At 41.8% G+C, this 133,215-nt stretch overlaps 6 protein-coding genes and 5 long non-coding RNA genes across 18 annotated transcripts; 5 read left to right on the plus strand and 6 right to left on the minus strand.

Annotated features, from left to right (window-relative positions):
* The first annotated feature begins 24,709 nt into the window (after positions 1 to 24,709).
* Positions 24,710 to 31,196, plus strand: LOC101164218 (urotensin-2 receptor-like). The gene is made up of 2 exons (XM_023949220.1): positions 24,710 to 26,242; positions 31,085 to 31,196. The coding sequence occupies exon 1, from the start codon at positions 25,138 to 25,140 to the stop codon at positions 26,209 to 26,211; it is 1,074 nt and encodes a 357-aa protein (XP_023804988.1). The 5' UTR covers positions 24,710 to 25,137; the 3' UTR covers positions 26,212 to 26,242; positions 31,085 to 31,196.
* On the minus strand, positions 28,655 to 53,014 carry ogfod3 (2-oxoglutarate and iron dependent oxygenase domain containing 3). Its single transcript, XM_004084579.4, has 10 exons — positions 52,898 to 53,014; positions 52,510 to 52,761; positions 51,742 to 51,965; positions 49,917 to 49,992; positions 49,798 to 49,840; positions 46,858 to 46,922; positions 46,409 to 46,465; positions 46,024 to 46,177; positions 39,060 to 39,183; positions 28,655 to 31,271 (listed from the first exon to the last, which is right to left on the minus strand). Exons 2-10 carry the CDS (start codon positions 52,575 to 52,577, stop codon positions 31,135 to 31,137), a joined length of 948 nt encoding a protein of 315 aa, XP_004084627.1. The 5' UTR covers positions 52,578 to 52,761; positions 52,898 to 53,014; the 3' UTR covers positions 28,655 to 31,134.
* hexdc (hexosaminidase D) lies at positions 52,746 to 63,342 on the plus strand. The gene is made up of 11 exons (XM_023949219.1): positions 52,746 to 53,022; positions 53,106 to 53,221; positions 59,795 to 59,882; positions 59,958 to 60,122; positions 60,189 to 60,372; positions 60,455 to 60,526; positions 61,621 to 61,819; positions 61,889 to 62,050; positions 62,122 to 62,229; positions 62,546 to 62,635; positions 63,012 to 63,342. The coding sequence occupies exons 1-11, from the start codon at positions 52,936 to 52,938 to the stop codon at positions 63,175 to 63,177; spliced, it is 1,437 nt and encodes a 478-aa protein (XP_023804987.1). The 5' UTR covers positions 52,746 to 52,935; the 3' UTR covers positions 63,178 to 63,342.
* c19h17orf62 (chromosome 19 C17orf62 homolog) lies at positions 63,282 to 65,937 on the minus strand. The gene is made up of 6 exons (XM_004084939.3): positions 65,788 to 65,937; positions 64,998 to 65,085; positions 64,885 to 64,926; positions 64,640 to 64,810; positions 64,420 to 64,564; positions 63,282 to 63,750 (listed from the first exon to the last, which is right to left on the minus strand). Exons 2-6 carry the CDS (start codon positions 65,083 to 65,085, stop codon positions 63,600 to 63,602), a joined length of 597 nt encoding a protein of 198 aa, XP_004084987.1. The 5' UTR covers positions 65,788 to 65,937; the 3' UTR covers positions 63,282 to 63,599.
* Positions 65,938 to 66,463: 526 nt separating this feature from the next.
* narf (nuclear prelamin A recognition factor) lies at positions 66,464 to 73,798 on the plus strand. Of its 2 annotated transcripts, none has more exons than XM_023949594.1 (12): positions 66,464 to 66,729; positions 67,285 to 67,368; positions 67,441 to 67,506; positions 67,578 to 67,709; positions 68,348 to 68,480; positions 68,570 to 68,704; positions 68,789 to 68,907; positions 69,884 to 70,013; positions 70,223 to 70,295; positions 70,376 to 70,513; positions 72,008 to 72,165; positions 72,238 to 73,798. In XM_023949594.1, exons 2-12 carry the CDS (start codon positions 67,312 to 67,314, stop codon positions 72,471 to 72,473), a joined length of 1,377 nt encoding a protein of 458 aa, XP_023805362.1. In that variant the 5' UTR covers positions 66,464 to 66,729; positions 67,285 to 67,311; the 3' UTR covers positions 72,474 to 73,798. The 2 variants fall into 2 exon arrangements, with proteins under 2 accessions (XP_023805362.1, XP_023805363.1); XM_023949595.1 differs by having other exon boundaries at positions 67,581 to 67,709.
* Positions 73,799 to 76,480: 2,682 nt separating this feature from the next.
* On the plus strand, positions 76,481 to 82,135 carry LOC101170245. Of its 6 annotated transcripts, XR_002288969.2 has the most exons (9): positions 76,566 to 76,587; positions 76,697 to 76,731; positions 76,868 to 76,926; positions 77,077 to 77,177; positions 79,435 to 79,518; positions 79,982 to 80,056; positions 80,132 to 80,204; positions 80,272 to 80,556; positions 80,631 to 82,135. XR_002288969.2 is itself a non-coding variant. In XM_023949576.1 (7 exons), exons 4-7 carry the CDS (start codon positions 80,009 to 80,011, stop codon positions 81,032 to 81,034), a joined length of 813 nt encoding a protein of 270 aa, XP_023805344.1. In that variant the 5' UTR covers positions 76,569 to 76,587; positions 76,697 to 76,731; positions 79,435 to 79,518; positions 79,982 to 80,008; the 3' UTR covers positions 81,035 to 81,216. The 6 variants fall into 6 exon arrangements, 5 of the variants coding, with proteins under 5 accessions (XP_020556017.1, XP_011491591.1, XP_023805344.1 ...); XM_023949576.1 differs by lacking the exons at positions 76,868 to 76,926; positions 77,077 to 77,177 and having other exon boundaries at positions 76,569 to 76,587; positions 80,129 to 80,204; positions 80,631 to 81,216; XM_023949577.1 differs by lacking the exons at positions 76,868 to 76,926; positions 77,077 to 77,177 and having other exon boundaries at positions 76,569 to 76,587; positions 80,631 to 81,216.
* Positions 82,136 to 82,282: 147 nt separating this feature from the next.
* Positions 82,283 to 84,148, minus strand: LOC105357866. The gene is made up of 3 exons (XR_911677.3): positions 83,977 to 84,148; positions 83,421 to 83,500; positions 82,283 to 82,696 (listed from the first exon to the last, which is right to left on the minus strand). It is a non-coding gene; the product is annotated as an uncharacterized LOC105357866 (long non-coding RNA).
* A 2,289-nt stretch (positions 84,149 to 86,437) lies between these two features.
* LOC110013830 lies at positions 86,438 to 89,672 on the minus strand. Its single transcript, XR_002288974.2, has 4 exons — positions 88,265 to 89,672; positions 87,703 to 87,782; positions 87,286 to 87,564; positions 86,438 to 87,199 (listed from the first exon to the last, which is right to left on the minus strand). It is a non-coding gene; the product is annotated as an uncharacterized LOC110013830 (long non-coding RNA).
* A 13,568-nt stretch (positions 89,673 to 103,240) lies between these two features.
* On the minus strand, positions 103,241 to 105,304 carry LOC105357422. 2 transcript variants are annotated; one of them, XR_002872129.1, is made up of 5 exons: positions 105,236 to 105,304; positions 104,697 to 104,776; positions 104,308 to 104,583; positions 104,042 to 104,216; positions 103,248 to 103,926 (listed from the first exon to the last, which is right to left on the minus strand). It is a non-coding gene; the product is annotated as an uncharacterized LOC105357422 (long non-coding RNA). The 2 variants fall into 2 exon arrangements; XR_911353.3 differs by having other exon boundaries at positions 103,241 to 104,216; positions 105,236 to 105,297.
* A 10,057-nt stretch (positions 105,305 to 115,361) lies between these two features.
* LOC105353789 lies at positions 115,362 to 117,467 on the minus strand. The gene is made up of 4 exons (XR_908519.3): positions 117,397 to 117,467; positions 116,836 to 116,915; positions 116,420 to 116,701; positions 115,362 to 116,333 (listed from the first exon to the last, which is right to left on the minus strand). It is a non-coding gene; the product is annotated as an uncharacterized LOC105353789 (long non-coding RNA).
* Positions 117,468 to 129,425: 11,958 nt separating this feature from the next.
* Positions 129,426 to 130,271, plus strand: LOC110014863. Its single transcript, XR_002289865.2, has 3 exons — positions 129,426 to 129,529; positions 129,603 to 129,665; positions 130,008 to 130,271. It is a non-coding gene; the product is annotated as an uncharacterized LOC110014863 (long non-coding RNA).
* Positions 130,272 to 133,215: the final 2,944 nt, after the last annotated feature.

Genomic DNA, 133,215 nt, shown 5'->3' on the forward strand with positions numbered 1-133,215 from the left:
CTCAGAGGATCATCGGCTCCCCTCTCCCCTCCCTGTTGGACATCTATTCTTCCCGCTGTCTTAGCAGAGCTGGAAAGATCATAAAAGACAGTCCCCCACCCTGGCTCTGGACTGTTTGACCTGTTGCCCTCAGGAAGGCGCTACAGGTGCATCAGATCAAGGACAAACTGCCTCAAAAACAGTTATTTTCCCCAAAGCCATAACCATCCTGAACTCCCACTTGCACTGACAGCTCCACCCCCATGTCTCCCTCTTTCACTATGCTCATCTCAACATGTCAACACCATCTCATGATGTGCAATATATTCCCATCATTGTGCATTATAGTAAGTGCAATATACCTCTGCCACCATGGGCATAACTGTTTTTTTTTCGTTTTGTTTAACCACTACTCATCGGGGAATTTCCTATTTTTTATTGCACATTTTACACCTTTTGCACCTTTGTACATTTGTACATTTGTACATTTTTTATATATTTTTTTCACTTGGTATATTGTATTCTTCATTTGGTGAAATTATTTTATTATTCTATTATTCCGTGAAATTATTTTTTATGCATGCAAGTACTGAATAGTGAGCAGCTTTTTTTCATTTCATTGTACACGCGTATGATGCAAATTGTACATGTGCACAGTGACAATAAAGGCATTCAATTCTATTCAATAGGGGTTGTGAAGCATTTGACACTCTAGGTGTATATTCAAATAAACCCCTTTTGTAATTTAGGCTAAACTTTATTCATCTTACTTCATTTGTAACACTTTTGTGTTGGACCGAACGGAAAAGAAGAGGAGGAAAGAAGAGAGAGGGATGCCAATGGGGGGTGGGGGTGGTAGGGGGTTGGTTATAGAAGAGGGGTAAAACCATGAAGCAGGATAAAGCAACAAGTTACTGGATGTTTATAATCATTACGGTGAGGTTTAGGTGTAATACAAATCTACAGGGGCGGGGTCTGTCCACACACTCACTCAAACACACCTGTTGGCACCAAAAATGTTCACCTAAAGTCAAGTCCACATGTACACAATACATCTGATGTTCACACACGCATACTTATTCATTCAGACCAACACAAGTGAAACATTTTATTCCGTTATGCAAAGCTGAGATAGCAGCTGTGCTATCTGTGCTGCTGCAGTTAGGGGACTTAGAAATGCATGTATCAAAAAAAAGAAAAAAAGAAACGCATGTATCAAATGTTTTCGGTCGCAATCTTCAGCAAAAGGCCTTTTAACAATCCCACAATCTAGACTGAAGACCAGGAGACAAAGGGCCTTTGCTGTAAGAGACCCAATGGTCTCCCTGAAGAGATCAGGTCGCTGATTCCCTACCAGTTTTTAAAACCCACCTCTATAGGCGCACTTTTAATGACTTTACTGGTTCTTAAATTTAAACATATGGTTTTATTGATCTCATTGATCTTATTGATTTTAACCGCTGTCACTGTTTCGTGTGTGCGCTGGGTTTTATTTCTACATACTGTAAACTGTTTTTAATCCGGATTTTGTCTCATATTAATTTTACAGCACTTTGTAATCTCGATTTCCAAAAGTGCTATATAAATAAAGTTTATTATTATTATTATGATATAAATATGAAAGAGTAATATTGAGCTGCTTAGAATAAAGGATGGGAATCCCGATGATCTGTGGGGAGGTGGCTCCTCCACTGGAAACCTCTACAGGAAACCAGACCAGTGGAGTTGGTGAAGCTAATTCTGTTTTGGTCAATTTAGATCATTTCTGCTCATTTTATTCCTCTGGCGGTGAAGTCAAAAACCTGCTGACAGTGAAGCAGAGAACTCAAAAGAGGTCCCCTCCACGTCTCTGTGCAGCAGGAATGATAATTGGCAGCATCCAAGCACATTTGGACACCCCCAACCACTTTTCATTCCCCTGAAGGCTCTCAGCTTTAATGTGATTAGAGATGCGTTTTCTTCACTGTATGGAATCATCTCAGTGATGCATAATTATAATCTCTGCATTTTTCTGTGTGCAGGATTTGGGGAAAATGTACTTGGAGGGCTTCACTAAGAAGTTTGATCTTAAGGTTTCTGCACTGAGAGGCATTTTCCCGTCTGCATCCGTCCCCTCACAGCGAGATGCTAATGCGGTTCAGGGGGGTAATAAGAGGAGGGGCAAACTCGTGCTGGGAGACACTGTGGGTTTCCCCGTGTGCAGAGCACATCATGGTTCTCCTGCTAATCTTTCCCCAGGGACGAAGGTCCTGTCGCGGTTTCAATTCCGGCTCTACATTTCTGAATGTGATAACAGCGACGAAGATGCAGAGTCCAGGAAAGAATTGATTTAAGCAGCTGAAACACAATTTGAGGTTAAACATTTTCTTTTGTTTTTATTCATTCAACCAACAGGAGTTTTTGGAGAATGTTCAAGAATTCAAGAATACAATAGTTTATACCTTAACTTTCAGACTTTCTTCCGTCTATAAAAATCCAATGTAAAATTTGTAGAAATGAAATGTTTTCAGGAATAATCAGAAATGGTCTGAATGATTAAAAGCAGGATTAATATTTGTGCAGTTGTTCATCAAATGTTGTTTTTTCAGTCCATGAAAATACAAACGAGGATTTTTTATCATACATTTTTTTTTAATCCAGAAAAACCAAATTCCCCTTTTAGAGAATAAAAAATGAATTATTTTTTTACTAAACTGATGCAGTTAAGCTTCAGATGACTTTTCTTCCATCCCTATGATCATGTACGTTTGCTGTAAATGATCTTGATTGCCACTTTGGACAAAAAAATTTAGTTTTTTGGAAAGCTGGTTGTTGAACAAAGCAGCGATTTCTACCCAAAGTAAGAGAATTTTCTAAGAAAATGAGTAAATATTGTAGATTAAATGGATGTGTTCTATTGATATTTCTATTTAATCCGCAACATAATAATTGTGAAATTCACGTTTTCGGGATTAATGTGTTAACGGGCAATTAATCTGTAATTAATGAGTCAATCCACAGACTTTTGGGGTTTTAGCCGACGTTATTTGAAGGTTGAAGCAGTCAAATGTAAACTGTCTTTACTGTTTTTACTTTTCTGATTATGTCTAATAGTGCTGTATGCGATGGAGATGTCAATTTCCATGCGGGAACCTCCCAAATGGATAAATAAAGTTGTCTATCTATCTATCTATCTATCTATCTATCTATCTATCTATCTATCTATCTATCTATCTATCTATCTATCTATCTATCTATCTATCTATCTATCTATCTATCTATCTATCTATCTATCTATCTATCTATCTATCTATCTATCTATCTATCTATCTATCTATCTATCTATCTACCTATCTATCTATCTATCTATCTATCTATCTATCTATCTATCTATTTATCTATCTATCTATCTATCTATCTACTGCAGAACTGAAGGCAATCTTCACTTTAAATCTGTTTTTTGACAAGAAACGTGATGCTTTAGGGTTTCTGAAGTGAACCTCAATCTCTAAAGATGAAACTCCAGGTCTGTGTGTCAGAACAACTCGGTTTTGCTTCATGAGAGAGAGCGTAGTGGTGCTTTTGTGAGTCTGAAGACATGAAGTGGACAGAAAAACACGTTTTTCCGTCTCCTATTGTGATCGTTGGATCTTCAGAAGCAAACATTAATACCTGCAGCCATGAAAAAAGGATCAAAAGAGAAGAAACACCAACTTCTGAAGCTGCTTTGGCCTGATTCAGGGATTGTGCGTCTCTTGAGCTTCAGCTCTGTGGATTCTCCCAATAATGACATTTCAGCAGAAAATCCTGAATGAGAGCATTCAGCCTTCAAAAGGCCTTCTGTTCTGCAGCAGGACAAAGATGTGAAGCAATCTTCAGGTTTCCTCTTCAGGATTCTGGTCTCCTCCCATAGAAACACACAGAAAGGTCACGACCTTTACACTCTGGAGTGTATCTCATTAACATGAAGGAGATGCCACAAGTGGAAGAGAGGCCCTCATGTCCTTAATTATCAGAAAAATGCCGAAAAAACATGTTAAAAACAGCAAAAAGACCATTTTCCTCAGGGAGGGTCCTTCGTCTTCTTTTTATATTCTCATCCCTTCACCGAAAACAAACTTACATAAAAACACGACTGACCTGGAAACGTACCTAAAGGCTGTTAATCTAAGTATTGTATCAAACTTTTGCAGTGAGCCACAGACCGAACGCTGTCAAACTGTCGCTATGTATGCACGTAATAATTGCGTATGAGCTGCGGACCGGGGGAATCCGACCGTGTCATTAAAACAAAGCACTGCGCGTTGGGAGCTGACCGTGGTGCTGAAGCTCTGACTGTCAAAGTGAAGACATTCAGTGAGTTTACGTGTTCTTTGCTAGGTTTATTGGTACGTCGTCCATGGTTTTAACGTGATTTATTCCTGATACATCTGTGAACCACAATGTTTCTCACTTTTTTCCACATCTGTTCACGTATGACCAATTTTCATCCGTGTAATATGCATGTAGCCGCAGTGGGACACGACTTTCAGGTTTAGAGGATGGGCTATTATGAAACATCTCTGCTCCAAAACCACTACAGTTACAGAGTACGACATGCTCAGGGGAGGTGGAGACTTTATGTGGAGGTGGAGACTTTGGACCAGAAGATCAGGATGAAGTCAGTCCACCAGCCCACCGCTGTTTTCCAACATGTGGTTGACGTTAAAGCGACACATTTCTGATAGGAGCACGTGATGCTGTAGTATCGCGAGAGCCGACGAGAGGAGTGTGGTGAGTTTACTTGGCGGCGCGTAAGTTGTGAACAAACATTTTTGATTTATTTAATTACACCGCCATATTTAAATAATCCAGAAAGTTTAAAAAATAAAAATCTGAAAAAGTTTGTCAAGCATTTGCCAGCCTGGATGACCTGGAGGACCTGGAGAATTACATCGACGAGTGTTTCAATACCTGCCTCATGAAGAAATCCAACACCGCCACTCCGTCCACCAAACGCAACCGTCCCGAAGACTCCCCGGGGGCTGCCTCCTCCCCAGGCAGCAACATGAGTGATATCCTGGATTCAATTGATAAAAGGCTCTCCAGCCTTGATTGCCGTTTAAATCTGCTGGAGATCCTCCATAAGGAATTCCAAGGTCTGCGAGAGTCTCTGGAGTTCAGCCAACAGCAGGTGCAGGAGCTCGCAGCGGAGAACCAGGCCCTCAGACAGACCGTGAAGATCTTGGGCCACGACACCGCCCGTCTCTCTGAGGAAAACCGATCCATCAAGGAAACCCTCCTGGATCTTCAGGCGAGGAGCATGAGGGACAATCTAGTGTTCGCAGGGATTCCAGAAGAGGCAGGAGAAGTCCCGGAGAACATTGTTAAGTCCTTTATAGAGGTCCACCTGAAACTCCACAAGGAAGAAGTCCAGAAGATCTCCTTCCACAGGGTTCACCGGCTCGGAGGAAAAAGGCCGGACAATCAGCGTCCCCGTCCTATTGTTGCTAAATTTGAACATTATAAACAAAAGATGCAGGTAAAAAGCAGAGGGCGAGAGCTGAAAGACACACATTACAGCGTGAATGATCAGTTTCCAGGCGAGATCCTCCGCCGGCGGAAAATCCTCTTCCCGCTGAGGAGGAAGCACCTGTCTGCTGGAGCTCGTGCGGTGGTTGCCGTTGATAAACTTTTTGTGAATGGCAAGCTGTTCCGGGACCCAGAGGTAACACCCTGGCTGTGCTGAAGGCTTTCAGAGGCGCACTGACATCTGCGCTGCCCAGAAGAAACCCGCAAACTTATTTAATTGAATAGGAAATATCGGATCATCAATAATCCACACCTCTCAGGAAAAGTGTTTTTTCTTTCTCTCACATTCATGTTTCTGTTGTTGTTTCGTTGTTTTTGTTTTTTGTTCTTTCTCTTTCCCTCTCTCTTTTCTCTTGTCCCCCCCCCTTCCCATTTCCTCATATGTGAATCAGGTAAAGTCAACGCAACCACGGTGAGTATTTATTTATGCACGGAACGGGCGCGCGCGCGTACTAGCGTGCATAAGAGCATGCACACGCGATCCCGCACACACACGTTGATAAACTGCAAAAACCTCACTTAGGCTCACACAGGACGCACGTAACATGCAGCTCATAGCCAAGACATGTTCACCCACAACGCATAGCGCTTGTCAGTGTAGCAGGTACGCACAGCGGGCACGCGCACACGGACCGGCACACGCACTATTTAGCCTTGCACTCTCCCGGTTAGAACAGCTATGAACAGTCTTAACATCGTTAGCTGGAATGTGCACGGACTTGATTCTGGGCCAAAGAGATTGAAAGTGTTAAATCACCTGAATGATCTTAAAGCAGATATAGCTTTGCTGCAGGAGACCCATTTATCTTTATCAGCTGGTCAACTCCTGTGCTGTTCCCAGTATCCAGCTATGTATTCTGCCAGTTTCAACTCCAAACAAAGAGGGGTTGCAGTTTTGATTAATAAAAATGTTACATTTACTCATAAGGATACAGTTACTGACCCAGAAGGCAGATTTGTAATCATTAATATATCCATTCAGAACAAGGACTTTTGCATAGCCAGCATCTATGGCCCTAATGTTGACGACTCTTCCTTCTTTCACAGATTCTTCACCTCACTCTCAGTTCACTCTGACTCCACAATCATTATAGGAGGAGACGTCAACCTTGTTTTGGACCCTGAACTTGACAGACTCAGCACAGCAGCAAACCAGCGTACATGGCAGTCTGCAAGTATTCTAAAGCAGTACATGAATGATCTGGGTCTCTGCGACGCTTGGCGCTCATGTCATCCAAGCACTAAGGAGTTCACCTTTTTCTCTCCAGTTCACCATTCACAATCTCGTTTAGATTATTTATTAGTCAGTAACTCCCTTTTGAAAGAAATTAAAAGTTCCAACATTCATCCAATTATTATCAGTGACCATGCACCAGTTTCTGTTACTATTTCAAGGGAAGTACCCAGACCCTCGGGTTCAACCTGGAGGTTTAATACGTCTCTGTTAAAAGACCAGGAATTTATTGAATTCTTTAAAAAAGAGTGGGCAACCTTCTTAGAATTCAACGATACTTCTGAAATATCACCAAGTATTCTTTGGGAAGCAGCAAAAGCAGTCATGAGAGGGAAAATCATCTCTTATTCAACGCATAAAAAACGCAAGGAGAAAGCAGATTTATTAGAATTAGGAAATAAAATAAAAACTCTGGAGACTGCTTATGCTGCTTCTGCACAGGAACACATACTGGGCGACCTGAAAAATTTAAAGCTGCAGTTAAATGACATCATCAATAAACAAACAAACACAATTTCAAATACAAAGGCTTCGACTGGAAAGATATGAAAACTCAAATAAATCTGGCAAATTTCTAGCTAATCAGCTTAAAATTAATAAAGAAAAATCAACAATCACTTCGATTATGGACCAAACAGGGAATGTCACCCATGACCCGGCAAAAATTAATAATGCGTTTAAAGACTTTTATCAAAACTTATACACTCCACAGATCAATCCATCAGAACAAAGCATCAACTCATTTCTCAACAATATAAACCTGCCCAAGTTAAACGAAGATCAAATCACAAATTTAGACTCTCCGCTCTCGTTGTCTGAGCTTCATGAAGCTCTGTCACTTATGCCTAATGGTAAAGCACCAGGGCCTGACGGCTTTCCTGCAGAGTTTTATAAGGAATTCTGGGAACAACTGGCACCAACGTTTTATAAAACGGTAAAATTTATCAATGAAAGCCAATCTCTACCACCTAACATGAACTCTGCCAACATTATCCTTCTTCTAAAACCAGACAAAGACCCCACGAGTCCTTCAAGCTATCGCCCCATTTCTTTAATTAATGCAGATGTAAAAATTATCTGCAAAGCACTAGCACAGAGAATAGAAAAAGTCACTCCTCACATAATTGACTTTGATCAAACTGGATTCATCAAAGGCAGACACTCGGATGACAATGTCCGCAGACTCGTTAACATAATAGACTTTGCCACCATCAAAAACCAGGAAATGACTATACTATCACTGGATGCTGAAAAAGCCTTTGATAGAGTAAATTGGAAGTTCCTCATTGCCGCCCTCCATAAGTTTGGGTTTGGAGAATCATTCATCAATTGGATCAAAATATTATATCACAACCCCAATGCATCAGTTAGAACTAATAAACAGACTTCCAACAGGTTTTTTCTTGGAAGAGGAACTAGACAGGGTTGCCCACTCTCCCCCTCTCTTTTTGCAATATTTATCGAGCCTCTAGCTGCAGCAATAAGACAGAATGAGAGTATTAAAGGAATTAAAACCAAACACAGCCATCATAAAATTAGTCTCTATGCAGATGACATATTACTGTTTTTAAGTAATATACATTCTGTAAATGAAACGGCAACAATCATTAATGAATTCTCTTCTATATCAGACTATTCCATTAATTGGAATAAATCTGTTTTATTACCACTGAACAGTAATGCGGAGCAAGGACTCACAATACCAGTTAAATCAGGCAATGTAAAATATCTAGGTATTTATTTTTCCCCCAAAATATCAGAACTGGTGCAGCTAAACTACACCCCATTACTGAAAAACATACAGGACGATCTAACACGCTGGACCAACCTGCCTCTGTCCCTTATGGGCAAGGTAGCCACGGTAAAAATGAAAATCTTACCCAAAGTTAATTATCTCTTCTCAATGATTCCCACACAACCGCCATTAAAATGGTTCAAAACATTAGACTCATCCATATCAAGCTTTCTATGGAACAATAAACCTGCAAGAATTAGTCTAAAAACTTTAAAATCTGCAAAAAGCTGTGGAGGATTAGAATTACCTAACTTCCACAATTACTTTCTTGCAAATAGATTACAATACATCTTAAAATGGTTAAAAAATAATCCAGAAACCAACTCATGGTTAGACTTGGAACAGGCGTTATGTGGAAAGATCAACCTGTCAGATCTTCCATTTATTAGTCAAATAGTTAAAAGACAGGATTGTTTCAAAAGTATTAATATAAATGCCACTTTAACAGCCTGGTGGGAATTTCTCAAAATATCAAAATCATCAATTCAACCGTGCAAAATGACACCCATCTGGAACAACCCAGACATCCTCATAAACAAAAAAATTATCCACTTCCCAGCTTGGCAAGCAGGGGGCATAAAACAACTAGAGCACATAATTATTAATAGAAGATTCATAACTCCCCAGGAACTTCAAGACAAACACGGAATATATAACTTCTTGGAATATCAGCAACTTAAATCCATTATTACTAAAAAGTTTAAATACAGAGACAACGATTTAAAGCTACCAGATGTAGTTACCACTCTGATCAATTTCTCAATGAATAAAACTCTCTCCAAAATATACAAACTTTTATGTAATTTAGATAACAATATTTCACTTCCGACAACAAAATGGGATGCGGATTTGAGCATCAGCACAGATGAAAGTTTTTGGTCAGAACTTTGTCTAAACACCTTTAAAATGACAAAAAATCCAAATCTGCAGCTAATCCATTTCAAAACTCTTCACAGAATTTACTACACTGGACAGAGGATGTTCAAGATGGGTCTCAGTAACTCAGACATTTGTCAGCACTGTGACAGTAATCTACCCGACAATTACATGCATGCACTATGGTTCTGCACGCCTGTCCAGGCTCTCTGGCAGCAGGTATGTGCCGATCTATCAGTCTGGCCTAAGGTTTCAATCACAGCTTCACCGTCACTTTGTGTGCTTGGTGACATGAGTGCCATCGATGTAGAAGGAGGATTAGGCTCTATCATTTTCATAACTCTTTGCATTGCTAAAAAAACTATTTTAATAAATTGGAAAAGCAAAAAAAATATAAATATAAGTCAACACAGAAATCTGCTGCTTGATCATATCAGCTTGGAAAAAATGTCAGCCCAAAGTTCAAGTAACTTTGAAAGAATTCGGTCTCTCTGGTCTCCCATAGCTAACTCCGTGACTTAGGGGGTGGGGGGGGCATGGTCGTCGCTGCTCCTTGCCCTTCTGCCGTGGGCCGGGGTGGGGGTCGGGGCCTCCGGTGCCTGGCCGGGGGTGGTGGGGGCTCCGTTGGTCGGGGGGTCGGGTCCGGCGCCTGGGTGGGGCGGCCTGGGGCGCTGCGTGGTCCTCTGGGCTTGGGTGTGGGGGTGCGTGGTGGGGGGGTGGGGTGGTGGTCTGGCTTGGCTTGGGGGGGTGGTCCCTTTGCCTGTGCTGGGGGGGGTTGGCGGGGGGCGCTGCTCGGGGGGGGGGGGGCCCAGCGGCGCTGGATGGGCTTCCCGTCTACACCTGGGGCTGGGATCGGCCCTTCCCTGGCTCTGGGGCGGGACGGGACAACCCTCTTGGGGCCCCCGGTCGCTCTGGGTGTCATCCGCTTCGGCTGCGGGGTCTGGGGGTGGGGTGGGGTGGGGGTCTTGTCGGCCCTGTCCTGTGGGGGGGCATTCTGGGGGAGGGGGGGGGGGCACTATTGGTACGGGGCAGGGGGGGTTGACGGGTCGGGGTCTCCGCTGAGGCCATCGGCGGTTTCCCCGGCCGGTTGGCTGCCTCGGTCCCGTCGAGGCCTGACCAGAGCTCTTCTAGGGCCGGCGTTTGGGGGTGGGGGCCTGGGCTTGCTCCGGGGGGGGCCGGCGCTTTCTGGCTCCCCTCTCTCTGTGTGGGGGTGGTGGTGCTGGGCCTGGGGTGTCTGCGCCTCCGGGGGTGGGGCCCCGGGGCTGGGTGGGCCTGGCCCCCTTGCTGGGGGGGGGGCGGGGGACGGCTGTTTGACCACCGGGGGACAGTCTATCATCTGTCCCCAACTTACCCCCTTCCTCATATAACCTCATAATAGGGTGAGGGGGTGGGGGGCTTAGCCTGCGATGAGCCTTGGGGGGGGGGTTTACTAGGCAGTGACCCCCCTCCTGTGGTTGCCGTATGGAGTGGGCCCCCCCTCTTTCGGTTTTATTTGCAGCTTAGACATGTAGGGCCCTTGGTAGGGGGGGTGCTTGGACATCACTGCCAGCAAGCAGCGGATGTCCTCCTAGCACCCTACCCGCCAATTTTAACCGCACCTTAGACATTTAGGGCCCCTTGGTGGGGAGGGTGAGGGGACGTCACTGTGAGTAATCAGGAGACGTCCCCTTAGTGCCCTACCCGCCAATTTTAACCGCACCCCCCTTAGTACACACACCCCTCCCCCCTCAATATATACATCCCAACATAAACACACACACATGCACACACACACTCTCTCAAACACACATACACGCACACACATTTTGCAAGGAAGGTGGGACCTAGGACCATCTGTCCCCTGCCTCTTCCCTGGTGGGGGGTACAGGCCCCTTTGCAACGGCGGCTGTGTCCCCGGGGTGCCGGCTTCCTGGGCCCGGCGGTGCTCTCTCCGCGCGGTGGGGGGGTTCACATTACATCTGAGCCGGGGGTGTTCGTGTCCCTGGGGGGTGGGTTCTGGTCCTTGCTCCTGAGTGCTGGGCCCCGCCAAATTTCCAACTGTGGCCGAGCCTGGTCGGGCCATATTTACAACACCCCTTGTGGGCCCTCTTTTTTCCCCGGGGTTCCCCCCTTCTGGGCGGGGGCGGCGGGCCCCTGCCTCGCTCCTCCCTGGACCAACCGTGGGCCGGGCGGATGGCTGCCTGGAGTGCGGAGTGGGTCTCCCTTGGGGGGTCCTGGCTCGTACCTGGGGTTGGGGCGGGGGGATGCCCGGAACTCCTGGGTGGTGGTGGGGTGCTCATCTGGGGCTGTGGGCGTCCTTCTCCGGTGGGGCCCTGCGTTGGGTTCTCCCGGCGCGGCGGGGGGGCTGCTCTCCTGGTTGGGCTGGGGCGGCGCCCTCTTTCCCTCCGTGCCTCCCTGCTCTCTGGCTCTGGGGGCCTTGCGGCGGCCCTGCTGGCCCTGGCCTGGGTGGCGGGCTTGGTCGCCCGGGCGGCGGTTGTTCCCTGCCGGTTCCCGTGTGGCGTTGGGGGGATTCCGGCTGCCGCTGCTGGTGCGGTGGGGGTCTTGGGGTGGGGATGGCTGGGCACTCTCCCTCCTTCTTTTCACGTTCCACCATCCATTTTAGAAGAACATAAACACTCACCTGAGCACAGGTGTTAGCTCAACAGACTGAATGACTGAAATATTTCACACTAGTTGGTTTTAAGGCATAAGTATGCGTGTGAACACTATCTGTTTTGTGTACATGTCGACAGGTGGACATTTTTGCAACTAACAGGTGTGTTTATAACATTTGAGTGTGTGTGTGGACAGGCTCCGCCCTTTTTTTTTTGTTTTTTTTTACATTTGAACCTTACCATAATGATTAACAACCAGTAAACTTGCTGCTTTATGCTGCTTCATGGTCTTACCCCCCCTCTCACTATCACCCCCCCCCCCTCTCTCTAACGTCCCTCTCTCTTCTTCCCCTCTTTCCTTTTCCGTCCGGTCCAACACCAAAGATTTTCAGACATGTTTGAAATTAATAAAGTTTGGCCTCAATTACAAAAGGGGTTTATTCATTCATACCTTTGGTTTGTCTGAAGATTAATAACCCCTCTTGTTAAAGTAAAATATGTCCAACCCAAGAGGCCCTCAGCTCTCATCTGTCTGCCTAGCTGTTGGACAGGACAAGTTAAAAAAAAAAAAAAAAAGCGACACATTTCTTTGTCATATCAAGACTCGCCGTGCCAGCCCGATGACCCGTCACAAGAACCCCGGTTCTGTTCCCACAAGCAGCATGGTGAGGCCACGGCTCTGCAAACTCAGCAGCAGGAGCGCTCCCTGGAAGTGTGAGACCTGTGATGTGGTGGCAGCACCACTAAGGCTTTAGAGGAGCAGGGAGGTCAGAATCGGGAACACAGCTTACATTTAAGGCACTTTTTATGCACATTTAGAGACTAAGAATCTGAAATTTGATTGTAAATTGATTTATACTTGTCAAATTAAACTTTTGTCCCAAAAAAATAGGATTCGGTTTCAATTGTCTTGTTTTTCTTCCTAAAATCAATTCTCTATTTTCTTTTTCTTCTAACTTTCTTGGGGCAAGAAAGGGGCAAAAGTGATCATTCAAAGGACATTCTCCCACCCTCCAGATAAACCCTTTTAATCCAAAATCCCTAAATTCTTTGTTATATTTTAATCTTGAATCTAGAGTATATGATAAATATTCCTCCCTGCTTTAAACTGCAAACCAGAACATTTGTCTGATGTTTCAGCAAACTCAGATCTGCCAGATGTTTGTCCAGGTTATGTATCATATTTTTATCTAATTCCAAACTATGAGGTTCAACGTATGCTTCCTGAAAATACAATAACCGCTAAGATGTTGAATTTCTAAATAATATTGACGTTTTACCTCATAAGTCAGAAAGAACAAAAAAAGGAAACTTTCTGGATGCTTGTGTCCACAGCTAGTTAGGATTTGAAACCTGTCAGCGATTCCCCTCCTGGGTTTGTTCCAGCTGAGGGTCAACAGGTCCAGAGATGCTGGAGGAGATGACTTATGTGTGGGCTGACAGCCGAGATCCATCACTGCTCACTGAAGATTACAGGTTTTTCAAAATAAGAGCCCTCGTTATCACTGGGAGTGACGTGACAAGTTTTCTCAAAGATTTAGAATAAAAAACCTTTGCATCTCATCTGTCTAATACAGATATTCATCAGACAAAGTCAGGTGAGACTTTTCTGCGTGTTTTTGTGTTTTTCTCTGAACTGCAGGTCTTCTAAATCAACTGAAACACGCCGCAGAGGAACAATGCAGACGTTTCTCTGCAGAGTCAGCGGCCTGAATTTCATACCACAGGAAACGAAATTGGCTGGATTGAAAACGCCTGAGGGACTGTGTGTGTGGGGGGGGGGAGTTAAAATAAAAATCCTTTTGTTTTGCACTTTTTAATACAGAGGTGAATGACAGGAATACATTTACATGATATTGGAGGGTTATAATTACGGCCCCCGCCTCTGCCACTGAGAATACTTGCCCCCCAGTCATTATGTAAGCAATGGGGGCCGCAGAAGCCACTCCTTATCATGACAGTGGCAGATGGAGTTCATGTTTTCATTTTCTCAGAGCAGAATCGGGCTGGAAACCCCGTGTTTGTGGTAGACGGCGTGAAGCTGGCGCTCACAGACAGCAGGTTTTTGTTTTTGTTTCACATCGTAATGAAATGTTCTTTGTGTCTCCACATCAAAGAACATTTCAAAATAAAAGCAGTAAAAGGCGACATGGAGCTGGAACCAGACTTTGGGACGATCTGGATTTCTGTTGGAGACCTGAAGAAGTTTTGACCAGAAGAAGTGAAAAGGATTGTGGGAAATCCCTCCAAGCTTTCATTGCATTTTCATGAATCGCACATTTAAGGACTAAGGACAAATCTGGACAAGTCTAAGGGGAAACTCCTGACAAAGAGAGCAGATGATGACGGTGACACTGGGTGTCTCTGCTGAGCTCACCTGGACGACACATCAGCCACCAGGTGAAGAAATCCCAGCAAAGGAAAATCTCATCTCCTGCTCCTTCTCAGAAAAGGCTGACCCTCCCTCTGCTGCCCCGCCTGTTTCAGCAACAAGCAGCTTGAGTGAGAAGTCAAAGAATCGTTCTGGCTTTGCTTATCTAGAGAGAAGCTGATATCTGTAGTCCAGCATAAACGACAACAAACATCTCTTCTACAGGATGGTTCTGTCAGAATGATGTTCTTCGACACGCACGTGTTGTGGATGACCTGAAGGATCATGGGGTTCATATGGACGTACTTTGTTTTAACATCTTCTTGATAATTCCCTTTGGTTTTTTCATGATATTTATTTTTGTAGTTCAAGTTATTCAGGTCATAAACTGACCAATCTGCTGGCCTCCACATCCAATGTTTGAAATGTTTGATTGACAGGTTCAACTTAGTGGTAGTGGGTGTGGCCTTCCAACGGGCTCACTGCTGATTGGTGAGAGTGATTACCACAGAGACTCTGACCTCTGACCAACTCGGACCAATCGCTGCTCACTGATGTCAGGCGAACTCCGCCCTTGCCCAACAAAAGCAGGAATAGGCTCCAGCAGCCCTATGGCCCTGAAGGGGATAAGGACTGACTTTATAGGATTGCATATCTGTGGCACTGCATCCATGAACCTCCTCTTTGGGCCTCCTCCCTGGCAGCTCCAACCTCAGCATCCTTCCCCCCCGTCAATCCAGCTGTGACAACGCGCCGTGAGTCTAACCTCACAGATCTGCAGGTGAAGATTAGAAAAACTGCCATGAGAATGGAGGGAAGTTTCAAAATAAAACACCTGCAGCAGAATTAAGGGGAAAACCTTTACCACAGACATTTGGTTAAGGCTTACATAAAAACACATTTATGAAATTCTGTCACCTGAAACTTCTGGAAAGTTCTTGTGTTTGGTTCCACAGTGACACTAATGAGTTTTCGATCGCCTCGTTCTCTTCATCTGATCCGTCTGAATGTGAAAGATGAGCCCTTAAATCAGCAGAAGGTTTCTTTTCACGGCTCTCCTTTAAACACTGAGCGGAGCTTCACACAGGAAGTGTGAGAATGAAAGGACGGGTAATTAAAGCCAGCGTTTGACAGACAGATAAAGGCCGATAAAAACGCTCACGTCAGACGTCTGCTCTGGACTTTCAGAAGATTTATGAAAGAAGTAGCATTTCTATACAGAAGCTTCTCAGAACGTATGCACCTTTCAATATCAGAATTGTACATTTATTAATCATTCTTGCATAATCACTTCTGAGAAAGAATCTGCAGACAGGATGGGCTGAAAAAGTGAGAAAGAGACAGAAGTTTGCTGCTGAAGTTCCTCTGCTTTGGTTGATGACACGTTCGGCTCGTTGCTTCACTTAATGACGGAGCTGTGAGTGAACATCAGGCATTTCCTGTTCGACCAGATAATTGCAAAGAGAATGGAACCATCATTTGCAAATTACTGCCGCATAAGGCGGGAAATGATGAGCGACTCGGCGTCTGATGACAGTAAATGATCCTGATGAAGGCTTTTGAAAAATCACGCTGACACTTGATGTTCAAAATTCAAGGTCCTTCGCCGTTCGAGTCTGTTCAAGGTTTGTCGCAGCACAGCACGCCGTGATCCGCTCACATCACCTGCCAGCATCTCTGATTTAAGCGAGAACTAGGGGGGGGGGGGTTACACAGCATAAATAACATCAGTGGAAACAGTTCAGACTCAGTTCAGGTTAACAAACTTAGACAGTCATGAGTTGGATGGTAGATAGAGATTTAATACTCACTCAAATACGGAGCGCTGCTGAACGTCTGGATAGATCACGGCTGGTCTTTCTAAAGCAAATGTACTAAAAAACATAAAAACTTTTTTATTTTATTTTTTTGTTGGTGTTTTACTCACACAAATATGTGGGAATCTTCATTCAGTCTCTGAAGAGCTGTGGTGGAATTTTTCTAATTCCACCACAGCTCTTCTGGTCTATCCGTCAGTCCATCAACTGTGTATGAGACCTGGACTGAGTGGCCCCGCCCCCTGGCTTTCAAACCAGGAAGTACCCACCAAAATCCCACAGACTTCTATATAAACAGCTATTACTCCGTCATTCTATTGGTCTGAAGAACAATGATCATTCTTGATTTTTTTAACATCTTCTTTCATGATCATTTTTTTGTAGTCAAAGTTATTCAAGTTATAAACTGACCAATCAGATGCCTCAGTAAAACTAGGCGGAGCCTGCTGGCCTCCAAGCCCCGAGCTGCTCTGCTTCCACCGGAGTTTGATTATTGTCTCTGTAAACAACATTTTGGAGTGTTTGAACCTAAATGCTGCTGACTGGAGCCCTGAGGCCGCCGCCGCCGCTGCTGCTGCTGCCGCCGCTGCTGCTGCTGCTGGAGCTGTGGGACAGAATCTTTTATTTGTACAGGATTTATTGGAAAAATAAGCAAATACACAAATCGTTTTTCAAGAAATCAATGTCTAATTTAATCCATTCATTAACTTTAAATATTTATCTGTCAATTTTAAAATTTCTGAAGAGCTGAGTGAGATTTTCATTTCAAACTGGAGTCATTTCTTCTAGAATACTCTGTGGTAATGTATTATTCCTTCTTTCATCCCTTATCTGACGCCGTTCCCCCTCAGAGTGTCTCATGTAAAGGCTGAGTGAGGCTGATAATGCTCTTTTCTAAAGTTCTCTGCTCTCCTACAACTTCAATTTAAAGGGATTTAAGTGGCAGCAGCCTCCGTCCCGTCCATCCTCTGGGCTTTCTTTAATCGGACTGAAGGGTCCAAGTGGCTCCAGCAGCTTCCTCACTGCAGGAGAAGACTTTCAAACAGGAAGCATAGCGTAGGAGCAACCAGGTGAACACGAGAGTTTTCAAATGAAAAATCAGTCAGGTTGACTAAAGTGATCGCCGTATGTTACCTGATTACTAGAAACCAAAGAGAGTTTCTGCAGAGAAAAAAACAGATATATGAATCATGCGGAGGCCTCCAGGTGCCAGTGGTTACAAAAATCAAATAGTGTGCTGTCATCATTAGTCCCAGGCCCCCAATGATGACATCACACTATTTGATTGGCTATAGTGGTTGGTCTGGATGAATTATGGTACGACAATAAAAGAAGAAATTGTGAGTTCCGTTGTAAACAAAGCTTCGACATAGAGCGAGATGATCTTCCAAACATGCTTTTTTATTCTTTTGATTATTATTAAGTGCATGTTCGCTTCTAGTTTCTTAAATCTGTGCGTCCAGAGCTTTATTATTGGCTGAACGGACCCGGAAGAAGGGTCAGGATCAGTTTAATACATGCTAACAACATTTAGCCGTGGATGAATGTAGACAGGAAGAACCATCAGCCTTTATTTTGTCTGGACCCGACCGGAAACACAAATTCCCATGAATGTTTGCGTGGTTTCTCACGACTGTTCATTCAAACTCCGCCCGTCCCAAAGCCGCGCCTCTGCTTGGAGACACAAATCTCCCCGGGAGACCCGGTTCTCGGACTGCGGTCTGAAGCTTCCTCCAGAGCGCCACACCGTAACAAAGCCCCCCCCCCCCCCCCCGCCTGCAAACGCAAAGCTACGAGTCCGTTTACTCTGCTCAGGGACATGCAATGCGTGCGCATGGATGATTACGCAACAGTACGGTTCAGCAATCCGTGCGTTAATCAGATTTTTTCCATTGACTGCTGGCACCTGGGGGGCTCCGTAGAATGAGGCTGCTTTCAGGGAAGTGAGGGAATCTGTGTTGACTGGAGGGGTGGGGGTTTCCCTTTGTTTGTGCTCAGCAGCTGAGAGCAGGTGAAGTAAAAATAGATAAGTCATTATGCCGCCCACTCTCCCCCCCGACCGTCATCTGACGCAAACAAATGGCTTCTGTTCCAAACGTGTGAACATTTCTCATTTCCAGCTCAGAAGGTCGTCAGATGAAAAACACGAGCGGCGTCCAAACCTCACGTCTTTACGGCGGCCTAATAGTGACCAACAATCCTGATAACAATGACCAAAAACGGATTAAAAATGTCCAAATCATAAAATACTTTCCCATCTGACAGAAAGAAGTCGATCCACCAAAGCTGGATGGTCTGTGTTTGACCTCTGATGAACCCTGACTGCATCAAAAAAAGACAAACTTTCTCTGAAACACCACCAGCAAAAAGCATCGAGGCTTCGGCCTCCAGGGATTTGGCTCCAGCGAGGATCCAAATGTTCTGCGCCAGAACGAATATTTGTGAGGCCGCTGATTTTTAGAAATATACTAGAGAGCGGGAAAATTCTGGTAATTACTGCAAAATAAATTATAATAATTACTGCAAAAAGCTGGATTTGATGTATTAAGTAAACAAGCTTAATAAACCTTCAAAGTAAAGCGTCGGTGAAGGCTCTCATTTTCAAAATAAAAGGTTCTTTGGAGATAAAGAAGATCAGTTTAGCTCGTGCTGGTTTGCGGCGCCTTCCGTCCGTGAAACCCGGGTTCGACTCCGGGCTGCTCCCTGTTCCCTTCTCTACCTCTGCCGGTTCCAAGCCCGGTTTGAGAAGGTTGCGTCAGGAAGGGCATCCGGCGTAAAACATTGCCAAATTTACCATGCGACTCGTTCGCTGTGGCGACCCCTGATGGGAGAAGCCAAGTGGAAGAGAGAGTTTATTGAAATTACTTCTAAAAAACGGAGTTTCTTTTAAATATGTTTGACCATTGTTTCATCAGAAATATTACAAAAATCCGGCGATCAATTCTGTGACGTCATGTGACGATCTGCCAGCATGTTGGGGAAGCGGGAACACGTCTGTCAAAGGTTCATGCGTGTGGGAGGTTTTTGGGGTTTTCCACTAAAAACAGAGAGAAACTGAATTGATTGCAGAGTAAGAGTCGTGGTTTGATCTGTAAATCTGAGCTGATCGTGATTCTTGAGTACAGCCCTGTTGAAGGGAGCTCATGAAATTGGAACCTACCATTGTCGTGCGTGTGGTAGGTGTTTTGTGAAGTATTGGTAAAGATAATGGCGGTTCCTCCTTACTTCTCCTTCACTATGACACGTCGCCTGCAGAAACCACAGGTTCACAGAGCGGTCGACAAACTTGATATTGCCTGTAGGTCACCGGCGTGCCCCGTACAGGTTTGACCGCTTTCCACCCCGCAGACAGGACGCATCCACCCATGAGGACAGTTGGGGCGAAGGCTTCAAGCCGTCTCTCCTTAGAATAAGAAACGCCACACATTCAGAACATTGGAAGGAAACCATGACCAGAGGTCTAAAACGGTGCATCATAGATCCATGAAGCCATCGAGGTCCGAGCTGAGGTTTTCGCCATCCCAGCACGGTTGGCTGCTGGCTGACTGTGCAGCGGCGGCGTTTCACTGAACGCGCCTCTTATCGCAGCAGCTTTTCTGCAGATGATCCTGCAGGACGACCAGCGTCTAAATACAGGCTCAATCATCCTGAAATGATGTGCTTGAAGTGAGAAAAATAGGAATAGTCAACACAATCTGACATTATTGTGTTTCCATCCCACTCACTCTGGAGTCCAGAACAGGACAAAGATTTCATGTTCTTTCAATCTTTGCCCAGTTTTCTCATCAAAGGCGTTAAATGAAGTTAATGATTCAAAGAACTTCCATTATTTTTAGTAAAAAGGACTAAAAAATGTTGATCATCGGGTGTTGGGTATTGATTTGTGTTATGTATTGTTGAGCAAAGCAGAGTTATGTGTCTAGATTATGTATTTAAAAAATATGGGGAGAAAATAAATGAGGTAACTTCAGAACAACTATTTGATCTTGATGATTAAATTGGGATTTTTTTTTAAACAAAACATTGTAAAATTCTTCTGGTATATAAAAAAAAAACATCTCATCCTTTTGTTTTCTACATTTCAATTATCCTTAATTCAATTCAATTCAATTCAATTTTATTTGTATAGCCCAAAATCACAACAACAGTCGTCTCGATGGGCTTCGAAGTAAAACATGAAATCAAAAGGATCACGAATACAAAGAGTTCAATAGGAAAATACTAAAATGAACTAACAAACTGACTAAGCTATACTGGCATCCCTGCCCTTAGACCCCCCTTCGCGGTAAGGAAAAACTCCCAAAAAAACCGGATTCCGGAAAAAACGAAGAAACCTCAGGGGTGCCCACATGAAGGAGGGATCCTCCCCCAGGACGGACAGGCGATTTACCAGAAATCTTAGAGAAGAATTAAACTTATCTAAATCTACAACTACATATATAAAAGTCCAGCAGACGAGCTTCATCCAGCCGTGGTTATCGGGACAGTCAAAGGCGCGAGTCGAGCCGGAGACAGGAACCACAGCCAGGTGTAGGAGCAGGAGCAGAGACGAGGTACTCGGTCAGGTACAGAGCAGAGACGAGCCAGAGATGAGCCAGAGGCAGGATCCACAGCCAGGTGTAGGAGCAGGAGCAAAGGCGAGGTAAACGGTCAGGAACTGGAGCACGGATGAGCCAACTGGAGTCTGGAAGCACTCCCACTCCCCAGGAGGGGAGAGGAAAAGAGGGACAATACATGAATCGCACTGCACCAAACAGAGGCATGGAGAATTAAATGATAAATTATGATCAAGAATAGAGGAGAGGAAGGGTAGAAGTAAAAAAAGGAAAGAGGACAGAACCCCAGTGTACCATAGTTACCCCAGCTTCAACTTCTAGCAGCTAGTCTGACAATAAGCCTGTCCAAAGAGGAATGTTTTCAGTCTAGCTTTGAATGTAGAAACTGAGTCGGCCTCTCTTACATGAGCTGGGAGTTTATTCCATAAGACAGGGGCTTGGTGGCTAAACGCTCTACCTCCAACCGTACTTTTACCAATTCTAGGAACCACAAGCAGTCCTGCATTTTGCGAGCGAAGTGTTCTGATTGGTTGGTAAGGGACTATGAGGTCCTTAATATAGGACGGGGCCATTCCATGTAAGGCCTTATAGGTTAACAGGAGGATCTTGAACTTAATTCTAGAATCAACTGGGAGCCAATGGAGCGAAACTAACACAGGAGTGATGTGATCTCTTCTGCTGGTTCCAGCTAACAATCTAGCAGCTGCGTTCTGAACAAGCTGGAGACTTCTTAAGGAACTCTTAGGACACGCTGCTAACAAGGAGTTACAGTAATCCAGCCTCGACGTAACAAATGCATGGATGAGTTTTTCAGCATCACTCTTAGAAAGTATATTTCTGATCTTAGCAATATTCCGCAGGTGAAAAAAGGCAGTTCTACATGCCTGAGATATATGAGCCTTAAATGATAAATCCTGGTCAAGTAAATGCATATTAATGTGTTTTTATGTGTAAAAATAAGTATCTAAATGTACTGAATGATCTTTTATTTAAAGTAAATGTTTAAATCAGGATTCTTCAAGGAAGCTGATGTGAATAAATTAAACTATTTTTTTTTTCTCCCCATAAAGTTTTTATACTAACAACAGATTTTAAACTTTAAATGTTTACTTCATAAAATGTAATTGATCTAAAGATGTTTTTCCAGATAAAATGCTTTTTTATTCTTATCAATAATAAAATGTTTTTAGTTTTTATATGTCTTCATAAACTAAACTCCATAATAGTTTAAAGTTTGTTGTTTATGTCAATCAGCCAATTATCAGTGACAGAGGAAATTCCAATTATGAACATTTTATGGTCTTTTGTGGGAAAACTTTCACAAACGGCAGAAATATAATTAAAGTTTCCGTGAAAGACAGAAACATGTTTCAGCCTCAGGGGGGAAAATGAACTTGTGTTATTTTTATTTTTAATTGGTTTTCTCTGCAATTAAGCAGCAAAGCTTGTTTACTTTCATGTAAAGGTTTGATTTGAAGGAACGCGGCGCCCTTCAGCTCCCAGGAAAACGAAAGAAAAGACGGATTTCAAATGTAAACAAACACTTCAGAGGCAATCGCCGCAGTGTGGGAGGGGTCAGGAGGCCGCCTCCCACCCTTCCCCTGTGTGTTGACTAAAACAGGATCTATACGTTCAGGCTTGTTCTGTTGTTTTGGGAGAACGTGGCCGAAACACAAAGCATTCTGGGAAGTTCAGAGGTCAAAGGTGAGCTCTGAAGTTACATCACCTGAAAGTCTCCAGCCCATGGCTACGTTCACACCGGGCACGTCATGCTCGGTCAGGAACACGCCGAACACGGGTTCTTGAACACACTTTTAGCATGCGGTGTTCACACCGGAACGGACCCGACACCAGCGCCGGTACCTGCAGTTGGAGGAGACGTGGCGTGAAATGTTGCAAATCTGGAGACCCTTGCTGCAGGTTTTCTCTTTCCCAGCTTCCAGCAACTAGAAGGAGCTGCATGTCCAGAAGAAGACGTGGGTTGAATGCTGTACTGCTGAATGGACATGAAACTTAAAGGGTAGTCGAATTTTTCCACTTGTCTAAATGTCTGAGTTCACAAAATGAAGGACAAAAAAGGTTTGCTGAGTTTGAGTCAAAAACCAGAACATGTTTGCACATTTATGAACCATTTAGGCTTTTTTCTATCAGGATTTTCTTTTCCTTTTATGTTTTAATGTGCAAAAACTTTTTAGAGACAGGACAGGCATATTTAACCAGTGAAAACCCCAGAGGCTGAATTTCGGTCTATAACCCACACAGCAGGTCAAAGTTCAGCCTCAGTTTGATGCTTTTGCTGCAGTTTTAGAGCCAATTTTCCCTCAGCGTTTACTGGAAGTAGATATGTTTTTTAACATAAATGTGGTTTTGAAAGTAAAAGTGTTGCCTGTCATAAAAGCAGAGCAACTTTCTGCAGAAGTTGAAATCAGGAAAAATCCCCTTTTTTTCCTCCAGCTGCCATAAAAGCATCAGGTGAAGTTTTTCAGCAGCAGAGGAAAGACGCGCCTGACTTCTTCAGAGCAGCATCTCCACCCTGAAGCTCCTCCTTTCTGCCACTGAGAAACTTCAAGTGGGAAGCAGAGCCAGCAGTAAACACAAATGTTACGCAACAGAAGAATTTCATTACTGAGATCCACAAATATACTGGAAATCCCGTCTGGAGGGTGTGGACAACCCACCGAATTTAGAGAAGTTAGAGGAGAAAAATACTTTTCCTCCACATTTCCTTTGGTTTTTCTGGGTTCTGCCTCATTTCTCTCTCCAGTTCTGCAGTGAATCCATGGAAGATTGGCCTTTTTTGAAGAACCAGACCTGATCTGATGCAGAAACGGGACATTTTCTCCTCCATCAGAAGTTCCAGATCTTCATTATAGGCCTGCAGAAAAGCATCTGCGGCTGGATTAAACCAGCTGTCCTCACGTTCATGCAGGTTGAAGTTCAGAAACTCTGCTCACAGGAGAACAGAATGACATTCCTCTGCTTGGTTGAACTTTGCTGCTTTGAAATCCTTGTTTCCTGGAACTGAAAAATCCTCCTTTCTTTGAACAGTGTTGCTAACTCCAAGGGTTCCAGATCTTTTCCATCTTCTTTTAAAGCATCTCTTTAATAATAATTTTTAAAAAATCACCGTTCAGTCTAAGCATGAATTATGTTTAATCAAGCAGTTTCTAATAGTTTGTGTGTTTTCTTGCTCCACCTGCTCCGTCTCAGGAGGCCTCAGCTCCAGCTGACGGATGAGGCTGTTATTTTCAGCCCGGAACTGCCGGACCAGAACTTCCACATCCACTTGGACAGATAAGAGAAGCTGCTGGAGCAGGTCTGGTTCTGGTGGGGAGCTGCAATCACTGCACAGAAAATACAAAGCAATGAACTGTGAGCTGAAAACGGGACGTTGCTGTTGGCTGTTGTGCGTTTCTGAGATCTTTTAAAAGAGACTTCCTGTTTGCGGCTTTAAATCCTTAAGCTTCATTTTATAATATATCAATTTTATATATATATAATATAATCCTGCTTTCCTGTCCTCATCCTGTGAGACTGTAAAGCCCCAAAACTCTGCTCCACCTTCACTTCCATTTGTGTCGTTTTGGGAAAAATGATCTTTGCAGCCTTCTTGTCTCTTCAGAGAAGTTAAACACGGTTGTGTTTAATGACTTTGACATGAGAACTGAGGTTTGAGTTTGACATCAATTCAAAATTCACATCACTATGACTCCCATGCCAGAGAATACAAATGTCATTTTAAATGATCCAAATAAACATTTGTTAGATTAAAAAAGAATCAATTTATATAAATGAAAACACTAAACAATTAGGTTTTTTTTATAACTAATTTCCTTGAATGTTATTTTACAACAGAAAATTGTACTTATGGATGAGTGTAGATGCTTAAATAGGAACTAAGACGTCTGGATTTCTCTTTCCTGAAGCACAATCAAGTTTTCTATGAACCCTTTGCTTCTGTCTGGAAAAACTGAGTTACATTTTGTTTTAAATGTGCTCTTTATTCGAAGTTTGTGATGAACTTTTTGCATGAAACCTTTTTCATCCTCTGCGCTGCAGCTGCGCGCGTAAAAAGGATCCAAAAGTTTTTTTTGCTTCTTTTTTTTTTATTCGCGCGCAGCTTCTCCCTCGTGCTCGCCTCGGTGACAGGCCGTGTTTTGTTTCGTTTTGTTTTGTTTTTTGTCATCGCGGACCCTCTGCGGGTCCTGCGCGCGAGGAACAGATGAATGAAAGCTCCCTGCCAGAGCGCACGTGCGCTACAGATAACGTCACGAGCTCTGGGCTTAGCAGCGAGCCCGCGCCGCAGAGGTGCGCGCGCTTCTCCACAAACTTGTCCGGAGGAAGACGCGGAGCGCGCGGCGCGCCATGAACACGTCCGTGGGCCCGCCGCGGCTCGGCGGCGGTTCGGGCTCCGTGGATCACGAGCTGATCATCACGTCCACGTTCGGGACGCTCCTGTCCTTCGTGTACATCGTGGGGGTGTCGGGGAACGTGTACACGCTCGTGGTGATGTGCCACTCCATCCGCTTCGCCACGTCCATGTACATCTCCATCATCAACCTGGCGCTCGCGGACCTCCTCTACCTCTCCACCATCCCCTTCGTGGTGTCCACCTACTTCCTGAAGGACTGGTACTTTGGGGACGTGGGCTGCCGCATCCTGCTGAGCCTGGACCTCCTGACTATGCACGCCAGCATCTTCACGCTCACCGTCATGTGCACGGAGCGCTACCTGGCCGTGACGCAGCCGCTGGACACCGTGCGGCGCTCCAAGAGTTACCGCAAGGCTCTGGCGTGGGGGGTGTGGCTGCTGTCCCTGGTGCTCACGGTCCCCATGATGGTCATGGTCGCGCAGACCACCAAGAGCACTCCGGACGGGGGCGTGAAGAGGATGTGCGCGCCCACCTGGGCGCCTTTGGCGTACAAAGTCTACGTGACCGTCCTGTTCGGAACCAGCATCATGGCTCCGGGCTTCGTCATCGGATACCTGTACGTCAGGTTGGCGCGCACGTACCTGGAGTCTCAGCGGAACTCCGTGATCAGCGGAGGCGGGAAACGCTCCCCGAAGCAGAAGGTTCTGATCATGATCTTCACCATCGTGCTGGTGTTCTGGGCCTGTTTCCTGCCCTTCTGGATCTGGCAGCTGCTGCCCCTGTACCACACCAAGCCGCTGCGCCTGGCCTCGCAGACGCACACCTGCATCAACTACCTGGTGGCGAGCCTGACGTACAGCAACAGCTGCATCAACCCCTTCCTGTACACGCTGCTCACCAAGAACTACCGGGAGTACCTGAAGAACCGACACCGGAGCTTCTACAAGTACACGTCCTCGTTTAAGAAGCGGCCGCCCAGCCTGCACTCCTGGGGGAAGTCCGCCTCATCCACCAGCAACCAGTTCGACTTCAACTCCGAGACGCTGGCCATGGGCACGTTCAGGTGACGGGCACGCGGGGGACCCGGGAAGGACTCAGGTGGGTGTTCCGGCCGCGCGTAAAAACTAAAGTCTGACCAAAGAAGCTGCGCGTAAAAGCTGCAAACGGGGGGATAAACTAACCGCGCGCAGCAGCAGCAGACTTGAAGCGCACGCGGACGTTTAACTATCATCAGAACTTCCTTTCACTGAGCTCAGATTCTGATGTGGACTTTTTCCTGAAATAAATCAACAAGCAGTTCAGAAAAAGGAAACAGATAAACAGGAAGTTTCTGCACCTGAAAAGGATTGAGGTCTTTGACATGGAGGGGGGGCCTGATATGTGGAGTTCTTCATGATCCAAATGAAGCTTCTCTCCCAATGTGTTTCATCATTTACACCTGTCACCGTGGCATCTTTTCCTTTCCACCTTAAGTTGATGGAGGACTCATTCTTCTAAAGCCTCCAGCTCCGTTCAGATCAGGTGTGACCTCTGACCTCGCTGCCCCCCTTCCTTCATTAAAATGATGTTGAGGTAATCAGACTGCTGTTCAGATTTCAACCTGACTGAAGTTCTTCCACCAGCAGAATGTCAGAACAGGCAGTTTCTTTGGATCGAATCAGAACACTGGGACATTTCCAACAGAAGGTCCGGATGGGAAGCTGGAGCGTGCTCTGGGGGGGGGGGGGGGGGGGGGGGGGATTTGTACTCCCGGATGTTCTGAAGCGGAGCGCACACTCGGAGCCGCCAGCCTCCTGCTGTCGTCCACAGGCGGCCGTGCTCTTCCTCTTCTGGAGTAACATTTAAGATTCATGAGAAACCCCGTTCGGTCCTGGACGTGAAACGTCTGCTCTGGATTTTTGAAGGAAAACTGATTATCGTATCAAAAAGCAGCAAATCAAACAGCTGTAAAGAAAAAATAAAGAAAAACATACAGAAATAAACTCATTTTTAGGCAACAAATAAAACTGACTTAAAAATATTCAGCTCTGGCAGAAACGTTTAATTGAGAGTGAAATCCCATACTAAGTTTGTTTCCTCCTGAGGATCTTTCCTGAGATTGTTTCAGACAGTAACAGCTGCGTCTGTAGGCAGACGTAAACCGTCAACATTTTGACCCAAACCCGTTCAGCAGAACGGATCTGGTTGTCGTCTTCCTGCAGGTTTAACTTCTGTTTGGAGTTCAGGCTGTAAACTGCTCCTCCATCCGTCCCAGGTCAGGTGATGGACTGAACCAGCGCTCTTTCTGGATCCGCTCTGCAAACATCCACTCCCAGTGGAGCTTGGAGTGTTGATCCACTTCTGCTTCCTCATTCCATGGACATCCTTTCTCAGCTTCCCATCAGTTTTTTCTGTGTGAGCATTCTTCTATTGTTAAAGCTGCCAAAAAGGACGACTTTTCATGATGTGATAGATAATGTATAGGGGAGGGAGCAGGTGGAGGCGGTCATGCATTAAACAGTGACAGAATGACCAGCCTTTTGGCTCCATCTCTACAAACTGATGGATCTTCTAACAAAATTGTACTGAATCTTTAAAATGACTTAAAAGTTAAGATCAGATCAAATCTCCAATTTGACTCTTCATGTTGTTGTTTCAGTGGAACCTGGATTTGTTTTGTAGAAGTTTTTGTTCATTTCCATTTCTGACTGGCATCATGAACTGAACTGAAAATAGATCTTCAGAATCGCCGTGTCTAGCGGTGTCACTGACAAAAAGAGACTATTTCCAATTAACGTTATTGACGTTTGGCGACACGTCTATGCAGCACGACAGTCGTTCCCGCAAAATGACCTTTAAAAGGACGAAGCTCGCTGCCGAAGGGTCACGTCTTAATTAGACGTCTTATTAAAAGCCCAGGCAGAAGAGTCCATCAAACCGCAGGTTTTTTAGCGCTCAGATTCTGCTTCAGCTTTGATACATCGTTATTTGTCACCTCCATCAGAACATTGGCAGATTTGAGCACAAAGAAAAACAAACTTTGACTCAACAATGAGATTAATAATATGGTGGATTAAATACTTTTTATTTTGCTCTAGAAGAAATCCATTCCTGACTGAAAGAAGCCCAATAAAATAAAATAAAATCAGCGATTGTTCACTTTGGATCATGCAAAAGATCTGAAAAACCAAACTAGGGATTACTAAAGTATGGAGGTGCAACTTATTATACACTAAATTATAAATCATTATAAATTAATGTTACAGCAAGAACAACTAAAAGATTTACATGATCTTTCCATTAAATAAAATTTCCCTGATGGGTGATGGCAACAGGAAGATGGCTGACTCCACCTCCGTCTCCATGGCAACAGCATTTCTCAGGTTCCCAACTCTCTGATGGTTAAAACCAGCCTGTCTACACCGACAAAAACCAGCGTGAACGTTAACCTTTTATTTGCTAGAATCAACGTTCTTTCAAACGTCAAACTTTATTTTCTAAAAAGCGTCCCCTTTAAGAACCGTTGGAGAGTTTGGCACGTCATAATCTATTTATTTTTTACAAACTTCGTGACGACACAGGGCAGTCTGGAGTCACATTCAACACACCTACTGTTTGTTTACATTTTTAAACACCCACAAAAACGTCACTGATGGAAATTAGCAAACATCTCACCTTCTGACTCCGCCCCTTTTATGACAAGATCTTCAAAGTCCACCTTCAAGAAAACATTGAGATCCAAGTTTGATAAAGTCCTGTTGTCATTCTTTTACATTGGAATTAATGAAGCATTCAGACGCGTTTGTTTAGATTCTCATTCGTCTTCTCATTTCTCTTTCGTCACAGTTTTCACTTCTTTTTTTCTCCTTCCACGCCGCCTTCTTTCCAAACTCATAACATTCTGACGCTGACTTCACTTCAGTTTGGAGGAATCCCAGTCTTTCTGCAGGAAACCGCCGTAACAGACTTCAAACGTTTCTGCTTTTCCATGTTAAAAGGATCTGCCCACAAATTAAGACAAATCCCCCCCCCCCCCCCCCTCCGAAGACCAGAGGAATTCCGCTATTAATGGTGGAAGATGACGAGCTGAAGGAAAGTCTGAGCTTTGTAGCTTCAGAGAAAACACCTGATCAATATTACCAGGAACAGTGTAACTCGATCCTGAGCCTGTTCAAGGCTTTTACTTTGAAGGTCAGAGGAGATCAGTTACTCCTCCGGATGGAAACGCTGTGAACACGTTTGTGAGGAAACCAGTTTATTTTCATCCACACTTTCCTCTAATGAAGCATGGAGAAGCTCTGTGGACGGACACTCTGGAAGAAACCAAAACAAAATCACCAAATCAAGACAATCTGACCCAGAATTCATTATTCTACACCAAGAATTAGCAACCAAGTAAAGTATTAAAACAGCAGAAAAAAATATAAATTAAAACCATAACCCTCTTTTTTTTTGCCTGCCCTCACTGGCTGAGTGGCTGCTACACCCCTCCCCCTTCTTCCTCTGCCAGCCTGGTCAGAGCTGCATATGAAGCCACCATATTTTTTCAATATGGTGGCTTTCTGTTAGTTGTATCTCCATAGCAACCATTGTATCATTTGGTCACCTGGGGATGACGAACAGAACTATGTAATTGTTACAAGAATCGGCAAAAGTAAAATTTACGATTTCCTTAGCAACGGAGGTTTTTTTTGTTAACCATGCTCCCATTCCTGATATGTTGTATCGTTTCATTCAGCTTGGGCCAACAACTCATGTATTACATTTTCAGAATCTTCCGGTTAAAATTGTGCGAGCAACAGGGAAACGCCACGTTTGCGAGATCGTCATGCTATCACCATTTGAAATCTACAAACTTTAAAACACTTTGTTTCGTAGTAGCTTCCCAATGATGTTTGAGGAGTTAGAAGGTGATGGATCAAAATCCCTAAGGGAAGTTGCATCATTTTAAATTTCAAGATGGCAGCCTCTTCCAGAGGTCAGAGGTCAACAAAACTTGGGTTGCGGTTGTAGACCTAACTTGGTGTGTGCCATTTTCTTTACCGAAATTGTGGAAAAATGTTATTTTCGACAAATTTCACGCTTTGTGACAGTGGCTGCCAGGCCGTAGGTCCTGTGGCCATCCCATAATAATTTCAGAACTTCCTGTGGAGCTTTGGGTTTGTGGTGGCGTTGAAAGCTTCGCTCAAAGGCGCAGGAGGAGAGAAGAACGGTGAAAAGAACGGGGTCTTTCAGGACAGCTGCTGCTGCGGGTCAGATTGAAAAAAGAAGCTAGATAGAAGATTTTCAAAAATAGTTCCACGTTATTCACTGTTCAAGTCTTTGTTGAAAGAGTCTGGGATGGATGGAGATTTCTTTGACAGAGAAACAGAACTGATTGGACGGCTAAAGGACCTGGCATTTGGGCCTCAACTCCTGCAGTTTTAGCTCAGAAAGCTTTGGTCAAAGGAGCAGAATCTCCAGAACTCCCAAAAAACAAGCCTCCAAATCTTTTTGAACCCCAACATTTCCTAATTAACAGCATTTGCGGCCGATTAGCCTCCAGGATTTGTAGGAAGACGAATGTCTTCAGCTCTAAGAGGACTGGAACTCTGGTCAAAGAGGTTCTCCAGGACCAGCATCCAGAATGTCTTGGTGTTCTGCAGCAGAGGCCTCGCCTTTAGCCCTCCTGCTCCGTCAGCTTTCATCCTCCTGTTGAGCCAAACAAGGGCGTGTCTTGGGAAGCGATGAGCGTCTTCTCGTTACGGCTCTGCAGCTGTTTAGCCGACGGCACACAACAGAACATCCTCGTAAAAAGTCCAACTGCAAAGACGCTCAGACCTTAATTAGAACCAGAGTTCCCCCTTAAGTAAAAATAAAAGGAGTTTTTTTTCTGGAGATGATACAAAAAAAGATGGAAACCGTGTTTAAATGTCAGTCAAGTTTAGTGTGAACCCCCCCTCCCCATTTCTTCTCTTGTAGGACTTGTCCAAGCAGACGGACGGCACCATTCTCCGTCCCCCATGGACGCATCAGGGCAGGGCGGGGTCGGGGATGGCGTGTTCCGGGTCGCAGGTGAAGGACACGGTGATGGCGTAGCGCGTTCCCCAGCTCACCTTCTCCACTCGATGGAGGTTCTCCGAGCCAGAGGAGAAGAAGGAGACTCGTCCTGGCGAGACAGGGATCAGAGAGACTCTTTTACAAAGGAGAAGACGAGAAACTTTCTTCTGGCTCAGAGGGCTTAAGGCCAGAACAGAGGCGGTGTTTAACTTGGAACGTAAAGCTCAAATGCACGGCAAGAGTCTGGCTCTTTTTCTAAACCTCTTCTGCCTGAACCAGATAACTTGTGCTTTTTAAGGCCGTGCAGATCGACGGTCCAATGACCTCAAGCATGAATGTACCTTTATGTGTTCAGCGTGACTCGTGATGAGGTTGTAGGTGGCAGTAATGTTGATAAAGCTAATGACGACAGAACGGTTCCTCTGGTCTACGCCTCATGGTCAAGTTTTTTCACCATTAAAGAATATTTGGGCTCAAAATTTCTCAAACATGGCATGGAATCTAATTCATTCATGATTCAGAGACGGATGAGCATTTCCATCAGGAAATCAGTCCCGACCCATTGGTCCTGTCCAGTGCTCCCATTGTGTCTACCAGTCCAGGTTTGGGCTAGGGTGCTACCGGTTCCCCCTCATCCTGTGGGTGGCAGTATGTATTCCTTATGTTGGAGTTTTGTACACCAATAAATGGAAAGAAAAAGGGCATATGGATACAGAAAGTAATTTAAAAAATAAGTTCAAGCCGCAAGTGGCGTGTGAACTGCAGGCCCCACCCTCCCCCGCCCCCGATGGCTGAGCGGCTGCCACTCAAGTTTTTCTAAAGCGGATTTCCAGTGATGCTCAAGGAGCCGATAGATGTACTCCTTGGAGTTTACATTGGTAGGAGTTCCCCCTCAGGGGTAGTTTTTATTTTTAAATTCAAATTGACCTTTGACCTGCCCGAGGTCAAAGGTCAATGAAACCTCTATGGTCGTTGTAGACCTAAGCTAGTGTTTGACGTTTTGTGAAAATAACTCGAGTAAAAGATTTATTTTCCCATATTGTGCAAGTCGCCAAGTTTCACACTTTGCCAAGCCGTAGGTCCTGTGGCCATCCCATAATAATTAGTAAACTTACTTTAAATACCCCTGATGGGATTTTTTTTGGTTTCATCATTTGGAAGTTTTTTCTTTTTGTTTTAGCCCCATAAAATGTTTTTTGTTTATGTTTTTTTACCGAGTACTGAATGTGCACAAATGTCAGTCTTTGAGTTTGTGGCTGGGGTCAAGTTCACCCATAAAGGTGCGGTAAGAATGACCACTTAACAAACCAATCTGGTCCGTCAGTCCAGGACAGCTGCTGCTGCTGCTGCTGGACAGAAACAGTCCCCTAGAGCTAAAAACCTTTACAGCCATGCCAGCTTTACCATCACCTGAGCCATCAACCTGGAATGACCAGAGTCCCCTGAACTGTGCTCTGAACCACCCGTTAGCCCCGCAGTTCACCTGATCGTACCTGAAAACAGATGGCAGCCACCACACCAAATCTAAGCTCACGCGTTCACATGAGGGCTGCCATGTTTTTGGATCTTCCAGCCAATCGGGTTGAGATAATGTCATGTTGACCGGTTCCTGTGAATTCATTAAGTTAATTAAGACCCAAATGTCAGTTTGTCTAAAAATACACTTCAGGTCCATGTAACCTGGATTAAAACGAAGATTATTAACAATCTGTGAAACACCTGGTTTGATCTGAAATAAATACAACTTGTAAAATAATGAAAGTTAGCAGACGAAGGAAAAAGGCTGTGAAATTCAGCAAGAAGACCGAACGCCTGACTGAAGAAACAATTTGACGGTTTAACAAATTCACATTTCATTTCAGGAGAAACCACAAAGTCAATCTGGCTTTTGGCTCATTTCTTTTTTGGTATATTATCGAAAAAAAGTCAGGAAAGAAAAGTGACATAGGTGGACCAGACCGTCTTTGATTCAGATCATGTTCTATTTTCTGTAACAAAAACATTTACGGTGGGGTTTCAGTCTGGCAGGATCTTTCTGCAGCTTTGAGACTCCAGAGAACCTCAGTGAGATCCATCATCCACACGTAGACGGAACCGACACAGAGGAGGAACCTTCTAGGAGTGAGGAACCAGGCAAACAGAACAGAACTGCTTTGTTTCATTAAAGCCCTTTTTCCTTCAAGGACATCCTGAGCTGCTGGAAAATGTTCACAGCCTTTATTTCACAACAATAAACTACATCTGCTTTGATTCTAAAAGCTCACAGAGCAAATTAGAGGAAAAAAACGCTTTAAGAGCGGAAGCAAACCAAAAAAAAGGGAATAAAAGTAATGATTTTCTCTTTTAAAACATAGTTCCTGTGGATTCGTGTCTCTGCTTTTACATCCCGTCTAAACCTGAACTGAAGCCAGAGTCTCGGTTCCTTTCTTCAGACTTTGATTCTGATGGCTTCTCCTCAGAGCCGTGGAAAGAGGCGACTGCTGTGATCATCAGTGTGGTTTCAGACCAGACTCCGCTGGAGTCGTCTCTGTCCCCACTTAGCTGAGAGGCAGATCAGGTCAGAGATCAGCATCAGAGCCCCGGCGTAAGCGTACTCGGTCCACGGCAAAGACGACCCATGAGCTGGAATTATAAGTTCAAACAGAGGAGGCCTTGGCTCTGCAAAGCCACATTCTGACTGCAGCTCTGAGCACACAGAAGGAGGAAAATAAGCCCTTCATCCAGAGGCTGAAACAAACTCATCATTGGTTTCTCTCTCTGTGATGAGACAGAGTGGTGGTTTAGATGGTTTATTACAAGGAGGGATAGTCTTCGTTACAACCTCCTTTAGTCAAATCCACCTAACTTTAATTACTAATACCTTTAAAGTCCCACTCAGATGAAAGTAATGTTCTTAACATGTTCTTGTAGGATTTTTCTGGCGATGGAGGACATTTATAAAGAAAGTTAAGCTTCAAATTGGATTTCTTTATTCAAATCGTGAATCTGGAGCAGACGAAAAAAATGCAGTCTGAAAAAAACTAGGCGGGTCACAAACGCCCCGTCTGGCTCCAAACTGTACGGCTGAGAGCTGCTATATAAATCCACCTTTCTGTTGCACCAGTAATGCTAGGTTGAGTGGCTGTAAGCATGTAAACAGAGTGCTCTCAGCAATGAAGAGGGGCGGGGGAAGGCAACAGTCCCGCCCACAACTCTGAGGTAAATTTCTAATAAACTCCTGCTGCTCTTTAATTATTATTTTGGCCAAAAACGGCATCAGCACAATTAAAAAGACCCCTGGGAACGTTTTGGAAAGGCACCACAAGACGATCGGAGTAGGACTTTCATATAGAAATGTGTCTCTCAGCACTCCAGGTCACAGTACAGATGACAAAGTATCAACAAGTCCACACACATCCTAACCTATTAGACCTGGAGCCAAATAAAAGCTTCAGTTTCCAACAGTTTTAGTATAATCTCTAAAATTCCTTAACGTGTTCTTGAATGAAAAGCTGTTTCTCATTTGTGTGCCCCACTTTCCTTTCAGGAAAAGAAGAGGTTTGTGTGTTTTTTTGTGCGCTTTTGTCTTTGGGACTTTCAATTCCCCCTCCAGAGATTAAGAAGTGTCGGAGAAAATTAGAGCTCGCTGTAAAGATAAAGGAATGCACCGTAAAACGTTCAACAAGACAACCGACTCTCACGTTAAAGAGGGCGCAGAAAGACGCTATTGTGTTGTTTTTGTACACTTGGACGCACTCAAAGTAAAGCAATTTGAAATAATCCTGTTTAACACCAGCTGTGTTTCCTGTGAAGGGCCTGGTGCTGCCAGAAGAGCTGATTAGCTGGAGGAAGATCTTTGAAGAGGGATCCAAGAGGCCTCACACTTTCAAAAAACATCTTCTGGTTATTTGCTGTCCCACAAACAAAGGAAGCCAGAAAACCTGAATTTGCTTTTTTTACCAAATTAGACTATCGCACAGAATTATAATTCAAGGCTTTAGTTTGAACAGTTCAAAGGATAAAACTATTTTTTTGCCTTTACACTGTTTAATGTTTTTGGATTATTTTTTGTTCTCCAGAAAAACCAAAGAGGAAATGCAAGGCCTGTTATTAGATGAAACATTTTGTAACATTTTGACATTGCTTCACGCTTTTTTAGTATTGATTTATTTTCAAATCCTACTTCAGAAATCACCATAAATCTTTTTGAAAACAACAAAATGGGTTTTACTATCAGAGTTTCTTTGTGTGACAAACGCACTGAGCTGCATTCGCTGAGCATGCTTTCACTTTAAATGAAAAGCCATGCACCAGCAGCTCTTAATTAATGAAGTCTTTCATTAGAAAGACCTGACTGAGATGGGAAGTGTGGGAGTCACACAACACAAAGGAAAGCAACTCCATGGTTATCTTATATAAATACTGCAACCCAAACTACTCTCAGGAAGCCAATCACTGCTTGTTTTGAAATCATCCTTAACAGAGACACCGTTTGCTCATTTAGATCAAGGAACTAAAAACACCATATTGCATACTTGGGAGCTCAGTTATTGGATTTAGTTTCCTGTCAGCGTTCACTAACAACATCCATCCATCCTTGTTCGATAGATGGAGGCAAGGTAACACCAATGTGGCGTTAATATCTTTTCCCCTTGCATGCAATCCCCTTATGTTTAAGGCCATGTAACACGGTCAGTACATACATTTTGCACATTTTCCTTGTATTAAATTTTGGTCTTTCATGATTCATGCATGATATACGCAAGTCATAGGAGTTCCTTGCGTTCGTCCATCGTCGACATGTGCCGATCTCCGTCGAGGGTTTCGGCCGACAGGCCTGTATGTGAATTCGGTTTTGAGCTGTTCAAACTTTTTGATTGGTTGAGAATTACACAATTTATGCGTATTTAATGTAGTTTATAAGCAATTATCATTCAAGTTATACTGCTCCTCCAGCGACTCTGTGGGTCATGTCTAACCTTTTCGTCTAATGTTTTTTTTAACAATTATCTCCATAATGTGAACATGTCTGCCTCTATCCAGCTGGTGTTTAGGATCTTTAAATCCTATCATCTGCCGTGATCTTTACAGACTAATAATTCATGAAACTTTACAGTCAAGCAGCTGAGCCGCGCAGTGGGAGAAATCCTCCAAACCAGGCGCTGCTGCTTTGTGCTGCAGCTCGTGTAAACTCTTTGTTTGCAGTTAGAACAACTTTTTTCTGTTGGAAGTTTATTCCCATCTTGCAAATCCAAGAAGAAGAAAAAAAAAAAATCAGACATTTCAGGGGAAAAAAAGGATAAGAAAAAGGAAAACAAAGTACAAAGAAATGGAGCGTTACAGTCAGGTGAAGGTTGAGGCGTTAGAAGAAGCTCCTCATACTAAGCTTTTAAATATTCAGCAGCAATACTGATGACAGAAGGCATGCATTAAAAAAAAACATGATCCAGAAGCATGCTAGCCTGAATTCTAATGTGTTACCGCCCTCTAAAAATCAAAAAGAGGTGACAGAGTTGACATTTTCAGAGGAACAAAAGGCCTCACGGGGATCGGATCACCGCCACCGTCAGGTTCTGAGGAAAAGGGCGATGCTGCCATTTTCCCGTTTGAGATTTGGGCTGTTTCTAATCATCAGGGAGCCCCGAGAGTGACGGCCGCTCAGATCAAGGACATGACGGGACTACGGTCCAGCTTGTTTCAGGAAATTGGTGTCTTAATTAAAACCCCACATGGGGAGAACTTGTCTAAGCACGACTTTGTGGGAATCTTCATCAGTCGCAGCCCGAGCCCAGATCTCATTTAAAGAGGACATCAAGGTCAGACCCACTCAAATGCACAAAGGGGTATTTTCCATTTCTTCTTTCATGTCTGCAGGTGAATCTGTGGCAGATCTGATGTCTCTGCCAGCAGAGACATTAGACCTGCTGTGACTACAATATTTTATTGGTGAAGCTCCTTTGAAAAAACAAAAAAACTTTTAAAATGTGATTCGGTTGATCTTTATGGAAATGCTTCTCAGATTTAGAGTCTGCTCTTCAAACAGAGGAGTTCGATAAAGCTGGTTTTTACAGCAAACGTTGGAAAATAAAATGGATCGAGAAGCAGAAAGACTCAAAAATGAGTCATTTGTTGATGTTCTTATAAGTCAAATAAAAGCACAAGAACAGGAGAACGCTGCAAACTCAAGAAAGGTAATTCTGTCTAATGATTTTTACAGTGGCTGAATAATCGATGAAACATTAGTATGCGCTCTGGATTGTGTTGGACAGACAAGGTTCCTCGTCTGCCTCCTTTATTAACTGCTCCTGAAACCTCCTGGGTTTTCATCATGATGAAGATGCTTCTTCATCAGCACAACCCTGCTGAAAACGACCAATTCCCCCCCGGATACCCTAAAAATGACGTCCGTTTGAATAAGACGCTCATTGGTAAAATGCAAGCCTTTGCAGAGGCAGTCAAGTGGAAAAATGAGGACGACATAAAACCCTGCTGACACCTTTAATCCAAGGTTTCAGGTGCGTCATGACCCCCCACTGAGGATGACACATCAAGGACACTTGAGAGCTTCTCACCATCACTGTGTTGTTTTTTATGGGACTGTTGTCAGAATGACGAAACAATTATTTGAATCTTGCAGAAAACATTGCAGCTCAGCCCGTTTGTTCATCTGGAGTTGAGAAAAATGAATCTGCACAGATGGATGGCTCAACGCTCTTGCCGTACTCCGTTTAAAGCGTCACTTTCATTTAAAAATCCTCTTTAATCAGACAAAAGTCGGTGATGAATATGTGCAGGAACACGGAAACAAACATGACATCCAAACCCAAATGATAATGTATGTTGTTGCCGTCAGCCTGAGAGGCTTTCTGCTGATCCACTTTATGGTGATCAGATGAAGCATCTGCAGGTTATCTGACCATCACCATGACCCCTAAAAAACCAATGATGAGAAACTAACCACAGGTAAAAGCAATGGTAACCTTTAACGGGCCATTATTGGACGGATTATACTGTAGTCTGTAAATCCACAGCCAAAAGTCTATGTGTCGTAACGACTGAAGATGGCGCTCTCCGTAGCGTTTATGGTTTACAGTGTTTGTTGTCCCAAACATGGGTAATCATTTTTATGACTAAAGTAAACAGTTTAGGCTGTATAAACATCCAAAATGTAAAGATTTATCCTGTCGAAAACAGTGATGCTACAGGATGGAGTGATGACCAAACGTGATCATGTGATCACTTTTTTTTTATTGTATCCATAGAAACAGTTTTTTTTTGTTTGTTTTTTAAATATTTAAACAGTGAAAATAAATGAAAAACAGGAAGTACTAGCAACTATGATTTGGGGATCAAAAGGCATTTAATGAAGGTATAACTTTATTGGTGCAAAAATAATGAAAGACAAAGTGCTGAAAGTTAACTAGGCCAAAAAAACAGTCCTTAGAAAAAAGGTGGACCTGAACCTAAGCTCTGTGGTACACCCATTGACTGCATATGTGACCTGGACTAAGTGGCCCCTCCCCCTGACATTTCAAACAGGAAGTACCCACAAGAGGCCAACGTCACACAGACGTCTATAGAGAAATAAATAGAATAATGTCAGAAACACCATTCTTGCTCTAATAACTTTTACTTTATGAAAGATCAAGATGTCATTTCAGACCCACAAAGGGGTAAAAAAATCAAATGTAATCCCCAAATCCCGACTGTGCAGCGATGCATACAGCTGATTACTTCCCTTAAGAGGATTACATTCCCTTCCTTTCATGTCTCAGTGCTTTACAACCAAAATCCCAAATGGAGATAAAATTCAACGTCTTCAGGTCTCGTCTACCTCAACTTCAGCAGGCTGACGCCGGCAGAGCCGAGGTTATTGAAACGGATCACCAGAGTGTCAGCAGGAACCGTGGTATGGTACCTGTGCGCGGCTCCACGGTGCGGTTGGCATTTTGGTCCATGAAGATAAATCGTCCTCCGGTGAAATCAGAGCCGTAGTCCGACAGGTACAGGAGGGAGGTGTAGTCGAAGGAGCCGTACGTCACCTGGAAGGAGGAGGGGCCAGCGTGAGGGACGCTTGTTTCACACCAAGGACCAACTTTTTCAGAATAAAAAAATAATTTACAACAAAACTGATGAGTAACAGAAATGACCAAAACATAAAGCCATTGTTATAATCCAAGTCATTTCATTTCTTTCAGTGTCAACTAATAATGCTGTGGAAGTAAAGTCCAGAAGACGTGTTTTAAAAATGTACTGAAATCTACTTGTTGAGGCTCTAAACCTCACAAATTAAGATTCCATATCGACATTTTGTGACAGAATACATATCTAGACATATCAAGCACAAAGTTCAGCTCAGGTTTTTGTGCCAGTGGAAGAATGTCTGACCAATCAGCATCCACCTTCATGTCCACGTCTGTGATTGGCTGGCTTTGGTGTCACATTCATATAACGTGGCGTTCTGCTCGGTTTCAGCGCAGAAGAGAGAATTTGCACGCATCTCTCAGATTCAGGTACAGAATAATTTTTGAGCAAACTTTAAAGTTTGAAAACCAGCGAGGGCTGCGATTGGAATTATGGCCCCAAAATCCCTCCATACCTGATTGGTCAAAACTCCACCTGGTTTAACTGTCAACTCGCGTTCAAGAGTCGTAGAAAACTTGCGTCGTGTGAATTTAAGAGTTTTGAACGCAGAAGCCTGAAAGGCGCCGATATGTGCGTTTCCATAGACTTTTAATGGAAAGTGGAATTGCTGAGGGGGGGTGTGACCGAAGCTCCTGAAAACGATGTGTGCTGCCTTCACCAAAAAGACTTTACTGCCTCTGTGTAAATCTAGGCTGCTTTAAAGCACAGAAACTGTGATTGAATCTGTTTGGATGAAACGGAAAAGAGAATTTCCAAATCAAACTTTGGAAATCTTTAAACTAATGGAGACGTTTGCAGGCGAACGGCCAATTATTTCACTCAGCATTGGAAAACATTTAAAACTAGAAGGAGCTGCATTTCCAGAAGAAAATGCAGGGTTGAATGCTGTACTGCTGAATGAAAGCTGAATTAGCTGAAGAAATGGCTCAACTGTACTGGAAGAACCATGAAAAGTTAAAGGTGCAAAAGTCCTAGCAGGAATAAGCTGAAAAAGTTGAACATTGTAATAGTAGAATGGCTGAAATAGGTCAAAATTTGTAGGACTTAAGCATGAAAGCTGAAATTGTTGAAAAAATGGCTGAATTGTTGAAAATTTGAAGATGTTGCTAAAATGCCTAAAAGTACTAGCATTGGAATCAGCATCATTAACTGACTCCAAAAAACACGTTGTTTGAGAGTATCATATTGGTAAAAGCTACATGTTCTAAGTTGATAGAAAATCCACTCTTTTCAAAATGGCGGCTTTTCTATTGATTTTATCTCCATAGCAACCATTTTATGCTTGGGTTGCCTGGAGATGAGGAACAAATCAACGTCGGTTTCAGATGAATCGGAAAAAGTAAACCTTTGGACTTCCTTAGCAACGAACTTTGTTTGCTAACCACGCCCACATTCCTTATATGTCCAGATCCAGTGAATTTCAATATGTTCAGTTCCAGCCATGGATGAAGTTTATTGCAATATTTGCTTCAGATTTTGTCAAAAAATGCCCAGCAAACAGTAGGTTGTGTCGCCATCCCATAATAATTTCAAAACGTATGTTGAAGTCCAAAGCCTTGTGAGCATTTCAATGTTTGAACGGTGCCTCTAGCTGAAAGCAAGTTATAATGTTTGAAAGCAACAAAGGTTTTCAAGGATTCTCCATGTATTTAAATGGAGCAAAAATCTTGGAAAATCCTGGAAAATCTTGGAATATCTTGAAAAGTTCAAAGATTTGAAAGACTAAAAGTCGTAGCTGAAAGGAATAAGCTGAAAGGGTTGAACATTGTAATAGTAGAAGGATTAAAATACGTGAAAGTTTGAAGAAGTTTAAAATTGCCTCACATTTTGGCACAAAATGGCCGCCAAACTGTAGGTGGTGTTGCCATCCCATAATAATTTTGAGCCTTATGTTGAAGTCCAAAACCTTGTGAACATTTCAATATCTGAACGGTGTCTCTAGCCAAAAGAATGTTAAAGTTACAATTGTTTAAAGAAGCAAAGGTGTGGCCAATGGAGCAAAAAGATTGGAAAATCTGGGAATATCCGGGAATATCTGGAAAAGTTCAAAGATTTGAAGGACCAAAAGTCATAGCTGAAAGGAATAAGATGAAATGGTTGAACATTGTAATAGTAGAATGGTAAAAATAGGTGAAAGTTTGAAGAAGTTTAAAATTGCCTCACATTTTGGCACAAAATGGCCGCCAAACTGTAGGTGGTGTTGCCATCCCATAATAATTTTGAGCCTTATGTTGAAGTCCAAAACCTTGTGAACATTTCAATATTTGAACGGTGTCTCTAGCCAAAAGAATGTTAAAGTTACAATTGTTTAAAGAAGCAAAGGTGTGGCCAATGGAGCAAAAACATTGGAAAATCTGGGAATATCCGGGAATAAATGGAAAAGTTCAGGGATTTGAAGGACCAAAATGTCATAGCTTGAATAAGATGAAAGAGCTGAACATTTTCATAGTCGAACGGTTAAAATAGGTGAAAAATTGTAGAAGGAGTTTAACTGTGAACTTCTGAACGAAAAATTCTCCATGTATTTCAATGGAGCAAAAATTCCCGGAAAACCTGGAATATCTTAAAAAGTAAAAGGATTTGAAAAACCAAAAGTCATAGCAGAAATAAGATGAAAGAGATGAACATTTTAATAGTAGAATGGTTAAAATAGGTTAAAAATTGTAGAAGTAGTTAAGTGCCAAAAAACGGCGGAAGATACTATAAGATGCGATAATAACTAGAAGGAGCTGCATTTCCAGAAGAAAATGCAGGGTTGAATGCTGTACTGCTTAATGAAAGCTGAATTAGCTGAAGAAAAGGCTGAACTGTACTGGAAGAACCATGAAAAGTTAAAGGTGCAAAAGTCCTAGCAGGAATAAGCTGAAAAAGTTGAACATTGTAATAGTAGAATGGCTGAAATAGGTCAAAATTTGTAGGACTTAAGCATGAAAGCTGAAATTGTTGAAAAAATGGCTGAATTGTTGAAAATTTGAAGATGTTGCTAAAATGGCTAAAAGTACTAGCATTGGAATCAGCATCATCAACTGACTCCAAAAAACACGTTGTTTGAGAGTATTATATTGGTAAAAGCTACATGTTCTAAGTTGATAGAAAATCCACTCTTTTCAAAATGGCGGCTTTTCTATTGATTTTATCTCCATAGCAACCATTTTATGTTTGGGTCGCCTGGAGATGAGGAACAAATCAACGTCGGTTTCAGATGAATCGGAAAAAGTAAACTTTTGGACGTCCTTAGCAACGAGCTTTGTTTGCTAACCACGCCCACATTCCTTATATGTCCAGATCCAGTGAATTTCAATATGTTCAGTTCCAGCCATGGATGAAGTTTATTGCAACATTTGCTTCAGATTTTGTCAAAAAATGCCCACCAAACAGTAGGTTGTGTTGCCATCCCATAATAATTTCAAAACGTATGTTGAAGTCCAAAACCTTGTGAACATTTCAATATTTGAACGGTGTCTCTAGCCAAAAGAATGTTAAAGTTACAATTGTTTAAAGAAGCAAAGGTGTGGCCAATGGAGCAAAAAGATTGGAAAATCTGGGAATATCCGGGAATATCTGGAAAAGTTCAAAGATTTGAAGGACCAAAATGTCATAGCTAGAATAAGATGAAAGAGCTGAACATTTTCATAGTCGAACGGTTAAAATAGGTGAAAAATTGTAGAAGGAGTTTAACTGTGAACTTCTGAACGAAAAATTCTCCATGTATTTCAATGGAGCAAAAATTCCCGGAAAACCTGGAATATCTTAAAAAGTAAAAGGATTTGAAAAACCAAAAGTCATAGCAGAAATAAGATGAAAGAGATGAACATTTTAATAGTAGAATGGTTAAAATAGGTTTAAAAATTGTAGAAGTAGTTAAACGCCAAAAAACGGCGGAAGATACTATAAGATACGATAATAATAAATAAAGAGAAACAGGAAAACAAAGGGTTGAATGCTTTACAGCATTCAACCAATAATAAAGAAAGAGAAACAGAAAAACAAAGGGTTGAATGCTTTACAGCATTCAACCAATAATTTAGTCAGAGTCTGACTTCAGTAAAAACAGTCAGAATTCCACAAAGCGGATTTTTGTTTATTTCTGTCGAATCCTGACGCACGGGGGTCAATAAAACCCCCGGAGCTGCGGCTAACCGTCGATTTAGATCCGCGTGGATTGATTCCTCAAAAGCAACGTGGGAAAATTAGGCAGCGGCGGTTTTCAGACGCCAATCAAAGCCTTTCCTTTAGAAATCTGCAGAATCAAACGGCAACAAAATGCAATCAGAACTTGAGGCAGCTCCAGCCACACAGGAGGAGCTGCTGATGCACAGAAATACAAACAGAGATGCAGAAACGGAAACTTATGACTGCAGGATGACTGAACCTGTTTGTGCTTGGCTGCCTTGTTAAAAAGGCAAACCTTCCTTCTTAGCATCCCTCCTGAGATGACACGCCGCTGACTCCGCTGCCCCCTCATCCCACCTCTGGGGCTAATTAAACCCAGAAGGGGGATTATTTAGGAGAGAAATGAGCCGTTGGCTGGAGAGCTGATTTCCTGACTGGAGGAGCCGCGTCAGAAACACAGAATCCGCCGCTGCTCGCACCATTAAGAACAGCCCAGATCCACCAGAGCCTCTCAGGTGGAATCAAACCCACGGCCTTAATGAAACATCAAAGAAAGGCTCTCACCTACATCCAACCCGAAAATGCAGGAAAAGCCTGAAACCACAGCACTTTAGACACCACTACCCTATTTGGAGGCTTTGCTATGGTCGCCTTTTTTGAACATTGTTTTCATACTTGTCTGAATGTTTTTATCGTTATGTCTTTTATTTGTTTTGTGTTTATTGTGACAAATGGACCTGGAGTCTGTAATTAAGCTTCATTCATTCACCAGAACTCCAGTAAAACAATGAAAGCTTCTTCCCCCCATGTGAGTCTGACCAGCAAAACCTCAAACTATAAAGACGTTTAAGGCAAATAAAACATGAAATTTATCACCAGAAAAAAACACAAAATGAAAAAAGAAAGAAAACGTTGGCTCAAAGAGGCAAACATTTTATGTTATAAAGGAAACACACATATTAGGAGGCAGCCAATGAAGACGCAGAACTCAATGCGCTGTAAAAAAAAAAAAAAAAAATTGCCAGAACAGAGAAAGAGACCATGTAAGGTCAACTGTGGCATAGCGGGACGCCAACATACTTCAGGTAAAAAAACATCTAAAATGTCAAATTAGCTTCAAAATGGTCTCAATAGTAGATGGATACGAATCATTGTAAATTATTAGCTGTTGATGCTAGTTTGTGTTAAAGTCCCACTCCGTTCATTTGATCTATTTTCAAAGCGTTCCCAGTGGCTGTTTGACAGAATTATGACCTTTTAGGCCAAAATCAGAAAAATCTGTGTCATCGTTTCTGCAGGAGCTCATTCAAAATTCACCCAAGCATAGGCAGGGAGCAAGCCCGCCCCCACTTCCCGTCACCCATCTGTTAACACGCCCTCCAGCTATAGCTTACAGCCCCCCCACACCCCAACCGAACATTAAAGGGTGCAGCTAAAATGGAGAGCAATAACGTAGCTATACGGTCGTCCGGTTCTGATCCAGATTCCAGCTCAGACCAGGAAAACAAAGACGTTCATGGATCTATTTGTCTGACAGTGGATATCAGAAAGGGGCGGAGCTGGGAACTTGTGGCCCCGCCCATTGTCGTTTGTAACAGTATTTTTAATGCTGCTCTTGATTCTTAAAAATTAGGACAAATTAGAATAAAGAAATAGTCAGAAATGAAAGTTTGGTGGAAAAACCAAAGCTAATAATTGGTCTGTCATTCAGGGACGCTGCTGAGTGGACCAATGTGTCCACCAGCTGGGGACAGATTTGTCTCCATCTGAGACCAACAGTCCCTCCTGAAGAGGCCTGAATGAAGGTGGATGTTAGATGAATCGCGTTTCCAGATTCATTCAGCAGTTGATTCAAACGACAGAGGCAATTATGCAAACCGCCTGTTGTTTACGGCGCAGCTTTCCTCTCAACGATAAGACGAGGTCAGGAATGTAAAGACCGCACCAGGACCTGGGCGTCTCCAGCCGTAACTCAGACTCATTGAACTGCAGATGAAAGCGTTTCTCTGCCGTCACACTTCAGCTGCTGCACCGACAGCATATCTGCTCTGTGATCGATGGGAAGAAAGTCCAACAGCAACGGCGCAACAGACTATTTACATGGAAATGAGGTTAGGGTTAGCCAATTAGCCCCAACGCGGTGGCCGGCGCCAATGAAAACAAAGCGGCTCCTTTCCAGTGTCATTTTTCCAGCACTTGGTATTCATTGGGAAAAGATGAAGAGCCAAACATCTCCCATTAGCCAATATGAGGCAGTAAACACGGAGGAATTCCAGTCAAAGAAACACAATTAATAGATTTGTTTGGTCTATTTTTGCAAGCAGGAGCAGCCAGTCCATCAATGAATGGATCCAACCCATAAATGGAGATCTGCAGCTAACAGATTTGTCCCGAAGAAACCATCATTTGAGGAATTCCCTTTGACCTCATTGAATTTCCTCATAAACAGATGTGTTGGTTCAAATCTGCCTTCGTGTTTCCCAGATTATCAGATCAGTGTGGGATTAAAGCAGAGAGCCTTAAATCTGGATTCAAGAATTCATTGCATATTAGCACTAATTTTTACGTTCTATTCACTCAGACTTTGAACGGTTGTCATGGATACCTTTAGGGTAAAGTCCCACCTTGTCAATGTGGGGGTGCCAGTACTCGTCGTGTTGGGTTCTGGCCGCTGTGCTGTTGATTCTGGAGAAGAAGGTGGGCTTGGTCAGGTACATGAGCGCTGGGTCCAGACCAAACGCCTCCGCTATGGCCGCCTGGATCCGCCCGCGGACGGTTCTAAGCAGGTAAAAAATAAAAATGATAATTATGAGAAAATACGTCCAGAACAGAGACGCTCTTGGGTGGAATATTGATCTAAAGCGGGACATTAAAGCCTTAATTTTTGTCATTTAAAAAGGGAAAAAAGCTGCTCAAATGAAGCTCTTTTAACGTTCAGTTTGTCAATTTTAGAGGAAATCTAATCCTGAAACTCTGTAAGACATGCATGGTTGATTTTCAATTATTCACCTGTAAAGCTGGAAGTCCTCTTGTGCGAACACATCGCTGATCTGGTCCCCAAAATACCTGCAGTCACACACCCCCCCGTCCCAGAAACACAGAGGCTTGGTTAGCTAACACTCATGTCTGGCAGCGTGACACAGTGCACCATTACCCAAGCATTCAAACACAGCAGATGCTGAACATCAGGAAGTCCCCAGCGGGACGGAAGGAGAGGACAGAGCCGAGCGGGAACGCCGCCGCTGCAACGGCGTTCGGTCGGCACAGAGGACAGGCGAGCGGGGAGGGGCTGAGTGAAAGGGAGCAGGTGAGCTGCTGTGGCAGCAGCCGTGATGAACGACGTGGCACGGGCTGCTGCACCTGAAGAGGACAGCTCACCTGCAGACGTGACTGACGACACCGTTCTGAAAACACCGTACAGAGACTCGGAAACACCGGAGCAAAGTCCAGCTGCCCACCTGTAAATGTTGACAAACTGCTTCCCCATGGACAGCGCTCCGGAGTGCAGGTCCAGGATGGAGGCCTGCAGCGACCAAAGTTAAAAAAAAAAAACAGTCAGCCGTGTTTTCTGCAGCCTGTAACCTTTGTGACCTTTACATTTACACTTGAAACAGCTGCTCTGATGGCTGCTGGGCCGCCAGCACTACGGGAAAAGTCACATCCATCACCGGCTGGAGCGCTAACGTTGTTCAAGTCTGCCCTCTAGAGGCGGACCAGGGTGACCCGAAGAGGACGCAGCATCCCACCTTTTAAAAAAACTCTGGGGGAGGGCTCTCCAGATGCTCGGCTCTTTACTATATAAGGAGGGGGGCCTGCGCTGGACGTAAAACCCATCAATCACCAGACTGACAAGCCGACTGCAGAGTTTGATTCCAGTCCAGCCGACTGGAATAAGACGCTACACAAAACATGAGATTACCTAAAAACAGATTCTTATTTAAGGCAAATAAATCAAAGAATCATTCCAAATCCAAAGATTCAGATCTTCTGATAGACATTTACCTACTCAACGTGTTTTTCTGATAATGGAGGACTCATAAAAAAGGAAATTCAGCTTCAAACTGCATTTCTGAGAACTTCTTTATTGAAATCGTTGTGAATCAGGAGCAAGACGAAACTACGCTGGGCGGGGCCACAAGCTCCCTGCTCCAGTATTGCTCGCCGGGTTAGGTTGGGGTTGTGAAGGGCTGTAAGCTAGCAGGAGAGATTATGAACAGACGGGTGATGGGATGTGGGGGAGGGGTTGGTCCACACCCACAGCTCTGATGCGCTCCCGTCTTGCCCAAAGACAAAAAAAAAAATGTGTGGGGGGGTCATCAGACAGCAGCTGGTTGAAGAGGTTATCTGTACTGATTGACGAGCTTTCACATTTTCTGAACCACAGAAGCTAAACCATCTATGGTTCAGTGACAGCCGCTCCCGTCGCCATGGTAACTGGAATGTTCCTGATCTGCGGGACGTCTTCGTTCTCCTGAACATCAAACATCCCGCTCACTTCCAGAGTTCAGCCAACTAGAACCTGGAACCAAACTAAAGCGGCTAGAGGGCTTGCATACATTTTAAGTCTGGTTCAAAGAATATTTAAAAAATTAATTTAAAAAAAAAATCAGCAAAATCGCCACGGCAACTGAGATCTTCAGTGGACCTTTAAGGGGCCAAATTCTATCAACCCATTACCTTCAAATGATGCCCATAATCTACAACGGAAAATTCCAACGTAGACACGGACCTTCAGAACTACTTTTATTTCCTCAGGTAGCACAGACTGAAAATATTACAACAACTTCCAAACCTCTGCTAACCCAAAAGGAAGGAAGACTTTCAGCGGTTGGAGCATGAACACCTACATGCTTTCCAGACCATAACATCATTTTCTAATCAATGCATGAATCTGAAATAGATGAGTTATACATCTGTGTGTTTTCATTGGCTGGTACTTTAAGCCCCATTTCCAGATTTCTTTTGTGTCCCTTCATGTGAGCAGAACCTTCAAACTCACCGCAGAGATGACTGTGAGGATCCGATTCACGATCAGTTTCCTCCGTTCTGAGAGATCATGATTTAATCCAGTAAAACCAGACTAATCCATGTCAAACTGGAGGCTTTCCATCCAGATTTGGCTGTAATATATAACTGAAACTGTTCTGTCCAGACCTATTTTTGGACAGAAAAACCCTCTTAGACTGAAGTTCTGGGACCCGAGAACCCTCAGAAAACCTGCAACGTTCTGATGATAAGAACAGCAGCAATGCTGGAAAACTCTCTGATCAGTTAAAGATGATGCGAAGTAGAACGTCTACTTTCTAAGTGATCAAATATTTGCTTAACCTATTTTTTATGTACTCTTGTTTTTGCAGATGTTCTGAAGGCTCTCTGGGAGCTGCTCAGTGGTTTCAGCACCTGAGACAGCTCCCAGGTTCAGTTTAAATGCTACGGAGCGATCCAAACAAAGATTTCCTTCAATGGTAACACTCTTCTATAAAAAAATAAAAACACACAGTTGTTCTAATGTTTTTTTATGTTTTCTCAAACATGTCTTGATTGTGTCGCAGTCTTCAATTGCCAGGCAGCCATTCCTGATTGTGGGCGTGTTCCAGCAGGATCAACCGTGGAACCGACTCCTTCACTTTATTCAAATCGGGGTTTGATGATGTCAGAAATGCAACCAGAAGAAAAAACTGTTTTTAGTGAGTCCAAATTAAACCAGCAGGTCACATGACCTTGAACGATGTTTTCTCACAGAAAGAGTATTTTACTATTGAAATAATTATTTTTCTTGCAAGATAGAAAACAAGTTAAATTTTCTTAAAACAAGTTTTTTACTTTCCCAAAATCCACTTTTTGCCAGGTATAAAGTTTTTTAAATGTTTTCCTACCTGTTTAGTCAGCTGTTGTTAGTTAGTAAATCTAAACTGTCAGCCTTTGTTTTGTTTTAAACCACTTTTTAATAATGATTTGTATTTTAGTTATTCAAAGACTTCCAAAAATCTGTAGGAAACTATAAAATCAGATGTTTCCTTTTTCTTTCCATCAATACAAAACAGGTCAAAATGACATCCAGTTAAAATACATTTTAGGTTATTTTGCTTTGTTACTTGCCTCTGAAAATAACTCATTCGTTTATTGTTAGAAATGTAGTTTTGGAGACAAATGTGCTGTTTTTTTCCTTTTTCTTCTGGATCTATGAAAGCTTCACAAGTTGAAGTTTGTCCAGGTTTTCCTGAATGCACCACACAAACCCTGCAATGCAGTAGCAGAACTCCCCACAGAGCACGACCTCTATGTGAACGGAAGAGTTTAACCCCCCCAGAGTTATTTGCATGAATCAATAATGTATGCTGAAAAAAAGGACACCCTGAAGGTTCGTGTGGGTGACGGGAACGGTGCGACATACTCACCCCGCCCTCGGACCCGGCCAGCGCCAGCCCCTTCTCCGCCAGCCTGCACGTCACAGACGGAGCCGCTGAGTTTTCAAGCAGGAAGTGCAAAACGAATGAGCATGAAGCAGGGGGGTTACCTCCTGAGCGCCAGAGCCTCCTCCCTGGTCACCACACCGTCCGTGACCACACGGCCGCACTTCTGAGGCGTGCAACCTGCAGGAACGACACTGGTTTCAACCTTAAGAACAGAGTTTTGCTCTGCACCTTTTATCAACTTTATTTAGTTACTTTAAACGAACACTGAGGAATGAACCAAAACCTCAGAATCTAAGTTGATGGTGAAGTTGAGCTGCACTGCCATCTAGTGGATTAAAGTGGAACAGCTGCTTTATTTGAGAGAATATCAGAAAACTAAGGCATTAGAACTTTTTCATAAATTTAATAACTATAGATAATTAAATGAATGAATGATATGAATAATAATTTGGTGAATCTTTAGTCATGTTTTATCAAAGAAGCCATAATGTTTCTGGTTTAAGCTTCATCCCTTTGATTAAAAAGTTAAAGTCTAAAAGAGGAAAAAAAATAACAAGAACGAATCTTACAGCATGTGGAATTTCTTTTTCCCAGAATGCTCTAAAATTTTGAAAATGTTTAGAAACAAAAAAAAAGGTTGTTAAAAAAGGTGCAAAAAAAAGGTTGTGTTAAGCAATAAAATTGGAAATGTTTAATAAGAAAATTATTTTTTTAATTCTCAATTACCTTTTTTGTTTTACATAAAAGTAATTAAGTTTTCAAAATACGTTTTATGTAATTTTGTACAACACTGACTTTTTTTGTAAATGAGGAAGACGACACGTCCACAAAATATAAATCTTTTTTAAATGGACACAATAAACAAATAATTATCCAGGTCCAGAGTCAAACTTATTTTTCTTTTTATGATTTGATTTCAAAATAAAACCCCAGATTTGCCCTTAAGATTATTTTTTTCCCTTTTATAATTAGGATGATAATTTATTGTAAACAATTCTGATATTACCAAAATAAAACCTGTTTGGAACTGTTACAAAAGTAAATAAACGATGAAAACTTATTTTTGAGCAGATAAGCAAGTGGAAAAACAGCAAACAGGTAAGAGAATAAAAGAGCAGCTGAAAGACAGAAGAATGCTGGTTTCAAAATGTCAAATGTATTTTTTTGTAACCTTCCTGCTACCTGCTGGTTTACAAAACCAATGACAGCTCCGTCTGTACAGAGTCTCCTCTCTCTCTATCATCACCGCTAATCTCTTGCGGTCTGGTGGATTTTTCTCCGTGCAACTCCTAACTTTTCTATTTATTTAAACCAGCGTACTGGTTCTGCATCCTGATTGGCTGTTGTCCTCATCAATCACTCTCCTCACTTTTTACCAGACTCACATGAATTTGTTCATCCTGGACTGATTTCACTGAGAGAGAGAAAAGTGTTTCGCTCCATTCGAGTAGATCCAAGCATTTTCCTCATGCTGCAGGCTAGCTGGAGAGCCTGTAAACAGAGAGCTCTCATGTGACTGAAAGGGGCGGGTAGCTCTCCATCAACAGAAACTATGTCCTACAAAAACGACAGAAGATTTTGGATTTTGGCTAAAAACGAAATATTTATAATCAAAGGACTACTGGGAATCAGAAGGAGTGATTCAGCTTATTACAACTGATTTATGGTTTAAGCGCAGTTTAAAAACGTTTGTATGCATTTGATATAAATCTGAAGATGTTTTCAGAAGGTTTTCTTTCAAAAAATGAAATATTTTCTGGGTTTTTTGTATTTGGTCTGAGAAATTCATCTAGTTATTTGAAAATTTGACCCTCAGTTTGATTTCCCTTTGTTTTTCACCCCCGATGAGCCCTTTTTACCACCGTCGGCGACTTTTGCCTCGACAGGTTTACGTCGCTCCTTTGCTCAGAAACACGGCGGACTCACCTGGATAGCGTTTGTAGTTGTCGTAGTCTTCGGAGCACGGCACGCCGTACGCCCTCGGCTGAGGAGAGACCAGCTCCCTCTGGCTGACCAGGGTCTCTGTGACATCACTGTCCAGAGAGGCCAGACGCAGCAGAAGCGCCGCACAGCCGCACACCGCCACCAACAGCAAAGCCGCCAACCCGCGGTACCCACGCCACCAGGAGGCCTGCCGCAGCGTGTTCCCCCTGAACGAGAGGAGAGATCCGGGTCATCGGTGAGGCTTCTGACAGGAAGAATCCAGGAAAGGTGACCTGCAGCTTCACCTGCAATGGGATCTTAGATTTACAGTCACAGTTTGAACCTGAACCACAAGAAAATGAGGTGAAGGTGGATGAAACGTAAACGAAACTATCAAGAACTTAAACAAACTGAATGAGACTTAAAACCATCATCATGTGACATATTTTAATGTTAGGGTGATACTGAAAAGGCGGGGAAGCTATTACAATTACAGAAATAAATCAATAAAAACTATTATGGTTAATAATAATTGAAATGTTGCACAAATATATTTTTCTGATGATTTCCTGGATAAAACAAGTTTTTATTTATTTACTTGTTGAATTTAATGTTTCTGCAGCATTTACATTTACTGATCCATACAGAAAAGCTGCAACTTGCTGATAATTGATGAATCCCGCGTGGAAGGACGTGCGTGTCCGTGTTCTGAAGTTTTTAACCACTGGCGTGACGGCGGGAGCTTTGATCTATGCCTGCTTCTGCCCTCACCGTTTGATCTTCCGCTCTATCTCAGTCGCGTGCGGCCCTTTGTTGTTCCTCTGCCGCGTCACAGCCATGTCGCCACGCGTGGACGCCCTTGCGGAGGCCTCGCAGGTGTTCCTCTGGATCCGAAGCACGCCACGCGCCCGCCAGCTGCAGCCGCCACCACCTCAGCCCGCCACTTCCGTGTTTATGCGCGTGGTCCACTCCCATTGGCTGTGCCGACCGGATGCGTCACTCTCACTGGGTCACGTGCGGCTCCTGCACAAGCAAAACAAAACGTATGCCGCCGCGCGCGCGTCTTCTGTCCTCTTCCTGGGGAGGCCAACCTTTGAGCTTTAGCGCACGAGGCTCACGCCCGCGCGCCCCTGCGTCACACGGCCAGGTGAGGGGTTACCTGCTGTTTACCGGCGTGGCGGATCCAGCAGAGACAGAATGGCATGTCCACCTTGGCCCACAGGGAGGAGACTGGTTCACCTAGATTTGAAGGGAGCCCCCCCGCGGATGGAATACCTTTTAAAGGTAACCCCCCCTTACTTAGTGATAGAAACCCCGCCCACTCTGATGACCTCACCTTAGCTGACCGATGCTCTTCACCTCCTCAGCTGATCCAGGTCTTCAGTGAGCTGGGGGTGGAGGGCCTCCTGGTGGAGTATGAGGACATGTTTCCTTATGGGGGGGAGCTTCAGCTGCTGCAGGCGACGGCTCAACCTGCCTACAGGTGAGACGCACCTGAATGATACCGCGGTCAAGTGAGCCGACATCTGTGGAAGTGCGGTCTCGCTAGCCGTCACTGACTTTTTGCATGCGCGTTTACATCATAGTTTACGGTGCACACCGCCAGCGAGCTGAAAAGATGGTATAAAGCACTAATATCACCCATGTCACAGTTACTCATTGTCAAATAACATGTACTGTGCTCAGAAATCAATGAGAGATATTGCAGCTCTATATTGTCATTTGATGTACAGATTTATTCATTTATATTGCATGTCAGACCATTCTATAATGAACTACCAAGAATAATGTGTTTGTTTGAAATATATGCAATCAGACAGATTCTAAAAGTGAGTTTGAACACTAACAAGAGTGTTTTGTGTGTTGTTGAGCATGGCATGGAATGGAATGAAACAAAAATAAAGATTCTCCACGTAAAATGCCACATCTGGTCCAGTCATGTCAATTCATTCTAAAGTGGCTTCTGTCTAAGATTACACAAAACTTTCAATGGATTATTGTTGTTAATGATGTTCACTAATATAACAGCAAGCTTGAAGAAGATTTACTGTATGAAATTAGAGATATTGCCATTATAGTCTCATTCAGGCTGTCTCATTCAAAGTCAGAGTGTAACATGGAAATCACCCAAAATGCCACTTTATTAAAAGATTACACAAAAGTTTCACTGGATTATTGTTGGTAAGCATCTTACCTAATATCACAGCAAGTTTGAAGAAGATTTACTGTATAAAATTAGAGATATTACCATTATAGTCTCATTAAGGCTATCTCATTCAGTCAGCATATAACATGGAAATCACCCAAAATGCCACTTTATTAAAAGATTACACAAAAGTTTCACTGGATTATTGTTGGTAAGCATCTTAACTAATATCACAGGAAGTTTGAAGAAGATTTACTGTATAAAATTAGAGATATTGTCATTATAGTCTCATTAAGGCTGTCTTATTCAGTCAGCATATAACATGGAAATCACCCAAAATGCCACTTTATTAAAAGATTACACAAAAGTTTCACTGGATTATTGTTGGTAAGCATTTTACCTAATATCACAGCAAGTTTGAAGAAGATTTACTGTATAAAATTAGAGATATTGTCATTATAGTCTCATTAAGGCTGTCTCATTCAGTCAGCATATAACATGGAAATCACCCAAAATGCCACTTTATTAAAAGATTACACAAAAGTTTCACTGAATTATTGTTGGTAAGCATCTTACCTAATATCACAGCAAGTTTGAAGAAGATTTACTGTATAAAATTAGAGATATTGTCATTATAGTCTCATTAAGGCTGTCTCATTCAGTCAGCATATAACATGGAAATCACCCAAAATGCCACTTTATTAAAAGATTACACAAAAGTTTCACTGGATTATTGTTGGTAAGCATCTTACCTAATATCACAGCAAGTTTGAAGAAGATTTACTGTATAAAATTAGAGATATTACCATTATAGTCTCATTAAGGCTGTCTCATTCAGTCAGCATATAACATGGAAACCACTCAAAATGCCACTTTATTAAAAGATTACACAAAAGTTTCACTGGATTATTGTTGGTTAGCATCTTAACTAATATCACAGGAAGTTTGAAGAAGATTTACTGTATAAAATTAGAGATATTGTCATTATAGTCTCATTAAGGCTGTCTCATTCAGTCAGCATATAACATGGAAATCACCCAAAATGCCACTTTATTAAAAGATTACACAAAAGTTTCACTGGATTATTGTTGGTAAGCATCTTAACTAATATCACAGGAAGTTTGAAGAAGATTTACTGTATAAAATTAGAGATATTGTCATTATAGTCTCATTAAGGCTGTCTTATTCAGTCAGCATATAACATGGAAATCACCCAAAATGCCCCTTTATTAAAAGATTACACAAAAGTTTCACTGGATTATTGTTGGTAAGCATCTTACCTAATATCACAGGAAGTTTGAAGAAGATTTACTGTATAAAATTAGAGATATTGTCATTATAGTCTCATTAAGGCTGTCTCATTCAGTCAGCATATAACATGGAAACCACTCAAAATGCCACTTTATTAAAAGATTACACAAAAGTTTCACTGGATTATTGTTGGTTAGCATCTTAACTAATATCACAGGAAGTTTGAAGAAGATTTACTGTATAAAAGTAGAGATATTGCCATTATAGTCTCATTAAGGCTGTCTCATTCAGTCAGCATATAACATGGAAACCACTCAAAATGCCACTTTATTAAAAGATTACACAAAAGTTTCACTGGATTATTGTTGGTAAGCATCTTACCTAATATCACAGCAAGTTTGAAGAAGATTTACTGTATAAAATTAGAGATATTACCATTATAGTCTCATTAAGGCTGTCTCATTCAGTCAGCATATAACATGGAAACCACTCAAAATGCCACTTTATTAAAAGATTACACAAAAGTTTCACTGGATTATTGTTGGTTAGCATCTTAACTAATATCACAGGAAGTTTGAAGAAGATTTACTGTATAAAATTAGAGATATTGTCATTATAGTCTCATTAAGGCTGTCTCATTCAGTCAGCATATAACATGGAAATCACCCAAAATGCCACTTTATTAAAAGATTACACAAAAGTTTCACTGGATTATTGTTGGTAAGCATCTTAACTAATATCACAGGAAGTTTGAAGAAGATTTACTGTATAAAATTAGAGATATTGTCATTATAGTCTCATTAAGGCTGTCTTATTCAGTCAGCATATAACATGGAAATCACCCAAAATGCCCCTTTATTAAAAGATTACACAAAAGTTTCACTGGATTATTGTTGGTAAGCATCTTACCTAATATCACAGGAAGTTTGAAGAAGATTTACTGTATAAAATTAGAGATATTGTCATTATAGTCTCATTAAGGCTGTCTCATTCAGTCAGCATATAACATGGAAACCACTCAAAATGCCACTTTATTAAAAGATTACACAAAAGTTTCACTGGATTATTGTTGGTTAGCATCTTAACTAATATCACAGGAAGTTTGAAGAAGATTTACTGTATAAAAGTAGAGATATTGCCATTATAGTCTCATTAAGGCTGTCTCATTCATAGTCAGCATATAACATGGAAATCACCCAAAATGCCACTTTATTAAAAGATTACACAAAAGTTTCACTGGATTATTGTTGGTTAGCCTCTTAACTAATATCACAGGAAGTTTGAAGAAGATTTACTGTATAAAATTAGAGATATTGTCATTATAGTCTCATTCAGGCCTCCTCATTCAGTCAGCATATAACATGGAAACCACCCAAAATGCCACTTTATTAAAAGATTACACAAAAGTTTCACTGGATTATTGTTGGTAAGCATCTTAACTAATATCACAGGAAGTTTGAAGAAGATTTACTGTATAAAATTAGAGATATTGTCATTATAGTCTCATTCAGGCCTCCTCATTCAGTCAGCATATAACATGGAAACCACCCAAAATGCCAATTTATTAAAAGATTACACAAAAATTCACTGGATTATTGTTAGTAATAATTTTCATGATCATCTCAGCAAGTTTGAAGAATATTGACTGGAGAAAATTACAGATATGAAAGTTTTAGTTCTCCTAGGCATCCTGCCTTTATAGTTAAAGTAGAACATTTGATCCTCCCAAAATGCCACTTTTTCCAAAGGTGACATAAAACGTCCACTGGATTATTGTTGGTGATGATATTTACTAACATCACAGCAAGTTTGAAGTAGATTGACTGGAGAAAATTAAAGAAATTGATCTAATAGACCGATTTAGGCCTCTTCATTCATACTCAGAGTGTAACATGTAAACTATCTAAAATGCTACTTTATTAAAAGGTGACGCTAAAATTTCACTGGATTATTGTTGGTGATGATGTTCATGTTCATCACAGCAAGTTTGAAGATTTACTGCAGAAAAATACTCTAACCATGTATTTACTTAATATAGAGGTTTATAAACATTTTATACTATGAATAAGGAGGCCTGAATTGGTCTATTATGTCAATATCTTTACTTTTCTACAGTCATTCTTCTTCAAACTTGCTGTGATGATCATGGAGACCATTACTAACAGTAATCCAGTGAACGTTTAGCGTCACCTTTGAAAAAAGGGTATTTTGTAAGGTTTAAATATTACACTATGACTGTGAATTGGTCTATAACATGACTTTCTCTAATTTTCTCCAGTCAATCTTCTTCAAACTTGCTGTGATATTAGTTAAGATGCTAACCAACAATAATCCAGTGAAACTTTTGTGTAATCTTTTAATAAAGTGGCATTTTGGGTGGTTTCCATGTTATATGCTGACTGAATGAGGAGGCGAGAAAGAGACTATAATGACAATATCTCTAATTTTATACAGTAAATCTTCTTCAAACTTGCTGTTATATTAGTTAAGATCCTTACCAACATTAATCCAGTGAAACTTTTGTGTAATCTTTTAATAAAGTGGCATTTTGGGTGATTTCCATGTTATATGCTGACTGAATGAGACAGCCTTAATGAGACTATAATGACAATATCTCTAATTTTATACAGTAAATCTTCTTCAAACTTCCTGTGATATTAGTTAAGATGCTAAATAACAATAATCCAGTGAAACTTTTGTGTAATCTTTTAATAAAGTGGCATTTTGGGTGATTTCCATGTTATATGCTGACTGAATGAGACAGCATGAATGAGACTATAATGGCAATATCTCTAATTTTATACAGTAAATCTTCTTCAAACTTCCTGTGATATTAGTTAAGATGCTTACCAACAATAATCCAGTGAAACTTTTGTGTAATCTTTTAATAAAGTGGCATTTTGGGTGATTTCCATGTTATATGCTGACTGAATGAGATAGCCTTAATGAGACTATAATGGTAATATCTCTAATTTTATACAGTAAATCTTCTTCAAACTTGCTGTGATATTAGGTAAGATGCTTACCAACAATAATCCAGTGAAACTTTTGTGTAATCTTTTAATAAAGTGGCATTTTGGGTGATTTCCATGTTACACTCTGACTTTGAATGAGACAGCCTGAATGAGACTATAATGGCAATATCTCTAATTTTATACAGTAAATCTTCTTCAAGCTTGCTGTTATATTAGTGAACATCATTAACAACAATAATCCATTGAAAGTTTTGTGTAATCTTAGACAGAAGCCACTTTAGAATTAATTGACATGACTGGACCAGATGTGGCATTTTACGTGGAGAATCTTTATTTTTGTTTCATTCCATTCCATGCCATGCTCAACAACACACAAAACACTTTTGTTAGTGTTCAAACTCACTTTTAGAATCTGTCTGATTGCATATATTTCAAACAAACACATTATTCTTGGTAGTTCATTATAGAATGGTCTGACATGCAATATAAATGACTAAATCTGTACATCAAATGACAATATAGAGCTGCAATATCTCTCATGTACTACATGTTATTTGACAATGAGTAACTGTGACATGGGTGATATTAGCGCTTTATACCGTCTTTTCAGCTCGCTGGCGGTGTGCACCGTAAACTATGATGTAAACGCGCATGCAAAAAGTCAGTGACGGCTAGCGAGACCGCACTTCCACAGATGTCGGCTCACTTGACCGCGGTTGAATGATCCACCAGAACCGTCCACCAGACCCTTTGGACCTTCAGACCTGACCGGGACATGTTCTGGTTTCCACCAGCGCTCTGACGCAGCATAGTTCTATTTTTTACTTTAACAAACCATCTAATAACAACTATTTAGGTTTAGGGTTCATAATAGTTTTTAAAGTGGGCGTGGCCAGCCGCAGGTCAACTCCGCCTAAATGTAAGCAGTTGTTGACATAACAGTGACCTCTAGCGGAGGCTGACAGAACAGCTGAAACACCAAAAGGTTTACTAAACTTTTCGTTTTTATTATAACCATCAGATCAAGATAAGAACAAAACGTTGATAAAACAAAGACTTTATTTAGCATATTTAAACAAAAAAAAGGTTAATTAAGCTAAAAAATGCGAACATGTAGAAATAAACCTCTATATATCTATAAATATCTATATTTAATGGATTCAATGTGTCTATGTGTGTAAATGCAAATATGTTTATGATTAAGGACAATTTTCTATTTTTAGAAAGATAAAATCATTTTTATTATGTATTTACTAATCAATTATCTCAAACAGATCTGATATTTGGGGTACATATGTTTTTTGTCTTTTACAATGTTTTTATTGCTGAAATTGCTTGAATTATAAACAGTTAATTTTAAAAATCATTTTTTTAAAATGATTTAATCATTTGTAGACTCCCTTTACTCTGGAACACAGATCAAGCAAAGGAGCATTAGAAAAAAAAGGATTTGATTTTGAAAACTGGTTTGTTTTTCCCTCCTATCAGCCGATTTGGACTGAAGGGTTTCGCTTATAGTGATATTTAACGCGGAACTCAGAAGGTCCGACCTTAGAAAACTGATGGATGGAGAAGAAAGAAAGCAGAAAACTGTAAAAGTGTTTGAATCTGTCAAAATCAAATGATTGTGAGGTGAGTCTGCTGTTTGACAGGAAGGAGAACTTGCTTCCTGTTCTGTTTTCAGCCGGGAGGACGTGTTGCTCCTGCAGGACTGTGCCAGATCCGCAGGCCTGGAGGTGATCCCGCTGGTGCAGACGTTTGGTCACATGGAGGTCAGGCGAAACCCCGCCCCTCAGGGAAGCCACGCTGCTGCCGTTAAAAAATGACTTGTCCTCTTCTGGTGGCAGTTTGTCCTGAAGCACCAGTCCATGCTGCACCTCAGGGAGGTGCCGCACTGCCTGGGCACTCTGAACCCCCACAAAGAGGAGGCGGTGAAGGTGGTGCTGGAGATGCTGCGGCAGGTGGTGGAGCTGCATCCCGGTGTGAGGACGCTGCACATCGGCGCAGACGAGGTGGGGGTCGGCCTTTGGTGGACCCACGAAACCTTCTGCTGGACGTGACGCGGCGTTTGTCTCCAGGTGTATCTACTGGGTGAGGGGGAGGACTCCAGGAGGTGGCTGGCCTCTCCCGGACGGACGGTAGAGCAGCTTTTTCTTGATCATGTGACTAAGGTAGCTAGGGCCGTCAAGGAGGCGTGGCCTCACGTGACCGTCATCATGTGGGACGACATGATGAGAGAAATGAGCGGCGAAACGCTGAAAGGTGAGGAGGATGCTGGTCTTTGTAGTTCGTTATTGTTTGGGGGGGGATCTCACCCGACTGAACGTTTTCCCTCTGTTAACAGCGTGCGGCCTGGTGGGGCTGGTACAGCCCATGCTGTGGGACTACAACCCCAACCTGGATGTGGAGCAAACCGGTACAAACGGCTTCCTGTGCTTGTTCCCCTTCACCAAGTATCAGTGCGTCTTCATCACATGGACCCAAACGGGGGTTTGACCCGTCGGTCCGGTTTATACGTCAAACACTTGCGGTGGCGGGGCCATCGGAGCTGAATCGCCTCGATCGCTGGAACCGATGACATGATCCGCGACATCATCACATCTTCATCATCTTCAGTGTTAAATTTTAACACTGAAGATGATGAAGAAGCTGAAGGAAATACTGAACTTTACACACAGACCAGACCCAGAAATATATTCTATCTATTATCTCCCATCTTGCAGCTCTAGATAATGCAATTCACCCCCTTTTTAAATGTTCATTTATTTGGTGGTGAACCCGCCGCTCCCTCCTCTGCCTCGTTGTATGTCGGTGCATTCGCAGACACGGCAGCCGTGCGATCAGCATGTCCTTCATGTCAAAAACAAACGGCCACGTTTGGAGAAAACCGCCCTGCTTGGAAAGTACAAACGCTGCTCAGCTGCAAGCAAAACCGGCCAACGTTAGAATGAAGGTTGACAATGCGATCGCTGTGGGTTAAAAACCGGCCTTCAGTGTTCACTTTGACCTGCAGCTCGCAGCATCACCGCCCAATAACACATGTATGAATACTTAACGGGCTCACAGAGTGGTCTACAGCCTCCATAGCAGTTTGACAGGCCGTATACACCTGTCAGGACAGATGGGGCTAAAGTTTGAGGACCAAGTTTCATCAGCGATGATGGATCATTGTTTAGCAGCATAAAGAATGATCCATACATTCAATGTGTCCCATAAAGGCTCGTGTTTTCTGCACATCTTTTTGTTAATGGAAAACAAGCCCACATTAGTCATCATCTACCGCCATGCCTGACCACTGGTAATGGCAGGACGGACGCTTCACCACATGCTCCAAAATCGTCTCGTCGGCCTCATCCATCCATTTTCCAGATGAGTTTCTAGTTTTTGTCCCCTCTACGCTGCTTGGTTTTTGGGACTTGAACGTTTGTACGTCTCAGATTGATGAAAGTCACATTTCTGTTTGTGAAAATCTGTGTTTCTGTCCTTCGGTGTGTGAATTCTGCTCTCCAGTGTCTTTGCTGGAGAAGTACAGCGGCGCGGGTTTGTCCGAGCTGTGGGCGGCCAGCTGCTTCAAAGGCTCCACCGCCGTCGACACGTGCGTGACCTGCACGCAGAGCCACGTGGACAACCACCTGCAGTGGCTGAAGGTGGCGGCGTCTGTGTCTGCTGCGGTCAACCTCAAAGGGATTGCGATCACAGGCTGGCAAAGGTTAGATTCCTGCTTCCACCACAAACTGTCGATGAATCTGAAGCTGAGTTCTGGCCCCGCCCCCGTCAGGTACGACCACCTGTCCGTGCTCTGCGAGCTGATGCCCGTGGCTCTGCCGTCTCTGGCGTCCTGTCTCCAGACTCTCATCCACGGTCACTTCGGCCATGAGGCCGGCAGCAGAGTGAAGGAGCTGCTGGGCGTTTCCTCGGTGGAGGTGGAGGCCATGGAGAGGTGAGCGGCTGCTCTCCGACGAGCGTCTCCGCTTGAAGGTTCGGCTGGAGTTTACCCTGCATGACTTTCAGGACGGCGGCAGACGACTCGCGGTTTCCAGGGCGGAGGCTGGCCGAGTCCATCGTGGAGATCAGTTTCCTGCTGAACTCTGAGGAGCTGAGATTCTTCGAAAACAACAAGTAAGCAGGAGGAAGTGAAATCCATCCAAAGTTCTGCGCTTTTCACCTTTGAAATGTTTCAAATGTCACAAACCTGGAAGCGTAAACAAAAACAAAGATGTGCAGGTGGATACATCAGAATGGAGCAGAGCAGGGAGCTTTAGTGTCTGTAAAATTGCATTTATCAGAAAAATGTCACGTTTAAAAAACAAAAACAGGTTTTTCATCGGAGTGGGACTTAAAGTTAATCAGAGCGACATCCCAGCAGGAGCGTTCTGTGATGCTTTGGTTCAGAGGGTGAACATATCTGATAGAACACAACAAAACGTTTGTGCAGGTTTGTGCGAGGATGGTTCAGCCCGTTCCAGCGCCGGAGGAAGATGGCGAACCCGCTGATGTGCATGCAGATTCACAGCCAGGCGTCCACGTAAGCAGCCCCCCCCCCCATCATTCTTCCTCCTTTAGCCCAGAAAATGAGCGGAGGCGTTTTATGAAAGGGTCAGACTGGTGTTCAGACCATCTCCAGCTTCAGTTTAATCCAGGTTTTCATCTGGAGCCGCAGTGACGTCTGCAGTGTTTAGTTCATACGAGGACAAACAAACGTCAGCCGCTCAAGACAAAAGCACCAAAACATACATTAGAAGAAAAACAAAAAACCTGCAGTTTTCTCACGACGTCACTCTGATCTGAAACCTGCTTTAGACTAAAGGAGTCTGTAAAAAAATAAAGGATTGATGAGGAACGTTCAGAACCTTTCAGTGTTTCTTCAACGCCGTCTTCTGCCCTGAATGCGTGTTTGTCAGGTATGCGGCGGCGCTGCAGCAGAAAGCAGCAGCAGTCAGAGACGAGATGCTGCGATTTTACCCCGACGCCACGGCTCAGGAGTGGATGGAGGAACACGTCAGCCCCGTGATGACGCCAATCCAGCAAATCATGGAGGAGACCGGCGCCTGCGTGAACACGCAGTGACGGAGCGCCGCCGCCGCCACGGCGCCGGACTCCTTTCTGCACAGGTTGGAGGGTTTCAGGCGGAACAGGGAGCCTGAGAACGCAGCAGAAACCCACAACCAGGCTCCAGTTCTGCACAACTTTATTCAATGCTAAACAATAAAATCACATTTCTTAAAAAAAAAAGGAGCTTTGGTTTTATTTCCTCTGGAAATAAGAGTTTGAGTAAAATCTAAACGCGTTAACCTGAGAATCCTGTGTCAAAATACTGAAAACAGCTCCTGTCTGCACATGCATAAACCTGAGGGGTACATATCTGCAGGGTGGTCCCAAAGACTGTGGGCGGAGCCTCTTCCATTACAGGTAAACGCTCGTTAAGAGTTCAGCAGGAAGGCAAACAGCAATTAAGACAAACGATGTGTTTGAAGTCAAAAAGAAGAAGATCAGAGCTGCTCTGCTTCATCGTCTGAGTCCGTCAGGTTCACAGAGTCTTCCTCCTCCTCCTCATCGTCATCGTAGTCCTGCTGTCTGTGTCGCTGAAGCTCCTCCAGCTTCAGGAAGCGCTTCAGGAGGACGCCAACCGCCTCCACGTCACTGAGGAGGAAGAGGAAAGTCTCCGTTTCATCTTTAAGACATTTTTACAAAATATTACATTCAGGAAATGTTTTCAAACTGCTTTAAAGATTTTTTTTCTTTCTCTTATTTAAAAAAAGCAAAACTCATTATTTTTGGTGTTTAGCTGTGGAGGCGGAGTCTCGTTATGATCATTAAGATAAAAACCAGAAAGCTTTGTTTTAAAGGACTAAATGAATTCATTTTCAATGTTTAATTGTAGTTTGGTTTACTTTTACAACATTGAAATTCAAATATGTCGACTAATTGGATTATTAATTATTATTAAGTGCAGTCTATTATACTATAGGGACACTGGATGTCCATATTTTTGAATCCAATGATAATTAAGGACGTGAAATGAAATAAAATTGACTTTTGGAGTCACATTTGTGACAGACAGCACTTCATCTTGTTTCTCCTTTATAGTTTAAACAGGAATTTATGAAACATTTAGGAAGAAACTGAGATTTTATTTCCTTTTTTTCAGCTTTCCTACTAATTTTTACAGTCAATATTCTTTAACAGAGTGTTTGGATTTGAGTTTTCTGGCTGGTGGGACTTGAAGGGATTCATTCTCTTGACCTTTCCAACCTGCAGCAGATCACAGTTATGGGTCATACAGAACAGACTCATGTTTACGCCTCTCACCCGGGTCCTGCCAGCGTGGCGCTCTGGGTGAGGGGGTAGGAGAAGCCGGCCTCCAGCTTCAGCATCAGCAGATACCCTTTTCCTAAGTAACGCACCGTCTCCTCCTGAACGCAGACGTCGCACAGCTGCCTGAGATCCAACACAACTGCAGGAGGCAGAAGGAAACGTCGACAAGAGCTTTCAGGGCATCAGCGGACCGCCACTCGGAGCTTCTACTGACCACGCTCGTGACCCTTTTTCCACAAGGTCAGCACCAACGTGTACAAGCTGCTGCTCTTCAGCTCGATCTGGTTCTTGTCTTTGTCAAAGGCGGCCTCCTCCCAGTCCTCCATGTTCTGGAGGGCCACAAACAGGCAGCCGGCCACGTAGAAGCTCTTCCAGAAGAGGCCGTCTGTGGATCCACAAAGGCCCGTGAGAAACCCCTGCCGCCGCACCCCCCCCAACATGCACCTTCCGTCCGCCCACCTGAGCTGTAGTACGCCGCCGCCAGCCCCACCGACACCAGAGCTGCGGGGGAAACGGGAACCGCGTCAGCCAGATGGAGGTTCAGGCACAGAGGCGTCTGAGCGGAAACTCACCCACGAGTAGAGACCAGGAGCGCACGCCAGGCGACCTGCGGAGGCGCAGCAGCGAGGGGGTGTGCTCCTCCACACTCATGTAGCCCATCTGAGCAACACAAACGACAACACAACAGATCTGCCTCCTCCAAACCATTGATCACAACAAAAAGACACACATGTGGATGCTTTAGTTACTGTTCTTCATCTAAATGTCTGCGTTTCCCAGATTATATCTTTCTATTATTTTACATGGAGGAAAAGCTTTTTTTTATGTTTAATAAATAAGAAACTGCATTTTTGGTTTATTATGAGGAGAATTTAGAAGAACTGCCTTTTTTTTGCTTGGTTTTTAAAGAAATGTTACTATTACTGTATTAGTTTGATCATAAATCAGTCAATAGTTTTAGTGTCTGTATTTGAATAACTTTGATAAATAACAAAGTAACATATTTATTTAGTTTCTGGTCATCGTATTTCATTCATTCATTCATTCATTCATTCATCAATGAATGAATCAGTCATAGTATCAAACTGCAATAAAATAAATATTTTTATCTCATTAATGAATAAAAAACAAGATTCCTTGAGAACATTTCTACATATGTTTGTTTTTTTATAATTTGAACGAGATCAATAAATGAAAATTCTATATAAATCCCTTAATTTGTATTGTAATTATTCACATTAAGGAAAACTCGAATGAACGAGAAAAAGGCGGAACCTCGATGGAGATGCATCCGTTCAGAAACAGTCGCTCGTTTCAAACAGAATTAACTCATAAATTGGAAAAAAAAATCATCCGACTAACCTTAGAGTCGTCTGTTGCTTTCAGTTTTTAAACGTCAATGTGAGAAAAAGATATATTTGTGGAGATAAAGGAGGACTTTAAGGAAGTTCCATTCATATCGTTGCAACATAGCAACTGCTCTGCCACTTCCTTCCGGCATCTGTGAGTTCTGATTGGACAACATCACGGAAGTGAGTGACTTTCAAATTATGATGATAATGATGATGATGATGATGATGATGATGATGATGATGATGATGATGATGATGATGATGATGATTATTATTATTATTATTATTATTATTACTTTTTAAATCTATGCCTTTTTTATTCAAAATGTTCTTTCTTTTTTCTTAAAAAAGGAAAAAATAATAAAGCTGTGTAGAATGCTACAAAACACTGTTATTGGGAGTTCCACGACCTTTTTCTGTGTTACCCTACGTTCTATGTAGTATAATACGACTAAATAATTTCTTCCAGTACATACGGTTTTTGTACATTTTTGTGTGTTCATTCTTTCCATGTTAAGTTGAGTTGAGCAAAGGTTAAAAAAATAAGGTTATAAAAATTAACCATTTAGTTTTTTTTTTTAAAGGTAAACGATGATTAAAAAAAACATTTTCTTTGTAAAAACTGAGTCGTTTTATTTTGGAGGTCTGTGTTTGACACACAGCTTCCGGTGCAAATATGTGCCCCCCTGTTTGCGCATGCGTCAATGAGCAAAGCACCGGGTACACAATGGAGTTGGATGTGGAGAAACCATGTCGCCTTTAAAACGACAGTTAGCTTATTATGAAACAGCCCCGGAGCAGAAACGGTGGTGAGGCCGTCCGTCGACGAATCGACCCGAAGGAGCGCTGCTGATAGACGGCGGAGGTCCGCCGCGGAGCCCCGTTTGTAGCTTGGGTCTGCGGGTTCATGTCCTGTTGTGTCCCGCAGAACCGTGAGGTGACCGTCCGTCCGGTGAGTAACCCAAACATTACGTCATGAAACAACAACAAATACAAACGTATAAGTCAACATGACCTAAAGTCCAGTATGGTTTTGATTTTAAGTCTTAATTTTCTGTCGAAGAAATAGAGAAGGGCCCGTTTGTTCAGCATTAGCATGTTTTAAAATTCAAGATTATATGTACACCAATTATATATAAACCAAAACAGAAAATAGCTGTATATTTATTTATATATAATACATTTAGTACTTATATTACTAAAGTTAAATTAGATCTGGTCGTTTCTATTTTAAAATTCTATATTTTCCCACGTCATGAGGTGTGACGTCATCTGTCCCTGCGTGCTCTCGGCGTGTATATATTTACCACAAAGAAAGAGATAATGACAGGATATTAGCTGCTGGTTAGTGCTGGTTTCCCACCGTTAGAAGCTGCTGCTGGTGATAAGCCTGAGTCTGGAGGGTGGGGGCGGGTGGAGGTGGGTGGGGACCACCCTCCACTATTGCTTTGTGGGAAAAAAAATGATATATATATATATTTAAAACCTCCTTTTTCCCCACATCCAGCGGCTCTGAAGAAACTTCCAGAAAAAAATGTCTGAGGTCGGCAGAACAAAGAGGAAGGAGAAGTGTGAGAACTGCACCAAACAGGTAAGTGTCAGGTGTTTTCCACATGGGGAGGGGGGGTTGCTGGTGCCTCACCTGTCTGTCATCTGCCAACAGTGCAACAAGAAGCAGACGGAGGATGGAGTCGGTCCAGATCCAGAGCAAGAGGAAGTCAATGAGCAGGTATGAAGGTTGCTTATCAGGGGGACGCCTTTGGGGGGCGGAGCTTGTCTCATCGTTGTCCTCGGCTTCAGCAGAGTGAGGCGCCGGCGCCGCTGCTGCTGAGCGCCTGTCTGTCCTGCGAGGGCTGCGTGTCGGAGCAGGAGAGCCTGAAGATTTCCCAGCAGAGCCTGGAGGAGGTGGAGCAGGTTCTGGCGCTCAATAAGGTAAAGCCTGAAGGTTTTGGAGCGGTTCTGACGTCAGGAGGTCCCTGTGTCTTTGAGTTCCTTCATATTTCTGCACATCCATCAGATTTGATATCAGTTAACAACTTTATTTAAATTAAAACTTGAGCAGAAAGAAATTCTTGTTATGTTTTCCTGATGCTGTTCAAAGCATTTATGAATGTTTCCATCATCAGTTTTGTGCTTTCCTTTGGTTTGTTGGACACTCTGGGTGTTTAAAGTTCCACTCTGATGTTCTTTGGGTCTTCAAGCGTTCACACTGGTTTCTTAATTCTGACGATGACGCCGCTTTTTGCCAAAATAAAAATGTTTTGTTTTTTTAGATCATAGTTCCTGCAGAGCGGCACGGGTTCTTTAAAAATTCTCCTTTGACTTGTCTTTTAGTTAGTCTGCCCCTATTTCCCATCATCCGCCTGTTAGCACGCTCTCCTGCTAGCTTACAGCCCCTCCCAACATCAGAGCTGTCCAGCCGAACAGTTCTGATCCAGATTCCAGCTCAGACGAGGAAAACAAAGACGTCTGATGCATCAGAAAGGGGCGGAGCAGGGACCCTCAGAGGAACGGCGTGAACGCGCTCCGTCAGCCCCGCCTCACCTGCTCCTCTGCTGTGTTTCTGTCAGAGGTGCGACGCGTCCAAACACCGGGTTCTGGTGGCGTCCGTCTGTCCGCAGTCTCTGCCGTTCTTTGCGGTGAAGTTCGGCGTGGACGTCCCGGAAGCGGGTCAGAAGCTCTGCGGTTTCCTGAAGAGCATCGGTGAGCACGTTCAGACTTTCCTGAGACCACGGCGGTGGCGCGGAAAGATCCCGGCCGTCAGCAAACGCGTCTTTGGATCTGTCCTGCAGGCGTGCAGTTCGTGTTCGACACCACGCTGGCGGCGGGTTTCAGCATCTTGGAGACCCAGAAGGAGTTCATCCAGAGGTACCGGAGGAGGCACCACGACCCCCACGCCCTGCCGCTGTTCACCTCCTCCTGTCCAGGTACAGCCATGCCCCGCCCCTTTCTTAGGCTTTCAAACCACACAAGGACGGAGAGGTTTCAGTTCTGGGCTTGTTCTGGTGCAGGATGGATCCGGTACGCTGAGCGGGTCCTGGGGAGTCTGGTCACGCCGCACATCTGCACCGCCAGGTCCCCCCAGCAGATCATGGGCTGTCTGGTCAAAGACTTCTTCTGTCAGCAGCAGGTGAGGGGGCGTGGCCTCAGACAGTCACTGCAGGTCATTCAGACTCTGACGTTTGCTCTACAATAATGTCGACAAACAGTCATGGGAAAAGCTGAGCAGCTTTTATTTTGGCGGGTTTGGATCTAGGGGTCAGCTGTTGTTCCTGTTCTCATTCATTCCTCGGTTCTTCTCTGGTTCCTCTGCCTGGAAGGCGAGAATTTTCTCTGCCTCCGCTTCTTCTGTTAGTACGCATCTAGAAAGGAGCAGGACTTTGTGACCGTGTGAGACGTCCTGTTTGTCAGAGAATCTGCGATGGACATTAAAAATGCAGCGACGAAAGCAACAGGAGATGAAGGGTTCGAATCCTGATTGACCTGAAACGGCTCTAAAACGCTGCTCTGCTGCGACGCCTGGGACAAAAACTGTTAAAAACATAAAGAACATAAATGAATATATGGGAACAGAGGAGAAAAAAACATCAACATTCAATTATCTGAAACGTAAATGTTTAATCGCCTTTGCTGAAACATTTTACGATATTTTATTTTAGGAAAAGCAGGACTTTTTCTTTGAAAAATTAAGACTTTGTGAAGCAATGAATTTATTTCTGTAAAGTCTTGACTGTTTTGTAACTTAGTTCTCATATAGTTGCTTATTTTTCTTCTTTTGTGGGAACTCTGGTCACAGAAAGTCCTGGAGGAGGTTCTGAAGGTTTGGTGGAACCGGATTCTTCATCACAACACGACAGTAGAACTAGAATCGAGAAACCCTCAGAGTTTCTATTTTTTTTCTTTTGCGTTCCAAAGACCTGAAGGACGGGTCACATGACTCAGCCCTCGGGGGGAGGGGGGTTAACGTGTCACGTGACTCGTCGACTAGAGCAGCTTTTGGTTTAAACGTCGTGTGACTTTTCCACAACAAAGCAGGGGTTTTGAAGGAGTTTAAAGGCTTTATTCTGGATTTGCTCTTTTCCATCTCTGGGCTTTGGCGTTTTCAGAAGCTGAGCCCGGAGAAGGTCTTCCACGTGGTGCTGGCGCCCTGCTTCGATAAGAAGCTGGAAGCCGTCAGAGAGGAGTTCTACAGCAGCCTGATGGAAACCCGAGACGTGGACTGTGTGCTGACCTCAAGTAAGAGAAGGAGGCTGGAGGAATGAAACTGTAGGACTGTCCTTAAGGTGGAATGAGGCTCCTGCATGACGTGCATCCTTAAAAGGAGGCACCTTCCTCTATAGAAACGCGAACGTCCTCCTGGAGGCTGAAAGCAGGAAATGCCTGCATGCTTTTATTTTGTAGTGTTTTAGAAATAAACTCATCAGTTTGAATGATTCCCTTCTCAGAGGAGATTTACCGCCTGATGGAGCAGAGGAAAGTGTCGGTGGAGGAGCTGGACTCGGTTCCACTGGACCAAGTGTGAGTGACACAGAACCGAGACCGCTGTCCCGTCCCAGCAAATCAAAGCACCGGCCGAACGGCTTCTCCTGTGTCTGCAGGCTGGGGGAGGCGGCAGACGCCGCTCTGACCAGACACGACGGCCGAGGCTCCGAAGGCTTCCTGGAGCACGTGTTCAAACACGCCGCCAAGGAGCTGTTCGGGCTGGACGTCCAGGAGGTCACGTACAAGACCCTCAGGTCAGAGGACTTCAAAACCGCCTTTCTTCAAAGAAAATCCTTTTTTGTGTTGATTATTCAGGAGAAACATGTTTGAAACAGTAATCACACCTGAGCTGTGAAACGTGAACATCAGTTTGATTCCTGCTGGAGGAAGTTAGATCCACGACGGTCCAGCACGGATCCTAAACCTGCTGGAGGTGAGGCAACTGCAGGCTTTGCAGACCATCAACACATGAATGGGTGAGCAGGAACAGAACTCCAGGATCCACCATGTGATGGAAAATCAAAGCCCGGTCATGTCCAAGGAGCGGGAGACGAGCTCCACGGACAAACGGGTGGAATTTCTCAACAACGTTGAGATGTGACACAGCAGCGATGCTCCTGAGGTCTGTTCATCAGAAACACAGAGTGGCCCGATTGAAGCCCGGAAGAAAGCGTTTTTCTGAACGACCACCTCACCAAACGGAACGCCGGCATCGCCACAAGCTGGAAGGCAGGAAACGAAACGGTTCCCTTGAACGACCGAGGTCGTCCTTATCAGGAGCCCGGAGGAGCTGGAGACGTTTTTACCCCCTGCAGTCTAAACAAGAGATTAGTGACGATGAGGTGACAAACTCTACAGACTACAGCCGTCACCGCAACGTTCACCAGAGCGCTGGAAACCTGACCTTAACATGTGTAAGGGTCAATGCTCGATAAGGTGTGCATCACCAGACATGAACACACGCCGTGGAAGCCCGAACCGTCCCAACATGGAGCAGAGGACGCTCGGGTGTCATCCCGCTCAAACTATGGCCACTAACGAAAGAAAAATGTGCATTCCATCCGTTTTTAAGAACATTTTTTAGGTCCAAATAATTTTTTCACAAAAAGCAGACTATTTGATGCGCAGTGCAACACGCGTCGTCACGGTAACAGCCTGCCTCGACCGCAGCGGCAAAGGAAAGCGGTACGCTGATGGTCACGGTAGGTCAATAGTTGGAAAACCAACCTGCGTCAGGCCAGAGCAGTGATCTAGAACTTTCAGGCAAAGTAACCGGAACTTCTTTTTCAGCCGTAACAATTCTTGATCGGCACCCAGCAGCCAATCAGAATCGAGTATAAGGACCTGCAAGAAGACTATTTTCATCGTTACTGCGGACTGCAAATATGACAGCATAGACGACTTTATGAAGTCTGTTAAGCCAGAAGGAAAACTGTCAATCATTTACTTCAGCAGCAGAAGCTCGCATAGCAACTTTGGAGACATCCCGGACTTCCTGCAGAAGATGGGACGTTCCTTTAACCTCATGGCATCATTGGTTCAACAGAAACGAGGACTTTGAATTGGAAAACTTGGAACTTCCTGGACTCAGACATGGTGGCGGGAGTGTGATGAATTATGATCGTCTGATGGTCAGAAGATCCTGGCGTCTTCTCCTGATCCATTTTCAGAAACCGATCAGATCTTCTGGTTTTCTCACGTTCCATGTTTCTTCAGATCTCCTTCACGGTTTCTCTGATGTTTTACAGGAACCGCGACTTCCAGGAAGTGACTCTGGAGCGTGACGGCGAGACGCTGCTGCAGTTTGCCGCTGTCTACGGCTTCAGGAACATCCAGACTCTGGTCCACCGCATGAGGAAAGGACGCGTGCCGTACCAGCTGGTGGAGGTGCTGTCCTGCCCCGGAGGTACCCCGCCGTCTTCACGCCACGCCTGCCTGTCGGGGTATCCGGGAGAATAACCGTTTGCTCTCGCCTCAGGGTGCCTGAGCGGCCGCGGTCAGAGCGAGGAGGCGGGGCGCGTGGACAGAGCTCTGGTCCAGCAGATGGAGGAGGTCTACAGCAGCCTGCCGGTCCGACTGCCGGAGCTGAACCCCGCCCTGAAGGTCCTCTACCAGGACTGGCTGCAGGGCCAGGACTCTCTGCAGACCAGCAAGCTGCTGCACACAGAGTACAGGAGTCAGACCCACACACAGCCCCCACACATGCAGTGGTGACCCGCAGGGGGCGCTGTCCCCTCATGATTATGGACCAGAAGAATCTCTCTGAGAACTGTCATCCATTTGACCACAAGGGGGCGCTCATGCGCTTCAATGAACTGGACTCAATGTTTTAACAATGTTTGATCCTGTTAAAAAAATGCAGACGATGGAAATACCAAACCTCATAAATTCTCACTTTAGTTTTAAAGCCACGCCCACTTCTGACCATGAGCCGTCCCGCCTGAACTATGCAACAGCGTCTGTTTTTGGTTTCTTCTGTTGGCCCTCAGTTCCACAAACGGGTTTTTTATTAAGTTATATGATTTGAAGGAACCATGGCCTCAGAAGTGAAGCAGTAAAACGTTGAGACAGACAAACGCAGTCGAGTCTTTGATGTTGACCTGAAGTCAGGAAAGGTAAGTTTCTTTCAAGGAGTCTTGTGTCAGGAATCCTTAAAGTCAGCCGTTCCCTCACTTCCCAAACATGAGGGACGTCCATCTCATCAAATCATTTCTGTCCCATTCGGTTCCTGATCGTCAGGAGTTCCCTTCTGGTTCTTCTCTGACGTTCTCCTTCCTGCTCCGTGCAGCAGTCGCCTTTTTTTCCTCTGGTTTTCCGCCCGGACGCCTTCCTGCTTGATGACCGTTTAACCGAACCTTCTATGGTCGCTGCGGTCTGACGTTACATCAGGTGATGATGGAGGTGATTAGATGATGACAGTGAAATGAAAAAACGCTCGTGTTTGGTACCAGGACACAAAGTATTTTTTATACCACAAATGTAACTAGTAAATACACCCTCATCCCGCCACAAGATCAGAACAAGTGAGGAGGGGAAGTCCACCTGACCCGACAGGTGTGACACCTGTGACAGGAACCCACGCTAAAAAATGCAAACCAGGGGGTTTTACGCTTCTAGCAAGTCGCCACGACCTTATCAAAGGAGGAGGAGCTTGCAAAGCAGCTGGATTGGATCAAGAACTTCCTGGAGATGTAAACTGTTTTACATCTAGTGGCCAGTAGAGGGCAGTGATGCTGCATTCATGATTTCAGATGTTAGTAGAAAAGAGTAAAAGGATCAAACAGTTGGACAAAAATGGTCCAAATTTCTGATAAAACCTTATAATCTGACAGATTTACGGTTTATTAATGTTTTTTTATTGATGGGGGGGGGGGGCTTGCAGGATCTCTGCAGCCCGTTGATGCAGTCGTCCACTTTGATCCTTTTTTCCTCCACCAAAGGAGATTTCCTCCTAGTTTTCCGTCTGAAGAAGCCCAGTTTCAGCAAATTCTTTTCAATGTTCTTATGCTAATAAAAATATAATCTTGAGTTGGCCAAAAGTTCAGAATTTCATTTTTTTTAAAATCTATGCAGGAATAAAGCGTCATGAAACGCTCCCATAAACAGACAACTTCAGGGTTTTTTCTTGTTAATTCATAACTTTTTTTAAATTTGTAAATTCACAACTTTGAAAAACCTAAATTTACGGGGGAAAAAAGGAATAAATTTGAGTCATAAATACAGTGCTGGACAAAAATGATGGTACCTCCATAAAAGACTGAGAACTAATTGCTAAGGGGATCATGATGAATTCAAGTCTTCTTTCTCTATCAGGGGTCGCCACAGCATGGTAAACTTTGCAATGTATTTTTTACGCCGGATGCCCTTCCTGACGTAACCCTCTCAATTAATCCCGGCTTGGGACCGGCACACAGAAGTAGAGAACGGAACAGGGAGCAGCCCGGATTCAAACCTGGTTTCACAGATGGAAGGTGCCGCAAACTAAACCGGTTTATGATGAACTCAGGTAGGTCCTTTAATTGACATCACAGCTGTTTTCAAACCCATAATCAGTCAGTCTGCCTATTTAAAGGGAGACAAATAGTCAGGTTGCTGTTTGGAGAAAAGGTGTGAACCACACTGAACATGGACAACAGAAAGCCAAGGAGAGAATTGTCCCAGGACATTAGAAACAAAATGATAGACAAACATGGTAAAGGTAAAGGCTATAAAACCATCTCTAAGCAGCTTGAAGTTCCTGTGACCACAGTGGAACATATTATTCAGAAGTTTAAGACCCACGGGACAGTAGCCAACCTCCCTGGACGATGGAAGAAGAACATTGATGACAAATTGAGGAGACGGATAGTTCGAACTGTATCCAAAGAGACAAGAACAACCTCCAAAGACATTAAAGGTGAACTCCTAGATCAAGGTACATCAGTGTCAGATCGCACCATTCATGGTTGTTTGAGCCAGAGTGGACTTCATGGGAGACAACCAAGGAGGACACAACTGTTAAAAGGAAATCAGAAAAAAGCCAGACTGGAATTTGTTAAAAAACATTCTGGGAAAATGTCCTTTGGACAGATGAGACCAAACTGGAGCTTTTTAGTAAGGCTCATCAGCTCTATGTTGGTAGACTCTCCAACCAAAAGAACACTGTCCCTACTGTGAAACATGGAGGAGGCTCAGTTCTGTTTTGAGGCTGCTTTGCTGCATCTGGAACAGGGCGTCTTGAAGTTGTGAAGGTAAAATGAAATCTCCAGATTCTCAAGGCATTCTGGGTAGAAATGTGCTGCCTAGTGTCAGAAAGCTTGGTCTCAGTTGCAGGTCATGGGTCTTCCAACAGGACAACCATCCAAAACACACAGCCAGAAACCTATTCTGAAGAGGCCGTCAATGAGCCCAGATCTGAATCCCATTGAACATCAGTGGAAGGAGCTGAAACATGCCATTTGGAGAAGACACAGTCAAACCTGAGACAACTGGAGCAGTTTGCTCATGAGGAGTGGGCCAAAATACCTGTGGACAGGTGCAGAAGGCTCATTGACAAACACAGAAACCGTTTCATTGCAGCGATTGCCTCAAAAGGTTGAGAAACAAAATATTAACTTATGGAGGTACCATAATTTTAGTCCAGCCCTATTTCATTAGTTTTTTTTAAATATTTCTGTTAATCAACAACTCCAAAGTAATGGATGATTTTGATGATTTAATTTTCGATACATTTATTGTTACTTTTGAACGTTACAAGTCATTTCAGTGAACATTGTGGACTTTCTTTCTTTAACTGAGGTTTTTTTTTCCACCACTGTATATGACTTTATTCTGGTAAAACTTGTGTTTTTCTGATAAATTTACAAATTCAAAGTTGTAGTTAAAATTCTTTTTTGCTTGTAAACTAGCCCTAATTATCTGTCATTTAAATTAGTTGCTTTTAGTGAACCATTAAGTTTTAAACATGAAAGACCTTTTTATTCAGTAATAATTTTGTTGATGTCACATGATTAAAATTTAATAAATGCAGCCTGAGCATATGGGTGATTTGTAAAACTTTTGTAGAAAAATTCAATTATAATTGAGCTGTTTTTTTATATAGTTTACATTTAGATTTATCAACATTTGCTGCATTTACAGTTTAAAAAAATGGATTTTCTCTGGTTGATCAGGAGCTCGACCAATGTTTATGGAAAACCTAAAGAAAGGAAACATGGTGACTGATAAACTGTCTTTTGTCTGAATTTATAGAAATCCTGATATCCTTGGATTCCTGAGAAAATGGAAAAAGGGTTTTTCCTCAGAGGCTGGATTGCATCAGAGCACGCCAGCGGGCTGGTGTGGTTTGTTTTTAGATGTTAAACTGCGATAAATGACTGAAAATCTCTTTAAAGGACTTTGACAGAGAAGATAAAGGAACCAGTCGGAGCAATTCATGGTCCTCTTTGTCTGTGTGTTTGGATTGATGTGCATGAGTTGGGATGAATGACTCTTCGTGTCACAGATGAGTGTTTACATTAGGAAAAAAGGTCGGGTTACAGCTTGAAGGTGACGTTGAGTCGATGTTTTCTCTGGAATCGCATCTGCGCCAGATGAATGAATCAAGTCAATGTTTTTACTTCAACTCATCCAGAAAAAAGCTTTTTCTTCTGAAGGTTAAGATAACCAGGTCACGTTTTTCATCCTGATGTGACAGACAGGGCTGTGGATGGTGGTTTGTCCATCATGGTGTTCCATAGGTTAATATTAATGGCCAGCACCTGTCTGTTGAGCTGTGATTGGCTCACAAGGCTGATAAATAGCAGCTGTGGGAGTTCAATCTAGAGGCTGGTTTCCTGGTTTGGCCTTGGTGGGTGAGCTTGACATGTGGACCTTTTACTAAAGCTTTTAATCATTTGAGTCATTTTACTAAAGTTTTTAAGCATTTGAGTTTGCAACATTTTAAATTATATTAACAGGTGGTGGCATGAGTTCTGACCCTGGGGCATGAGAGGTAACAAGGGTTTGTAAACATGTATTTGTCCCAGGGAGAATTAACTTACTAACTAACTAACTAGCAGAGTTGCCACTGCTGTGTTGCCTGTAGTGTTTTTAGTCACTGTTTTAAACTGTTTTGTGCTCATTTTTAGTAACTTGGTGGCTGGACCTGGCTGAAGGTGGCTGCCTCCTTTTATCCTTATGGTAGCTGGTGGGTGCCATATGTGGTGTTGTGCAAGGGGGACCCCCCCCTGTGTTCGGCCCATAAATTAGTTGTGTCCTGCTCAGGTGCACCTCTTCTGTTCTTTTAATCACTGTTTGGGTTGTGGTGTGTTTTTGTGTGCATTTGCGCCCTGAGCAGGTACTCCTGGTGAGGGTTTTGGATCGGAGATCTCCCTTGGTGGTGTTTGTGGCTACCCACCAGGGGGGTATTCCAGAAAGCAGGTTATGCTAGCTCTCACGGTAAGTTTGAGGCTAAGGAAGTTGATAACCTCAGTTTTCGGTTCCAGAAATGGAGGTATGTTTCAGGGTAGGTCAAGTTTCCATGTCAACTCATGCTCTGAACATAACCTGGTCTGGAGCAGGTTTAGTTGAAGGTTAGTTTGTTTACAGAGAGGTGAAGCAGCATGGTGTGTCCATTTGAAGATGATTTAGTGGATGAAGAAGCTCAGATAATACTTTTTTCACCGTGAGAGGGTGATAAGACCACATATGGATGTTGGAAAGATAAACATTTTTACTTTTATCTAACATAGTTATTTGCTTCAGTTAAGATAAATCATTTGTTTAAGTCAGTTTAACAATAACACGTAGTTTTCAGACAGTTATTTTACTTTCATTCAAATTAATTCAATTAATTAGGTGTAACTTTGGTCCTGCTGTTAGATCGGCACCGCAAAAGATTGTGGGATACCATTTGCTTTGCCTGTCTGGACGGATTTTGGTTAAAGTGTGGTTCAATGTTTTGCTGAGTTGTTTAGTCCCACTGTGCTTATGTCTCTGCACCATGAGTGAGAGTGAAAGAGAGAATGATGAGTTTATATAGCACCCCTACTGATTGAACCTGTGATATTGATGGGATATTTTTTAATGACATTGCATTCTTTTCCCGTCTTTTTTATTGTTATAAAAATGAGCATATCTGCCGGCTCAAACTTAGACGTATGAAAGATCAAGAAATTTAATTAAGATGGAAAAAATATTAATTGAAAGAGTAATATGACATTTAGTTAAGATAAATTTGAGTTGTATAAACAATTGAGTTTTATAGGCGTAAGAAATTATGTTGATTAAATCCAACTTATTTGTTACCAATAGAAGTAATTCATTTAAGGTGGCAAAATTAGATTATATATATATATATATACACACACACACACACTTGTGCGTTTACTTTGTCTGTTCTTACTACAAGCAGAAACTCTCTTTTGATGATGCAGCCATATTTTTTTTTTTATGGACTTATAATCTTCATACGCCATCTTTAAAACCTCAGACTCCGTCTCACCGAAGTATAGCGCTTTCTTTTTTTTCCACGCGTTTCCATGGTGACTCCAGAAATCGGCGATCCATTGAGAATGTCTTTATGTACTTGACATGCACGTGCATTAACCCAGGGTTACCAAATCGAGCGCAATTACGCCAACTCATATCCAGTCTTTTGGAATCGATATACCCCAGGTAAGCAAGTTCAGGCGGATTTCAGCCAGAGTTCAGGTTTAAAGTCAGGCTAGTTTAAACATGCTTCCTGGAATACCTACCAGTGCAGTGGGGCTGAGGCGATCCTGGAGGCAGCCGCCCTCAAGCAGTGTTGGAGTGTGGTCCAACTGTCTGAGATAATTTTAACCTTTTCTTTAATGGAACTTGTCAAGTTTTTAATAAATTGTATATTTTTAACCTATCAAATCCAGTCTCCATTTGGGTTGCAAATGTAAGAGGGCATTCGGTCACACTGACACATAGATGGGCTGCACTGGCCCCTAGTGGTAGCAGATAGCAACAGCAGACATACAAGAAATGCCAAATAATTGACTTTATGCTCACAAATACCCTACAAGTGCAGCAATTTCTGCGTTTAATATGTTCTGATAATTAACTCGCTTAACTATGCATCATGCATTCATTGATGTTCGGGTTTCATTGTTATTCTTAGCCTAATTTATTGTTTCTAAGGTATGTGTGATCGTACGCTAACCTGTCAACTGAAGGTTGGTCAAAGTATTTTCTCCTCAACTAGGACGTCATCTGCAGCACATGGAGGGAAGTTTATTAATAAGGACGACAGCAAAAATTTCCGAATTAAAACCCAAACATCTGCAAGTTTTAGCTTCTGTGTTTTTTCTCTCGGTCTATTTACTGCAGATCAGTGACACTTTTAGAAAATGAGTCAAATTGATTGAAAACGTGAAGTTGAAATATAAAAAATGCTCTGATAAATGTACCAGGCTAAAGATAATCCAGAAAATGAGCAAAAATCCTACTTTGCTTAATGTAATTTAGTCTGTTAAAACAGCATAAATGGAATGAATGGTGCTATAAACTGAGTTGAGATGGTGGATCAGGAAAAATCTCAGCGACAAAGTGGAAAAACAAAACTGTCACTCACAGAGAAACTGCTGTCAGTTCAGAACCATCAGCTGCTGTGAAGGACATCGGACGGGACGTTCCAGAGCTCAACTTCATGATCACTTTCATTATCTGCTCTCACTCCTCCATCCAGTTTTCACCATCTGGAAAGTCCCTGCTTTGTCCTTAACTCACCTGTCCCTGCACTTCCGTCACTTTCTGCAGCTCAAAGCTGAAAGTAAGTCGACTCTCTGCTCTCATTCCTTTTTACTTCTCATTTCATTTTAAATGAACAGATTGATCTGATTAGATCCTGGAATCTTTTACTTTCCTCATTTCCAGATCAATCATTTTGACTTTTGCGTTTGTGCGAGTTGACAGAAAACAGATCCAGATTTTCTGGACTGAAGCGTTTGTTTTATTGTTTTATTGCTTTAACTCACAGTTCCACAAAAAAATAGCTTTAAACTGAGACTTTTGTCACGATAAATATTCTGTAAAACCACAAATTTTAACGGCATAAAACAGAAAAACATTCTTTCTGCGTCTTTATTTGTTGAGACTTGTCCAATAAAATGTTGCTCCGAGGTTCAGAGTCTGGGAAATTGTGAAGCAAAGAGGAAGTTTTATTCCACAGAAAAGTGAATTCAGACAGAAAATGTTTAATTAAACTGCTTTTTGTTTTGTTTTTTTACGTTCAGGTCAGTCTCCATTCCTGTCCGTCTCTGATGCTTGAACATAAAACAGTCTTCGGTGTTTCCACGCGACACACGAAGGTCACAGAGGAAGCAAAGAAAGTCGGACGAAATCCTGTTTTCCCTGAAAATAAGTTATCTTCTCGTCTCTAGCAGGAAGCCACCAGGATGTTCCTCTTCTGGACCGTCAGCCTGATGTTTGCGCTCCAACGCGTCTCCTCAGATGAAAGTTTGTCAACCAGCAGCAATATGTTGAGGGTGTGGAAGTAAAACGCTGACTTCCTCGTGTGTTTCAGAGGTCTCCCTGAGCTGCAACCAAACGGTGGAGGTGACGACTGGAGGAGCGGTGACCCTCCAATGCTCGGTGATGTGGAGTGGTCCCATAGCAAAGTGTGGGAACATCAGCTTCACCTGGAATACAAACCAGAGCAATCTCTGCAGGAGCAACGTCTGCACCGAGGAGAATGCCACCCTCATCAGGATGGAGATGAGGAGCGTTTGGGAGGAGCAAACTGTCACAGTGGGAGTTTTATCGGGGTGTGGCATGGATAGCTCCACCATCAGGGTAAAGTTAGTGGAAGGTGAGGCTTTCAGAGGCTTCGTTACATCCTGAGCTCACAGTCACTCATTCTACTCTTCACATACTCTTCATCAGATGAGATCACTTTCAATAAAAGCAGCTCTACGACAGAAAACCTGACTGTCCTGAAGGTCCTACCTGTAGCAGCAGCCGCCGCCTGTTCTGCTTTATATGAGGAAAAGACTCTTAAAAAACCGGAAGCAGGAGAACGTGGACCAGGAGGAACAACTAACCGAAGAACAGCTACAGGAATACAGGAATACAGCTTCTGCAGAGGCCAGAGAAGGAAAGCAGCCGGGGTCAAACACAGGTGGACGCGTCTCCAAAGTCTGAGGACGTTCAGGTCCTGCAGGACGCCGGGTGGAGAAGCTCTGACCAGCAGGGGGCGTCGCTTTGGAAGGACAGGTTTTCTGATACAAACGGGATTATTCAGGATGACTTTGTTTGATCTTCAGCTCAAAACTGCTGTAAATAATTAGTCCCGGGGTCACTTCAAGGTCAAAGGTCAATGCACTCAATCCTGCCATTTGTTTGAGCTCCGCTTGGTCAGCAATGTTCAGTGAAATTCACGTGTAAATAATTCCTCAGGTTCATTGGAGGTCAAATGTTTTTAACTGCTGTGAATTGGTGCTTTATTTATTTGAATAAACTTTATAAATAATCCTAACTCCTCTGATTTCAGGGACAAAAACTGGATCCTAAATGAGAAAGAAGCAGAACCAGAGAGACCAGCAGCTGGACGGTCAGAAACTCCTGAATTCATGAAAGTCAAACCTTGAATTTAAAGTCATTTGGTTTAAGAGTGAAAAGTTTTTTCAGGATTCACATCGTTTTCATCTAAAAAAAAAAAGTCACAAAGGAGGGAAAACAAGACAAAAAAAAATGAAGAGGAATTTCTACAGTTTTATCGGTTGAGCCGGTGATTTTTTCTTTTTCTTTTTTTTTCCCTCGGGCAAAGAGGTTTTTTGTTAGCATGGAGACTAGAGAAGTCTCCAGAATTGAACTGTGATCAAATAATTACAGACAGATTATTATATTGTTATATTTGTGTTCATTTGATGTTTAATTAAAACTATTATTTGTTATGTAGGCGATAATGCCCGAGGCGGTTCTGATATCAGAATTCATGGACGGCAGAGGCCTGATGGCGTCGGATGTTTGTTTCGTCTCCATGGACGTTATCCCATTTAAACCACGGTGACTTGTGAAAAAAACGAAATATTAAATCAATTAGTACTTTAATCCTGTTATTGTTAAAGACCTATTTTCATAAAAAGCAGACTATTTGTAACGTGGTGAGACCTGTTGTTATGGTAACGGATGCAGGACCAGCACCGCCATCGCTCTGCAGCAGCAGAGGAGAGAGGAACATATGATGATCGTCATGTTTGATCAAAGCATCACTTCAGGGAGAAAGTTCACCTCTAATTGGTTGTTTTTATCCAGATGATGAAGCTAAAGTTTGTTTCAAAGTCTAAATACTGCAGCTCCTCCTCGTCTAGTTCAAGTTATTCCAGTTATTATGACTTCCACTTAAAGACGTCTGGTTCCAACATGGCAGCGTCCGTATCATGAAAAAAGACGACTGAGTAAACTTCATTTGGTTGGAGCCAGAACTAAAACCCTTTTCTATGGACCCTTTTCATCACACTGACTCAGTCCAGGTCTGTGATACAGTCAATGGATGAGAGACGTTCACTGAAAGAGTCAAACATGGCGGCAGTTGGTGGTTTTGGAGTAAACTCGTGTTTATTGTTCATCAGCGCCTTGGTTCCACCTTTTCAGCAAAAATGAACATCTCTTTTTATTTAAAGGAGCAAAGTCAAAACATCCCAAACTAAATAGGACAGAAAGCTGCTCATCAGGTTTGATCTTCAGGCTGATACGGACAGAATCCGTGCCACAATTAGCACTAATGCTAACGCTGATGTTCTTCTCCTCGATGACATTAAACATTTGCAGTGAGGCAAAGGTTTTATTTTCACATCTGTTCTTCTCACAGAGGTTTTCTGTTGTGTGGATCCACTTAACTGAAATGTTTTCATACTGGCAATCAGGTTGTTTCCATTTAATGTCACAACTAAGATTCAGATCCTCTCCATATGTAACTTCCACTGTTTGGCTGCAGTTTAGTGACACACCTGTGTGATAAAATAGAAAGAAACGATGTGATCACTTCATGTTTTCTTTGCTAAATGTTTGTCAATGTAACATAAATCAGCTGGTTCTGATTCTGACGTGGAGAGAACCAGCTGATTCATGGCAATCAAGTACACGTGAGGATTCAGGGGACGTCAAAGAGTGTGCGCTGGCGACATCAGTTAAGGGTTAATCAATTTTTGATCTATTTTCCAAGCGTCAATTATGATGATGCTGTTTTTAGCCAAAATCTAAAAACCTTTTCTGGGACATAGTTTCTGCAGAGCAACAGGAGTTCATCAGTAATTCACATCTTCTGTGTGGGATGAAAAGATATTAAAAATCGTAATAATTAAAGCCGTCAGCGTCTTTGTTTGTCGTTTTGGTGCTACCTGCTCCTGCTGCCCACCTATGACCCTGATGGGATTCTCTACGCCCCTCAGTCCCGCCCCTCTGCCTTTGCCACCCTGGTCCTTCATGAAAATAACATGTTTTTTGTTTTAATGGCAGCTTTTCTTTTGGTTTTATCTACACAGCAACCATTTTCTGTTTGGTGGCATTAAGAGAGGACGGATTTTCACATTTTCTCTTTTGTTTTCTTCTCCAAAGTTCACGTTTTACTGTTCAATGTTCAATAAAGTGGTTCTGCGCCGTCTGCCTCTTTCTGAGTTTGAGCCCCCGTCCCTCTAAGATCACATGCTCGGCCCTGGATGTGTGTGAACACACTGTCATCTGCTGAAAGTCCACGCAGGAGCAGAAACATCAGAGTCAAAGTCCTGAAGAAGGAGGACATCCTGAAGATTCACCTGGAATTAAAACAAAGATGTCCTGAAAATATTTGCAGCTTCAGAAAAATCTCCTTTTTACTAAAATCTGAAAGTGATCAAAACCTTTCCAAGATAAAAAAAAAACAAAACTTAACGTTGAAAGTTTTTCTAAATCCATTCTTTTTTTTCTTTTTTACTTTAATGTTTTTGAAACAAGTTTCAGGATATTTCAGATTATTCCATTTATATGAAGTCACAAAAACTGCTGATAGAGGAAAAAAACAAAAGCACACATGCAGGAAAGAAAACATGCAAATGGAAAAAAATAACATTTTGGACCTAATTTAACATAGAAATAAGTTTAAACATATGACAGGAAATACAACAGCACTGCATACAACAGAAAGATTGAAGTGAATTAAAGAAGAGGCGGATTGGAAAGAATCACTTTTATCTCCTGGAATCAACCTGAAAAACAGCAAAAGTTGCATAAAAATGTGAAAATTCTGACTCACCTGGTGTCAAAATCCTGAAAGGACGGAAAGTTTTTGTAGAAATGAGAGGCGGGCGTCTCTAGAACCAAAAAAGAGGTTTTATTTTCTAAACCTGTTTCCTGGCTTTAGATGGTTGTAGCTGAGGTGAACTTTAACCCAGAACGGATGCAGAGGATGATCGATGTTGTCCTTCAATGATTCAATCTATCTGAACATTCAATCATTAACTGAGTTTGTCCGGTTTCATAAAAGCCTTCTGCTGTTCCTGTTAAATGACTTTTTTGGAAAAATCTTTTTCTTTGAAATTTACTAGAAATGAAAAAGATATTTCTGAAAATGCAGAAAAAAACAAAAACACAAAATCTCACTGAATATTTTGGTTCTTGTTGGAACATTTTGTTCTATTTGGATGTAATTCATAATGAACTGACCAGTAACTTTTCAGGATGTCTTTTAGTTCCATTGGCAGATTTTCTTCAAGAAGACTGCATTTTTCTTTGGTTTTCATTCCAGTTTTCGCATCACGACGTCTGTCAGAGGACATTAAATCAGTTTAGCATCATAGATTTTTGTTTAAATTTTGTATTTTAACTTAAAGTCAATAATTATTCATCAGGAGCTGGTTTAGCTCATGCTGGGTTACGGTGCCTTCCGTCCGGGAAACCAGGGTTTGACTACGGGCTACTCCCTATTCCCTTCTCTACTTCTATGCCGGTCCCAAGCCCGGATATTGGGGGGGTTGCATCAGGAAGGGCATACGGCATAAAGCCATGATAACCATGCGACTCTTCCACCGCTAATAGATGCTTTGCTGTGGCAAACCCTGCTGGGACAGAGCCAAAAGAGGAAGAAGTCAATAATTATTCTTCCTTCAGGTTGATAATAGTAAATGATTGATCTGCACATTCATGCAAACTCTTTATTAAAAATCATGAATTTTTCTTTTAAAAACAGTTACCGGTACATCTGTTTATATTTCTTCATAGAGTCTTTTTGTTTTGTTTTTGTTTATTTATTTTAACTTGTCCTGTCCAACAGCTGGGCAGACAGATGAGAGCTGAAGGCCTCTTGTGTTGGACATATTTTTTTTACAACAGGGGTTATGAATCTTCTGACAAACCAGAGGTATGTCTGAATAAACCCCTTTTGTAATCGAGGCCAGACTTTATTCATTTTAATTATTTTTAAAATTCTTTCGTGTTGGACCGGACGGAAAAGGAAAGGAGGGAAGAAGAGAGAGGGACGTTAGGGGGGGGGGGGGACAGGGTAGGAGGGGGATCATAGGAGGGGGGAGGGGGGTAAAACAATGAAGCAGCATAAAGCAACAAGTTTACTGGATGTTTATCATTACGGTAAGGTACAGATAGAATACAAATCTGAAAGGGGCGGGGCCTGTCCACCCTAGGGTTAGGGTTAGGGTTAACCCTTGCACCCTAGGGTTAGGGTGCAAAGGTGAGCTAACACCTGTGCTAATTTGAGTGTTTATGTTTTTCTAAAATGGATGGTGGAATGTGGAAATGTGGGAGTGACCAACCACCCCCACACCCAGACCCCCGCCGCAGCAGCCGCCGCAGCCAGAAGCCCCCAATGCCACGCGTTCATAAGGTCTTTTTAAATGAACGGTGGCTTCCTGCCAAAGTAAACAGTAGAACAAATGGTCTTTAGCACCCTCTAGTGGTGGAGGAAAATAACTGAAAAAGAACAGTAGAAGTTTGTCAAATTTGTTCAGCAATTTTATTGATCAACCTTCAGATTATTTCTTTTCTTTAACACTTAAATGTCCCGTTTTTTTTTTTGCAAAAGATTTGTTGACCTTTCCTTTTTCTTCTCCTAAATCCACAACATAACAGGTTGTTGTTAAACTATGTCGATGTTTTTCAGCTGATTAAAAAAGTGGAAACATTAAAGTTAAAAAAAGTTTTTACTTCAATATTTTGCATTTTTAAAGTTTATTTAGTAATTGGAGTGGTATTTGTGCTGCATTCCATAAACATCATTAAAAGGGTAAAAACATAGAAGAAATTAACTCAAGCTACAGTTTAACAGAATTTAAATGTTAGTAAAAGGTTTCTTCGTTTTTTTCTGGAATCCATTTTTTTTAGGAGTTTTTCCTTACCGTGAAGGGGGTCTAAGGGCAGGGATGCCAGTTTAGCTTAGTCAGTTTGTTAGTTCATTGTAAATTTTTCTATTGAACTCTATGTATTTATTTCATGTTTCACTTTTTCAATTACCGATACAAAGCCCATCGAGACGACTGTTGTTGTGAATTTGGGCTATACAAATAAAATTTAATTTAAATTAATTTAATTGAAAATTAAAAAGTGGCTTATAAATTTTGAAAAGAAAGTTTGTATTTCACTAAAGCCATTTAAAACCCCACAGTTTTTCTTTTTGGTTATTGAAAAAGTAACAATGAAACTTCAGAAACTTTTACATTTCATCCACCAATCTTTTATTGGCCTGACATCGTGTTTTTATTAGAAAATTAGCAGCTGATACACAGAAAACCATACATGATGTATATATAAAAACAAAAATACTCAAATAACATAAAATGATTTAGTTTCCATTTATAAGATTAATTAATGAATCTGCAAAGCAGCAATTAATTTAAAGGGCGTCACAGACACCAATGCACTATTCAAAACAGAACCAACATTATGATTATAAGAATGAAAGAAAACCCTAAATGATGTGATCAAAGTGTGTTTATAACATTTTATACAAATGAGTCACAACAGATATGAAAATTAAAAACAAAAAGTTTACTGAAACACTTTTCTTCTTGAATCCATAAACACAGATTTTCTCTGTACCCGCAGAAAGAATCTTAGATCCATAAACAAACAAAGCACTTCCAGCAGCAGATGCCGTTTCTTCAGCATCTTCTCCTCGTGTTCTGCAGGAATCTGTCCTGACTTTGGGGACAACCCAACCTGACCTGCGACTGTTTGTCCAAGATGTCTGCATGATACATTTGAGCCCCACTCCTGCATCGGAGCTCTTTTTTTTTTTTTGTTCCTCACAGGGCTGTCAGGAAACTGTCAGACCTGGAAGCTCTGGTGTGAGTTTGTTTTACGTCGATACAAGGCAACAAAGACTGCAATAATGACTGCAAAGACAGCAGCGAGTGAGATGGGAATCACTTTTTCCCTCACTGATGGTGCGGTAGTTGATGCACTTGTTTGACGGACAGGTTCCACAATGTATGGGTCGGAGGTTCTGATTGTCGGCTTAACTTGAACTACAACAAAAAAACAAATATTTTTAATTAAAATTATCTGACAAAATGATTCTAACTCACACTAAATCAAATTGAAATCAACTCACCAGGTTTGATCTTCAGGCTGATACTGACAGAATCCATGCCACAATCAGTATCAATGATAACGCTGATGATCTTCTCCCCAGTGACATTAAACATTTGTAGTGAGGCAGAGGTATTGTCAAAGTAAGAAGTGTTCTTATTACAAACGCTCCCGGCTGTGTCTTTCCACTCAATTGAATAGATTTCACAGTAATTAGCTTGTTTCCATTCAATGTCACAACTAAGAGTCAGATCCTCTCCATATGTAACTTCCACTGTTCGGGTACAGTTTAGTGACACAACTGTGTGATAAAACAGAAAGAAACAATGTGGTCAGTTCATGTTTTCTTTGCTAAATATTTTTCACACTTACTCAGAGTATTTTCTTAAATGTGGTCATTTATTTCACATCTTAGAGGTGAGTTTGGGATTTAACACACCATCATCTGCTGAGAGTCCACGCAGAAGCACAAACATCAGCGTCAAATGTCTGAAGAGGAAGGACATCCTGAAGGTTCAGCTGGAATTCAAACAAAAAGGAAATGTTAGTGTCTGCAGGTTCATGTCTCAGCCTAGTTTCACAAAACTCTCATCTCATTTAGCATCAAACCATCAATAAACAAATGAGTGAATAAAAGCCGAGTTAAAAACATTTTTCTCTTTTTAACATAGTCAAATGTTGCAATCATGATAAGTAGACGTGTCACAGCAGGCTGTCAAACCAGAGTGAAGCTGTGAAAAACACCTGCAGGTTTACGCTTCTGCAACAAATACAGTCTAAAGAAAACCCCAAAATCTTCAAAATCCTGAAACAAACATTAGATTTTCCAGCTTTGGTTTTCAAACTCAACCCTGAAATCCACTTCATATATTTATAATGTTAGAAAAAAAGACTCCATAAAGGCTTTAGTTCAAAAACTATTTAGAGCTAGTTTTGATTATAAATAAAAACTTTGAGTCAAATTGAAAATTAAGAAACATCTTTTTGCAAAGTTTACTCACATGATGGAGAAGTTGTGTCTCAGTAGGTCAGGAAATGATTGTTAGAAATAAAACAGCAGGATGTGCTGATATGCGTAAAAAATGGGGTGGAGTCTAATGATGATGGAATCTTTCAGAGCAGAAAGTGAAAGTTGTTAGAAACCTGTGGGAGAAGCTGTTCTGCGGGAAAAGGCGCACGGACAAAAGCCGGCATTTGTTCACCCCCTGAATAAGGTTGAATTTTTTATTGATTGAAGTGGACTTAATTGAAGAAGAAAGTTCATGTTTAACAATAATTGAATGCAGAACTTTTAATCATTAAACAGTTAATCAGGTCACATAAAAGATTCCTTGAAGTCTTAAATTATGAACAAACAAAGAAAAAGCCTCTTAAGACAAAAAGAAAACAATTTTTAACCATGACTAAACTCTGATCAACAGATGTTCTTGTAACCTTCATCAGGGATTAAATGAAGAATGGAAACCTCTGCAGTCTGCTTTTACTTTGGCGGTTTATGGAAAGTATTTGCGGCTCAACAGCATTGTGCAACTTTAACGTCTTTGGATGATTTTCAAGATCAGGAAAAATAATAGAAATAAGATTAACTTTTCAGGTAACTGCAAAACAGGACTCACTATTTTGTCAAAATCTGTCAAAGTTGAACTATTTTTGGAGAAAAATCCTGTCAAACTATAACTGGATTTTAATTGCTGCTGGATCTGAGAGCAGACTTTGATACCATAAACTCCACGCTGGTTGACCGGAACAGTTTCTGTGGTTTTTTGGGTTGATCGGGTCGGTGGAGGGTCATGGAGAGCAGTGGCCACATCTCAAGGGGTGTCTTGCAGTCCCTGTGAGGAACGTACCATTGTTGTGAATTATTCGCAATGATATTAAAAGTTTCCTACACACTTATGACGTTTCGTACGGCGTCCTTATGCAACATTCTAGTCGTGAGTAAAGTGTGAGTACTGGCTCCTTACTGACCGCACACAACTACGTAAGCACCAGTAGGACGTCCACACAAACTGCACTCTGATTGTCTAGTTTCCTCATTTGTAACAGTCAGGCTGCAGAGTCCCTGCATAGTCTGCAGGATTTGAGATTCATACAACAGACCAGGGTCTCACCTACCTCCCTCTTATTTACCCTTATGTGTGGTTTAAGTGTTCACTGTTGTCTGCAGCATGCAAGTAGAAACTTCTGCAAGAACATTTTGTTGTACAGGCTCACACACCGCTCGACGAACATGACATTTCGTGCAGGTTACCTGTGTGCCCCATACAGGTTTGACCATTTTTCGCCCACAGCCTGTTTCCACCCAATTTTATGTATCAAGGTGATTTATACCTATGCACAAATACAGCACATTTACATAGTCCTAGTCCTTCATAGTCCAATCCAACCACATACAGCCACAAAGAGACTACAGGTAGAATTTAGATTAAAATTATACAATGAAAAAAGGGCATCCCAGAATAACCATGGAAAGAAAAGAAGCTGTTTGTGAGATTCCAAGATGTGAAAACACGCACACAAACAATTTAACAGGGTAAACCAGTGAATCCTACAGTGGAAAATTGAGCCTGCTTGGACTTGTTGTTCCTAAAATATCTGTGTGGGCGTGTTGGAAAGTGAAATCCCTTAAAGATGTAGACAGAGGCATCAACAAACTCCCACTCCTATTATGATTTGCTGCATTTATTGGCTTTTATTCTAACTATTGTCTCATTCTGGGTTTCTGTGCAGACAGCCGTGACTGCCCAACAGGATCCACAGATGAGTGGGCAGTCACAGCTGCCTGCACAGAAACCCAAGATGACAAAAATTAAAATAAACCAATAAATGCAGCAAATCATGACAGGAGTGGGAGTTTGTTGATGCCTCTTCATGCCACTATCAACACCTTTAGGGGATTTTGATTTTCCAACACGCCCACACAGATATTTCAGGAACAACGAGCCCGATCAGGCTCCATTTTCCACTGTGGACCGGTTTTCCCTGTTAAATTGTTTGTGTGCGTGCTATCACATCTTGGAATCTCACAAAAATCTTTTTTTCTGTGGATGCCCTCAGTTATTCTGGGATGCCCTCTTTTTATTGAATTAATTTAATCTTAATTCCACCTGCAGTCTCTTTGAAAATAAAAAAAAAATGGTGTGGCAGACTTATTTCAACCTCCATTGACCGACACGTTCCACAACCACTAGCAGCCTGCCACCACTTTGCTGATTAGCCACAATGTATTTAAGAAACACTGTCGCTTTGTCAAGTCTATTTTATTGTACCTATGTTCCTTAAAGTTATGTGTTGATTAATTCTTGGGACCCCTTATGGTTTTTCCCTTTATTTGGGTTCTCACCTGTGTACCTGTACCTGACACCTCTACTATTAAACATGGCAACACCAAAAAAAGGAGCCTGAAGGTGTTTAGGTCTTGATAACCGCCTTGGTTTGTCACTTCATCCTTTGATGTCGCAATGTGTGGATTTTCTCCTGAAATATTTTTAAATAAACGTATTTTATTTTTTAAATGAAAATGTCTAGTATATAAAAGAAATGGTTAAAAAAAATAGTTGTGAACATTTGTAAGAACTTTGGACGGATAAAAGTTGAAAAAATGAAAGAAATAACTAAATTTCACTCAAGGAAAGGGAAGGGAAAAGGAAAAGGGAAGGGAAAGGGAAAGGGCCTGAATGACTTTTTCTTTGTATATGCTGCTTTGCAGATATTTAAACTGTTTCAAACTATACGTATGTCAACCAGTGCTGTATGCGATGGAGATGTCAATTTCCATGCAGGAACCTCCCAAATGGATAAATAAAGTTGTCTATCTATCTATCTATCTGCTCTGTTACACTTTACGTCTTTATCAAGAAAAAAACTTTGTGAAAAAAACATTTTCATGACAGATTGTGAGTTTTATTAATAAAATAGCCACAACCTGATCGTCCGTATTCTATAAATTTGCTTCTTCCTGCTCCTCTACAAGCAATAAATCCAGCTCTACTTGACTTTAGTTAATAATCGCTATATTAATGAATCAAATAGGACTTAAGAGGGTCTTTGTTTTTGTTTGATTGTATTAATCAATTAATTTCATTATTTCTGTAAGGATTTGATAAATCTGTGATTTTTCTTGTATTGTCTACAATTATTACTTGAAATAAACCAAATCAATCAATCATTTGTTCTGGAACAAGCTGCAGTTTATTGATCAAATGGAATCAAAAAGAAAATTTAACAGAAAAGTTCTTGCATTTGAACATTTATTACTATGTTTTATGTCTAACCTTGTTAGTTTATTCAAAGTTCAACAACTCTTGTTTTTAGTTTAAACCCTAGAATAAAACTTTTCCAGCAAATTTTCCTTTATAATCAAAATTTCCTCACATTTATAATAATTTTATTGTTTTTTTTCATTCTCTTGGTTATTGGTGCAGGATTGTGACCTTTTAGCATTACCAGTTTAGTATTGTTTCCTCTATTTTTACTTTTTTCCATCGTCCACTTGTCGTTTGAAACTGTTTAGTCAGCAGCTGTCAGGACCTGCATAAAATGTGTTCAGCCGGTTCCACTGAAGTCTCAACAGTCAAAACAGGAAGTTTTTTCTGTCTTCATTTCAATTGTTTCTAGATGAGTAAAGAACAAACCCTTTTCAGATATAAAGTCGTAAGTTGATTAGAAAACAAACAAAAATGAGATGATAGAAGATGATGCCATGTTTTCACAGTGTAAATACTCCAAATCATAAATAGAATTTTTTAGTAGAGTTGCATGCAGTACAGTAAGAGTTGTTATTTTAATATAATGATTACCAAATAAGCCAAGGAGAAATTATTGCTTGAAAAGGAGTGGGAAGATGAATATGTGTGTAATCCCATAATTATATCATTAATATCTTTTATTTATTAGTGGTAAATTAAATATTTTGTGACCACAGAGAACTTTTTAAATTTCTTAATACATGTGATAATGACAAAAAAATAAAAGAAGAGAACTTTTTATTGATTGCTGATTTAATTTTCATCAATATGACTTATGAGTCTAACAGTTTTTAGATATTGATAAACATTAAAATAAGATACCTGACATTTGAAATCAGGAAATGTTTTGAACCCCGTTTGATCCTGAAATGTTCATCAATCGAAAATAAAAATAAAATTTTTTGTGCTTTTAAATATTTATGAAGAATTGAATTCTACTCTCATATTGATCCAGCTTCACTCAGTTAAAAATGAAAGTTTGATCTTTGCGTGCATAAAGAAAGTAAATTCTGTGAGCAGTTGGATCAAAGGATTAAATCAGCTGGTTTGTGATCACATTTCCACACCTTCCAGCGCAGCTTCTGGCGCCTGAAAGCCGCTGTCGCCTCAACAAAAAGGTTCTATGCTCTGGAAAAAAAAAACTTTCCATCTGGCAGCAGCCCCCACATTTAAACTGAAACATTTATCTGCCTGAGGTTGTTTACTGACAAAGAACTATGTCCTATCAAATCAGGATCTTGAGATAACAATGCATAAAGCCTGTGAGTGGATGAACAGGTTTTGATTATTGTGCAAGGATGTGATAGTAAGCAGCAGAACAAAACAAAGTCATTTACTCTAAAAGGATCTCTTTCTTTGGTCAGGGCGGCCCAACCCTGGCCCTGGACATCAACACCTTGCCCTTTTTCCAGCTCCCCGGCACTCCTGGCTGCTGAATCCAGAGTGTTCAGTCGACCAGAGCGAGGAGCGGGATGAGCCGGCTAACTGAATCAGAGCAGAAAGGTCTGCCTTAGGCCATGTTTCCATTCACAACATCTATGTCAAAGGGAACCTCGGGATTCCCAAGAGTCATTTTCTCACACATTTATTTCTCCACATAAAGTGGAACACATAAACTGATCTGCTATCAGTCTGTGGTCGCCAGCGCTCTAACCTACGCTGTGGTGTGCTGGGGGGGGACACCTCAAAGACAGACTTCTCCAGGCTGGAGAAGCTGATCAGGCGGGCTGGTTCTGTGGTTGGCACAAGGCTGGACCCTCTGGCTACTGTAGCAGAGAGAAGGACACTGAAAAAACTAACGTGTATCCTGGACAATGCCACCCACCCTCTGCACACGACCATCAGTAGCCAGAGAAGCACCTTCAGCAAATGGCTGCTCCTCCCAAGGTGCAGGACTAATAGACTGAGAAACTCCTTTGTCCCCCGTGCCATCAAACTCTTTAACCACCACTTAGGAGGGGGGAGGGCGACAGAAAAGGAAAGGGAAAGGGCCTGAATGACTTTTTTTTGTATATGCTGTTTTGCAGATATTTAAACTTTTTCTTACTGTTCTAATTTTTCTAGTTACTGTGCTGCTTTTTCCTATAATATATGTCAACCAGTGCTGTATGCGATGGAGATCAAATGGATAAATCTCTGTCTGTCTATCTATCTATCTATCTATCTATCTATCTATCTATCTATCTATCTATCTATCTATCTATCTATCTATCTATCTATCTATCTATCTATCTATCTATCTATCTATCTATCTATCTATCTATCTATCTATCTATCTATCTATCTATCTATCTATCTATCTATCTATCTATCTATCTATCTATCTATCTATCTATCTAAATGACTTTTTTTTGTTTACATTATTTTACTTTGTTGTTTAAATTTAGTATTGAAGCAAAAATCTCTCCAGACCAAAGTCAACATGAAATTAGCTAAATGTTTGGTAGAATCTGCACGTGAATCACATTTCTACGGAAAAGAGACATTAGAGGGACCATTGAGTGTATGTTAGAACTGGACTGAGTGACTCCTCCCCCCTGGCGTTCCCAACATGGCAGCTTCTGTACCGCAAAAAGCTGAATAGACTTCATTTGGTTGGAACCGGAGTCAAACCATTTTCTATGGATGACGTCACAACTCAGTCCAGTCGACAGATACAGTCAATGGGTCAGACGTGTGACGGAGACTCCATGATGGATGGAACCGGCTCAGTGAAAGGTCTGTGATCATTACAATTGATGGTAATGCATGAATCAAGAATGATATGTCATCACACAGAGGTTTACTTTAATATTTTAGTTCAGAGGTCATCTAATTATTTAATTGGTAAAGGTAGTTTTCTTGTATTGCACTTCCTACCTTCCTCGAAGGCCCAAAGTTCTTTACAGTCACAATTCCATTCACACGCTGGTGGCGGTTCCTCTGGCGTCAACCTTCCACCAGAGGCAAGGTGGGGTTCAGTGTCTAACCCAAGGACACTTCACATGGGCAGGCAAGGCGGGAATCAAACCTTCAATATTCGGATCAGAAGTGGACCGCCCTACCACTGCACCACATCAGCGCCATGTCATGGACCAATATGGCAACAATGGAAATGTTTATTTGCATTAAAGTGGAATCTACCACCTCTTTTGCGCATGGAACAGACCGGCGGGGGGAGTGTTATGATATGGCTTTGATCTGGCTGTAAACTGGTGGTTATTGTATCAGATCAGCCATCCCATGCACGAGTGAAAACAGCTGTTTGCTGCTAAAATGTTTTGTCTAAAGAGGCTTTGTGGGAAAAGTACAATCTGTGATTGCATCTGTCAATCAAAAAGACGAGATTCCATCAACTGCCCAACAGGCTTAGTGACAAAGCAGGATCTACCACTGAATGCTTTGACTATTAATATAAAAGCAGAATTTCCCTCACAGCTAAGCCACACCTCTCCGGAATCGTGATATTTGTAGTAAAACGGGGTCTGAGCAGCACAGAAGACACACTTATGAAAACAGCCTGGCTTCATGTGCTGTGCAGCAGCGTTCACAGAAACACCAGAAATCCTCACTTTGACCTTCAGGCGATGTTATGCAATGCTGTCAGTAAACCTAAAAGAATTAATTTACCAACTGTACTGCACACATCAGCCATTTGACACGGGTTCAAGAAGGTTCTTGTAGCATGTGGTGTTCACACTGGACTGTTGCTACCTGATACCAGCATGTACCTACAGAAGGAGGAGGCTTGACACCAAATGTCAAAGTGGAGCAAATCTGGTGAATCTTGCTCCAGGTCTTTTCTTTCACAGCTCTGTTCTGATAAATAAAAGACTTTGTGTCATTGGATTCCAGCCGGGCACAAACTGCAGTTATTCATTTCTCCTCCATGATCGATTTTCAAACAGTTGACACTTCCAGGAATGCAAAAGGACACCAGTCATACGTCACTACCAAGTCCCTGATTGGTCAAAGTTCAGCCTGGTTTAACTTTCAACGTGTGTTCAATGGCTGTTTTGTATGTAGAGACTGAAAATGGACTTAAAAATGTGTGTAGCGATGCGTGAACATGAGAGTTTTGAACGATAAAGCCTGAAACGCGCATTTCAGTGCATTTAAATAGATTTTCATTGGAAGTGGATGCTTGAATCTACAGAGCAGCATCATACACACCTCTACTCCCCTTAAGATGCAGCCACTCCTGTATGACTCATCACAGACCCGGACAACCTAAAAAACACCGTATGGGACAATCCCCCATAGAGCTGCTCTTGGTCTGTAAGTAGCTTCATCCTGCAGAAACCCACCAAACTATCCTTAGTCTTTTGACAGATCACCCATTTGAACAATTTGACTGCAGACGTCAGAAAAAGATCATTTTACTTTCATTTCCTGAATTTTTCATGCAGTCCAGATGGATTTAAATGAAAATGTTTTCAGTCAGTTTGTTTAAATTGAACATTGTTTCCTTACAAATAGCTGATTCAAACACACAAACAGCTGATTCAGATAATGTCAGAAACAGATTATTCACAGCTCTCAGGACCAACTGAGGTCATGCAGATGAGAAAAAAAACACGCAAACAAAACCAAACCTCAGACACTTTTATTTCCTCTTCTCATGTCTTCTTCTCAGTTTCTGAGGATGATGTCATGTCTACAGATGATTCTGCTTCTCAGGTTTCAGCTCCTCAATAGATATCAGAGCCAGAATATTTGCAGGTCAAGCATGGAAACCATCAAACATTTTATATTCTTAAGACATTCATCGAGCTCACAGAAAGTGAGGAAGTTACCTGGAAACATATAAAAAGGTACAAGTTTTTGTGAAACAAGTCTGATGGAGGTAAGACGACCAGTTTGGCTGGTCACCCAAGAAGTGGGGGTCCACAAGGAGTGTTGTAAACATGGCCTGACCAGGCTAACCAACAGTTGGAATTTTGGCGAGACCCAGCGCTCAAGGGCAAGGACCAGAACCGACACCACAGGGACACAGACACCCCTAGGCTCAGATGTGATGTGATCCCCAGCTCATGGTCTTGCCACAGAACTCAGGGGTCCCTCTCCCTGCATGGAGAAAGGGCTGCCGGGCACAGGAAGCCAGCACCCAAGGGACACGGCCGTCGCTGCCGAGGACCTGGCAGAGATGGGGTAGGGTACAGAAGATCAGAGGTCCTCATTCCTTGTGCGATTAATGTGCATTTCTGAGTGTGTGTGTATAGGTGTGTGTTGGAGTGTGGATTGTTGTGGAGTAAAGGGTGTGGGCACTAAAGGGTGCATTTAAAATTGGCGGGTAGGGCACTGAGAGGACATCTACTGCTTGCTGGCAGTGATGTCCAAGCACCCCCCCCTCCCCGACCAAGGGTCCAAAGTGCAATTAAAATGGAGAGGCGAGAGGCCGTTTCCATACGGTAACCATGGAAGGGAGACCATTGCCAAGTGGCTCCTCCTCCCAGGTATCCCCCCCCCCATTACCCTGATAAATGATTATATGAGGAAGTGGGTAAGTCAGAGACAGCTGGTAGACTGGCCCCGGTTGGTGAAACAACCTTCTCCCAGCATCGGGCCCAGATCTCCAAGATGTTTCTATATCCCAAAATCACAACAACAGTCGTCTCAATGGCCTTAATACAGGTAATTGTAAAGTAAACATAAAATCATGAGGATGATTAATACGTAGAATTCTATACGATAATTCTAAACTGAGCTAACTAAACAGACTAAACTAAACTAAACTGAGCATCCCTGCCCTTAGACCCTCCTTCATGGTACGAAGAAACTTCTAAAAACTGGATTCCGGAATAAGTAAGAAATCTCATGGGTGTCCACATCATGGAGGGATCCTCCCCCAGGACGGACAAGCGATGTACCAGAACTCTTATAGATGAATTAACTTATCTAACCCTACAACTACATGTTTAAATAGTCCAACAGACGGGCTTCATCTAGATGGAGTTGGGGGACTGCTGGGGGCGCGATAAAAGCCAGAGGCAAGGTTAAAAAGCAAGTGTATGAGCAGAAGTAGAAACAAGCCAGAGATGAGGTATACAGTCAGGTACAGGGGACATAGATGAGCCAGGGGTGAGGACGACAGCCGAATGCGGGTGCACGGACGAGCCAACTGGAATCTAGAATCACTCCCGCTCCCCCTGTTAACAGTAAGTTAAATATTATCTGATTACTTGTCTGGCAATAATCCTGTCCAAAGAGGAATGTTTGAAGCCTAACTTTGAATGTAGAAACTCTGTTGGCCTCTCTTCCATGAGCTGGGGGTTTATTCCATAAGACTGGGGCTTGGTGGCTAAAAGCTCTACCTCAAACTGTGCTCTTGCAAATTCTAGGAACCACAAGCAGTCCTGCATTTAGTGAGTGAAGTGTTCTGTTTGGTTGGTAAGGCACTATGAGGTCTTTGATATAGGATGGGGCCATACCATGTAAGGCCTTATAGGTTAACAGGAGGATCTTGAACTTGATTCTAAAATCAAATGGGAGCCAGTGAAGTGAGTTCCGCTGCACCAGTTATGATAGTTTGGGGGGAAAATAAATACCTAGATATTTGATATTGTCTGATTTGACTGGTATTGAGAGTCTTTGCTCTGCATTACTGTTCAGTGATAATAAAACTGATTTATTCCAATTAATTGAGTAGTCAGAGATGGAGGAGAAATCATTGATAATTATTGATGTTTCATTTACAGAGTGTAATTTACTTAAAAACAGTAATATGTCATCTGCATAGAGACTAATTTTATGATGGCTGTGTTTGGTTTTAATTCTTTTAATGCTCTCATTCTGTCTTATTGCTGTGGCTAGAAGCTCAATAAATATATCAAAAAGAGAGAGAGAGAGTGGGCAACCCTGTCTGGTTCCTCTTGCAAGGAAAAACCTGTCAGAAGTCTGTTCGTTAGTTCTGACTGATGCATTTGGGTTGTGATAGTGAGATGGGAATCACTTTCCCCCTCACTAGTGGCGCAGTACTTGATGCAGTTGTTTGATGTTTTTTTTGGGGGCTCTGATTGTCGGCTCAACTCCAAATTCTACCAAAAAACAAAACGTTTTACTGAAATGATCTTACATGAGGATTCTAACTCACACTAAATTAAATTGAAATCAACTCACCAGGTTTAAGCTTCAGGCTGATACTGACAGAATCCATGCCACAATTAGCATTAATTCTAACGCTGATGTTCTTCTCCTCGATGACATTAAACATTTGTAGTGAGGCAGAGGTATTGTCAAAGTAACATCTGTTCTTCTCACAGATGTTCTCTGTTGTGTGGATCCACTTAACTGAATAGTTTTCATACTGGCAATCAGCATGTCTCCATTCAATGTCACAACTAAGAGTCAGATCCTCTCCATATGTAACTTCCACTGTTCAGTTGCAGTTTAGTGACACACCTGTGTGATAAAATATAAAGAAAAGATGTGGTCACTTCATGTTTTTTTTGCTAAATATTTGTCACACTTACTTAGAGTATTATCTTAAATGTGGTGAGGTGAGTTTGGAATTCTGCAGAGCAACCAACACATATTTACTAAAATCTGAAAGTGATCAAAACCTTTCCAAGATAAAAAAAAATTAACGTTGATAGTTTTTCTACATCCATTCTTTCTTTTCTTTTTTACTTTAATAATGTTTTTAAAACACGTTTCTGGTTATTTCAGATTATTCCATTTATATGAAGTCACAAATCTCTGCTGTCAGAGGAAAAACAAAAGCATAAACGCAGGAAAGAAAACATGCAAATGGAAAATAATATTAACATTATGGACATCATTTAAAATAGAAAAAAGTTTAAACATATGACAGGAAATATAACATAAGTGCCCTAAACCTTTGATAAAATGAGACTTAAAATCAATTTATCACATAAATATCAAAGACACGAAAAGAGTTTTTTTTAAACAAATTATTTTTTAAAAAAGAGGCCAAATAAGGAAGATGAAAGGTGAAACCTAGACATTATATCTGTAAAAAGTCTGAACCATGTGGAACATTTTCAGATTTGAGGGGATTATTTTTTGCAGAAACTCAATCTGAGTGACAGAAATCTGTCAAAACTGCTGTAATCTGCATTTTGTTTTCTGTTTTCTGATGCATAACGTCACTCTAAAATCTGTCACATTTAACTTCTCCAAAAAGGTTTTATTGCTCCAAGTTCCTGCAGAAAAGCTGCAAAAACAAAGATTGAAGTGAATTAAAGAAGAGGTGGATTGAAAAGAATCACATTTATCTCCTGGAATCAACCTGAAAAACACCAAAAGTTGCATAAAAATTTGAAAATTTTGACTCACCTGGTGTCAAAATCCTGAAAGGACGGAAAGTTTTTGTAGAAATGAGAGGAGCGGGTGTCTCTAGAACCAAAAAAAAGGTTTTATTTTCTAAACCTGTTTCCCGGCTTTAGATGGTTGTAGCTGAGGTGAACTTTAACCCAGAAAGGATGCAGAGGATGATCGATGTTGTCCTTCAATGATTCAATCTATCTGAACATTCAATCACCAACTGAGTTTGTCCGGTTTTATAAAAGCATTCTGCTGATTTTGTTAAATGACTTTTTTGGAAAAATCTTTTTCTTTTTGAAATTTACTAGAAATGAAAAAGATATTTCTGAAAATGCAGAACACAACAAAAACACAAAATCTCACCGAGCATTTTGGTTCTAGCTGGAACATTTTTGTCATGGTGCCTCTGGCAGTCTCTCCTCCCCCTCCCCTCTCTGCTCTGCCTCCTGATTTGGACCAGCTGTGGACACTCACCTCATCACCTCCAGCCTACTTCAATAGATCCAGCTCCAGCATTCATCGCCAGTTTTTTTGTCCCTTATGGTGCTCAGTCTGGTCTCTTGTACTTTGACTTGCTCCTGTATTTTTGCTCTTTGCTAATTCTACTCCTACACCTTGTCAACAGGACAATTGACCACGAGTGTTCACTTGAGTTACACTTCTTCAAGACCAGCCTGATCCTTGCTTACAATTAGGGATGGGAATGGAAGCCCCATGAAGCCTCATTGGGGTTTTTGTAATTGTGATGGAAAAATGAACTACCCATTCAGGGCTTTGAAACCGCACAAAACAAAACTGGTGGCGGACTGGACGTATATCGACATATGTTTCAACCAAGCTCCTTGTAACACTTCAATGTGGAAATGATGATGAAAGAACGTAAAACAATACAATGTTGTTAATAATGATTAAAAAGAACAACGTAAAACAACACGTGACGTTTTCTGTGAGAGGGGTTTGACACAGCAAAAAACACATCACATGAAGAAAATAAACGCAAAGCAAAACAAATATGAAAAATAATAATACATAATAAAATTACCAAACTCTGGTCTTGAACCCGGGACTTCTGGGTGCATAACCCACTGTCTGTTCCACTGAGCTATCTTTGCTGACTTTTTTCACACTTTGGCTTGTTGTCATAGATTTATTGAAGTACTTCTTTATTCACAGTGTATTGTTTTATTCAGAGAAATCGAGTTGAAACTATCCTGAACCACATTACGTTATTTCCAAAGAACCATGGTAAAGTACAATGAACTGACGCTGATTTCAAACTGGGGAAACAATAGAACTGGTCGGGAAACATTCGGGATTCATTTCGTATTTCTAGAGAATAGCGCGCCCAACTGTTCGAAACGCAAGTGACATCCTAACCGTGGTTCGACCAAACGAAGCATTTGGCGCGTCATACGTCATCTACCGTGTGATCTGCGCTAGTTGAAACGCGCCCGACACATTGTGCCAAAACACTGTGTTTCATGAAGGCGAACTGCGCGCTGAAGCGCCGTGTCAAACGGGCCATCCCTACTTACAATCCTAAAACTCCAAACCACGACCTCCAGCCACGCCACGACTTCCAGCAAAGACTCCCGTTTACCACGCCGTAGCATCACATCTCCAGAGCTACTTCAGCATATTCCCTCTCGGATCCTTATCCAGGAAAATGAAACACTTTGACTAACCTCATCATTCTCCTGTGTTTCCCTCCGGGTTCCAGCATCTGGGTCTGTTCTTCTTAGTGATCATGACAATTTTGTTCTATTTGGATGTAATTCAAAATGAACTGACCAGTAACTTTTCTGGATGTCTGTTAGTTCCACAGGCAGATTTCCTTCAAGAAAGTCAAGAAGACTTTAAAGTATAAACTTTAACGGCTATAAACTGTTAAACCTATTTCAGGTTTGTTTCAATAATTAAACCTCTTGGGTTCCTCCAGCTAGAAATGTAGGACGATAAAGATCTGAGGTCTTCTGCTCCAACTGTTCACTCGAAAAAGATGGCTGGATGGACGGATGGATGTATGTTTATTTATGCTGGGTATTAGACATGAAGATGTCACTACTGTCTTCATATCAGGACATTTCTAAACACAATGAAACTTTATATTTTTTGAAACTGGATCAGATTCTTTTTTTAGACTTTTGTCTGCATTTTCGTTGGTTTTTATTCCACTTTATGGATCATGATGTCTGTCAGAGGACATTAAATCAGTTTTGCTTCATAGTTTTTTCTTCTTTTTTTTGGTTTAAAATTCACTATTAGTCTTTCAGGTTTATTAAAAGTAAATGATTGATCTGCACATTCTTGCAAATTCCTTATCAGACTATTGACGCTGCACATCAGCTGCCTGAGACCCTCTTAAGGTCAGTAGATTCTTTCAAATTTTCTGATTTTATTTAAAACTTTTGTAATAATAAGTTTTTTTATTTAAAAAACAGTAATATCTGTTTACATGTCCTAAGGTTATTTAAAATTAATGGTGGCTTCCGGACAGTAAATGGCAGAGTAAATGGTCTTTAGCATCCTCTAGTGGTGGAGGAATGTAACTGAAACAGGAACAGTTCGTAAAATTTGAAAATCAACTTTATTGATCAACTTTCAGATTATTTCTATTCTTAAAAATTGGAAGTCGCAGTTTTATCTGCAAAATTTTTGTTTTCATTATAATCCTTTTTTTTCCTCCTAAATCAACATCATAACAGGTTGTTAAACTGTGTCGATGTATTTCATCTGATTAAAAAAATAAGTGGCAACATTTTTAAGTTAGAATTTTTTTCGTAGTTTTAACATTTTGCATTTTTAAAGTTTATTTAGTAATTGGTTTGAAATATTGCAGTTTGATAGACGTTTGCAGATAACACCACACCTTTCCGTGGGTGTTAATGACGATGTTTCTAAAATGTTTTCTTTGCGTTTCTCATCCTCTGACAGGTGAATGTTTAGCTAACAGTTTCCTGTTTGTCTAAGGCTTCATTCTGTTGGTTTAAGGAAGCAGAGGAATATGTGCTGCTTCTGTAAACATCATTCAGAGGGTAAAAAACACAGAGAGAAAAAACACAAGCTATAGTTAAACTGAATTTAAACCGAAATATTGTTAGTAAAATATAAAAGTTAGCCTGTAAATTCAATTAAAAAGAAAAGAGCTGATTAAAACAAAGGTTTTTGAAAACAGTGTTTGTTTAAATTTAAATTTCTGTTGTGACCTTTGACCTGCATAGTGTGTGGGTGGTTATGGCTTTGTAGTGTTTTTAGTCTCTATTCAATCTAACTATAATTTCTATATTTAAGCTACCAAAAATAAAACTTCATCACTGGTAGTGTGGGGTATATCATAAAAAATACTCAAAAACCTTTATTACAGATAAACTTCCAGGTGGAACTTCAAATGAAAACTGGAACTGAATTTGGAAAAATCTTAATATATTCAAAAATTTGAAATGATGGTTTTTATTTCACCAAGGACATCTAAAATCCCACAGTTTTTCTTTTTGGTTATTGAAAAATAAACAAGAATAGCAGAAACATTTACATTTTATCCACCAAAATTTTTGTTGGCCTGACATTATGTTTTTATTAGAAAACCAGCAGCTGATATACAGAAAACCATACATGATGTATATATAAAGACAAAAAACATCCAAGAAAACATATCATTTTGTTTTTGTATTTACAAGATTTGAGGTATTAAATCAATGTTTTGATTAAATAGATTAGCTCATTTAAAAATGTACAAAAGTCCCACAGAGTTTGACCTGCAAGTAAAAAAAAATCACAGGAAAGACTTTTGAGAGTAAAATCTATAGATATATTAAAGGGTGTCACAGACGCCAATGTACTTTACAAAACAGAACCATGAATGATGTGATCACAGTGTGTTTTTATCAATATATACAAATGAGTATGAGAAACACTTTTCTTCTTGAGTCCATGAACACAGATTTTCTCTGTACCTGCAGAGGGAATCCTGGATCCATAAACAAACAAAGCACTTCCACCAGATGCCGTTTCTTCAGCATCTTCTCCTCGTGTTCTGCAGGAATCTGTCCTGACTGGGGACAACCCAACCTGACCTGCCGGGGTTTGTCCAACATGTCTGCATGATGCATTTGAGCCCCACTCTGGGTTCTTTTTTTCTCTCCTTTTCTTTCCTTGTTTAGAATAGAATAGAATAGAATAGAATGGCTTTATTGTCATTGTGCATAGTACAATGAGATTTAAGTATCACCATCAGTGCAAAAACAGCAAGGAAGGCAAAAGTCTCACACAGCTGGCAAGACACTGTCAATCTGGTGATCAGTCTGCGGGACGCCCTGCTGTTGCTTCCGTTTACGTCGATGCAAAGCAACTCCAGCAATGACTGCAATAATGACTGCAGAGACAGCAGCGATTGCATTGAGTGGTTTGGGGTTTGCGGTTGACGACACAACTTTAACTGTAACTACAAAAAAAATGTATTTTAATGAAAATGATCTGACATGAGGATTCTAAACATCACAAACTCAGATTAAATTAAATTGAAATCAACTCACCAGGTTTGATCTTCAGGCTGATACTGACAGAATCCATGCCACAATTAGCATTAATGATAACGCTGATGTTCTTCTCCTCGATGACATTAAACATTTGTAGTGAGGCAGAGGTAGTTTTATTTTCACATCTGTTCTTGTCACAGAGGTTTTCTGTTGTGTCGTTCCACTTAATTGAATTGATTTTACACTGGCCTTCTTTCCATTCAATGTCACAACTAAGAGTCAGATCCTCTCCATATGTAACTTCCACTGTTTGGTTGCAGTTTAGTGACACAACTGTGTGATAAAATAGAAAGAAAAGATGTGGTCAGTTCATGTTTTCTTTGTTAAACATTAGTTAGAGTCTTTTCTTAAATGTGGTCATTTATTTTTTTATTGACTGAACACACCAGCATCTGCTGAGAGTCCACGCAGAAGCACAAACATCAGCGTCAAATGTCTGAAGAAGAAGGACATCCTGAAGGTTCAGCTGGAATTCAAACAAAAAGGAAATGTTAGTGTCTGCAGGTTCTTGTCTCAGCCTGGTTTTACATCAAACCATCAATAAACAAATGAGAGAATAAAAACCGAGTTAAAAACATTTTTCTCTTTTTAAGCGTAGTCAAATGTTGCAATCATGATAAGTAGACGTGTCACAGCAGGCTGTCAAACCAGGGTGAAGCTGTGAAAAACACCTGCAGTTTTACGCTTTTGCAACAAATACAGTCTAAAGAAAACCCCAAAATCTTCAAAATCTTGAAACAAACATTAGATTTTCCAGCTTTGGTTTGCAAACGAGTGCAACTCAACCCTAAAATCCATTTCATTCAGTGATTATATTAGGAAAAAAAACTCCATAAAGGTTTTAGTTCAAAAACTATTCACAGGTAGTTTTGAATGTAAAATAAAAACTTAGAAACTTAGAAAATAGTAGGCAAAGTTTACTCACATGGTGGAGGAGTTGTGTCTCAGGAGGTCGAGAAATGATTGTTAGAAATACAACAGCAGAATGTGCTGATATGAGCCAAAAAAGGGGGTGGAGTCTGATGATGACGAAATCTTTTATTTACTTAGGAAAGTGAAAGTGTTTAGAAACCTGTGGGAGTTGCCCCTGAGCGCTGGGCCCCGCCAAATCTCCAACTGTGGCCGAGCCTGGTCGGGCCATGTTTACAACAACCCCTGTGGGCCCCCCTTTTCCCCGGGGTGCTCCCCTCCTGGGCGGGGGCGGCTGGCCCCTGCCTTCCTCCTGCCTGGACCAACCGTGGGCCATGTGGGTGGCTGCCTGGAGTGCGGAGCGCGTCTCCCTTGGGGGGTCCTGGCTCGTACCTGGGGTTGGGGCAAGGGATGCCCAGAACTCCTGGGGGGTTGTGGGCTGCTCGTCTGGGGCTGCGGGCACCCTTCTCGGGTGGGGCCCTGCGTTGGGCCCTCCCGGCCCGGCAGGGAGGAGGGGGTGCTCTCCTGGTTGGGCTGGGGCGGCGCTCTCTTTCCCCCCATGCCTCCCTGATCTCTGGCTCTGGGGGCCTCGCAGCGGTCCTGCTGGCCCTGGCCTGGGTGGCAGATGTGGTCGCCCGGGGGGCGGTTGTTCCCTGCCTGCTGCCGTGTGGCGTGGGGGGGTTCCGGCTGCTACTGCTGCTGCGGCGGGGGTCTTGGTGTGGGGATGGCTGGGCACTCTCCTTCCTTCTTTACACATTCCTCCATCCATTTTGGAAAAACATAAACACTCACCTGAGCACAGGTGTTAGCTCACATTTGCATGTTTGCATGCAGTTTGAATGATTGAATGACTGAAATATTTCACACTAGTTGGTTTTAAGGCATAGGTATGCGTGTGTGAGCACTATCTGTTTTGTGTACATGTTGACATGTGGACATTTTTGCAGCTAGCAGGTGTGTTTATAACATTTGAGTGTGTGTGTGGACAGGCCCCGCCCTTTTTGTACTACATTTGAACCTTACCGTAATGATAAACAACCAGTAAACTTGTTGCTCTATGCTTCATGTGCTTCATGGTCTTATCCCCCCTCCCCTCCTATTATCACCCTCTTACCCCCCCCCCCCCCCCCCCCCCCCCTCTCTCTAACATCCCTCTCTCTTCTTCCCTTCTTTCCTTTTCCGGCAGGTCCAACACCAAAGATTTTCAAACAAGATTGAAATTAATAAAGTTTGGCCTCAATTACAAAAGGGGTTTATTCAGACATACCTTTGGTTTGACTGAAGATTAATAACCCCTCTTGTTAAAGCAAAATATGTCCAACAAAAGAGGCCCTCAGCTCTCATCTGTCTGCCCAGCTGTTGGACAGGACAAGTTAAAAAAATAAAAAATAAAAAAAGAAACCTGTGGGAGAAGCTGGTCTGCGGGAAGGGGCATGGTCAAAAGCCGGCATTTGTTCACTTCCTGTATAAGGTTGTAGTTTTCCTTGACTGAAGTGGATTTTAATTGAAGAAAGTTCATGTTTAACGATAATAGAATGCAGAACTTTTAATCATCAAAGAGTTAATCGGGTCACATAAAAGCTTCCTGGAAGCCCTAAATTACTTTTGCTAATTGAATGAATGAACAAAGGTAAAACCTCTAAAGACAAAAAACAACCATTTTTAACCATTACTAAACTCTGATCAACAGGTATTGTGGTAACCTTCATCAGGGATTAAATGAAGAATGGAAATCTCTGCAGTGTGCTTTTACTTGGCGGTTTATGGAAAGTCTTTGCGGCTCAACAGCATTGTGCAACTTTAACGTATTTGGATGATTTCCAAGATCAGGAAAAAAATAGAAATAAGATGATTTCTTCAGCTAAAAAGGATTTGCTGTTTTGTCAAAATCCCTAAAAACTGTCAAGATTTAACCATCTATGGAGAAAAATCCAGTCAAACTACGACTGGATTTCTATTTCCACTGGAACTGAGTGCAGACTTTGATACCATAAATTCGTTTGGGACTATGAGACACATTCCACAGTTGGGACACATTGTTAATCCCCCATTCTCATGCACCCATGCTCTACAGGCTCACAGAGAGTTCTTCGACCTTGATGTTTTTTGGGGGTCAGCCCATACAGGCAGTGGCGGTTCTACACTAACTTACTCCCTGGGCGAGTAACCCCACCAGCCCCCCCCCCCCCCCCCGCACACATACAAAATTTGACAACATCCTGTTGTGTTCCCTATCTTCTATTTGGCCATTTTACTCAAAAAATACATGAATTTTCTAGACTCGTATTACAGGGGGGTCAAACTCAGTCACACAGGGGGCCTAAGTTAAAAACACGCTTAAGGTTTTGCCTGAAGAAGATAAACATTTACTGAACACACTAAAGCTAAACTTTTAAACCTTTTAAACTGAACTTTTTGAACATAAATATGAATACAAATAAAATTGGAACATTAATCCAGAATAACTCAAGTTAAACCTTAAATAACTTGTAATATTTTGTTCTCCATATAAATATATTCTGTTAAAATTATACAAATATGAACATGCTGCAGGACAAAACAAAGAAAGCCTGGAAATATTAATAAGAAATTACATATCAAATAATTCCATTTTTTTTGCTCTTTCATCATTTTTTAGAGCATTTTTTTTAGAGCTGGACTCCTGCTTCATTTTTAGCAATAATTTCTTAATGTGTGACATCCTGTGTGTGTCTTTGTGAAACATATCAGAGGGATCAGATCTAAAAAATAAAACTTATTGTGATTAATATGTTTAGGTTTTATAAAACATTAAAGACTAAATCTTAGAACTCATCAGTGGGATTACTCCAAAAATATTTGGCATTTCCCTAAATTTGTGCAACACCAACAGTAGAAATCCTCCAAAAAAACTGAATCCTAAAAAAATGGTCTGCGCTCATCCCCCCCCCCCCCCCCCTTCCCCTTCCCTCTGACACACGCGGCTCCGTCTCTATGACGGGAGGCGCAGCTGCGGCCCAGAGTTGATTGTCAGATAGAAAAAGACTCCCAATCACCTGTTAGTGTGATTCAGCCAGCCACCGGCGAGTTGCGCCCCCCTCTCGAGTTTTTTGACTTATGTTCCAAAGACAACCGCAAAGAGGTGTGGCCGCAAGCGTCTTGTAGCAGAGGGCGGTGGTCACGTGCGCATCGGGTCTGCTGTGTCGGAGCAAAGAATTGTGGGAATTAATCTCCATTGGCTGCTTTTTTCGAAATTGGGTTGAGCACGGATGTTTGTTCTGCCTAATTCCTTTTCATGTGACTGTTTTACGTTGTTTCACTCTGAGGTTTTTTTTTTTTTTTTTTGCACCATAAGTGTGAAGAGCAAATAGGAGGAAGACATTTTTGAGAGTCTGATGTGTCAAAATAAAAGCAGTAAGTGTCGGCTGCTGAAGCAACTTCAAATTAAAAGCTCCAAGCTTTCTCTTTGAATATAATGTGTAGCACATTATGTGTAACGCCTCACGCACGGCAGATGCCGCCCCCTATGAAGTGCCGCCCTGGGCGACCGCCCACATCGCCCATATCAAAAACCGCCACTGCATACAGGTTTGACCATTTTTTGCCCACAGCCTGTTTCCACCCGAAAGGGCAGTTGGGACTAAAACTTTAGGCAGAAGTTCTGCTGATTCTGAGAGTCTGTTGGGTTCTTTTTAAGGTCCATTCATAGAACCTTTTTGTGTATTTCCTGTGGGTCACACCATCCACACTCAGATCAGTTTACATGCATTAAAATAGAAAAAGGTTATGCAGATGACATGATGTATACACAAATATAGCACACTTATATACTTGGGTACACATACATGGGTATACAACACACTTATACAGTCCTAAGTGCTTCACAGTTCTATCGACCCACATACACATTCTCACAATGATGGCAGTTTTGCAGTTATACTGAGCGCTAGCCTGGAACCCCTTAGGCAATGTGGGCAATAAGGCCTTCAGCGTCTTGCCCAAAGACACTATTCTCTGCTGCTGCTTAGAGCAGCTAAATACTTCAGATGTCTGAAGAAGTCACATATTCTTCAGTTAAACATTGACAAACACACTTTTTTGTATTCTTACACCTCTGCTCGTGCTTGTGGAACAAGATGTACAAACAAGTCCTTCACACCTTTGTTGGAATTTTCAAAGAGTCTGCAGGTGGAATTTAGATTAAAATAATTCAATAAAAAGAGGACCTCCCAGAATAACTGAGGGCATCCACAGAAAGAAAAAAGGGATGTTTGTGAGATTCCAAGATCCGATAGCATGCACACAAACAATTTAACAGGATGAACCAGTGAATCCCACAGTGGAAAATGTTGCCTGCTCCGGCTTGTTATTCCTAAAATAACTGTGTGGGCACGTTGGTGAAATCCCTTAAAGATGTAGACAGAGGCATCAGCAAACTCTCACTCCTGTTATGATTTGTTGCATTTATTTGTTTTTATTCTAACTTTTGTGTCATTCTGGGTTTCTGTGCAGACAGCCGTGACTGCTCAACAGGATCCACAGGTGAGTGGGCAGTCACTGCTGCCTGCACTGAAACCCAAGATGAGACAAAAGTTAGAATAAAAACCAATAAATGCAGCAAATCATAACAGGAGTGAGAGTTTGCTGATGCCTCTTCATGCCACTATCAACACCTTTAGGGGATTTTGATTTTCCAACACGCCCACACAGATATTTCAGGAACAACGAGCCCGATCAGGCTCCATTTTCCACTGTGGACCGGTTTTCCCTGTTAAATTGTTTGTGTGCGTGCTATCACATCTTGGAATCTCACAAACATCTTTTTTTCTCTGGATGCCCTCAGTTATTCTGGGATGCCCTCTTTTTATTGAATTAATTTAATCTTAATTCCACCTGCAGTCTCTTTGAAAATTCAAACAATGGTGTGGCAGACTCGTTTGTACATCAACCTCCATTGACCGACACGTTCCACAACCACTAGCAGCCTGCCACCACTTTGCTGATTAGCCACAATGTATTTAAGAAACACTGGCGGCTTGTTATGTCTATTTTCTTGTACCTATGTTCCTTAAAGTTATGTGTTGTGTTGATTAATTCTTGGGACTCGCTTATGGTTATGGTATTTGGGTTCTCACCTGTATACCTGTACCTGACACCTCTACTATTAAACATGGAGATCCAGTATTCCAATAAAATTCATTTTTTAAAGTTTAAATACAAATAAATTCAGATGCAAAGGAACTTCTTGGGACCTGGTGTCCACATTCATGGACATCACATTTGGGTTCCATCACCACAACAGTTATTTCTGCTTTACTGGGACCCTGGGTTTATCTTATAGAGGGTTAGCTCAAATATTAGCTCTGGTCTTAAGAGGTTAAACAGCTTTTATTCCATTTGGGTTTCTGAAATTCTAATTTTGGCGATAAAAAAAGGAGCCTGAAGGTGTTTAGTTCTTGATACCCGCCTTGTTTTGGGCGACTTTTGTAAAAAAAAAAAAAAATCTAATAACAGAAGAAATTCTTGTTATTTTTGTCCATTTAGATTGTTAATCCGTTTTACTGACAGGAATGTCACAGAAGGAAGGCAGAACTGAAATTAGGAAGGGCTTGGGATCGTCCGTCTTTTTATAAAATCCGTATTTTGTAATTTCTGGCAACACTGGAGACTCTTTTGAGGGGCACGTGGACTCACAGGATCTCCAGACATGGAGGTCTGCTGGTTCTCTTGGCACAACATCACGAGCGCCTGCAGGAGGAAGCCGACGTCCGGAAAACCGGAATGCTCAGTGCCTTTGCAGGAAAACGCCGGAACTAAAAATCAGGCCAAATAAAGTTTTTATGGTTGTGTCCCTGAAAGGTTTTAATGTTTTTTTTAGAAATACAATTTCAAATTTTTAAAATAGAAATCAAAACCACGTAATAAACTAACACATTAAAGTTCACATTACAGATTTTTAGAGATAATCGTCCACATTTTTACTTTTTAAGGACTTTTTAAATTTCTATTTATTATTATTGTCTCACTTCATGCTTGGATGTTGTAATGTGTGGATTTTCTACTGAAATATTTTTAAATAAACATATTTTATTTGTTATATTAAATGTCTAGTACATAACAGAAATGGTTAAAAAAATAGTTGGGAACATCTGTTAGTACTTTGGACGGATACAAGTTGGACAATAATAATAATCTAAACCAAAAATGAAAGAAATAACTTAAATTCATGAATGTGACCTTAGAAAATACGTCTGAATACTTTCAATTTCTGTGTGTTTTGTGCAAAACCAGATATAAATAGATCATTGTGAGTAAAATTTCACTCATCTGCTATGTTAAACTTTACATTTTAATCAAGAAGAATAACTTTATGACACAAACATTTTCATGACAGATTGTGATTTTTATTAATAAAATCACAACTAGATTGTCCTTATTCTATAAATTTGCTTCTTCCTGCTCCTCTACAAGCAATAAATCAAGCTCTACTCGACTTTAGTTAATTATTGCTATATTAATGAATCAAATGGGACTGAAGAGGGCCTTTGTTTTTGTTTGCTTGTTTTTAATCAATTAATTTAATTATTTCTTTGATTTTGTGTTGTAGTGTCTAACGTTAATGCTTGCAATAAATCAAAATCAATCATTTGTTCTGGAACAAGCAGCAGTTTATTGATCAAATGGAGTCAGTGAGAAAACACAACATAAAAACTTACATTGAAATATTTAATACTATATTTTATATCTAACCTTGTTAGTTTATTCAAAGTTTAAAGACTCTCATTTTTAGTTTAAACCCTAGAATAAAACTTTTACAGCAAATTTTCCTTTGTCTTAAAATTTGTCATGATTTCAAAGAACCGAGGCAGACCCAGATGCTGGAACCCAGAGGGAAAACAGGAGTGTATGAGGTTAGTTAGATGATTTATTTCTTGCAGGATGTTTATCCGACGGCGAGGATGTCGGCCGAGGACAGCAGGTGAGTAGTAGAATCCTGGCTTGAAGTTGTGTGGCTGGAGGTTTTCTGTAGTGGCTTAGCTGGAAGGTTGGCATGAACAGGAAACACGGTGGGCTTGAGGAGGACCGATAACTCTGGAGGTAAGTGAAGGCAGCCGGTCGCGTCCAAAACAGAGCAGGCGGGGGAGGGGGAGAGTAGCTGGCAGAGGCACCATGACAAAAGTGGAATCTACCACCTCTTTTATGCTTGTTTTTCAGAGTTTTATTTTGAAAGGATGAGAATTTATCATCTGAAATTGCATGAAATGAAAGTAATGTTTTACGGACTGCCATGTTTACATGCACATTTGAAATCAATGTTTTGGTCCTGAAATGTTTCCTCAATCGAGAAAAAATATATTTTTTTTTTGTGCTTTTAAATATTTATGATGAATTGAATTCTACTCTCATATTGATCCAGGTTCACTGAGTTAAAAATGAAAGTTTGATCTTTGCGTGCATAAAGAAAGTAAATCCTGTGAGCAGTTGGATCAAAAGATTAAATCAGCTGGTTTGTGATCACGTTTCCACACCTTCCAGTGCCGCTGTCACCTCAACAAAAGGTTTTATGCTTTAAAAAAAAACCAATAAATTTATACATTTAGCTGCCTGAGGTTGTTTACTGACAAAGAGCTATGTCCTATCAAATCAGGATCTTGAGATAACAATGCATAAAGCCTGTGAGTGGATGAACAGGTTTGGATTATTGTGCAAGGATGTGATAGTGAGCAGCAGAACAAAACAAAGTCATTTACTCTAAAAGGATCTCTTTCTTTGGTCAGGACGGCCCAACCCTGGCCCTGAACATCAACACCTTGCCCTTTTTCCAGCTCCCCGGCACTCCTGGCTGCTTAATCCAGGGTGTTCAGTCGACCAGAGCGAGGAGTGGGATGAGCCGGCTAACTGAATCATTGCAGACAGGTCTGCCTTAGGCCATGTTTCCATTCAAAACGTCTATGTCAAAGGGAACCTCGGGATTCCAAAGAGTCATTTTCTCACACATTTATTTCTCCACATAAACAACTTTTTTTTGTTTACATTATTTGTTTTTTTTATTTAAATTTGGTATTAAAGCTAAAATCTCTCCAGACCAAAGTCAACATGAAATTAGCTAAATGTCTGCTGTTTGGTGGAATCTACACGTGAATCACATTTTGACGGAAATGAGACATTAAAGGGACCATTGACTGTATGTGAGAACTGAACTGAGTGACTCCCCCGCCCCTGGTGTTCCAAACAGGAAGTACCCACTGACGACGTCTGGCTCCACCATGGCAGCTACTGTATCGCAAAAAGCTGAATGGATTTATTTGGTTATTTGGTTGGAACCGGAGTGAAACCATTTTCTATGAATGACGTCACAACTCAGTCCAGTCGTCAGATACAGTCAATGGGTCAGACGTGTGACGGAGACCCCATGATGGATGGAACCGTCTCAGTGAAAGGTCTGTGATCATTAGAATTGATGGTAATGCATGAATCAAGAATGCTATGTCATCACACAGAGGTTTACTTTAATATTTTAGTTCAGAGGTCATCTAATTATTTAAATGGTAAAGGTCGTTTACTTGTATTGCACTTCCTACCTTCCTCGAAGGCCCAAAGTTCTTTACAGTCACAAACTCATTCACACACTGGTGGCAGTTCCTCTGGCGTCAACCTTCCACCAGAGGCAAGGTGGGGTTCAGTGTCTAACCCAAGGACACTTCACATGGGCAGGCAACGCGGAAACTGCACCTGAAATATTCCGATCAGAGGTGGACCGCCCTACCGCTGCACCACATCAGCGCCATGTTATGGACCAATATGGCTACAATGGAAATGTTTATTTGCATTAAAGTGGAATCTACCACCTCTTTTGCGCATGGAACAGACCAGCGGGGGGAGTGTTATGATATGGCTTTGATCTGGCTGTAAACAGGTGGTTATTGTATCAGATCAGCCATCCCATGCACGAGTAAAAACAGCTGTTTGCTGCTGAAATGTTTTGTCTAAAGAGGCTTTGTTGTAAAAAGCACAATCTCTGACTGCATCTGTCAATCAAAAAGACGAGATTCCATCAACTGCCCAACAGGCTTAGTCCCAGGTTGACATGACCGATCCTGACACTGTGGTAAAAAATCGACTTTGTTTAATCCATAAAAGTCATGAAAAGAGCTGGAAACCCCGCTAGCATTGAGCTAGCTAGCATGCTAACACGGGAGAACAATGGTGATAGTTTGTCATGCAACATCTAACTTTCTAACAACTTTTTTCACTAGCACCTACTGGTGGAGCTCCTCATCTGACTGTGCTCGCGTCATCTGGTTACATTAAGTACAAGTTTGATCGTTTAATATAGTTAAAGATTTGAAAAACATGAAAAACTTACCGGCACATTCTAAACTGGTCTGTTGACGTAAGACTCGGTGTTATTCAGCAGCCAATGAGCTTCTGGACATCAGGGATGTCCCGCCTCCCCTTGACTGACATGTCGCTGTTTTTACGGTCAACAGGTTTTAGAATCAAAACCGCAAAAAATAAAAGCGCAACTCAAAAAATTAAAGCGCAACTCAAAAAGATAATTTCAAAATAAAACTGCAACTCAAAAGCAGGATTTCAGAATGGCGAGAAAACAAATCGGCAGCTGAGTAATAGGATTGTGCTTTGGCGAAAGGCTTTTGGTTGCAAATTGTGCGTTTTGGTTCTCAATTTATGCATTTTGATTCGCAAATTTGGGGTTTTGATGCGCCGTTTTACTGTTTTGATGCGCAATACTTTAGGCTCTATTTTGACACCATACAGAATTTCCCTCACAGCTAAGCCACACCTCTCCAGAATCTTGATATTTGTAGTAAAACGCGTTCACAGAGACACCAGAAATTCTCATCTCGGTCTCATCTTCCTTGTGAAAAGTTTGTATGTGTGTTTGTGAGCGTGTGTGTCTGCATGTGTGTGTTGGAGTGTATATTTTTGTGGGATAAAGCTCGTGTGTACTAAAGGGTGCAGTTAAAATTGGCGGGTAGGGCAATGAGAGGACATCTTCTGATTACTCAGTGATGTCCAAGCACCCCCCCCCTTCCAATTTGTAGATAAATTTTAAGTCTCTGTTGATAAAAGAAATGGGGCGATATTTGAAAAACTTAGGATCTTTGTCTGGTTTGAGAAGAATGATTATGTAGGCTGAATTCATGTGAGCCACCAACTTTTTATTGGCCTGACATCATGTTTTTATTAGAAAACCAGCAGCTGATATACAGAAAACCTTACATGATGTGCACATAAAGACAAAAAACATCCAAAAACATAACATAATTTTGTTTCAATATGTATGATCTGAAGAATCAAATCAACGTTCTCAAATAGATTTGCTCATTAAATATAAAAAAAGTAAAAAAGTCCCTGCAGCTACTTAGATTAAACACTAGAGAGCACTGCAACCCACTTATTGTCCCCACAGAGCTTGACCTGCAAGTAAAGAATGCACGATAAAGACTTTTGAGAATAAAATCTATAGATATATTATAGGGTGTCACAGACACCAATATTCTATACAAAACAGAACCAACCTTATCATTATCAGAATGAAAGAAAACCCTGAATGATGTGATCATTTTATAAAAAGTCATAAGATATAATAAAAAAAAAAGTTTACCGAAACACTTTTCTTCTTGAATCCATAAACACATATTTTCTCTGTACCTGCAGAAGGAATCCTGGATCCCCAAAAAAACTTCCACCAGATGCCGTTTCTTCAGCATCTTCTCATGTCCTGCAGGAATCTGTCCTGACTTTGGGGACAACCCAACCTGACCTGCCGGGGTTTGTCCAAAATGTCTGCATGATGCATTTGAGCCCCACTCGTGCATCAGAGCTCTTTTATGTCTTTTTTTTCCCTTTTTTCCTCACAGAGCTGTCAGGAAACTGTCAGACCTGTTCCTTCAGCGGGATTCTCTGATGTTGCTTTCGGCTATGTCGATACAAAGCAACTCCAACCACTGCAATAATGACTGTAGAGACAGCAGCGAGTGAGATAGGAATCACTTTCCCCCTCACTGATGCCACATTTTTTGAAGCATTTTTGTGATGGACAGGATCCACAGTGTATGGTTTGGGGGTTGTGATTGTCGTCTTAACTTCAACTTTAACTTCAACTACAGCTAGAACAAAAAACAAACATTTTTAATAAAAAATGATCTGACACAATGATTCTAACTCACACTAAATCAAATTGAAATCAACTCACCAGGTTTGATCTTCAGGCTGATACTGACAGAATCCATGCCACAATTAGCAGTAATGATAACGCTGATGTTCTTCTCCTCGATGACATTAAACATTTGTAGTGAGGCAGAGGTTTTGTTATTTTCACATCTGTTGTTCTTACAGAGGTTCTCTGTTGTGTGGATCCACTCAATTGAATAGTTTTCATACTGGCAATCAGCTTGTTTCCATTTAATGTCACAACTAAGATTCAGATCCTCTCCATATGTAACTTCCACTGTTTGGCTGCAGTTTAGTGACACACCTGTGTGATAAAATAGAAAGAAAAGATGTGGTCACTTCATGTTTTCTTTGTTAAACATTTGTCACACTTAGAGTATTTTCTCAAATGTGATCATTTATTTCACTTCTGAAAGGTGAGTTTGGGATTTAACACACCTTTATCTGCTGAGAGTCCACGCAGAAGCACAAACATCAGAATCAAATGTCTGAAGAAGAAGGACATCCTGAAGGTTCAGCTGGAATTCAAACAAAAAAAGAAATTTTAGTGTCTGCAGCCTAGTTTCACAAAAATCTCATCTCGTTTAGCATCAAACCATCAACAAACAAGTGAGTGAATAAAAAGCCAAGTTAAAAACATTTTTCTCTTTTTAAGCGTAGTTACATGTTGCAATCATGATAAGTAGACGTGTCACAGCAGGCTGTCAAACCAGAGTGAAGCTGTGAAAAACACCTGCAGGTTTACGCTTCTGCAACAAATACAGTCTAAAGAAAACCCCAAAATCTTCAAAATCCTGAAACAAACATTCGATTTTCCAGCTTTGGGTTGCAAATGTGTGCAACTCAACCCTGAAATCCACTTCATTCATTTATAATGTTAGAAAACAAGACTCAATAAAGGTTTTAGTTTAAAACTATTCAGAGCGAGTTTTGAAAATAAATAAATATTTTGTATCAGATTGAAAAATTAAAGAACAGCTTTTTGCAAAGTTTACTCACATGGTGGAGATGTTGTGTCTTTAGGAGGTCGGAAAATGATTGTCAGAAATACAACAGCAGGATGTGCTGATATGAGTAAAAAAGGGGGTGGAGTCTGATGATGAAACTTCCATCTGCAGAGAAAGTGAAAGTTTTTAGAAACCTGTGGGAAAAGCTGGTCTGCGGGAAAAGGCGCACGGACAAAAATTTGTTCACCCCCTGAATAAGGTGGAATTTTTTATTGATTGAAGTGGACTTGAATTGAAGTAGAAAGTTCATGTTTAACAATAATAGAATGCAGAACTTTTAATCATTAAACAGTTAATCAGGTCACATAAAAGCTTCCTGGAAGCCTTAAATTATGAACAAAGTAAAAGCCTCTTAAGATGTGAAGGTTCACAATTAGTTAATGGACAAAAATAGGTGTTTCTTGCAACATCTTTTAATATTGTTTTTTTTTTGTAGTTTTTTTTTCTTTGTAAAGGAAGATAAAAAGGTACAAAAACAGAATAGTTTTAAAACTAATGTAATTTGGGCCCAACTGAAAACATAACTAAATGAAACAAAAACAAATCGGACTAAACTGAACAGGCCTGACCAGACTTAAGCCATTACACTGACACACTGGGGAAGCTTTATAGACAGGGGCAAACCATACTGGACACATGAGGGAGAGGAAACCAACTAATCAAACATTCAAACTATTTAATCTGATTACAAAACAGAGAAACAGAAACCAAACAAAATTCATATAATACCAAAGTAGTCTTCAACAAAAAGTGGACTAAATCATTTCATTTAAATAAGCAAAAATAAAGTCCATGAGGAGAGTTGGCAACCCCTGCAGTTCCCCAGTGGAATTTCCCAATCTCCTCTGCTGATTACTATGGATGGCTCACCTGGGATGGAAACTAAGAAAACAAACAATAGGGAATAAACTACTTTTTTCTCACTTAAAACAAATTAATCAAATGTGTGCACCCATTGTTAATTTATTTTAAGTAAACAAAGTAAAAATTATTTGCATCGTGCATTGTGTTCTGCATTCTGATTGGCTAAAAAGTCACTCCGCTTCTTCTCTACCTGTGCGTCAATAACGTTGCAGTTTAATATTTACACGTACGTAAAACAGCTAGCCAAATTTACAACACGTACGTGCAAATTCTCCTGCAATTTGAGTTTCTCTAAAACCCATAGAAATAAGAGAGACAACAACTGCCAATCACTATCACTTCAAAAGAAGAAAACACTGCAGAGCGGAGTCAGGATGCAGCGGTTCAGTCTGAAGAGCAGTGAATACACCTGAGTCACTTTTTGTCCCACTGTACTTTGTACTTTTTCCATAATCATTTTAAAATTTCTCCCGTTTAATCCAATTCTTCGGGTCGCGGTGGGCGGGGTTAATCTCCACAATTTGAAGCCTTCTGTTCACATTGATGATTTAAATTATTATTTGACAGTACAGTACAGAAGTTATACTTTTATTGGTGAAACAATTGCTTCAGCGTGTAAAATGGTTTGTTGTTTATTTTCAATGTATAATAGAGTATTTAATTATAATAATTGTGAAAAAAGTTATGGTTTCTACTCTACGGATTTTGCCTATGACGGGTTCTTGTTGGAACGTTACCACCGCGAAAAAAAAGGGTTTACTGTGTTCGTAAGGATATTGAAAGTTTCACACACACTTATGACGTGTCGTACACAAGCCTTACGCCACATTCAAGTTGTGAGTAAGGTGTGAGTCCAGGCTCCTTCCTGATCCCACTCAACTACATAAGTGTCCACACAAACTCCACTCTGATTGTCTAATTTCCTCATTTCTAACTGTCAGGCTGCACCAAGGAGCGTGCATGGATCATGTGAACAGAACTAACGGGGTCCCTGTACAGTCTACTGGATTTGGGATCCATACCACACGCCTGGGTCTCACCTAACTCCGTCTGACTTACCCTTATGTGTGGTTTAAGTGTTCACTGTTGCCTGCAGCATGCATGTAGAAACATTTACTAGAACATTTTGTCTCTACAGGCTCAGACAGCGCTCTACAACATTGATCTATGTGCGGGTCACCTGCGTGCCCCAGTCAGGTTTGACCATTTTTCGCCCACAGCGTGTTTCCACCCGTAAGGCCAGTTGGGGCTAAATCTTTAGAAAGAAGTTCTGCTGATTCTAAGAGTCTGTTGGGGTCTTTTTAGGATCCATTTTTGTGTGTTTCCTCTGGGTCACACCATCCACACTCAGGTCAGTTTACATGCAAGTAGAATGTAAAATGTTATGCAGATGACACTCAGTTTTACATACCTAAATTATGCTTACCAACACACAAATGCAGCACACTTATATACTTATATATGAGTATACAACACACAATGTAGGCAATAAGTCCTTCAGCGTCTTCAGTTAAACATTGACAAACACATTTTTTTGTATTCTTACACCTCTGTTGTGCTTGTGGAACATGTCGATCAATGGAGGGTGATGTTCAAACGAGTCTGCCACACCTTTGTTTGAATTTTCAAAGAGATTGCAGGTGGAATTTAGATTAAAATAATTCAATGAAAAGAAAATCTCCCAGACTAACTGAGGGCATCCACAAGATGAAAAAAATGATGTTTGAGAGATCCCATTGGCACGCACACAAAAATATTCACAGGTGAAAACCAGTTCACAGTGGAAAATGGAGCCTGCTCGGGCTTGTTGTTCTTAAAATATCTGTGTGGGCGTGTTGGCGAAATCCTTTAATGATGAAGACAGAGGCATCAGCAAACTCCCACTCCTGTTATGATTTGCTGCATTTGTTGGTTTTTATTCTAACTTTTGTCTCATCTTGGGTTTCTGTGCTGAGAAAAGTGACCGCCCACTCCCCGGTGGATCCTGTTGAGCAGTCACGGTGTCATGTCTTGTCGTTCTTATCATTTGTCCTGAGTTGTGCACTTGTGGTCTGTCTGTCATCTGTGTTGTCTCGTGTTGCACTTCCTGTTTTATTTTGAAACACTAACACTCCTCTCATTTCAGGCCATGTTCCTTCCTGCTCTTGTCTGTTCCCCACAGGTGTGACTGTGTAATTTCCTCTGATTGGTTCCATCTGTGTTCCCTCCCTCATGTCTTAAATAGTCTGTCTCCCTTTGTCCTGTACCGGGTTGTTTGGTTATTTCCAGAGCTATTGTTTAAGCCTGTACAAGAAATTAAAACCACTAAATCTCTGCATCTGAGTCCAGCCCTGTGATCATTCCTGACACACGGCTGCCAGCAAAGAAACCCAAGATGGGACAAAAGTTAGAATAAAAACAAATAAATGCAGCAAATCATGACAGGAGTGGGAGTTTGTTGATGCCTCTTCATGCCACTATCAACACCTTTAGGGGATTTTGATTTTCCAACACGCCCACACAGATATTTCAGGAACAACGAGCCCGATCAGGCTCCATTTTCCACTGTGGACCGGTTTTCCCTGTTAAATTGTTTGTGTGCGTGCTATCACATCTTGGAATCTCACAAACATCTTTTTTCCTCTGGATGCCCTCAGTTATTCTGGGATGCCCTCTTTTTATTGAATTAATTTAATCTTAATTCCACCTGCAGTCTCTTTTAAAATTCAAACAATGGTGTGGCAGACTCGTTTGTACATCAACCTCCATTGACCGACACGTTCCACAACCACTAGCAGCCTGCCACCACTTTGCTGATTAGCCACAATGTATTTAAGAAACACTGGCGGCTTGTTATGTCTATTTTCTTGTACCTATGTTCCTTAAAGTTATGTGTTGTGTTGGTTAATTCTTTGGACTCGCTTATGGTTATGGTATTTGGGTTCTCACCTGTATACCTGTACCTGACACCTCTACTATTAAACAAGGAGATCCAGTATTCCAATAAAATTCATTTTTTAAAGTTTGAATACAAATCAATTCAGATTTAAAGGAACTTCTTGGGACCTGGTGTCCACTTTCATGGACATCACATTTGGGTTCCATCACCACAACAGTTATTTCTGCTTTACTGGGACCCTGGGTTTATCTTATAGAGGGTTAGCTCAAATATTAGCTCTGGTCTTAAGAGGTTAAACAGCTTTTATTCCATTTGGGTTTCTGAAATTCTAATTTTGGCGATAAAAAAAGGAGCCTGAAGGTGTTTAGTTCTTGATACCCGCCTTGTTTTGGGCGACTTTTGTAAAAAAAAAAAAAAAATCTAATAACAGAAGAAATTCTTGTTATTTTTGTCCGTTTAGATTGTTAATCCGTTTTACTGACAGGAATGTCACAGAAGGAAGGCAGAACTGAAATTAGGAAGGGCTTGGGATCGAGCATCTTATTTTGTGATTTCTGGCAACACCGGATCGCCCCTATTGTTGCATAGAGACTCTTTTGAGGGGCAGGTGGACTCACAGGATCTCCAGACATGGAGGTCTGCTGGTTCTCTTGGCAGAACATCACAAGCGCCTGCAGCAGGAAGCCGACGTCCGGAAAACCGGAATGCTCAGTGCCTTTGCAGGAAAACAGCGGAACCAAAAATCAGGCCAAAGAAAGTTTTTATTGTTTCAATTCAATGTTGAAATTTGAATTTCAAATTTTTATCAAGAAATCAAAAGCACGTAATAAACTAAAACATTAAAGTTAACTTTACAGATGTTTAGAGATAATCTTCCAAATTTTACTTATCAAGGATTTTTTAAATTCCTATTTGTTGGGAACATTTGTTAGTACTTTCGATGGATAAAAGTTGAATGATAATAATAATCTGAACCAAAACTGAAAGAAATAACTTAAATTAATGAATGTGACCTTAGAAAATATGTCTAAATACTTTCACTTTCTGCTGGTTTTGTGCAAAAGCAGGTATAAAAAGATAATTGTGAGTAGAATTTCACTCATCTGCTATGTTAAACTTTACGTTTTTATCAAGAAAATGAAAAATGTTTTCATGACAGATTGTGATTTTTATTAATAAAATCACAACTTGATCATCCTTATTCTATTAATTTGCTTCTTCCTGCTCCTCTACAAGCAATAAATCTAGCTCTACTTGACTTTAGTTAATAATCGCTATATTAATGAATCAAATGGGACTGAACAGGGTCTTTGTTTTTGTTTGCTTGTTTTAATCAATTAATGTCATTATTTCTTTGATTTTGTGTTGTATTGACTAAAGTTAATGCTTGAAAATAAATCAAAATCAATCATTTGTTCTGGAACAAGCTGCAGTTTATTGATCAAATGGAATCAGTGAGAAAACATAACATACAAAGTTACATTGAAATATTTAATACAATATTTTATGTCTAACCTTGTTAGTTTATTCAAAGTTCAACGACTCTTGTTTTTAGTTTAAACCCTAGAATAAAACGTTTCCAGCAAATTTTCCTTTATAATCAAAATTTCCTCACATTTATAATAATTTTATTGATTTTTTTCATTCTATTGGTTATTGGTGCAGGATTGTGACCTTTTAGAATTACCAGTTTAGTATTATTTCCTCTATCTTTACTTTTTTCCATCGTCCACTTGTCGTTTGAAACTGTTTAGTCAGCAGCTGTCAGGACCTGCATAAAATGTGTTCAGCCGGTTCCACTGAAGTCTCAACAGTCAAAAAAGAAAGTTTTTTCTGTCTTCATTTCAATTGTTTCTAGATGAGTAAAGAACAAACCAGTTAGACATAAAAATATGTACAATTAGTGATTTAAATTCTGCAGAAATGGTTTATGTAAAAGTCCTTTTTCAATCTGTATTCTTGAATCTGTATTTCTCAAAAGACGATATGAAAAAATATAAACTGCTGCAGCTGCTGAATGTTGGATATTTTAAAAAATCAGCTGTATTCTTTAAAATATATTTATTATGACTATAAAAGTGGAATCTACCACTTCTTTTGTGCGTGTTTTCACGTTTTTCTACATATTTGAGTGTTTTTAAATTCATTTGGTGTGATTAGTTGGTTTATGTCAATCATTAACTGTTGTGTAATAATATACACACAAAAAGAAAAAACACACATATATCAAACACTTTCAGATATAAAGTCGTAAGTTGAATAGAAAATAAAGAAAAATGAACAAAGATGATAGAAGATGATGCCATTTTTTCACAGTGTAAATACTCGTAAGCATAAATAGATGTTTTTAGTAGAGTTGCATACTTTACAAATGATTATCAAATAAGTCAAACAGAAATTGTTGCATGAAAGGGAATGGAAATAAGCAAATGTGTGTAATCCCATAATTATATCATTAATATATTGTATTAATTAGTGGTAAATGAATTACTATTTTGTGACCACAAGGCATTTTGTAAATTTCTTAGTACAAGTGACAATGACAAAAAAATACAAGAACGGAACTTTTTATTGATTGCTTATTTAATTTTTATCAATTTGACTGATGAGTCTTTTAGTCATTAGATATTAATAAACATTAAAATAAGACACACGACATGTGAGTTCTTAAAAGGACAGAAAAATCTCAGATGACCTCAAAATTGTACTTTTATTTTGTAAGGATGAGAAATCAGTGGAAAATGTGTCATCTGACCCTGCATGACATAAAAGTAATGTTTTTCAGACTGCTGTGTTGACATGCACAATTGAAATCAGGAAATGTTTTGAACCCCTTTTGGTCCTAAAATGTTCATCAATCGAGAATAAAAATGGTTTTTTTCTGTCCTTTGAAATATTTATGAAGAATTGAATTCTGCTCTCATATTGATCCAGCTTCACTCAATTAAAAATGAAAGTTTGATCTTTGCGTGCATAAAGAAAGTAAATTCTGTGATCAGTTGGATCAAAGGATTAAATCAGCTGGTTTGTGATCACGTTTCCACACCTTCCAGTGCAGCTTCTGGCGCCTAAAAGCCGCTGTCGCCTCAACAAAAAGGTTCTATGCTCTGGAAAAAAAACAACTTTCCATCTGGCAGCAGCCCCCACATTTAAACTGAAACATTTAGCTGCCTGAGGTTGTTTACTGACAAAGAACTATGTCCTATCAAATCAGGATCTTGAGATAACAATGCATAAAGCCTGTGAGTGGATGAACAGGTTTTGATTATTGTGCAAGGATGTGATAGTAAGCAGCAGAACAAAACAAAGTCATTTGCTCTAAAAGGATCTCTTTCTTTGGTCAGGGCGGCCCAACCCTGGCCCTGAACATCAACACCTTGCCCTTTTTCCAGCTCCCCGGCACTCCTGGCTGCTGAATCCAGAGTGTTCAGTCGACCAGAGCGAGGAGCGGGATGAGTCGGCTAACTGAATCAGAGCAGAAAGGTCTGCCTTAGGCCATGTTTCCATTCACAACATCTATGTCAAAGGGAACCTCGGGATTCCCAAGAGTCATTTTCTCACACATTTATTTCTCCACATAAACGACTTTATTTTGTTCACATTATTTGTCTTTTTTAGTTAAATTTAGTATTGAAGCAAAAATCTCTCCAGACCAAAGTCAACATGCTAAATGTTTGGTGGAATCTGCACGTGAATCACATTTCTACGGAAATGAGACATTAGAGGGACCATTGACTGTATGTTAGAACTGGACTGAGTGACTCCTCCCCCCTGGGATTCCAAACAGGAAGTGCCTGCCGGCTCCAACATGGCAGCTTCTGTACCGCAAAAAGCTTAATCGACTTAATAGACAAGAATTAATTTACCAACTGTACTGCACACATCAGCCATTTGACACAGGTTCAAGGAGGTTCTTGTAGCATGTGGTGTTCACACTGGACTGTTGCTACCTGATACCAGCATGTACCTACAGAAGGAGGAGGCTTGACACCAAATGTCAAAGTGGAGCAAATCTGGTGAATCTTGCTCCAGGTCTTTTCTTTCGCAGCTCTGTTCCGATAAAATTGATAAAATATTAATGCCGTCCAGATGGATTTAAATGAAAATATTTTCAGTCTGTTTGTTCAAAGTTAACATTGTTTCCTTACAAATAGCTGATTCAAACACACAAACAGCTGATTCAGCTAATGTCAGAAACAGATTATTCACAGCTCTCAGGACCAACTGAGGTCATGCAGATGAGAAAAAAACACGCTAACAAAACCAAACCTCAGACACTTTTATTTCCTCTTCTCATCTCTTCTTCTCAGTTTCTGAGGATGATGTCATGTCTACAGATGATTCTGCTTCTCAGGTTTCAGCTCCTCAATAGATATCAGAACCAGAATATTTGCAGGTCAAGTATGGAAAACATCAAACATTTTCTATTCTTCAGACATTCATCAAGCTCACAGAAAGTGAGGAAGTTACCTGGAAACATATAAAAAGGCACAAGTTTTTGTAAAACAAGTCTGATGGAGGTAAGACGACCAGTTTGGCTGGTCACCCAAGAAGTGGAGGTCCATAAGGAGTGTTATAAACATGGCCTGACCAGGCTCGCCCACAGTTGGAATTTTTGGCGAGGCCCAGCGCTCAAGGGCAAGGACCAGAACCGACACCACAGGGACACAGACACATAGGTGTGTATGTTGGAGTGTGCATCGTTGTGGAGTAAAGGGTGTGGGCACTAAAGGGTGCAGTTAAAATTGGCGGGTAGGGCACTGAGAGGACATCTACTGCTTGCTGGCAGTGATGTCCAAGCACCCACCCCCCCGACCAAGGGTCCAAAGTGCAATTCACCCTTGTGTCATCTTAGATGACCCCACCCTAACATTTACGTGTTCTCCCTACCATGACAAAGGTGGATAAAGGTGGAAAGATTTCATGTAATCCATGGACACCAGTGAAGATCACAAATCATTGAAGAAAAAAGGTTAAGAGCACTGTCTAGTGGGTCTAGATGACCCAACTCCCAATATTAAAGTACCTAGGATAGCACAAGGGTTAAAATCGAGAGGGGAGAGGCCGTTTCCATACGGCAACCATGGAAAGGAGACCATTGCCAAGTGGCTCCTCCTCCCAGGTACCGCCCCACCATCACCCTGATAAATGATTATATGAGGAAGAGGGTAAGTCAGGGACAGCTGGTAGACTGGCCCCCGGTTGGTGAAACAACCTTCTCCCAGCACTGGGCCCAGATCTCCAAGATGTTTCTATATCCCAAAATCACAACAACAGTCGTCTCAATGGGCTTCATACAGGTATTTGTAAAGGAAACATAAAATCATGAGCATGATTAATACGTAGAATTTTATACGATAATTCTAATCTGAGCTAACTAAACAGACTAAACTAAACTAAACTAAACTAAAAAGATGAGCCAGGGGTGAAGACAACAGCAGAATGCGGGTGCACGGACGAGCCAACTCGAATCTAGAATCACCCCGCTCCACCTGTTAACAGTAAGTTAAATATTATCTGATTACTTGTCTGGCAATAATCCTGTCCAAAGAGGAATGTTTTCAGTCTAACTTTGAATGTAGAAACTCTGTTGGCCTCTCTTACATGAGCTGGGAGTTTATTCCATAAGACTGGGGCTTGGTGGCTATAAGCTCTACCTCCAACCGTACTTTTACTAATTCTAGGAACCACAAGCAGTCCTGCGTTTTGCGAGTGGAGTGTTCTGTTTGGTTGGTAAGGCACTATGAGGTCTTTGATATAGGATGGGGCCATTCCATGTAAGGCCTTATAGGTTAACAGGAGGATCTTGAACTTGATTCTAGAATCAACTGGGAGCCAATGAAGTGAGTTCCACTGCACCAGTTATGATAGTTTGGGGGAGAAATAAATACCTAGATATTTGATATTGTCTGATTTGACTGGTATTGAGAGTCTTTGCTCTGCATTACTGTTCAGTGATAATAAAACTGATTTATTCAAATTAATTGAGTAGTCTGAGATGGAGGAGAAATCATTGATAATTATTGATATTTCATTTACAGAATTTAATTTACTTAAAAACAGTAATATGTCATCTGCATAGAGACTAATTTTATGATGACTGTGTTTGGTTTTAATTCTTTAAACGCTCTCATTCTGTCTTATTGCTGTGGCTAGAGGCTCAATAAATATATCAAAAAGAGAGGGAGAGAGTGGGCAACCCTGTCTGGTTCCTCTTGCAAGGAAAAACCTGTCAGAAGTCTGTTTGTTAGTTCTGACTGATGCATTTGGGTTGTGATATAATATTTTAATCCAATAAATGAATGATTCTCCAAACCCAACCCCAAACCCAGCTCGTGATGAACTGCCAGAGATTCCCCTGCTGCTGCGAGAGTGGAACAGGCTAGAGCTGGTGGATGGGGTTCTGTATCGGAGGAGACAGGATGGTGATAAAGTTCTTCTGCAGCTAATTCTGTCACCTGACCTGCGTCCCAATGTCTTAAAGAACTTACACCACGACATGGGGCACATGGGCATTGAGAGGACGCTGGATCTGATCCGCCAGCGATTCTTCTGGCCGAAGGTGGCAGTTGACATGGAGAATACTATCAAAAGATGTGGCAGATGTGTGAGAAGGAAGACACTGGTGGAGAAGGCTACTCCGCTCGTCAACATAAGGACAAGTCGTCCACTTGAACTCCTGTGTATGGATTTTCTCACACTTGAACCGGACAGTAGCAACACAAAGGACATTTTGGTTCTTACAGACCATTTTACAAAATTTGCAGTTGCCATTCCTACTGCCAACCAGAAAGCCGGGACTGTTGCCAAGTGCCTCTGGAATGAGTTCATGGTGCATTATGGTATTCCGGAGCGCATCCACTCAGACCAGGGCCCAGACTTCGAGTCCAAACTCATCAAAGAGCTGTGTGAGGTTGCCGGCATCAAGAAAAGCAGGACTACCCCGTACCATCCACGCAGAAATCCAGTCGCACACTGCTGGGGGTGCTCGGAACCCTGGAGAGCAAACATAAGTCACAGTGGAAACAACATGTTAAGCCCTTGGTTCATGCATACAACTGCACGAAAAACGAGGTCACAGGGTTTACGCCATATGAACTGTTTTTTGGTTGTTGCCCTCGTCTCACTGTTGACCTAGCCTTTGGTCTACCAGTCCGGGAACCAAGATCCATCTCTCATTCTGACTATGTTAAGAATTTTCGTTCACGTCTTGAAGAGAGCTACAAACTTGCCTCCACACACGCCCTCAAGTCTGCAGCAAAGAACAAAGTCCGCTTTGACAAAAGGATAATTCCATCAAGCCTGGACATTGGAGATCGTGTCCTTGTTCGCAATGTCTGCCTGCGGGGAAAGCACAAGCTACAGGACAAGTGGCAGCAAGGTGTCTACAAGGTCATCAAGCGTGCTGATGAGTTGCCTGTTTACACCGTGCAACCTGAAAACCATGATAGACCAAGCCGCACCTTGCATCGGGACCTCTTGCTTCACTGTGGGTTCCTGCCAGCCTGTCCCGACGACGTTCCTGCTGCAGCACCTGTCCAGCGGCTGAGAACTCGGAATCTGACTCGTGAGTACTCTGACTCAGTTAATGTACTGGAGGAGGAGGATGCTTGCTTATTGCCAGAAAGTCCCATCTGGTTACCAGCCAAGTTCACAGTTGAAGGAGGAGACCTTGAACCACAGCCTTTGATCATCGCCACTGAGGACCCTGTCACGCTATCGGCTCCTACTGACACTGTGCTTACAGATCCCGGTCCACTGTTTCACATTCCAAACCCAGAAGAACACGTACTGGATGAGCCTGTTTCCATTCCGTCTATGTCTGGGGCAGAGGGAGTTTCTGCGGATGTGCCTGGGGAAGAGGACATACCTGTTGGTGATCCACCTGAGGAAGTGCTGTCCAAGGTACCAAAGGGTGCAGATCCCCTGACTGTCCAGTCTGAGCCATTCCTGAGTCCTGTTGATTTGCCTAAAGATCCTAGTGTCTCCGTTGAGGCAGAGACTGATCTGGCGCCCCGTCGTTCCGCTCGTCAACGTCAGCCACCAAGCCATCTAGCGTACACTGCTTTGGGCAATCCACTTGTTTCGGTGGTGCAAAATTTGTTTCACAGCCTGTCAAGCGTGTACACAGAGGCTCTCAGTCATGTTGCAGCCTCAGCAGGGCCAAATCCTGAGATCCCATGCAATGGGACGTGCATGAACTACGGGGGGAGGGTGTAACCCGGGTGATTATCTTCCTCTGTCCTCTTGTCCGGCTGCTTAGCGGTATCCGTCTTATCGCGAGACTTGCGCGGTTCCAGTAAATCCCACGTGACCAACGTGTCTCTTTAAAAATGGCGCAGTACAGACTGCCTTGGGAAGCTAGTTGGAGCTACTGCTACAGGTACGCTATTCATGCCATTCCTAACTGTATTTCGACTTTCTATTATCAAGACTGATATGGCTTCAACTTCTAGGGACGTCTATCTGTGTGTCCAGATATCGTGTTACCGGGATTTGTTCAATCTAAGAGGGACCTGGTAAGTTCAGGCCTTGTTTACATTCTTCGGAGCTAGCATGCTAGCCCTAGCATCTGAGCTAACAGACCTAAACTCAGGTTGTTTTCTATTTATTTATGCCAAGATTTATTTTGTAAACTCTGCATTTTGTATCGAAGTGTTTAAACATTATCCTGATGACAAATGGATTGCATTTAATGTTATGGTGCAGTATTTATTTGATCATTTTCGAACTTAAGAGTACTCTGCTGAATTGTCTATTTAAATTGTACATGTACTTGAATTATTGAAACCGGACAATTGAATGTTTGAATTTATTCATGTGAACTTGAAAAATGTTTATGTTGGTCCTGTCCCATACAGGCCAGGTTCCATTTCCATCTCCATTTATATGTGAGTCCATTCTTTTGATGGTGAGCTGCCTTGAATCGCCTAGAACCTGTGTGGTAAGAGGCCCAGTAGCCCTGTCCTCTCCCCACGTAACACCTCACCTTGCCTTCACCAAAGGCACAGTGAATCTGTTCTGATTCTTTTTTTTTTTTTTTGGACAATAAAACCTGGACTAAATTCTGGAATTACAGCGATTAGCTGTCTTGGAACTCATGAACTGTTTATTTTTAAACCATTGTGAACATCTTGTGTCTTCTTCTTTCTCTTTCGGCTTTTCCCATCAGGGGTCGCCACAGCGAATCATCCTTTTCCACCTCACTCTATCATGAACATCTTCTACCCTAACGTTAGCCAACTTCATGTCCTCTGTTAAGACATCCATGTATCTCCTCTTTGGCCGTCCTCTTGCCCTCCTGCCAGGCAGCTCCATCTCCAACATCCTTCTACCAATATATCCACTATCCCTCCTCTGAACATGTCCAAACCATCTCAGTCTGGCTTCTCTGACTTTGTCGCTAACACAGGCAACATGAGCCGTCCCTCTGATGTACTCGTTCCTTATCCTGTCTAACCTGGTCACTCCTAAGGAGAACCTCAACATCTTCATCTCCGCTACCTCCATCTCAGCCTCTTGTCTCTGTCTCACTGCTACCGTCTCTAACCCATAGAGCAGAGCTGGTCTCACCACTGTCTTGTACACCTTTCCTTTGAGTCTTGCTGGCACTCTTCTGTCACACAACACTCCTGACACTTTCCTCCAACCGCTCCAACCTGCCTGCACTCGCCTCTTCACCTCTTTTCCACAATCCCCATCACACTGAACTGTTGACCCCAAGTACTTAAACTCCTGCACCTTCTTCACCTCAGCCCCCTGTAACCTAACGCTTCTACCTTGATCCCTCTCGTTCAGACACATGTATTCTGTCTTACTACGACTGACCTTCATACCTCTTCTTTCCAGAGCAAACCTCCACCTCTCTAGCTGTTCCTCCACCTGCTCTCTACTCTCACTGCAAATTACAATGTCATCCGCAAACATCATTGTCCAGGGAGATTCCTGTCTTACCTCGTCTGTCAGCCTGTCCATCAGCATAGCAAACAAAAAAGGACTCAAAGCTGATCCTTGGTGTAGTCCCACCTCCACCTTGAACTCCTCTGTCTGACCTACAGCACATCTCACCACCGTCATACTTCTCTCATACATGTCCTGAACTACTCTGACATACTTCTCTGCCACTCCAGACGACCTCATACAGTACCACAGCTCCTCCCTCGGCACCCTGTCATACGCCTTCTCTAAATCTACGAACACACAATGCAGCTCCTTCTGACCTTCTCTGTACTTTTCCATCAACATTCTCAAAGCAAAAATGGCATCAGTGGTGCTCTTACGGGGCATGAAACCATACTGCTGCTCACAAATCTCCACCTTCTTCCTAAGCCTGGCTTCCACTACTCTTTCCCACAGCTTCATTGTGTGGCTCATCAACTTTATTCCTCTATAGTTGCTGCAGTTCTGCGTGTCACCCTTGTTCTTAAAGATCGGGACCAGAACGCTTCTCCTCCATTCCTCAGGCATCTTCTCACTCTCTAAAATCCTATTGAACAACCTTGTTAGAAATTCCACTGCTGTCTCTCCTAGGCACTTCCATACCTCCACAGGTACGTCATCAGGACCAACAGCCTTTCCGCTCTTCATCCTTTTCAGAGCCTTCCTAACCTCATCCTTTCCAATCTCTGCTACTTCCTGCTCCACAACAACCACATCTTCCTCCCTTCTTTCCCTGTCATTTTCCTCGTTCATCAGCTCCTCAAAATACTCCTTCCATCTTTTCTGTACACTCTCTTGGGTTGTTAGCACCTTTCCATCTCTGTCCTTAATCACCCTTATCTGTTGCACGTCCTTCCCATCTCTGTCTCTCTGTCTGGCTAGCCTGTACAAGTCTTTCTCTCCTTCCTTTGTGTCTAACCTGTCATAAAGCTCATCGTAAGCTTTCTGTTTGGCCTTTGCCACCTCTCTCTTCACTCTACGCTGCGCTTCCTTGTACTCCTGTCTACCTTCCTCAGTCCTTTCTAAATCCCACTTCCTTTTAGCCAACCTCTTCCTCTGGACGCATTCCTGTACTTCCTCATTCCACCACCAAGTCTCTTTACCGTCTTTCCTCTTTCCAGATGACACACCTAGCACCTTCCTACCTGTTTCCCTGATAATCTCTGCTGTAGTTTCCCAGTCCTCTGGAAGCTCATCCTGACCACCCAGGACCTGCCTCAACTTCTGCCTAAATTCCTCACAAGTTTCTTCATTCTGTAGCTTCCACCACTTGGTCTTCTTTTCTGTTTTCCCTCTCTTCTTCTTCCTGACCTCCAGAGTCATCTTACACACCACCATGCGGTGCTGTCTGGCTACACTCTCTCCTACCACCACTTTGCAGTCATTAACCTCTCTCAAATGACCTCGTCTACATAGGATGTAGTCCACCTGAGTACTCCTACCTCCACTTCTGTATGTCACTCTATGTTCCTCTCTCTTCTGGAAGTAAGTGTTGACTACAGCCATTTCCATCCTCTTCGCAAAGTCCACCACCATCTGTCCCTCCAGATTCCTTTCCTTCACACCAAACCTGCCCATCACCTCCTCATCACCTCTGTTGCCCTCACCAACATGCCCATTAAAGTCTGCTCCAATAACAACTCTCTCTCCTCTGGGAAAACTCTCTATGACCTCATCCAACTCACTCCAGAATCTCTCCTTCACTTCTAACTCACAGCCAACCTGTGGCGCATACCCACTGACTACATTCACCATCACCCCTTCAATTTCTAACTTTAGGCTCATCATCCTGTCTGAGACTCTTTTCACCTCTAGAACACTGTTTACGAACTCCCCCTTCAGAATCACACCTACCCCGTTTCTCTTCCTATCAGCACCATGATAGAACAGTTTGTATCCTCCTCCAATACTACGTGCCTTGCTGCCCTTCCACCTTGTCTCCTGCACACACAGTACATCTACCTTCCTTCTCTCCATCATGTCTGCCAGCTCTCTGCCTTTCCCTGTCATTGTGCCAACGTTAAGAGTCCCTATTCTCAAACCTATGTTCCTGCCTTTTCCCTTCTCTCTCTGGTCACGGACCCTTCTGCCTCCCCTCTTTCTTCCACCAACAGTAGTCAAATTTCCACC

This window comes from Oryzias latipes, chromosome 19 (genome assembly GCF_002234675.1).
Source record: "Oryzias latipes chromosome 19, ASM223467v1".
NCBI classification, from domain to species: Eukaryota; Metazoa; Chordata; class Actinopteri; order Beloniformes; family Adrianichthyidae; genus Oryzias; species Oryzias latipes.

Excerpts from the sequence above, each read along its gene's own strand:
- hexdc (XM_023949219.1), top strand. The coding sequence starts at position 52,936 with ATGGCATGTCCACCTTGGCCCACAGGGAGGAGACTGGTTCACCTAGAT. Across the intron at positions 53,023-53,105 it reads GGATGGAATACCTTTTAAAG|CTGATCCAGGTCTTCAGTGA; the intron begins GTAACCCCCCCT and ends TCACCTCCTCAG. Across the intron at positions 62,051-62,121 it reads GAGGTGGAGGCCATGGAGAG|GACGGCGGCAGACGACTCGC; the intron begins GTGAGCGGCTGC and ends CATGACTTTCAG.
- narf (XM_023949594.1), top strand. The coding sequence starts at position 67,312 with ATGTCTGAGGTCGGCAGAACAAAGAGGAAGGAGAAGTGTGAGAACTGC. Across the intron at positions 67,710-68,347 it reads AGGTTCTGGCGCTCAATAAG|AGGTGCGACGCGTCCAAACA; the intron begins GTAAAGCCTGAA and ends TGTTTCTGTCAG. Across the intron at positions 72,166-72,237 it reads GGTGCTGTCCTGCCCCGGAG|GGTGCCTGAGCGGCCGCGGT; the intron begins GTACCCCGCCGT and ends CTCTCGCCTCAG.
- c19h17orf62 (XM_004084939.3), bottom strand. The coding sequence starts at position 65,085 with ATGGGCTACATGAGTGTGGAGGAGCACACCCCCTCGCTGCTGCGCCTC. Across the intron at positions 64,565-64,639 it reads GAAAAAGGGTCACGAGCGTG|TTGTGTTGGATCTCAGGCAG; the intron begins GTCAGTAGAAGC and ends TGCCTCCTGCAG. Across the intron at positions 63,751-64,419 it reads GCCACGCTGGCAGGACCCGG|TGACGTGGAGGCGGTTGGCG; the intron begins GTGAGAGGCGTA and ends CTTCCTCCTCAG.
- ogfod3 (XM_004084579.4), bottom strand. The coding sequence starts at position 52,577 with ATGGCTGTGACGCGGCAGAGGAACAACAAAGGGCCGCACGCGACTGAG. Across the intron at positions 39,184-46,023 it reads GGCACCCCCACATTGACAAG|GTGACGTACGGCTCCTTCGA; the intron begins GTGGGACTTTAC and ends TCCTCCTTCCAG. Across the intron at positions 31,272-39,059 it reads CACCGTGGAGCCGCGCACAG|GACGAGTCTCCTTCTTCTCC; the intron begins GTACCATACCAC and ends CTGTCTCGCCAG.
- LOC101164218 (XM_023949220.1), top strand. The coding sequence starts at position 25,138 with ATGAACACGTCCGTGGGCCCGCCGCGGCTCGGCGGCGGTTCGGGCTCC.
- LOC101170245 (XM_011493289.3), top strand. The coding sequence starts at position 80,009 with ATGCTTGAACATAAAACAGTCTTCGGTGTTTCCACGCGACACACGAAG. Across the intron at positions 80,057-80,128 it reads TTTCCACGCGACACACGAAG|CAGGAAGCCACCAGGATGTT; the intron begins GTCACAGAGGAA and ends TCTCGTCTCTAG. Across the intron at positions 80,205-80,271 it reads ACGCGTCTCCTCAGATGAAA|AGGTCTCCCTGAGCTGCAAC; the intron begins GTTTGTCAACCA and ends CGTGTGTTTCAG.